Source organism: Alligator mississippiensis, chromosome 4, assembly GCF_030867095.1.
Source record: "Alligator mississippiensis isolate rAllMis1 chromosome 4, rAllMis1, whole genome shotgun sequence".
NCBI classification, from domain to species: Eukaryota; Metazoa; Chordata; order Crocodylia; family Alligatoridae; genus Alligator; species Alligator mississippiensis.
In genome coordinates, this window is record NC_081827.1 from 169,577,659 (window position 1) to 169,696,959 (window position 119,301).

Genomic DNA, 119,301 nt, shown 5'->3' on the forward strand with positions numbered 1-119,301 from the left:
GTCTCTGCCCCACCTGCAGCAGGGCCCCCTTCCCCAGGAAGATCAGGGCTTCAGTCTGATCCCAGTCCCTACTCAGACTCCACCTACAACTCCTCTCACTGGTTGTAGGCCTGAGGGAGGGGCACAGCCCCTTTGCTTGCAAGGGGGTGGGGGACGGGACCTGAGACCTGGCAATGGGGGTGCAGGCAGGAGGTGCCATGGGGCTGTGTTAGGGGCAGGCAGCCTGCAGGCCAGGGTGGAGACCACCTCTCAGGGCCAGAGGTGGGGCAGAGACCTGGGGCTGAGGCCACTGCAGAGCAGCACCCGCTGGTGGTGCCAGGCCTGTCCCTTTGTTCTGTGGCCCTGCCCCCTCCGGGCACCCCCACACCTCCCAGCCTTGCTTGATCTTTCTACTGTAAAAAATAAGCTACAGAACTGCCTGCTCTGGTTTCACCCCAGCCTGTTCCAGGCAGCCCCCAGGTGCCCCAGATTAACCACTCAAAGGCACTGGTATTTCTACGTCCCCCCCCATACCATTGTTGTCTTGCCGCACTCCCTGCCAGTCCAACCAGAGCCTGTAAAGCCCTGCCAGTGGGTATGATTTCACTGTATCACCAGGGGAGTAGCTCCTGCACCCCATCCCCGGGCTGCCACTGGAAAGTGCTTTCTCCTTGCTGCATGCTTCCTTCCTCTTCCATGAGGCCATCACCCTCAGCTATAAAGCACCCCAGTGCCCCCAGAGCTGTGTCCAAGGCAGGTTGGGGTGGGGGGCATTGCAGTGCTGCGACTTGATGCCCTTCCCCTCAGCACCACTTGTTCCTCCCTGGTGTGGGGGTTGTTTGCTCCTTGCTTTACTGCCTCCCCTCTGGTAGGGAGGTATTTTCCACAGCCTCTGTCTTTTCCCAGCCTTCATAGCAGTGGTACCCAGCCTGTGGCTCACCCATGCACCTAATGAACACTGCCCCCACCTCCAGCCTCACCTGGGGTGACAGGACATGGTGTTTACCAGGGCCTGGGGTTCGAGGGCACTGTCCTGCTGCCGCCTACTCACTCAGTGTAGCTGCCAGCAACGGGCATTGGAAGTGTTGGGGTCAGGGGGAAGGTGGGGGAGAAAAAGTATAGAGGGGCCTGTAGAAAGGACTGATCCCTTGTGCTCCAGGGGGAATGGATGAGCAGCAGCCAGAGGCTTCAAGTTATTGGGGAAGCCTCTGAGCCAGTGATTGGGCTGACCCCCTGGTCCAGGTAGGATTGGCCCCTTATAGAACCCCCCAGACGAGTGCTTGTTCAACCTCCTCTTGATCACTTCCAGGAACAGAGTCACAGCCTCTAGAGAACCTGTCCTGGTGCTGAACCACCCTCCAAGTGAGACACATCCACTGAATCTCCCCTGTTACAACTGAGGCCTGTTCCTTCTTGCCCTGTAGACCCAGAGAAGAGGCCATGACCATCCTCTGTATAGCCGCCCTTCCTGTATTTCCACACTGATATCAAATTCCCCACCTGAGCCTTTTCTTCTCCAGGCGGCTTGTTAATCCCCATTCTTCCAGACTTTCCTCATCAGGCCAGTTTCCCAGGCCTCTAATCACTCCTGCTGCTCCATTCTGGACACTTTCCAATGTGTCCATGTCTTTCCTGCCATGCAGTGCCCAACCTGGCCCTACTTCACTGGGTGAGGCCTGCCCAGCACTAGCTACTACAGCAGGCTCCTGGTCCTGGGAGTTCTGCCATGCTGAGACAAGCTGCGCACAGGCCCCTTCAGTCTGAAGACCAGGCCTGATAAACAGCTGCTAAAGTGAGCAGCCTTGACCCTGACCCAGAGCAGGACATGTTGCAAGCCCCCCCTCCTCCCCGTTTCCAGCCCTATATCTCTGATCTGGATTGGGGGGAGGGGAGTGTTATTTCACTGTGTGTGTGTGGAGGAGGGAGGTGATGTTGTGTCATGAAAGCTGTGCCTGTCTGGCCCCATACCACTCCCCCCCCCCCTTCCCAATGGCTTTCTCTCCTCCCCTATTACTCACAGGGCCTGGAAGGGACACAGTGCCAATGCAGCAGTCACACTCCTAAAAGGGAAAGATAAGCCTCTGCCTCCACCAATCCATGTTCCAGCCTTGAGCCAGGCCCACTGGGAAAAAGGTTGCTAGCCCCTACAAAAGGGCATGGGTCCATCTGGGCTTTCCAGCCAGTCCTTGGCTAGTGCATGGGGCAAGGCCCTCAAGCAGCCTGGCACTGGCATGGCAAAGGCCACTGCTCCAGGCAATACCCTCTTCTTTGCAGCAGGAACGTGGGAGGGTAAGTCAGGGGAAAGAAAACCCAGGTGTCCTGACAGCTGCTCCTCCCCACTGTGCCAACCAGCCGGACGTGTTCCCTCCTAAAGCCAGGAATAGAAGCCAGGAGGCCGGTGTGCCTGTCCCAGTGCTGTGGCCCTGCTGTTTCTTGATGAATTTAGGAAGGGGCTGCCCCCTTGTCTGCATGCAGGACTCCCTTGAGCTGTTGCCATGCTGAGCACCCCACCTCCCCCCCATCTCCTGGGGCACAGAGGGCTCACCCACCCCATGTCAGCACCATGAGAGGGGCTGGGGCAAAGCAGAAGCAAGGGCACTGGATCAGGAGCGGGGGATGCTCCCTTAGTTCTGCCCAACCCTCTAAGCCCATCCCTATGGTGACACCAGCCCCCACTGGTGCAATCCCAGGGAGCCTTTCATGCCTTCTCTGCTCTGGGAAGGTTGGGGAATGGGCTGGGAAGCAACCTCCAGCATACCTTGAAGCAGGCTGGATCTGTATGAGCTTCATGGCTAGGACTCATAGTTGTTAGGGTCGGAAGGGACCTCAATAGATCATCGAATCTGACCCCCTGCATAGGCAGGAAAGAGTGCTGGGTCTAGATGACCCCAGCTAGATGCTCATCTAACCTCCCCTTGAAGACCCCCAGCGTAGGGGAAAGCACCACCTCCCTTGGGAGCCCGTTCCAGACCTTGGCCACTCTAACTGTGAAGAAGTTCTTCCTAATGTCTAGTCTAAATCTGCTCTCTGCTAGCTTGAGGCCATTATTTCTAGTAACCCCCAGGGGTGCCTTGGTGAGTAAAGCCTCACCAATTCCCTTCTGTGCCCCCGTGATGAACTTATAGGCAGCCACAAGGTCGCCTCTCAACCTTCTCTTGCGGAGGCTGAAGAGGTCCAGGTGCCCCAGTCTCTCCTCATAGGGCTTGGCCTGCAAGCCCTTAACCATACGAGTGGCCCTTCTCTGGACTCTCTCCAGGTTATCCGCATCCCTCTTGAATCGTGGCGCCCAAAATTGCACGCAGTACTCCAACTGCGGTCTGACCAGCGCCCGATAGAGGGGAAGTATCAGCTCCTTGGATCTGTTCGTCATGCATCTGCTGATGCACGATAAAGTGCCATTAGCTTTTCTGATGACTTCGTCACACTGCCGACTCATGTTCATCTTGGAGTCCACTAGGACTCCAAGATCCCTTTCTGCTTCCCTTCCACCAAGCAGGTCATTTCCTAGGCAGTAGGTGTGCTGGACATTTTTCCTCCCTAGGTGCAGCACTTTGCATTTCTCCTTGTTGAACTGCATTCTGTTGTTTTCTGCCCATATGTCCAACCTGTCCAGGTCTGCTTGTAGTTGTTCCCTGCCCTCCAGCGTGTCCACTTCTCCCCACAGTTTTGTGTCATCTGCAAACTTGGACAGAGTACACTTCACTCCCTTGTCCAAGTCGCTGATGAAGACATTGAAGAGTATCGGTCCAAGGACCGAGCCCTGCGGGACCCCACTGCCCACACCCTTCCAGGTCGATACCGACCCATCCGCTACGACTCTCTGGGTACAACCCTCTAGCCAATTCGCCACCCACCGGACCGTGTAGTCATCCAAGTCACAGCCTCTTAACTTGTTCACCAGTATGGGGTGGCATACCGTATCAAAGGCCTTTCTGAAGTCTAAGTAAACGACGTCAACCCCTGCTCCTGCGTCCAGGCGTTTCGTAACCTTTTCGTAAAAAGAGACTAGATTAGTCAGGCATGATCTACCTGCTATGAACCCGTGCTGGTTTCCCCTCAGCATAATTTGTCCTGCCGGGCTCTCGCAAATGTGAGCCTTGATAATTTTTTCAAAGACTTTGCCAAGGATAGAGGTGAGACTGACTGGCCTATAGTTGCCTGGGTCCTCCTTCCTCCCCTTCTTGAAAATGGGGACCACATTGGCCCTTTTCCAGTCCTCCGGGACCTGGCCCGTGCGCCATGAGTGTTCAAATATTCCCGCCAGTGGCTGTGCAATGACGTCAGCCAGTGCCTTCAGCACCCTTGGATGGAGTTCATCTGGGCCTGCCGACTTAAACACATCCAATTCTTCCAAGTGACTTTGCACCGTCTCAGGGTCTACGCGTGGTAGTCTGGCGCCTTGCTGCTGCCTCTCTACAACCCCAGTGAGAGACTTGTCATGTCCCTCGCTTAGGAACACTGAGGCAAAGAACTCGTTGAAGAGTTCAGCCTTGTCCCCCCGTCCGTCACCAATTGCTTCTGCCCATTTAGCAGGGGTCCTATTCCTCCCTGGGCCTTCCTTTTACTCCCTATATATCTAAAAAACAATTTCTTGTTGTCCTTTACTTGGGATGCCATCCTCAGCTCCATGGTAGCTTTGGCCTGTCTAACTGCCTCCCTACAAGCATGAGCAGAGAAGGTATACTCCTCTTTGGTAATCTCTCCTCATTTCCACTTTTTATATGCCCCCCTTTTAGCCCGTAGGCTGTCCTGGATTTCTGTGGTCAGCCAAGGAAGCCTCTTGGCCCCTTTCCCCCGTTTTCCCCACATCGGGATCATCTCCCTCTGTGCCCAAAGGATCATTTCCTTAAGGCACAGCCACCCTTCTTGGGCTCCCATCACTTCAAAACTCTTATTCTGCAGTGCGTCCTTGACTAATCGCCTGAGTTCATTGAAACCAGCTTTCCTAAAGTCTAGCACTTTCAGCCTACTAGTTACCTTACCCACTCGACGTCTTATGATGAATTCTATTATTTGGTGATGACTGTCCCCTAGGTGACCACCGATCTGTAGGTCCCCTACCATGTCATCCCCTGTTGCCAATACCAGGTCCAGTAAGGCATTCCCCCTAGTGAGACCATGTACCTCCTGCGTCAGATGGAGGTTCTATACACAGGATAGGAACCTGCGTGAATGGTGGGACTTCGCTGGCTGCGTCTCCCAGCAGATGTCTGGGTAGTTTAGGTCCCCCATGACTACTGCCTCCCTAGTTTTTATGGTTTCCAAGAGCTGCCTCAGAAGCCCCGAATCTAGTTCTTTCCCTTGGTGTGGGGGTCTGTAGCAGACCCCTACCACCAAATCCCTTTCTCCTTGACCTCCATGTAACCTAACCCACAATCCTTCTACTTTCCCCTCCTCCAATTCAGTTTTGATAAGGGTCGATGTATATCGCTCATTGACATAGAGCGCCACCCCTCCCCCTCTCTTCCCCACTCTCAGTAACCACATCAACCTGTAGTGGGGTTGCAAAGGAGTCTGGATCAGCTTGTGCAGAGCAGGGCATGCTAGCAGCCTCTTGCAAGGGCTACACATTCCCAGAGCAGGGACAGAATCTACCTCTGGACCTGCATGAGCCTTAAAGGTGTCCTGCAAAGGGATATGGCTGGAGCAGTGTGGGGATTAGGGGGTACCCTTATGCTGTAGAACAAAAGGACTGCAGCAGCCAGTCCCCTGGCACCTGGTCTGCAACACTAAGGAGTTGCACTGAAAACAACCCCTTTGACGGCCTGTACCAGAGGGCTGTACCCCAGAAAAAAGTGGTGGTACCTGGCTGACTCCAGCCATGCTCATGGAGAGGGGCTGTGCAGCTGAGCAGCACGTTCTGTCCAGGTGCGGGGTGGGATCCTCCGTCCATCCTTCAGGCAAAGGCTAGAGAAGACCACATCTCTCCTCCATCCCAGGGACTTGTGTGCAGCCCTCCAGGGATCCTTGTGAGCTGCCTGATGTGATACCCCTGAGGCTGCTAACCTGAGCAGCGGGGGAAAAGGAATGTCTAGATCCTTATGCAATTCAATATCTTAACTTTCACCCCCTTTCCCCACATGCTGCAGGTCATCTTTGGCGGGTCTAAAAGAACGTGCCCATGCTCCAACCCCCTTCCCTGCTCCTGTCACTGCACTGATCACACCATAACCCAGCACCGGGCAGGCCACGCTGTATTATAGACGGCTCTGCCTTTCTCTGTTCTTGACCACTGTGTGTGTGTGCATGCCATGCATATATCTGAATGCACATTTGTGTGTGTGTGTGTGTGTGTGTGTGTCCTGGGCATTGCACCACTGCTGGCCCCACATGCCGGGACCCTGGAGCCTTAGGATCCCAAGGGAATGGCTGAATTGTAGCAACAAACCGTGGACTTTTCCTTCAACTTGCAGGTTTCCCCTTACATGCCTTGCACTTATGCAGCCCCTAGAACAGTGGGGCCCTGCCTCCGGTGTGTAACCAGCTACCTCAGGGCAAATCAAGGACAGACCATGCTACTTTGAAAGTCTCCCCACTTCACCCCTGGAGGCCTGGTGTGCTGTGCAGTTACTGAGTGTATGCCGGCCTCCTGCGGCAGCTCTGGGGTAGTGCATGCCACTCTGGGAGAGTTGTTGGCCTGGTACTCACTATGCAGGTTTCCTTCACTTTATGCAGGTTCTGTATGTGTGAATTTGCTCTTATGCAATGACCCTTTCTATACCAAAAATTTGTTTTATGCAAGGCAAATTCACTCTCATGGTATCGGTGTGGCGGAAGCCTGCAGTCAGTTGCTTCATACCGTGCTTTTCTCTCACATGTTTCTGTAGCTGCCATCCCCATTATGATAGTGCCCTGTGCTTGTGTGTATTGTCTGCTTGTGGTGAGTACCAAAATTGTCTTGTAAAAGTGGTAGAAATGGGTCTGGGGGTCAGTGCAGTCGAGGTCTTGGAATGTATCCGTATGTGTTCCATTGCAAAGTGGATTTCCTTTATGCAAATTCAAGTTATGCACCATTTCCCAGGAAGCATGTACAGCATAAAGTGAGGAAAACCTGTACGTAGACATTTCCACTCACTGTAACTGTCCCCACCGGGTTCAGCAGGACTTGCTGGGCACAGGGGCTGGCAGGCCAGCGGTAAATGCCTTCATAGGCTCACAGGGCTAGATGGGGCATTACATCTGCCCTGCCCCCTTCTCTGGTGTTTGCTCTGCTTCCCCTGTAGTGCTGTATTGTGTAGTGCCATGTGTTGTGTGAGCTGGAAATGTAATATGAGTGTGTAACAGAAGCGGAGCAGTCCCTCTGGCTGTCATTCTGGACTACAAATCCCAGGGGCTTCTGGAAGCAGGAAGAGGAAATGCTCAGAGAGTTAAGGTCTGGCTACCGGCCAGAAGGCAGGGAAGATGATGGAGAGGGAAGGGACCCAACAGTACAGCTGAGCTAGACTGAATGTGGATGACCCCAGGCTTTGAAACCTGCACAGAGTGACTAAAGGCTGGCTCTTGGGTGCACCTCCGGAGGGGGGAGAGGGAACTTTAGTGCTGAACATGTGTTCTGGTGGTACTGACTACTGCTGGGGACTCACCCCTTGAGTGATTGTTGTTATACAGTATAAAGTCTGTTTACCTGTATTTGTTCCTCCCCTTTGGCCCATTGGCTTGGACCCTGATCCCTAGGACTTTCTGTATAAAAGAGAGAGAACCTCTTTTGGCTGTGGTGCTCATGCCCAACATGGCAGAGGTTTGGTGCAGCTGATGATAGCAGTGGGATTGGTGGTCACAAGCCATGAGATGCAGGGCAAACTGTTGCAGTGAGTGCATAGCTTTTGTCATTGTGTGGGCTTTGAGCAGGGAAGATGGGTCTAACAGGAGGGGAGCAGAACCATGCGGCGGACGTGAGGGAGAGGGATTACTTCTTTAGTACTTGAGCCTGAGCAGCTGAAGTACCTAGTGCATGCAGAGCGCAGCTGCAATGGGACAGCCCAGCTTGAGTGGGGAGCTCCCTCTGGGGGAGGGGGAGCACACCCGCATCCCATCTACTGGTCTAAGGCCTATGTTCAATCCGGCACCTTATAGTGGGGAGCAGCAAGAATGGGATGACTGGCATGAACAGTTTGAAATGGCAGCTGAGTTAAATGGATGGGATGAGGCCACTAAGCTAAAAATCCTGATTCTGTTATGGGGAAGGCTGGGCTAGTCTACTGTGAGCTCAGCAGTGAAGCTAGGTGGGATTACAAGCACCTGACAGGGGCCCTCAGGGACACTTTGGAACCAGACGCAGGTCCTGGCTGGGCCAATACCACTTTCCTTAATTGTAAGAGGACATCAACTGAATCGGCATGAGATTGGCCTGGTCCTAAGACAACTAGCTGTAAAGGCCTTCTGCCAAGTCTGCCTGGAGGTACAGGACATGCTGGCTCATGACCATTTTGTCAACAGTGCTTCCAGTGGGACGGTGCAGGCCCAACTTTGGCTGGGAAAACCCCACAGTCTGGATGAGGCTATAAAGCTAGTGTGGCAGGGTACTGTTGGTGTCGGCCACTTCAAGGGATGGAGCAGGCAGCAGCCAAGTGCTCAAATATGGGGCCATTTTGAGACCCAGGATATGTATAGGGTGAAGCAGCAGTTTGCTGCTGGCAGCCGTGTGAGAGACATCAGCAGACAGACATGAGGCTCAGGAACAGCTTGGAGGTAAGGGCAGGAGTTATGGGGATGGTTTGGAGGCTCCTGGTCCTGGGCATGACCTAAAACTGCACCCTGCCAGGGATGGGTGGCCTGGTGGGACTGTTCGTGGCGGGACAGTCCCCCAGAAATGCCAGGCCAGTTACCACCCCAGTAAAAGGCCGGGTTGGGACGCCTTAATAACCCCAGCCCCCACACCCGAGTGGGTAACCCTGTAGTAGGGCCGGAGAAGGTGGACCCATGTAAGAGAGTGTGGGCTAGTTGCTCAGAAGCCTGACTTAAGGCACCCTCGACTGGTCAGTGTTGGGGCCAGGACTAGAAGGGTCCAAGGGCCCACTGGAGGGATGCCCAGCACTGGGGCCTGGGCTTCCAAGTGGCCTGGAGGTAAGGCCAGGGTCTGTGTGGCCAAAGGTCCCGGGCGGGGGGGGCGCACCCGAGAAGTAGAAGAGTGCAGGGAGCTAGGCTGCCCGGAATGAGGGCAGAGTAAGCTGCCTGATTAAGAGGGATCTAGTTGGGGTCCAGACTAGAGGGTTATGGGGCCCAGTGTGGGGCTGGAGATGTTAAGAGTTTAGATGCCATCTGTGAGGCATGGGCTGCGGTGTAGGTGAGGTTTCAGCGCCACAGATAACGCCCTGGCAGGAAATGGGCAGCCTCCCGCCTGGGTAATGGGTGCTCCCAACCCTGGGGGAGTGAAGTGCAACCATCAACTTCCAAGACCTACAGCTGCCATGCAAACTCTTCATAGCAAAGGATACCAAACAAGATGCCTTGTTGAGCACCAATTTCCTAAAACAATTCCAGGTCACCGTCAGTTTTGCTGATTGTTCCTGTTCCTTTGTGGGGCAACATTTTCCCCCGTATATCACAGATGGTCAAGCCGGAGTGTGTGAAGTGGTAGTGGAGGAGAATCTGATGATACCTCCCAGAAGTGAAATGATGATCACTGGCAAACTGAAGAGATGGCACCATAAGGACGAGGATGGCTAATTTGAACCTAAGCCCAATAAGGAACTGGGACTCCTAGTGGGAACTGCAATGGGTAAGAGCCACAGGGCTGAAATACCAGTGTGTGTTGCCAATGCATTGACAGAACCTCAGGTCGTATGTCAAGATACCATAATTGGGACATTTGAAACCAGTGTGGCTGTCCTGCAGGAGGATCCTGGGTCAGGGAGGTCAGTTGCTAAACAAGTAGCGAGACCAGCACCTTGAAGAGCCAGGCAAGAATCACCCAATGGACTGCAGGACAACTGGCACACAAGTTAAAGTTGAGTCATCTTGGCCTGGAGCCAGAGCAAGTAAGGGGCAGTGCAAGAAGCACTGCTTGGAGTATGCTGATGTACTCAACCTGGGGGACCATGACCTAGGATAGACAGGTCTGACAAAGCACTGGATTGACACGGACAGTGCCAGACCTGTCAAACAGGGGCTGCAAAGAGTACCTATTCATTTCCAGTGGGAGTTTGGCCACAGCTACAAGAGATGGATAAGAGGGGCATCACCAGGCCCTCTGTCAGCCCATGGGCTGCTCCTGTGGTGTTGGTGCAAAAGAAAGGCAAAGAAGTGCGAGTCTGTGTGGATTACCATAGACTGAACGACATTACTGTCAGGGATGCTTATCCCTTGCCTCAAATTAATGATATGCTGGACCTCCTGCTTCTAGAAATGTCAGATGGGACCCGTGATCTGATAGGAATGAAGATAGTGAAGATGAGCAGGTGTAAAAGGGAAGGCCAGACCCAGGTGCAACAGGGTACTCAAAATCCTTTAGAACCAGTGGGGAACCCCCATCCCTGAACTCTCAGGTAGACCACAGAGAGCAAAGGTGGCTTAGTGACTACATGGTATAACTCAATAGGATGTGAGGGTGAATCCAGTTAAAAAGTAGGGTTAGTGTAATGTGAATTGTGTGAATTGGAAATGTAATATAAATGTATAACAGAAGGGTAGCAACCCTGCAGAGTCCTGTGGCATTCTGGACTGCAAATCCCAGAGGCCTCTGGAAGCAGGAAGATGAATTGACCAGACAATTCCTGTCCGGCTACATACCAGAAAGCAGAGAAGAGATGGAGAGAGGACCAGTGTTGGATGTAGGCGTAAGCCACTTAAGCTACAGTTTAGGTCCTCACAATATGTGGGGCTTCTAAATAAGAAAAAAAACCTGACTCAATATGAAGTTTTATAATAATCAGTTGGTAAATAAAGGAGATATGGGGAAAATTACTGTAAATATGGACATTTTTGTTCTAATATGACAAAAATATACATACATTGGATAATTTTTAATTATGGGGCCTCTTAAGCTGGACATAGTTTAGGGCCTCAGCATGTTATAATCCAGCACTGGAGAGGACCCACCAGCATAGCTAAACTAGACTGAATGCAGATGACCCCTGACTTGGAAGGCTGTATAGAGTGACTCTGGATAAAGGCTGGTTCCTGGGTGCACCTCCGGAGTGGGGAGAGGGAACTTCAGTGCTGAATGTATGAGTTCTGTTGGTACTGACTACGGCCAGGGACCCTTTGACTGCATGTTGTTATACTGTGACTCTATTTACCTGTATTTGTTCCTCCCCATTGGCTTGTGACCCTAATTCCTAGGACTTTCTGTATACAAGTGATAAAACCCTTTTTGGCTATGGTGCTTTTACCTGATACTGCAGAGGTTTGGCGCACCCTCTGCCCCACCTGCCCTGGGGTGAACGATGGTGGTAAAGACTGTGATTCCCCCTGCCCCATCACTGCTCCCTGGGGTGCAGCACTGCCCTTGGGCCCTGCTTTGGGTAGTGGTGGGGTTTGCAATGATGGAGACAGGCAGGTGCATCAAAGTTGCATCACAAGGGCAGGGGGGACTTGCTGCCTGACTCCCTCTCCCTGCCCTTTGAGCAGCTGGGTGGCCTCTCCCTGCTTTTGTGCCTCCCTCACCCATCAGCTGTGCGGCTGTCCTAGCCTCATAGAGACGTTCACCTCTGGATGCGCCATTCCTCCTATGGACCACTCATTCCCCCATGGGCTGCATTTCCAGTTTGTGGCACCTTCTCAACTGGGACACTGGGTTGTGCTGATAAAGGCTGGAGGTGGACCAAGTCCAGCAGGACAGAACCCTTAGGTAGGGTGGGCCCTGCACACTCTTCCCCTTCCTTTCTTCCGTTGCAGAGCCAGGGAATCGCTGTTCATGGCTGCAGGCCAGGGGAAGGACTGGGAGCAGTGGAGGGGTCTCAGGCTTGCTCCATCCAGGACAGGAGAGAAGGGTATCTTGCTTCATCCAGGACATCCTATGGTAGGGGAGGGCATCTTTCTCCCCCTCTGCAGCATGGAGACAAGGCCTGTTCTCCTGGCTGCCATGGTAGGGGGTGCTACACAGGAGCTTGACAGTGGGAATCCAGCTCCTTGAGGCCTGAAGCCTTTTGTTCCCTTGGATGGCAGCTCAGTCCTTCCTGATGGTTGGGCAAAGAAGGATCTCTGGGGTCCCCCAGGAGACTGTATTGGTTGAGAGGATTGGTCTGTATTATACCAAAAGGCCCTGATCATATTCTGCTACAACTACAAGGGGATCTTTCCCCCAGGGAGCATCATTCTCAGAAGCAGCTGGTGCTAGCTGACTGTAGTGGCTGGGTGGGTGAGCATCGGCTGGCTAGGTGATGGCTCCTTGGCCAGATTGATGGTCACCCTGTTTCCCCAGACAAGCCATGTCTAGAGTTCATCCCCTGCAGCATGCATGGGCAGAGGAGCCCCTTGCTCTTTTCATCCTCCAGCAGGTGCAAGGCAAGGCCATGCTCAGACCTGCTGCACTCACTAAGCAGATGCTGGTTCCCTGTGAGCACTGCTCCAAGTAACTCTGTGCCGTGTGCACCAACATGCGTTGGGGGGAGCCAGGCGAGCCCAGCACTGGGCTAATGGGGGGATGTATGACATTGGCTGGGAGCCAGCATGCATAGAGCAAGCCTATGCCACCTTTCTCCACATACAGCCCCCTCACTACTGATCTAGATAAGAGGGCAAAAGCTTACTACAGCTGTATTAGTACAAACAGCAGAGGGCTGTGCTTTTAGTTCAACAGGTTACGAGTTCAACCCCCAGGGAGGCACTGCAGCCTTGAATTTAAAAATACCTTCCTGGTAGGCCCTGCTGACGCATACTGCAAGCCTTCCCACCTAAATGCAGGGCTGTTTGATTGCAGGCCCTAGGCCATACTTCACATAGGCTGCATGCCATGCAGCTCCCTGAGAACTCCAGTGAGGGCAGGACAAGTTCCCCCTGTTGCTGCCGCATGAGGTCCCACCAGGCACCCTCCCACTGTGCTGCCCCACGCTGGAGGCCCTGGTGGTCAAAGCAGCAGCAGCAGCCTGCAGGCCCCCAGTGGGACAGAATAGGTTGGGAGGTGACAGGTCTTTAACAAGGATGTCCTTTCTCCACCATCTTGGGATGGCGTTTCAGGACCACGGCTTACAACTGGCTGTAGCTGGGCACCTGTACATCTGACACTGGGACCTGACCTTGCTTCCTTTGCAGGCTACCCGACAGCCCCCTCCAGGAGCCCGCAGCACAGCACAGAGCCAGCCCCCTGGGGCTCATTGAAACTGGTTTTATTCCCTGGTGGCCTCTCCCTTGCCATGGCACCGAGTGTCTGTGCTCTCTAACAAACAAACCATTCCCTACTGGTCCAAGCCGTGCAGGCCCCAGCCCCTCTTGTGGGGGAGGGGGGAAAGCCCCTTGGGGGAGTGCTTGAACTCAGCACAGGATGGCCCGTGGGTGGGGGAAGGGGTAATGCCATGCACTATCTTCATCCTATGTGCCCGCTGCGGGTGCCGGGCTGTCATTCGGGGGGGGGGGTGGCCGCGGTGCCCATGGCTCAGGGGAACGAGGCAGTGTGACAGGGCAGCCAACTGGCACGGAGCAGGGGTGACACCTTGGCACTGGGGACCAATCAGGAGCAACTGGAGGGAGGGAGGGCAGAAGTAGGGCATCGACCCCACCCCAGCACCTGCCCTGTTGTGCTCAGAGCTGCACACGCCAGGCTCGCCCTGCGGGGTGGGGGATGAGGCAGAACATGGGGGGAGGGGCTAGGAGGCAGCCAGCACGCCTGTGGTGGAGCGGTTCCAGGCCAGGGGCTGGCGTCGGGGTGGCACTGATGTCCCATCACAGCGGCTGCCACCTTCGGCACTGGCAGGACCCCCACAAAGTCTGGTGCTGCCCAGCCCAAGACCTCCATTGTGGTCCGTGGCTCCCGCGTCCCCTGTGTAGGGGGGAGCCTGTGCCACTCCCCCAGGGACTGTTTGCCAGAGTGTCTTGCTGCCCTTAGCTCCTGCGCTGCTCCTGCTCCTTCCGCTTCTGCTTCTCCCGCTGCTTCTCCACCTTCTCCTGGGCCTTCCGCTCCTTCTCCACCGCAGCGCTCAGCTCCTTCAGCTTCCGCTTCAACAGCCCCCGGTCATGGGAGTTGCTGACACCCAGGGCCTGGTCAGGGGAAGGAGGGAGCAGAGGCTTCAGGATCTTGCACCCCAGGTTGCAAGCGAAGTCCCTCCGCCCTCCAGCCCTAATGGATCAGCCCAGTGATGTAATCAGCCTGCTCACGCCCCTCCTGCTCCAGTGGGTCAGCCCCATTGGTCACTACTCCCTTCTGCTCCAGTAGGTCAGCCCATGGGTGTCACTAGGCCTGTTACACCCCTCTTGCCCCACTGGATCAGCCCAGTGATGTGACTGGCTTACTTGCACCCTTCCTGCCCTAATGGATCAGCCCATCTGTGTTACTTGTCCTGCTTTTATCCCTCCTGCCCCAGTGCATCAACCCACTGGTGTCACTAGTCCTGTTACACCCCTCCTGCACCAACGGGTTAGCCCATTAGAGCTTCTAGCCCAGCACCCCCATCCCAGACTGCAGGGATCGGTGGTGGGATCTGGAGCTACTCCAGCTTCCCATCAGGGGTTTCTAGCACATCCTACCTTCAGCTTGGCCCCATCCAGGTGCAGCAGCTGCTGGCCATCCACCTCGCGGGCAGCAAACTCCCCCACATACTGCTCCAGGTTGAGGCTCTCCAGCCACTGCCCCACTTGCTGGCAGCTCCAGCCTGTGGCAGCGCTGAGTGGCTCATCCAGAAACTGCAGCAGGGGAGGGGAGGTCAGGGGTGACTGGGCTGGGGGGTGGAAGGGGCAGCCCAGGCAGGTCCCACACTCCCACCCCCAAGGCATCCCAGGAGGGGCTGCTCTGAGAAGCAGACCAGCTCCACAGCATGGGGGACTGCCACCCCTATGTTCCCCATAGGCACTGTGGGGGTCAGGGCAGACCCAGCCTAGCTGCAGGGGTCCCTCAGGTGTGGGGCACCCCTGCTGTTGCCTTGACCAGCTGAGTTCTGCAGCCACCTGGATGGGTCAGGTCTGGGCCCTGGGACCAGCACGGCAGTCCCGCCCTGTCCCGCAGCCTCACCTCATCCGAGGACTGGGACAGCGTGTGGTAGGGGTACGAGCACTTGGATTCGCTGGCACCGCTGCTTAGGATCTTGGGGCTGCTGCTGGGTGGGGTGGAGTCGTCGCTCAGTGTGGATTCCTGCACCAGGAGGGGCCACAGTGTGAGCATCGCCCCTGGGGGCTGTGCCTGGCCCTGTGGGAGTTGTGGTTCCCTCTCATCTAGAGGTGCTGCTCTGGATCCTATAGGGGGCTTCAGTTCCCTGCCCCTTAATCTACAGGGGGCTGCACATCCCATGTAGCAATGCTGCCCTTTGATCTGAAAGGCAGCACATATCTACCCCCATGGCAGTGCTGACCCTGGCCCTAGAGGGAGCTTAAACAACCTTCCCTATAGCTGGCCTTTAATCTATATAGCGCTACACACCCTCTCCTACAGGAGCGTTACCCTAGAGCCTGTCAGTGCCACCCCCTATTTCAATGCTGACCCTGGCTCTATTTCATCCTCCCCTGTGGCTGGCCCTGACCCTCTAGGAGGCTTAGGCACCATCACATCATTGTGTCAACCCTACAGGGGACTTCAGCACCCTTTCCTAGAGCTGCCAGACTTTACAGAGTGGCCCTATGGGCTCCCACTCCACTCTCCTCTACCTGTGCTGCCCATGCCCCTCCCCAGATGTCCCTGCAGGCCTTGTTGCTTCCTGCTGGCAGTCCAGGATGCGGGCTGGGACTCACCTGGGAGGCTGACTTCTTGGGGCTGAAGCCCTCGTTTTTGGGCGAGCAAGTTGGGGAGACGGTGCTGCCAGAGGAGGCTGAGCCCTTCCCACTGTCCGTGAACCAGGAGAAGGGCATGAATGGGGACACGGATGAGCGGCTGGAGCCCTCCATCAGCTCTCTGGGGGAAGAGCCAGGGCTGGTCAGTGGGGGCAGCTGCAGCGGCAGGGAACCCCTGTGAAACCCTGCCCCAGGGGGCCCAGCAGGCTGCCTCAGAGTTAAGTCTGTCCTTGTGTGTATCTCCACCCATCCTCCTCCCTGCCTGTCCCCTCCACCCCTTCCTCTACCAGTCTCCTGAACACTCCCCCAACACTTCTCCTCCATCTCTAAACTCATCCTCCCTCCCAGGACCCCTGTCTCTGCAGCCTGGCCCTGTAGCACTTGCCAGGCTCATGAGGTCCCAGGTGGACCACTACTTCAAGGGAGGGTTGAACCTGGGTAGGGGAGGCCCATGGGGCTTGAACAAGCCAAGTGGGTTGAAAGAGAGGCTGAGGATGGGTCAGGAGGCTGTGGCTGTAGCTGTGACTGTATGGCTTGGTGAAATGTTTTTGCTGTGGACACTGCCTTGGGACATGTCATGGTGAGGGGCTGCCTCACAGCTGAGGGTCCTGCAGAGGTCTAGTCCTTACCTGCTGCCCATGGACAGTCTGTTGCTTCCTTTTTCCTTCCTGCTTTTGCTGGAAGATGCTCGTCTCAAGGTCACCCTGTGGTAGAGAGGAAAGGACTGTCAGCACTGGGGCAGAGGAGGTGGGTGCCAAAGGGATGGGGCAAGATGGGTTCATGGCACCAGCTGGGAGGGGCAGGGGATACCAGGGGGAATGAAGGATTTGGACCCATCCATCTCTGATGTGATCTGCCCTTGCCCACACACAGCCCCTCACCCATCACTGCACCCTCCACCCACCAACATCCTCCACCCTGTCAACATCCACTGACACATGCACAGGCACACCCCTCCATCCCTTCCCCACAAACCCCACTTTGTCCATCCATCTCTCTGGCCCCACACAGACTCCTTTATCAGTTCATCCCCACATCTTCTTCTGTTGATCCATCCATCCATCTGTTCTACCAGCACCTGCCCACCACAGCCTGCAATGTCCTACATTCACCTGCAGTAGCCTTTGTTACCCCTCTCTCCTGGCCTGGAGAGGGGCTGGCTCTGCTCTTGGAAGGGGGCTCTTGGGCTTGCAAGTCTCTCATCATCTGGAGCACAGTGGCATCCAAGGGCCCCAGCCATGGATTTGGGGCCCTCACTGAACTAGGAGCTGCATAGAGCAGCCCCTGCCCTGGTGAGCTGACTGGCCCCAAATAGGACTGTCCAGCAAGATGGGCTTCTTGTGTTATCCCAGAGGCAGCGAGTACAATGGCAGGCTGTGCCAGCCAAGGGAGTCTTAGATTTCAGGGCCAGAAGTGACCATCCAGCCTGATCCCCTGCATCACGGAAGCCAGAGAGCCCATCAGTCAGCCCAGAGCTTCTGGCTGAGCTGTGGCTTTCCCAGGTCTTGCAGCCAAGACCCATACCATGAAGCTGAGGATGTCCCCTGAGCCACGTGCTCCCCTCCACGTATTGATACTGTGCTTGTTAGTGGGCTCTAAGCCTTCCTCAGTGTAATCTACTCTCTCAAGTGGCATCCTCAAGAGGGAGATGTGAGCAGGAGTCCGAGAGGGGCATGGGCACAGATGAGCATCAGGGGCCACTGGCTTATGGTAGCCTAGGGAAGGGGAGATGGAGCGATGCAGGGTCCACAGCAGGCCTGCAGGTTGCAGGGAGGACACAGGGTGTCCAGAGAGAATGGGAGCCTGTGAAGAGGCGGAAAAAGCACGGCCACTCACAAGCAGGCTGGGGTCCATAGACCACTCTGAGAAAAACTGGGTCATGGTGCTTCCACAGCCTGGGCCGTGGGCCCTCAGGGGATCTATGGAAACATGGGTGCTACACTGGGTCTGGGTGGTATCAGGGACTCACTGTAATGAGTCTCTGCCTCCAAAGGCAACTCAGAAGCCCTCTGGCCACCATCCCAGGCCCATTTTGCACTCTGGCTTTCCAGGGCACTGCCCTGTATTCTCCTGCCATGCCCTGATTTTGATTATAATGAATTTGGGAGACAGCCCTCAGATTATCAAAGTGACACCTTAGGTGCCTCACTCTGTCCTACTCATCACTGAGTCACCCCTGTCTGGCCCAGGCTTTAACTACCTCTAACTCTTTGTAGGGTATCCCTGCCCTCAAGTGGGCTCAGCCCTTCTCCCCAGCATCTTGCATCTTAGTCCCTCAGTCTGCCAGCTCTTAGTCCCCAGGGCCTCTGTCAGCCCCAAATCAACCGAAAACAGTGTCCTCCCATCAGGCGCCCACAGTGGCCTCCCTACAAGCCACTCCTTACCTCATAGCTTAAACAAAACCATCAATGGAATATACTCATGGCCTCACTGAATCCTATGCTGTCTTGCAAGGCACCTTCCCTCAGATCTTCCCCTTCTATTGCTGGCGCATGCCACTCTCAGCCCCTCTGGGCTTACTTACTATAACATGTCTCTTCACAGCTCCTTCAGGGAGCTCTATTATGTCCCCCTGCCTGGGCGAGACTGACTCCTCAAGCCTGGTTTATAACTCCTGCTGGGTTTCGTTCCTTCTGCTCACTATACTTTCCTACCCCGGTACAGCATAGGAGGTCTCCATTTGTAATCTGAAGGCTAGCATCCCAGGGCACCTATATATGTGCAGCGAGGTTGCTCTGGCGCACTGTAATTACAGTGTGTTGGAGCAGACTTGATTAATCAAGTCCGCTGGAGCGTGGTAATTACAGCAGACTCCAGCATCATGTGCATCAGCATCCCCACACAGAAAAATGGTGGCGGGGGTGATTAAACTAAAGTTCATTCTAAACTAAAGCGTCCCCACTGCCATTTTTCAGCGTGGGGACACTGATACATGTGATGCTCCAGGCATTTTAATTAGAATAGCTCTTGGAGCCTCTCTAAAACACCCCCCTCCTTCCCCCCCTATACACTCCTGTTGCATGTGTATAAATGCCCTCAGTGGTCTGCAGCTCTCTAGCAGTGCTACCTGCAGCACTGATACCGTATAGTACTGCCCCACTCTACTTAAGTAACTGGGGCTAGTGGCCCCTGTCACACTCACCCCAAATCCAGGAACTTCCTCCGGGTCTTCTTGTCCAGCCCGATGGTGGGGCTGGCAGGCTCTGGAGGGCTCGTGTCTCTGCTGTCATCTGGAATACAAGCAGGAGGAGGTCAAAGGGGCTGGGAGGACATGACCTCCCCCTCCCTTCCCTGGGCAGGGGGTTTGCCCCTTGTGGGCTGGGGAAGCCTACTAGGCTTGGAGAGGAGGACGCTTTGAGGAAAGGCAGTGTGGCCTGAGGAGCCCAGGCTGCTGGCAGGTTGTCAGCTCAGTGAGAAGGTGCTTCTCTGCTGCTCCCACTGAAGACCATATGGGGATACAGCATGGTGCTGAGGTCCATCAGGGAACAGCATCTGCCTCCCTGCATTGCAGTCCTTCCCTGCCCAGCCCAGAGGAACCAGCTGGGACTGCTGTGTACTGCAGCTCAGGACCCATCCGGGTAAGGATGTGCAGTGCACTAGGGCAGGGAGCCCCGCTGCAGAGAAAAGCAGGGAGCCCTGGCAGAGGGGAGAGGCACGTCTCCCAGCCTCTCCCAGCAGGAGGTGCTAACGTGCAAAGTGTGGGAGCACTGCAGGGCTGGGAGCACCCAGCTACCCCTGCCCAGCAGGCAGGATGCAGGGTGCTGGCGGTGGGGACAGCCGTCTGGAGCAGGAGCTGGTGGGCCATTACCTTCACTGTGCCGCTCGGGCCGGTGGTCCCTGCGGGCATAGATAGGCGAGCTGTCCGAGCTGTGGCAGGACTTGGGTGACGAGCTGGTGGGGGTGCCCCCCAGGGCCTCTTGGGAAGACGCATTGGTCAGGGGCCGGTAGCGGATGAGCGGGGACGAGGGCTGCTCGTCCTCCTCCAGCGTCCTCCGCACAACGGCGGTTTCGAAGGAGAACTCGGTGGCACGCAGGAACGGGGAGGAGCCAGACAGGGGCGATGAGGCCTGCAGGGAGGAGTGCAGCGGGGACCGCATCCGGTGCAGGGGGGTGCCATAGCTGTCAGCTCCCTGTGGGCAGGACACGCAGGGGTTGGCCACTGGGGACCTGTCCCATGACAGGCCCTGGCACCCACTGCCCCAGGGTGACTCCTGCCCTGTGCCCTTTGAGCTGATGCAGCTGCAATCGTGGCAGAGGGTTGAGGCTCCTGGCCCCATACTTGCCATAGTGCCTGAGTGTGAAGGGTTGGGGTGGGCACCCTGGTCCAACACCTGAGTGCATCTAGAATGGCACCCCCCTTGCAGCCATAATGGATCAGCCCATTGCTGGGATTCTCCACCCGTCTCCCACCAGCCTTCTGCCCAGCTCTTGCTGGGCTCCCCCTCCTCTTCTGCATTAATGGATCAGTCCATTGCTAGGATTCCCCCCTGCAGCTACATTGGATTAGCCCATTGCTGGGCTTCACATCCCCCCTTCGCATTGGATCAGCCCATGGGTGGTAGCCCCTCCCCCTGCTAGGATGGCTGGGCCATTGCTGGTCTAGCCTGTGGTGTACGTAGCCCAGTGGCCCTCATCATGTCAAGCTGGATCATGCCATTGCAGGGATCCCCTCCTCTTACCTGGGAGGATCAGGTCACTGGTGAACCCAGCCTGGTGCCCTCTCTTCCCAGCACACTGCAAAGGCTTGCATGGGCCCACCTACCCCTACACCCCCCTACTCTCATGGCCATTCAGCTCTAGTCTCTCATCTCCCACAGTGCTGAGCACTGGCTACTCCAGGGTGGGGGGCAGGTGCGATGCCCCAGTAGGGAGGGTCTCTGGGGTAGGCACGTGTTCTGGCGTGCCCGTTGGGCAGCATTGGGTGCACATGGGAAAGTTCATAGCCACTGCTCCCAGCCCTGTGCTCTGTGCAGTGCCCCCTTCCCTCCACCAACCCCCTGGCTTGCCCAGCCCCTCCTGGCACCTTTCCGCAGCCTTGGCCACTGCTTGCTGCACCAGATGGCCCCAGCATCTGCCCTGGCGTGAACAGGTGGCAGGGCATTGCACTGGCAGCACACACGGCTGGCCCTGGGACAAAGGGCAGTGAGGGGCAAGATGAGACAGCCCTGTAGCCTGGTCCAGGGTGGCAGTCGGCACCAGGATGAGGACAACAGTGACTTGGTGGGGCAGAAGGGGCTGGGATTGTGCCCTAGGAATGCCTTCCCTGCTGCCTCTGCCCTTTCACCATGGTGGCACTGTGCCCCTGGGGGTTGGGGGGACTGGGCACACACTCACCTTCCTCTCCAGGCTCTCATCCCCCTCTGTGGAGCTGACACTGTCTCTCAAGCGGGACCGGGATGGGCGCTGCCGCCTGCCTTTGACCGACAGCTGGGCTCGGGCCTTCTGCAAGCTGCTGTCCAGTCTCTGCGTCTCTGGAATCACATCATTAAAATCTGGGAGTGACAGAGAGAACGGGGTAAAGAGGCGGGAGAGAGAGAGAGAGCGCAAGACAGACGGCAGAGAGAGTGCAAGGAAGGGCAGATAGGGCAGGTGGGGGGGCACACAGACAGGGAGAAGGGTGCAAGGACGGAGAGAATGGGGCAGTGCAGGGGGAGAGGAGAGGAGAAGGGGACAGAGGGGTGACGAGACAAGGAGGGAAGGGGGAACATCCCAGCCAGGGACAGGGAGGGCAGGGGGAAGGAGGGGGTGGAACAGGAGAAGAAAGAGAGAGTGTTCAAAGAGACGCACAACGTTCGTTCTGTCCTGCCCATTCCCTGCCCTGTCCTGCTCCCCACGGCTCAGCCCTTCTGCACCCGAGGCCAGGGCAGGAGGCAGCTCGGACCCATCTGGGAGCCAGGGGCACTGCTGGGCAGAATCCAGCCCCATGGGCTGCTGGGAGTGGAGCCCTCCCAAGGATTTGGGGCGTAAGGGGGGCGGGGGGGAAACCTATGCAGTTGAAGGGGGAGGGAGCAGCCATGGTACTGCTCAGCTCTTCCCGTGCAGGGGAAGTTTTGCCCAGCCTCCTCCTGCACCTCAGCTCACTGTGGACAGCTTCCTAATGGCAGGTGTCTGGGCCACTGACAATTGCCCCTGCTCCCACCCCTTCCAGCCAATAAATGCACCAGCCATGACTCCCAATAATCCTGCAGCCCCCATATCTCCTCCCTGCTACACAGGCTGTCTGTGCTGCCTGGATGGTGGATCTGGGCTCTGCAAGTGGTGTTGGGAAGGCTTGGAGCAAAGAGCCAAGCTGAGTCAAGGTTGTAAAAGCTTTTCCAGCCGGTGCAAGCCCGATGGGCTTCATGCCCACCCCCTGCATTTGCTTTGCATCTGGCTGCTCATGCAGAGCAAGCAATGGACCTGCATGGACACCCTTTGCACTGGTGCCAGAAGCAGTGCCAGCCCTGCCTGGGTGCACTTGCCCAGCCCCAGCCCAGCCCCAGCCCAGCCATGTGCTGCGGGCTCTGTGCGGATGTGACCCTAGCAAGGAACTGGCCACTAATTTTAATGGTGTTGCAATCTGCTTGTGGCTTGGCAAGAATTAAGCCACTTGCCTCACACCACACTGAAAGCCATTGGCAATGCTGAGGATACCAACCCTGGCCCCCAGGCCCAAACTCTAACCACTAGTCCACCTTCCCCTGCCAGAGCTGCATGTAGAACCCCTAGTACCTCAAGAAGAGGTTATGTGGCAAGATGGGGATCACTGTTACCACCAGCTGCCCCTTCTTTGCACTGGGGGCCAAGCCTCTAGGGTGGCACCCCCCTCCCACCTTTGGCTTGTGCTTGGCATGCAGACTCCTGCTCTGTCGGGGGGTAGGGGGAGGCTGAGCTCCCCTGGCAGGAATGCAAGAGAGAGAGGGAGTCTGCTGAAAACAGGATCGCTCCAGCTGACACCAGCTCTTGCCCCAGTTTCTATTTCCCCAGTTCCTATTTCTCCCCCTGCCTACCACAGATACAGCCTCACCTCCACCCCTATTGGCAGCTGTGTTCCCATGCTTACGTTCATGCACAATTCACACAGTCACATGCATGTACACAGAGGACATGCAAGGAAATGTATGGACAGTCACATATTACACTTACATTCACGTACATGGGTAAATACACATTCACACACAAAACAGTCACACACAAGTCCTGCTTGCACACACCCATATGTGCACCCTCGTGCATGTACACACAACTTGCTGTTTCCAACCCCAGGAATTGCAACCACTCAGGCTGAATTGGGTTTGCAGCTGCTCCCAGTACTGACAATTCAGCACCTGGAGGACCCCGAATGAACTGAATCCCATGGAAGCTATCTGCAGCCTTCACAGTGGGGCTGTCAACACTGAGCAGTGATCAGCCAAGACATCACAGGCAAAAACACCAGGAGAACAGACTGGCAGGCCCAGCAGGGGAAGGATGGGTTAGTTTGGAGCATATGTATCCATTCTTCCTGTATGCTATTGACTGTGAGGTGGAGATACAGGCGGAGACACCACAGGGGCCTGAAATGGCCTGAGAAACCCAAGTGTCAGGGAGGATGCAGGTTACTTTGGGCACAGTGGGACCAGGCTAGTGCCACCCTGCTGCCAATTTGTGCTAGCTGTACAAACACCAACCCCACTGCAGCCTGCTGCTTCCTTCTCCTATGCCCCCCCATCAACACACACATTCATTGACACTCCCTACAGATGGACAGACACAGCATCAATCTCTTTCCCTCACTCACACATACTGGCAATCTCTCTCAAGCACACTAGAGTATATACAGAGTGAGAATCTCCCCCTTACACACATACCACCTTCCAGCAATCTCATCTCCTTCTTTGTTGTGTCTCCAATCCAAACTTTCTATATGGTCTGGTTCCCAATATTCTGCACAGGCCATTGCTTCTTGTGTTGGTGTTGCCAGATCTTGTGGAGTGCATTGTGGTCTTGTGGGACACATCTCCTCTCCAAAACACACACACACAAAGGAGATTACCTGCACACACAAGGCAGTGATTGCCTCCACCCCCTGCAATCTCACATACGCATCAAAACATGCAAAATAGCACCACAGCAGACCTGCAAACACACACATACCAGGAAGCATGCACCCCTGCCTAACAATAGATGCACTAAACAGCACTGCTTCACTCTCCTCAAACATACAGGCAGCCCCTTCCTCCTGCACACGAACATGCTGTACACAACAGTGTAAGCACACAACCAGCATTGTCCCGGACCTTGCCGAGCCATCTCCCGCCGGTGCACAGTACTTGTGAGGTACTGTCACTCTGACTCAGTAGTACTTACACTGGTGTAAGGAGTGTGTAAGTGGTTACGCAAGGGGCAAGCAATAAAAAACCTGGGCTCCAGACACACACCAAGAAACTCCCTCCCATAATACCCCCCCCAAACTGTGATGTCATGGTGATGGGGCCTTTGCCTTGCTGTTGGGAGAGGAGAGGGATCTAGAGAGAGAGACAGGAAAAGATGGATACAGGTGGGTTCTGCAGATGACAAGTGACAATAATGCACTAACAGTTGTATAGGCACCCATAAATACCAGCAGATACTTAAGACATTCCAGACTCCACACCCAGGCATGAGCATGGATGTGCTTTGGCACACTAAGGAACACCCTATTTGCTTTGTGTATCTGCTGTGTCCAGCCAGGACTTTTCAGGGATTGCAGCAGTGAGAGAAGAGGTAAGATGCTACAGTTTGTACCCTATAGTCCAATGGAGCTGAAATCATGGGGCCTACAAGCCTGGGAAAGCCCTGTGCTGACTGGGATGGAGTTAAATGCACTCACACACACACACACACACACACATGCACACACACACACACCCTTACCCTTGCTGACCGTCAGTGCTTGCAAACAGACAGACAGACACATATGCACACACATATATGCATGCATGCACACCCGCCCAGAATACTGGATATGCAGCTTCGCTCTCTGCAGTGCTACTCTTCATCCTACTCCATAAATCCTCCCCCAGTCCCAGTGGCGATCCAATTTGCAAAGCAGCAGCAGCAGCAGTGTGCATCCATTCATTATGGTCCATAACATTTTTGTCTCCAGAGGAAGTGCTGGGAGCTAGAGACTGCTGTTAATGGGGGAAAGAGTATGGTGGTAGCCAGACTCTCCTCCCTCCCTTCTCCTTTGCAGTTGAGAGTGGGGGCAGGGGCCCCTTACAGGTCTACACGTACATGGGTAAATACACTGATTTACAAAGGGGTCTATGGGGGAAATAACCACCATGCAAACCAAGTTGAAACTCGTGCGTATTCTGAGCCTTATCCAGACCCTCCCCTGCTGGGTCCAGAGCTCAGGCCTCAGGAGGAGCTAGTCCCACAATCTCACAGTATGGAGTGCAGATACTTTGTGGGCTCCCCACCAGGCACATATTTGCCACTGCTGATCCCCCAGCTGTGGTACTTACAGCTGAATGAGAGCACTGCATGGCCAGAGTTGGGAGCAGAGGGCATCTGGGGTCATACTGCACTGCCAACAGCAGGGGGAGCTATAGATGGCACTGCAGTGCCATGGGGTAGGGGGAGACAGGCCTGTTGGCATGGCATGACCAGTGTAGGGGAATGGGGTGCATCTCCAAAATTGGCTGGGCCAGTACAGATGGTGCTGCCAACACATGGGCCCAGGTGTCTTGGGCAGCACCACACTGGCAAGGCTGAGGGTCTCTGGATGGCACTACACTGCCAACCCCAAGATGTGCACTCCTGACAGCACTGGGCTGTTGTGGATTGGGCATGAAACTAAGAACACGCCCTGACCTGCACACTGAGTTATCCATGGGCCTGTAGGCAGCTACACAGTTGGATATGTGCATGCACACCATTGCACAACCTCTGCTACAAACTCACACTGCCACCCATTCCACTGCATGGATACACACACATGCACACATTACACATACACTCTGGCTACATACACATACTTACACACAGAGGTATATACATACACACACTACATCCCCATGGGCACTACTACACATATAGAAATCACTGTGCACCAACACACACACACATACTATAAGATGAGACACACAAACTAACACACACTGCTACACAACACCTCTCTCTCTCCCACTCTCCCTCCCTCTTTCTCTCTCTTACTTCCTCCTCCTAATATCTGAGCTGCTTCTGCCTTTCTTGCATACAGAGCAGAGATATGCCTGCAGGAGACCATGAATACTTAATCAGGCCTGCCCAGCACCCCCTGGAGAAGATAAATGCATGTGCTTGCTCTTTAGCACTTCGTGTGTGTGTGTGTGTGTGTGTGTGTGTGTGTGTGTGTGCACGCATGTGTACCCATGTGTAGTGATCTATGGATGTATAGGAGCGTGTATACATCCAGGTTTCCAGATGTGTGTGTGCATGTGTATGGACATGTGTAGCAGTATGCGTGTTACCTGGTATGTAGGTGTATGGGTGTGGCAACTCTGTATGTGTACTGGGACATGTTATGGCAGTATGTTTGTATGTAGCAGCATGTAAGTGTATGTGTATGGGAAGTGGTGTTTAGAGGTATGTGTATGTAGTTCAGTGTTTGTAGCTCTCTGTGTGTGTTTGTGCGTGCATGCAGTGGTGTATTTGTGACAGTGTGTGTGTGCAGGTGCAGTGCTGTTTGTAATTGTGTGTATATATGGGGGGGTGTGCACACAAACGTATGCACCTGTGTGTTCAACAGTGTGTGTAGCTGTGTAAAACAATGTATGGATGGAGTGGAGCATAGGTGTATGCAGATTAACTCCTTCCTTCCTGAGGCAGAAAGGAGAGCAGGAGTTTCCAAGAGCTGGATGTCAGCTGCTGCATAACTAGTTGTGGGGGAGGGGGACCCTTGATGTTGATAGAAGAGCAGTGGACCGGTATGATGGAGGCAAGGACAGAGAAAGGATGGGTAGGGATGCAGATGGGCACAGGGACCCTTACTCAGAGCCATCTGCCTCCCAAGCTGGCTCCATACACAAGCCCTGGGTGGACATTTAATGGGCAAGCTGGAGTGATGGAGGGGATCAACCTGGTCTGGCCTGGCCACAAGTGATATGACATCAGGATCTAGCCTGCTCTCTTTGGAGGCTTGTGCCAGGAGACATCCTTGTCTCTAGCTGATAGACCCCCCTGCTGCTTCCTCTGGGGACAGGGCAGACGTCAGTTATCAGGGAGAGAGGAGGTCGGGGGGTATGAACAGGGTGGGTTCCTGGATGTCTCCAGACATTCATCTGACAAGTGACTGGTAAAAGTCACTCCAGAGAAACAGAGAGAAGGAGATGGAGAGAGTGAAAGGGGGAAGGATGGAACTAGGGTGAGGGCAACATGGGGAGGCAGACAGAGACAGATTTCTTTTTAAGTGACTTTGCTTTCAGATCAGAGCACATGCATTATGCATACAAGCATGGGAATGAGGAGGAGTAATTGCAGCTAGCTCTCCTCACAGCACTCCCAACATACAGGACAGAGGCTCCCATTCCACTCTTATCTAGGCTCCAGCCTTCCCCACTTCATCCCAGACACCTGAAGGAGCTGCCATAGCAGATCAGCCCGCCAGCACCAGTCCATCATGCCTCATTATCAGGCCTCCTGTAGCAGACAGTGTTGGTGCTGAAAGGAGAAAGGATCTCATATGCTTAGCTCTCATACCAGGCAGCTACACACACACCTGGGGTCTGGTGGTGAGAACCAGGGGCTTGCATGGAGTGAGCTGAAGGTTGGTACAGAGCATCGGGAAGCTCCATCTCCTGACTGGGGACTCAGCCTCAGTCCCCACCTCTGCCACAAATCTGCTGCATGACTTTGGTTGTGTCCCTTCCCCTCCATCTGCTTCCATTCCCTGTGCCTGACATAGAGGGAGAAAGCTCCCCAGGCTTCGTCTTGTGTGACTAGCTTGTGAGCTCTTCAGAGCAGGGGCTCTCTCTTTCTGTGTATGTATGTACAGCACTTTGCACAGCAGGCTCTACTCTGATTGGGACCATGGGGCCCTACTGAACTGGAGGAGGCAAGGCCCTGGCTGTCCCTTCCATCACTTGCAAATCCAGGCCTGGGTTTAGGGAAACTTTGCATGGTAGCATCATGCCATGGAGCTGCCAGGAGTTACAGGGTCTACGTGTGTCTATCAGGTACCATGGACTTTCCTTTTCCACCTGCAGCTTGAGCAGGTCCCATCTCTGGCTCTCACAAGGGATGCTGCCCTAGCAGCATTGGGTTGTGCTTTCCATGGTGGAGGTTAGGAGCAAATAGTGTTTCCCCAGAGACAGAAAGCCTGCAGGGCCCTGCCCAACCCCCACAGCAACACACAGACTAGTCTTTGGGGACAAAGATGGAAAATACTCAGGAGGTAGCGGGCTGAATGCCAGGCCACCAGAGCCTGCAGTTTAGGGGCATGGACTTGTGCACAGCTCTGTGCCCAGCACCTTGCACCCAGACATCCCTGCATGACACATCTGGTCCTGAGCTCCTGTCTCCCCATGGGAGGGTGGTCATGGACCGTCCATGTTTCCCAGGAAATGTGAACCTGAGCGCTGATGCCATAGAAACCAGAACAACTTGGAAAAAATCCAGGTGTTCCACCCCTATCCCACTGGCCACTTTGGGAAACAGCCGGCAGGGCAAGGTGTGGGTAAGTGATAGGCACAGATATGGGAGGAGAAGGGGAAGAAGCACACAGAAAGGAGCTTAAGAAGCTACTGAACTTTGATCAGTAGCCCCAGAGGAAACCCCAAAGGCCAGACTGTATAAAGAGCTCCAGGCCTCACATAAGGTCTTCAGTACCCATCAATTGGGTCTAGACTTTCCAACAATCTCAGCACCCTGTTAGGCCCCTAAGCAAGATGCCTGCACTGGAAAAATATACAAGGCAGTATGATCAAGTGAGTGGGACACTGGACTTGTATATAGGATTTCTGGTTCTGTTCCTGACTCTGCCACTGACTTGCTGTTTGACCCTGGGCATTCCTCCACTCTCTGCCTCTTCCCTATCCATTGCTAGGCTTATTTCAATCAGGTGCTCTTTCAGAGCAGGGAGTTCATCTCCAAGAAACAGTCCTGACAATCTTTTTAACATGAGCAAAATAGCTTTTTTCCCTTAAACTCTTTCTCCTTTCAATTAAATCTGAGGTAGGCACCTGGTCTAGGAAATGTCAGCCCAAAAGTTTAAAGTTCGGCAAAAATATATGTGACTGAAAACAGGATCTTAGAAGGGAAAGTGTCAGGCAATCAGAGGCATCACTACTAGCCTGCCTAAATACTCATCCATCTTTGATGGCCTCAATAGCAGTGGTTCTCAACTGCTCAGGTACCCTTTGGAAAATGCCAGCCCTTAGCTTTCACTTATTTCTTGATTACAGAAAAATAAAAGAGCAATTCTTTTGATGCAAAGAACTCAAAAGGACCACAGCAGAGCAGAATGGTTAAAACTATGAATTTCTATTTGACATCTCTGGGTTTAGTTTGTGAATCATGTATGTACACCTAACAGTGCTAATATTGTGTTGCATCCTGTGGTACCCTTGGTACCCTTGAAAGATGTCAAGGCACCCCAGGGTGCTATAGCACCCTTGTTGAGAATCACTACTCTACAGCCATCTTTGCCCGACAGCTCATCCACTGCTTTCCAAATACATCACTGTACAATACATCTCTGTGCTGTGCAGCTGTTTTTACAACAGGCAGTGCCCCTGGCCTCTGTGGTTTTTACATGATATTAATTTCAGCACATCCACAGCCAGACCCCAGCACCAGCCCTGATCTTTGCTCCTTCCTCAAACACACCTAACTGCCTCCATGCAACTGGGTGCTTCCAGCTGAAGCCTTGTATGAAAGAGTGAGCACAGAAACAAAAGCAGAACTGCAACTCTCAGAAGCCTAGTCCACAGAGCTTACTTGTGCAAAGGTGTGCCCAAGCACACCAGCACTGCTATATGCATGAGCAGATGCAGGAGAGCACACACAGGCAGGTGCAATGTGTACACACATTTGCACACACAGGTGCAGCTATTCACACATAATGCATGCACGCACAGTTTGCACGCCATTTGGTAGGTAGTACACATCCACTGTGCACACATATGTATTATCCATAAACATCTGCACCCATGGGAGTATGCAAATGTGTGTGAATGGGTGCCTGTGTTTGGGCACCTTTGCACAAAGTACACATGCATGTGTTCACTCCCAGCCCCCCATGCTAATGAACATGTAAGTTGCTAAGCTGTCAGTGTGCAGCTGGCCCTGTGTTTTCTCTGCCAAGCACTGCAAACACCGCATGCTGCTCAGACAGCAAATGAAGCAGTAGAAAAATCCAAGTGCTGCCTCAGGGCAGATCCCTCACCAGGGAATCTGCTTGCTCTTCCCCACCCCCCCCACCTGTTTGTTTGTTTATCTGTCTAAGGTGCCATTATTTTCCTCTCGCTGCAGCTGGGCACCATCCCTCTGCCCCACATCAGCAGACAGCGCGTGTTCCTTACACTCCAGCCCCCTGGGAATCAAAACAGTGGCACTCACTGTATAACAAGAAGCAGCCTCCTGTTAACAGCAGACAGCATGTGTGACATGCGTGCACTGCTCCAGTGCAGTCAGAGCTGTCAGCCCAAGAAAAGAGCACACACATGTATGTGCACACAGGAAGGCATCTTGCCTACATAAACATGCTCCTGAAGAGCATCGCACATGCATGCAATCACACACGGGGAATAAGAATTGCATACCCAGGGGTAGAAAGCATCTCACACAGAGCATCACACATGCCTGTACACAGGGAGAGGATGCGCAAGAAGAGAATCACACACATACAATCACATGCACAGGTAGCGAGAAACTCGCACACAGAAAATCACATTCATATACATCCCCAGGGAGAGGATCACATATACAGAGGGAGTGAAAATCACACCCAGGTATAGAGAATATCTCTCACACACACAGTCACACTCGCCCTCCTCCACACCATCTCCATGGAAAAGATCCCTCACACACATAGGCACATGTATGAATACACACACACACACACACACACACACACACAGAGGGAGAGAGAATCTCTCTCTCTTTCTGTTTCTCTCTCTCTCTCTCACACGCACACACCTGTTAATGACACCCTGTCCATTCTTAGTCTTATTTGCACAGTTTCAGCTACCACTGCATAAATCTTGCCAGCATTGCCTACTGGGACCAGTTGCACTAGTGCTGTGCATTTACACTAGGATACACCTCGGTACAGGTTTGGCCCTATCAGACACAATCCTATGAAGGTCCTGAACCTTCACTCCCAGCTCACACAAATCCCACCCTGACATTAGCAGGAGCCTCGGGGTTGCTTCAGGGTGAGTAGGGCTGGACCTGGGGCTGCCTGGGGAGTGGGTGGGAAAGGAAGAGCAGCAGACAGCTGCTCAGGAACCCTGCTTTCAGCTGGCTCCCTGTGCAGGAGGGTTCTGCAGCTGTGGCTAACTTGCCCCACCAGAGAGGTGCCAGGGGAAAGAGGCAGCACAGAATGAGAGGAGAAATTGGAAGGACAGCATTCCTGGCAAGTGGGTGATAAACAGGGCACTGGGCAGATGCAAGGAAGGGACACAGGCACCTGGGGCTTGGCACTGGCAAGTTTAGCCAGAATGGGACACAGTGTAAGGGGGCCGTGTGCATCCAAGCCATGGATTGCCCCTGGCTTATGCTCTCCCAGTGGTTGCAGGGGAGAGAGTGGACACTATATGGTCCCAGAATCCTTTCTGCCCAGTAGGCTGCCAGCTCTGGCTGCAGCTGGTCCATGTACAGATACAGGGGCCAGGAAGTGGGGACAAGCCCATAAGAGAATCATCCTCAGGGCTGGAGGGGGCACTAACAGGGGAAGTCCTATTGGATGGAAAGCCCAGGCCTTTCTGCTAGTGATATAGGCCCCCACAGTTCCTGGGCACAGGGAAAATGGGCCTCAGCACTCAGGGATGGGGATTCACATGTAGGTGCTGCCTCCGCTACCCCCAGAGCCTTGTGCTTGTGTCTGATGCTGGGAGAGCCAGGACGGGAAAGCATGCAGAGTTACAAGGAGACAACAGGATGGGACAGGTGTTGTGTGTGTGTGTGTTAGGGACAGAGCATTTCCATTCACCTCAAGCACTGTACTGACCTCCGTGTCCCTCACTCCCACCTCCCTGATACAGCTATTAAGCCTGGGTAGAGCTGATAGGAGGGGAGGGTAGTGTGGGTGAGATGGGTGAGCTGCAAGCTCTGCCTGGACTCTCCAATACCCCCCGCCCCCCAATTTGCTAGAGCCATCTCCAGGTCTTCACATGCATGTGCACACACACACACAAACACACGCACACACACACTTCACAGCTAGGCCCTAGCTCCCACCTCTCACACAGCCATGCGCATATGCACACACCACAGCTAGAGCCCACTTCCGACCACAAACAGCTTATCTTCCACCACACACACGCCCACAAATCCAGGTAGGCCCTGACTTCTTCCACACACAAACATGCACACAAATACAGCCAAACACTAGCTGTACCACAGCTTCTCCTACACCTACACACACTCAGAGCCAGGCACTCATTCCCACCACACACAGCTGGTGCTAGCTCCCTTCCCTCCAGCCAGGCCCTGGCACCCCATCCCAGCCTGGTCTCCCTTCCCATTCCCTGCCATGGGTTTCTGCTCTCCCTTCCCTGCTCTGAAGCCTACTGGCACCAGGTGAAAGTCCCCCATGGCCAATAGTGCTGGGGGAAGCTTTGGATAAGAGGCACAGAGGGACTAAGGTGCAACAAAAGAGGGGAGGGACTGCATAGCATACTTACCAAAAACTTCGTCCATGTCTTGGAGTTTGGAGGACGACATCGCGGGGCCGATCTGCAAAGAAAAGGGAAGAGGGGAATCAGGGCTCAGTGAGATGACCTGCTCTGCCACAGGTTCCTAGCCCTAAATCCCTCCCCCCCCCAGCTCCCCCAGCCCCATCTGCAGAGCAGGTGGAGCCATGTAGTCCAGGCACCGGCATCAGTGCCCCCACCAACAGCACCATGGACAGCACCTTCAATGCATCAGACCAGGGCTGGCCTGGCAGGGTCACCCCCTCTCCAGCTCCCTGCCAGTGCTTAAAGCTCCGTGATAGACCCTCTGCAGGCCCCCTCCCAAATACACCCACTGCCAAAACCCGGCTCTTCCATGGGGTCCATCCAGAGGGGTATGGGACATGGGACTGCATCACTGGGACTCTGGGCTAATGGAACATGCTGGGGGCAGGGGGGCATTGCCAAGTGCACCATCCCCAGAAAGAGATGAGTTATGGAGCTGCCCCAGAGCTGCCATGGGGATGCCCCAGCCTGTAGGATGCTGTTGCTCTTACTGGGTCAGCCCTGGTCAGACGGCATCCCTGATAGCGCAGCACTGCGGGCCCCTGTGTGCAGGCAAGGCAAGGGAGCAGCTATAGCAAGAGCCCTCCGTGGCCACCAGCACACATGATTTCACTTCTCCCTTCCCCCATCCCTGTCCCCCTTCCCCCATGCTGATATCTCCATGGAGGGAACCAGGATGGATGATGCAGGAGACATGCATGACCGTCATCTGCTATTGTCCATGCATTTAAAGAGACAGGGGCCCTATTTCCCTCCCACCGCCAGAGAAGGCTGCACCACAGCCTCTTCCACTGCTGTCGCTGGAGCCAAGAGGGAGGCTCACCCAAAGGAAAGTGGTAAGAGGGGAAGGAAAGTGCAGACAAGCTGGAAATGCTATTTGCTCAGGGAGGGGGTGAGAACTGGATGGAGGTATTGTACACCAGGACAATCTCACCCAGAGCTCCAGGGAATTCACTTCTACACAGTTTCCTGGAGCTTAGGGAAAAAGGGGACTGGGCTTCTGTCAATGCCAGTGACTGTCAGCTGGGTTCCCGTGGCAAGCTGGGGATCCATGAGATCCTGTTCAGGGTGCTGCAGGGTGCCGCACAAAGCTAGCACTGTTAGATGTCTAAATACCCACAGATGATTCACAAGATAAATCCAATAGGAACCCACAGTGAAAAAACCATTCAGCTCTGCTGGGGGCTTTCTGAGTTCTTCGCAACAGAAGATTGCTCTGTTATTTTTCTGTAGTCACGAAATGAATGAAAGCTATGAGCTGGCATTTCCAAAGGCGGGGGGGGGGGGGCAGGGGGAGGATTGAGTCTGACAGGGAGGGGGAGTGGGTCTTGTGTCTAGCAAGACTGAGAACTACTGGTCTATGCAGAACAAGAGTGCCCCAAGGTATAACTGGAAGAGCTCAAGGGGGCAAGAGCTGGGAAGAGGCAGAACCCTGATGCTTTAGGGCATGAGGTGATGAGGAATCCCCTGGGATAAGGCAGGGACTTTTCCTGAGGGAGGATACCCCACAGGTGCCTCCCTCTGCAGTAGTTGGGGCTGCTGCCCATGGAGCCAGACCCCAGGAAGGAGATTCTGTCTCAGCAGGGCACCCCCCGCCCTTTGATAATGGCAATTCTCTCCAATAGTCCTTTGTCTTATGCAGCCCCATTCATCCAACCATCTCCTGAGTGCCTTCCAAGCAGTGCATCCAGCCATATGGTTCCCAAGAGAGGGGCTGGCTGTAACCACCAGAGGGGGAAACTGAGGCAGTCACAAACTCTGGAACCACTGCAACCCAGTCAAAGAAAGGCCACAGGAGTCCTGATCCCCCTAGCCCAGCTACATAATTCACATTGCAGAACCATGGTCCTTCACACCCTCACAGTGAACAAATTTTACATGGGCAGAGAGAGATGCAGCACATAACCAAATCTCTGTGGCCAGTGGGCCTGATCCTGCCAAGCCCCAGGCCCAAGGCTCTGACTGAGGCTGTGTGAGGAGCGGGAGCAGGTTGGCACCAGTCAGGACTTCGCTCCCAGCTCCCTCATCATGGTTACTGCCTGGAGGAGTGGCCTTGCTCCGTGCAGCAGGGAGGCTGGCCTGGTGCATTCAAACACAGCCCCATCTCCTCCAGCAAGTGAATGAGCGAGAGCTGTCTCTCTTGGCACTATGCCAGGCATTTGTTTGCTTTCCCTGATGAGCTGTTGGCCTGCATTTCCCCAACAGCAGCAGCTCCCTCTGTTGCTTCCCAATACGCTGCCTGCCAAGCACGTGGGGAGTGGGTGGGGGCTGGAGAAGCTACAGCTCTACTGCCTTGCCCCCAACACTCAATGAGCAGCATGGGTGAGGGCCAAACAAAAAGGCAGTGGGCAGTGGGTCCTGAAGTGGTGGTGGATGCAGGGGGATGGCAAGGTAGCAGAGCTTCTTCTACATTAGGGCCAGGCTGCAGCAAGGGGAGGTGGCAGAATCCCATTCAGGTGCAGTTGCCCTCCTCCTGCTCCTGGGGTGCCCCCTGTGAAACCCCCATGCTCATCGCAGAGTGGGACACAGCCACTTCCTCTGGACAGCTCCTAGCAGGTCCTCAGCCCTAACCTATCTGCACGCAGACAGGATTCCCCTGGAAACAGATGAATTCTGCTGGAGCCCCCAGCAGCCTTGAGCTTCCAGCTGGAGAGTGGAACTGACACCCCACAGCCCTGAATGGGGACAAATAGAAAAGCAGGGGGAGGGACTGATGGGGAAATAAACGGACATGTGCATTTTTCCCCATCTCTAGGAATATGCTGTGCCCTACTGTCCTGCCCAGTCCCTGGCTGGAAGAAGGGCTGGGTTCCCACTCACCTGCAGATACGAACCGAGTCAGTCTCAAAGGAATTTACAAACCCCTCAAGCTGAGATCAGTGTCTATGTGCACCCATGGGGTGGTGGCATCAAACTGGTCTGTGAAACCCAGTGATTCTCAACCAGGGTGTTGCTGCAACCTGGGGTGCCTTGAGTTCCTTTCCTCAGGATGCCACACATTGTCAGCACAGTTAGGTGTGCAAACACAATTCACAAGATAAACCAGAGATTTCAAATAGGAATCCACAGTGTTAAGAACACTCCGATCTGTTGTGGTCTTTCTGAGCTCTGTGCAATGGAAAAATTGCCTTAGTATTTTTCTGTTGTCAAAAGATGAGTGAAAGCTAAGAGCTGGCATTTTTCAAGTAGTACCTGGAGTCTAAGGAGGGGTGGCTTGAGTCTAAAAAGGTTGAGAACCACTGGTTTAGACTGTGGACTCTGTGGCACAGGGACTGTCATTCCCTACATGTGTGTACAGTTCCTAGCACAGTGGCAGTTCAGGTTCAGGCCTCTGGGGTACTACTGCAATGGAGAGAGGAACAGGTCCATGTTTGGCCCAAGATCACAGAGAACCAAGGCACCCTCACTCCCCACCCCTTGCTTTAATGATCACAGCACTTGGCTGCTTCCGGCCTCATTAGTTTTAGGCTTCTTTTCCATCTGAAATCCCCTCTGAGCTAATCAACTGGATATTTTCTTCTTTTCACTATTCACTGCTGTTTGCACTGTCATGGGGCCCCAGAGGCTGCTGTGTAGATCAGGGCCGCACAGTGCTGGGAGCTGCACATGCACAATGAGGGAGAGTTCCTGACCCAAAGAACTTCCAGTTCACAGACAAGGTTAAGGGGAAGCCAACACAGAGCAAGGGCATCTCAGAAAGTGTGCAAAGCACACTCTACTTGATGTGTACATCCCCAGGCCTGAAAACAGCCTCCTGAAATATGCAGTTTACCTAGCTCAGTGTAAAGGCTGATCACCAGGCCTAGGCTCACTGGCTCAGCTTTCCCTACCTTCCCAGAACACCTTAAGCCTCTAATGGCAGCCTTGGAATGGACCAGGCCTGGTGGATGTGGATTCAAGGCTGCTTTAGAAGACTAAAAAATTAATGACTCCTACTCACTTTCACCAGGGGTGCAGTTGAACAGAGCACAAAGCCCCGATCAAGCAGGCCAAAGGCTTCCCATGCACTCAAGCAGTTTATGCAATCCATTGAAATACAGATAACTCATGCTAGCTCTGCTGGAAGCAGTAGGCCAGGAATGGGGCCTGCAGTGAGTGAGTTAGGTACCGATCTAATATGTATGTAAGTGGAGTACCCTCTAATGCTCCTGTTGTTCCCCTGCAGAACAGGGTCTGAGAAAAGGGAACCCACTGGGAAAACAATTGCCAGAGAGTTCCCTGTCTGGTAGCCTTAGTTACAGCTGTCTTCCATCAACCTGACACAATGTCCATCCCACTCCTGGTGCACTAGTGCTAGGGTCAGCAAACTCTCAGCAGTGATGGGCCAAATTAATGGAGATCTGTCTTAGGTGGCCACTGCCTATAACCTAGCCAGGGTCAATCTGCCCCACTGCTAAATGCTGATTTCCCCTGCTGCTGTATATCACTGTGTGGCACTCTGTGTCACGGATTCCTTCACCACTAAGTGCTGCTGAATCACCAAATGCCACCACTGTCACAGCTGCACCACCTAGATACAATCCTTTTGTAGGCTGGGTCCAGCCTGTGGGCTGTAGGTTGCCAACCCTGCACTAGAGAGTAACAACCTATTCTTGCTATTGGTGTCAGAGGTGCTGCTCTTTCAGTTCAATTCATAGTCAATTCATAGATGTTAGGGTCGGAAGGGACCTCAATAGATCATCGAGTCCGACCCCCTGCATAAGCAGGAAAGAGTGCTGGGTCTAGATGACCCCAGCTAGATGCTCATCTAACCTCCTCTTGAAGACCCCCAGGGTAAGGGAGAGCACCACCTCCCTTGGGAGCCCATTCCAGACCTTGGCCACTCGAACTGTGAAGAAGTTCTTCCTAATGTCCAATCTAAATCTGCTCTCTGCTAGCTTGTGGCCATTATTTCTTGTAACCCCCGGGGGCGCCTTGGTGAATAAATACTCACCAATTCCCTTCTGTGCCCCCGTGATGAACTTATAGGCAGCCACAAGGTCGCCTCTCAACCTTCTCCTGCGGAGGCTGAAAAGATCCAGTTTCTCTAGTCTCTCCTCGTAGGGCTTGATCTGTAGGCCCTTAACCATACGAGTGGCCCTTCTCTGGACCCTCTCCAGGTTATCCGCATCCCTCTTGAATTGCGGTGCCCAGAATTGCACGCAGTACTCCAACTGCAGTCTGACCAGTGCCCGATAGAGGGGAAGTATCACCTCCTTGGACCTATTCGTCATGCATCTGCTGATGCACGATAAAGTGCCATTGGCTTTTTTGATGGCTTCGTCACGCTGCCGGTTCATGTTCATCTTGGAGTCCACTAGGACTCCAAGATCCTTTTCCACTTCCGTGCCACCCAGCAGGTCATTTCCTAGGCTGTAGGTGTGCTGGACATTTTTCCTCCCTAGGTGCAGCACTTTGCATTTCTCCTTGTTGAACTGCATCCTGTTGTTTTCTGCCCACTTGTCCAACCTGTCCAGATCTGCCTGCAGCTGTTCCCTGCCCTCCGGTGTGTCCACATCTCCCCATAGCTTTGTGTCATCTGCAAACTTGGACAGAGTACATTTCACTCCCTCGTCCAAGTCACTGATGAAGACATTAAAGAGTATCGGTCCATCCACCACGACTCTCTGGGTGCGACCCTCCAGCCAATTTGCCGCCCACCAGACTGTGTAGTCATCCAAGTCACAGCCTCTTAACTTGTTCACCAGTACGGGGTGGGATACCGTATCGAAGGCCTTCCTGAAGTCTAAGTATACGACATCCACCCCTCCTCCTGTGTCCAGGCGTTTCGTAACCTGGTCATAAAAAGAAACTAGATTGGTCAGGCACGATCTGCCTGCCACGAATCCATGCTGGTTTCCCCTCAGCATAATTTGTCCTGCTGGACTCTCACAAATGTGAGCCTTGATAATTTTTTCAAAGACTTTGCAAAGGATGGAGGTGAGACTGACTGGCCTATAGTTGCCCGGGTCCTCCTTCCTCCCCTTTTTGAAAATGGGGACCACGTTGGCCCTTTTCCAGTCCTCCGGGACTTGGCCCGTGCGCCACGAGCTTTCAAATATTCCCGCCAGTGGTTCTGCAATGATGTCAGCCAGTGCCCTCGGATGGAGCTCATCTGGGCCTGCCGACTTAAAGGCATCCAGTTCTTCCAAATGACTCTGCACCATTTCAGGGTCTACGCATAGTAGTCTGGCGCCTTGCTGCTGCCTTTCTACAATCCCAGTGAGAGACTTGTCGTGCCCCTCGCTTAGGAACACTGAGGCAAAGAACTCGTTGAGGAGTTCAGCCTTGTCCCCCCTGTCTGTCACCAATTGTTTCTGCCCATTTAGCAGGGGTCCTATTCCTCCCTGGGCCTTCCTTTTACTCCCTATATATCTAAGAAACAATTTCTTGTTGTCTTTTACTTGGGTTGCCATCCTCAGCTCCATGGTAGCTTTGGCCCGTCTAACTGCCTCCTTACAAGCACGAGCAGAGGAGGTATATTCATCTTTGGTGATCTCTCCCTGTTTCCACTTTTTATGTGCTCCTTTTTTTTTTCTTTTTTTTTTCCCAAGGAGCAAGGTGTCACACTTCTGGACCAGCATTCAAACCCAGGCATGAGGGCTTTTACAATCCTTGTGGCTCTCACAAGAGCTGCTCAGCTGGCTCCAGAGTTCACCTTCCCCACTGCTGCTACTGGGGCACCAATGCTGGGGTGTTCTCCTAGTGCTCAAAAGCAACCTTCCTGGTGCCAGAAACAATCAGTGGGAACCACTGTGCTGCCATAACTGCACAGCCTTGCTCAGACCAGCCTACAGTGGCTCAGAGCCTGGCCTCTCTTCTTCCTCCTGCAGGGAATTGGCTGGTACCACATAGGGAATCCTTTCAAGCAAACAAAGGGAGGAACCAAAGGCACTTCCCTCCTCCTGAATCCAACTAATGAGAAGCAAAGAGGAGCCTCTCCAGCCTCCTCATCCCCTGGGAGTCCTGGGAACCGTCTGAAGAGTCAGCCCACGCACAGCGGACTTCCCAGCTGACTGACTGCACACGTAGAAAGGAGTCTCCTAGCAGCCCAGTGCCTTTGAGCCACAGTTGCTCCATGATCAGTGGGCCAATGAGCCAGTGCATTCCAAGTCCTGGTGACCTTGCAATGGGCCCATCTACACTGCCACAGCAATCATGGACTAAACTATTTCAGGTGAACTGCAGCTTTGATTCCACAAAAGATTGTCCACTGAGGATCATAGCAGAGATTTTCTGGAGCAAGTAGCTAGACAATGCTAGGGAGTCAGGGATTTGGTGCCACCTTCAGTGGTACACTGGGATTCATGGTAAAAGGCAGTGCCCAGTATTTAAACCATCCTCTTGCTGTTCTTCTTTTGAGGTCCAGCAAAACTCTGGACTCCCTTGCATGCCCAAGTCAATTCCAACCTGCCACTTCTCTGGTTCCTCCTTCCCTTTGTGACCAGAAACCTCACAACGTCCCAAGAAAGACTGCTGTTGTAACAGGACCAGTCTGAATAGGTCACCACTAGACACATCCCCTGAGGACCTCTCTTCACGAGGTGCTCTCCCAAGAGAGAACTGAGAAATACTGCATCTGCCCAGCAGAAGGAGGCAACTAGTCTTCAGGTGAGAAAGAGGGGGGAAGATGGTAAACTAGACTAGGGAGCAATCACCAGCATCTTTCCTTTTGCTGTTCTCACTGATTTTGTAGCTTGCACACATCCTGCAGCCCCAATACTGGACCCCCCCCCCACACACACACCTAGCACTCAGCACTGTATAAACCTGAAGCCCAAGGGGTACACAATATCAGTGCAACATCTTTGAGGGGCTTGCTCCTCTAGGCATAAGTGTAGCTGAGAACAACACCACCACCCTAGCATGGAGACTGCACCAGTACTCAGGGCTGCTGTTTTACAGGCTCAAGTCCAGGGCCACACTCACCCCTGTATAATTCATGACTGTGGTGGCATCTCACCAGGGACAGCTCTGTGTTGGTGAGGAGATTCTCAGCTCTATCCTGGCTCTCTGGGCAGCCATGGGCTGGGGCAGTGCTGGAATCACTTAGCTCATTTCATTCAGGGCAATCCCACACATGTCGCTCCATCTTTGGTAAAGAGGTGTGGACTGGTGTGCTGGGTCTGAGAAAAACTGATCTATATCCAAGCCTTTGCCACTGAGCTGCTGGGTGGATATGAGCAAGTCACTCCCCTCTCTGGGCCTCTATCTCCCATCCCACAGAGACTCTCTGCACCTATGCAGTCTCAGCACTACAAAGCTTGGCCTCAGCCAGCACCCTGAGATGCATGTTGTGGATCACCAAGACAAGAAAACATCTAGAACCAGTCAAGGGGCTAAATTTTGTATGGGGGCCCCACCCCAGGCCAGTAGGATTGCATACATTTACACCTCACCTTTGGGTAAGCCAGTATCCAGGCCTGTCTGGAGAGCACACAGCTGTTCCTCTTTGATCTAGAGGAGCCAGCATGATGGGAAAGCCACCCTCCCCTCATGTCCAATGCCCCATTAAATCCTGGATCCCTTTTGGGACCAAACATGAGCAGATTACTTAGCATTCACTGAGACACCTGCCTGCTGTGAAACAGATGCATCAAACTAGCCCCCACTGGCCTCCTAACAGCCCCCATCCAGCAAGGGGCTGAAAGCCCTGCAGACCTCAGCTGTATTCAAAGCACTGGTGACTGACCAGAGACAAGGCTCCATGGGCTCCTACCAGTGCCCTGAGCCAGCCAGTCCCCTGGGCCTGCACCAAGTGCTGCTGCTTGGCAATGTGTGAGGCCCTAGGTTGGGACCTCAGACGCCTGGTCCAAGCTTGGACCCACGGCTTACAGACAGGCACTGAGCCCTTCAAAAGTGAGGTCTGCAGGAAGCCTCAAGCCAAGCAGTGAAAGAGTTACCTGAGGAGATCACATGCCCCAGAGATGCTAAGAGACCTTCAGAAGATCCAAACCTGCCTCCCCCTAGGGTATCGGGGGCCACGGTGGCATTAATGGGTAGGGCAGGGCTGCTGGGGATGAGGCCCCCTCCTGGGCTGTATCCTGGGTTCTGGAAAGGGGTATGCTCTAGCAAGGTAGTGGCAGCTGAGAGGCAGGACACCTGATTCTGTTTGCCTGGGTTGTGTCCTCAGCTCTGGGAAACAGCAGGCTCAAGTGGGTAGAGCAGGGAGAAGCAGAGTCCTGCCCTTGGCTCTGGAAAGGAGAATGGACCAGTGGGGCACCAAGAGCCAGGACTCTTGGGCTCTATTCCTGGCTCTAGATGGAAGTGGTTCCCTGGCATCAGACCTCCCATGTCATTCTCTGCTCTGCCACCCACTCACTGCAGGGCATTGGGCAAACCACTTCAGTCCAGTTTCCCTGTTGGTGTAATAGGCATACCTACTCCTATGCACTGTCTCCCAGGCTGGCCAGGGGATGGGATGTAGTAATGTTATCCAGGGCTCTCCACACAGGGAAGACCTGGGACCAGGCCTCTGTGAATGTCTGACTAACACTTGTAAGACCAAACCATGGATGATAGCTCAGGGCTCAGGAAAGTAGCTGGGTAGGGAGTGAAACATCTCTGAAGTCTTGGGACAAGGGAGGCTTATCTCTGGCCCTGAAGCCCCTTTGCACCTGGTGCACAGCCTCAGTGAGGTCCACGTGCCCCCTGGGGACATCCTGTGGACACCCGGCACATTGGCCACAGGAAGGTCTCTGGCAGTTCTGCAGCAGCCCTAAGTGCAAGGGTGAACTGGGGAGGGAGGAGGGAAGGGGGCATCAGAGGGGAGAGCTAGGCCCCTGTGCAGGGCAGGAGTGGTTGTGGCCAGGACAGAGCAGTGCTGCAGGGACTCCACAGCCCTGCAAATCCCCATCAGGTCATGGAGGAAGGGAGGCTCTAGGGATGCACTGGCCCCTGGGGCCCACTCTCCCAGCACCATTGTGGGGGCATGGAACCAGCCACAGGTGTATTCAGAGGGGAACTATCTAACAACCTGAAGAGGGTGTTGCACTCAGCTCTGGGGTGTCATTCGCTCCCCATCTGCCTGGCTCCTGCCAGCATTAGCAGACCATGCCCACAACAAAAGGAGCGTTCCCTTCCACCGCATAAGTAGCCATGAGGCTGCAATTCAAAGAGATGGAACATTACTGCCCGCCCGGCCAGAACTCTGCGTTGGCAAGGGTCCCGATTGATCTTGTGCATTTCCCTCAATGCCTCTCCTCCCAAAATGCTCTGCAAATAGAGCTCTCTTGTCTGTCACTGAAATACAGCCACCTCTGGGGCAGGCTGCAGCTGCTGGTGAACAGTCCTGAGCCATCAGGCTTCCCTAGGACTTTAGGACCAAAAGTGAAGAAGCTGTACCCAGCTCAGAGCTTCAGGGCATGGGTGGGGAGGAGAAGTCATGTTCTGCTTGGGACTTAACCTGGGTGCTGGGCTTGTATTCAGACCTAAGGGTCTGACTGCCCCTGTCTCCAGTGGTAGGGACCACTGCTTCCAGTAGGGCACTGGGGGTAGTCTCAGGGGAGACAATCTCCTCTACTACATCTGCATTAACCCCAGCACCCTCCCAAGCCAGCTTCCAGCCTGGCTAGCTCCAGAGAACAAGATCACCAGCAGGCAGGGAAGTGGGGCCTGGATTTGGATTCAGGGGACAGGTGATGGGTCCTTATATTATGCTACAGATTGTTCTCCACCCCCCAGAGCTAGCTTCTCCCTCAGCTCTCCAGCACACACAGTGGACAGCAGCTACTTACAGCCCTGGCATGATTTGTACCCAGCCCAGATCCACACCAGTTCAGGGACAAAGCCTGCTGCCTACAGCAGGGCTCCTGGAGAGCAGGTCAGCATCAGTCAGAGCTGAGAGGCCCAGCTGAGTGCATGAGGTAGGGTGGGGTGAGGTGTCATCCTGCTATCCATCCCATGCCCTAAGCAGCATCTCTTACTCAGGGCTAGAGAGGAGGGCAGTGACCACTGGAGGAGAGGCTGGAAAGGAGAGGAGAGAAATGCCGGGGGCTGGGACAGAGGGGGCAGGAGGGAGGGCTCGAACTTGAGGGGAAAAGGGGAAAAGGGGGCCTCTGGGCCACCCCCTGCAGCACCTCAGCTTACCCTGCCACAGCCCCACACCTGCCCCCAGCAGGACAGTGTGGCTGGGCTGGTCAAAGGAGGCAGGGGGTTGTAGGGCTGGGGAAGGGCTCCCTCATCCTGGGAACCATGAGGCCAGCTCCCCCCAGTGCCAAGCTCCAGGGCAAGGGGCAGAGAGAGGGGATCAACCTCTGCCCCCCCGCTCCCCCCCAGAGACCAGGAATGGGGGCAGCTGGCAGAGCATTCCCAATATGAACAACATTCTTTGGCATATGTGTGTGTGTGCAAGGGAGCAGGATCTGTATGTGTGCATGTGTATGCACCTGTGTGCGTGCAAGAGGGCAGGATCTATGTGTGAGTGTGTGTGCATGCATGCATGTGCATGTGCCTGTGTGTGTGCATGAGTGTGCAAGGGGCAGGGTCTGTGTGTGTGTGCAGCAGGGCAGGATCTGTGTGTGTGCATGTGTGCACCTGTGTGTGTGTGTGTGCGCGCGTGCGTGCAAGGGGGCAGGATCTGTATGTGTGCATGTGTGTGCACCTGTCTGTGTGTGTGCATGCAAGGGGGCAGGATCTATGTGTAAGTGTGTGTGTATGCATGTGTATGCATGTGCCTGTGTGTGTGTGCATGAGTGTGCTTGGGGGCAGAGTCTCTGTGTGTGTACAACAAGGCAGGATCTGTGTGTGTGCATGTGTGCACCTGTGTGTGCATGTGCGTGCAAGGGGGAAGGATCTATGTGTGAGTGTGTGTGCATGCATGCGCGCGCGCGCGCGTGTGTGTGTGTGTGCACGCGCACGCAAGGGGTAGGGGCTGTGTGTGTGCAACAGGGCAGGATCTGTGTGTGTGCGTGCAAAGCGGCAGTCAGTGCGTGCGCGTGTCTATGTGTGTGCGCGTGCAAGGGAGCAGGGTGGGTGTGCATGTGTGGGGTGGGCGCCCGGCGCGGACAAGCCCCTGCAAAGAGCCGTCTCCCCCCAGCCCCGCGCCCCGCCCGCGGCCCCTCTGCCCCGCTCACCCCCGGCCCGGCCCGGCCCGGCCCGGCCCGGCCCGGCCCGACTCACAGGCACCGCCGCCGCGGCCGGCTGCAGGCAGACAAGCGCGGGGAGGGGAGGGGAGGGCGGGGGCCCGCGGTCCCTGCAGCCGGGGGCCGGGCCCGCACTCACCCGGGCTTGGGGGCATCCTCCGCGCCCCAGCCCCGCCGGGCTCTCAGGCGACGGGCCGGGGCGGCGGGGCGCGGCCGGGCTCCGCAGCGCCGCATCTCATGCTGCCCGCCGGCCCGGGGCGGCGGGAAGGGGAGGGACTGCCGGGAAGCGGGCACGGCGGAGGAGGCGGGGGCTGGCCGGGCGGGCTCCGGCATGCATTGCTGTGCCGGCAGGTGCGGCCGGCCCTGGGGAGTGGGGAGGCAGCACAGGCCGAGCCCACCGGGCCATCCCCAGCACCCGTGGGAGAGGCGGAGGGAGCAGGGGGCAGGGGACCTTGGCCCCCGAGGCTTGGGGAGGACGGTGTTGCCCCCTGGCAATGCAGCCGCCTCTGGGCTGAACGGGGGGGGGGGGCTGCAGCGTTGCGCAGAGGGGTTTTGTCTCTCCCCCACACCTTGGGGACAGCTCTTGATCCTGCAGGAAAGAAAGGCCATAGGATCTGCCGGGCTCTGGCAGGCCAGAGCTACCCAGTTTTTAGGGCCTCACAGGCCCTGATCTGCTAGGCCAGTTGGAGGCCTCCAGGACTGTCACCCCCCCCGCCCTTGCTGTCCGTGAGCTGTGAGCCACTGGGATGTCATTGGAAGCAAGACGGCGGTGAGTCCATGGAAGGGGCAACACAGGGGCTGAGACAGGCTGAGAAGGCAGCGCGGGGCCCTAGCTGCAGTGAGGAGCAGGGGCCTTGCTTCTGGTGGCAGTGCAGTCCAGTGCAACGACTCCCCCACCTGGGGACCATGACACCTCGGGCTGCCTTAAGATCCTTTCAAGGGGGGTGTGGGGTGCCACTCTGGGCTAGCAGGGCAAGATGTGCAAATGGGATTTACAAGATAAACCCAGAGATTTCAAATGGGAATTCAAAGCACTGAACCTTTCTGCCCTGCTGTAGGGTTTTTGCTTATAGCCATGTTGGTCTAAAGACATAGGCAGGCAAGGTTTTTGGGCAGATGTGATATCTTTTATTATTTGCTTGGTCAATAAAAGATATCACATCTACCCAAAGAACCTTGTCCACCCTGCTGTGGCCTTTCTCTGCAGCAAGGGACTCACTCTATTACTCTTCAGCAGTCAAAAAAGGGATGGAAGCTACCAGCTGGCATCTTCCAAGGGCTGCCGTGGGTCTAAGGAGGGCTGCTGTGGGTCTATAAAAGTTGGGAACCACTGGTGTAGTAGTTCAGACATGTGCCAGCACCTTGAGTTCAGTTCCTGGCTGAGCCCAACCTGCTCCATTTGTTGTGTCTGGAAGGTCCTTGGGGCAGGGACTATCTCTAAATCCACTTGTACAGCACGTGGGGCACCCGTGCCCTCAGGTTAGGCTGAGACCTCGGAGACCCTGGGAAGTGAATGCATTTGAAGTAACCTTGGAGGGGAATTGATTTCCCAAGCCCCCCCCCCCCCCCTGCAGCCTGGCCTGGGAAGGAGAGGAGCAGAGATGGCAGGTCGGGCCGCGAGCCGGGTGGTGCTGAACGGACAGCTCCGGGAGCCTTCCGTGCCCTCCCCTGTGCCTGCTGGCCTGGCTTCCTGCAATCAGAGCCCGGAGGAAGGATGTCTTCCATTCAAAACCTTGTCTAACTTTATCCCAACTGCAGAGTTGGTCGAGTAAGAGAGATCACCCTAAGACAGCCTCGCCTCTCGCATCATTTCTGGAACATCTCCACGACAACAACTTAACCTACCCAGGGAGGCAAGCAGTGTGGGCAGGTCAGGCATCTTGGTGAGGGAACCAGAGGAGCTGGGGACTGGAGCCTGTGAAAGGGTGAAACCAGCCCATGTCCCAGAGGGACAGCTCTGGCTAGGGACCAGGAGTCAGAAGAGGCTTCCCTGAGCCAGGCCAAGCTTGAGGTGGGTCTGATCTTGTCCTTCACTGGGGTACAGGAAGCTCCAATGAGTAGAGGACAGATTAGGGGCTTGGAGCCCCCTGTTTTGAGGATGAGAGCCCTGAGATGGGCATGCCCTTGCCTGCTTTCTTGATGGTCTGTTTGCAGCTCAGCAGAGCAGGGGATCTTGCAGGGACAGGGCTGGCCCTGCCCACTAGGCCATGAGGCAGCAGGTGTGGAGCTGGCCATGCCTGACACTGATATGCAGGTAGGCGAGGCTGGGACCTTGAATGAGAACTCTTCAGAGCTCTGCAGTGCCCAAAGATACAGGCACAGATCTAAAGGAGGTCAAAGAAGGGAGCTGGGCATAGCTGGGCCTCTTCCCTTCCCGTCCTGCTCAAGGAGGTAGCCCCCTCCCAGCACAAGGCAGGCAGGGCTTGGGTGAAACCCCAGGCACTCAGATCTGCCTTTTTCTTCTTGTCCCTGGCCCCCTGGGTAGTGCTTGCAAACTGTTCTGCAAGGCTCAGCAGACAAAGCCCCTCCTTAAGCTGCTATGAGCTGCAGAGACCCAGGTTGCCCTCCCTCACACAGAAAGAGCCCCACTGGGTGGTGTAGATATACATCTAGGCACCATGCACACAGGGATCCAAATAAGCACACACAAACACAGCACACATGGCTTCCCTGCTCTAGCATCACAGCCACAGTGAGAAAGCTGCCAGCCCTGGGAGGGCTGGTGACAGCACTGGCACGGTCGGGTGCCTTCACAATCCTGACTGCAGAAAGTAGGGCAGCGGGAGGCAGCCTTCCCTGTGCCAGACACTCTCCACCCACACTCCCCTTGCCCTGGGAAGACAGTCAGGCACATCACCTGGGAGTGATCTGTTCCCCACCCCCTTCCCCAGCTCACTGTACTATGGGAAACAAGGGGAGAGCTGATTTCAGCTTTGCATCCATCTCTCTGCTAGCAGGAAGGTCACTGTGTCCCTCACACCACCACCATCCTGAGTATATTCAATTTAAAGGGACAGGCCCTTGCTAAGCTGCATTGGTGATGGGCACCTGGGAAATGCACTGTGAGGAAAGTCGGGCAGGGAGCTGTTTCCTCAATCAGTGAACAAGTAAGCTGTGGGCCATTCTGAATCTCCATTGTGAATCAGGGTGAAGAGTCAGAGTCTCAAAGAGTTTCACACAGCAAGTCAGAGAGAAAGAAAATCAGGTTGGAGAATCCCAGGGCTGGAAAAGACCTTTGAGGGGCAATGCTCTGCACTGATGCAGGATGGACTGGTTTAATACACATCAGACAGACAAATGCCTAGCCTCTGCTTGAGGTCCTCCAAAGAAGAAGAATCCACAGCTCCTCTGGTCAGCTGGTTCCACTGCTACTCTGACAGTCAGGAGATTTTCATGTAACCAAGCTTTTGGATTTCATTTCTTTCATTGGGCATTTTTCCTGTTCACATTATTTTACCCTGATGAAATGAAAAGCCAGTTCAAGCCCCAAATCCAATCTTTGGCTATCAGACATGTCACAGAGTCATAGAAAAGAAGGGCTGGAAAAGACCTCTGTAGGTCTGAGACAGGATCATCCTAATTCAAACCATCCCATACAAATCCATAATCTAAATTATGTATAAAACTATTATCACCCCTGACACAACACAAAACATGACACCCTAACCTGCCACAGATAAAGCAGGGGAGCCATTGCAGCCAACACCCTATTTCTATAAAAGATTCTTGATATATGCTCAAGAGATCCCACGCAGAGGGCCATGCCCCACACTGCAGAGGAAGGCAACCCCCCCCTCCCCCCCACAGTCCATACCAAACTGACCATGGTGTAAAATTCCTTCCTGACCCTGTGTGTCAAGCAACCAGTCTAACTCTAAGTGGAGGGCAAGACCATCTAGCCAGGAACCTCTGTGTTTAAATTTCAGCAGGAGCATCAGCACATCCCAGTCAAAATCCCCAGCTTTGGCTGCAGCCAAAACCCAATTCATCTGAGGAAGGCTTAAAAACACCCTGACACATACAGCAGAAAGGTGGGGAGGGGACAATCATCAAAGCCCAGAAACATGGGAAATACTAATAGTGGAACATAGGCACAGCTATGCCTGGATCATTCCTGAGCAGTGACTGTCCAACCTCTTCTTGAACACCTTCAGTGAGGGAGAGTCTGCAGCTTCCCTAGGCAATCTTTTTCACTGCCTCCCTGTTCTAACAGTGAGCCTACTTTGCTGCAATTTCAGCCACTAGTCCCTGTCCTACCTGCTGAAGTAAGAGAGAAAAGGTGCTTTCCCTCTTTTTTATGGCAGCCCTTCAAGTATTTGAATACTGCTAACATGTCCCCCCTTAAGCACCTTTTTGGTAAATTGAACACATCTAGTTCCTTCGGCCTCTTCTCATATGACTTGCTTTCCAAGCACTTTATCATCTTTGTCACCCATCTCTGAATGCTCTCTAACTTCTCCATGTTCTTTTTAAAATATGGAGCCCAGAACTGCATGCAGTCCTCTAGATGAGGACTCACCAGTGCTGAGTAAAGAGGAACTATCACCTCCCACATCTTGCATCTAATGCTTCTATTGATACATCCCAAAACTGCATTCACTTTTTGTGCAGCTGCATCACAGACTCATATTTAGTTTGTGATCTACCAAGACTCCCAGATCCTTCTCTGTAGTGCTGCCATCCAGTCAGATGTTACCTATTTTGATTATTCTTCCCAAGCTGTAGCACCTTGCATTTGTCAGCCTTGAGCTTCATTTGGTCAGCTTCAGCCCAGCTTTCCAATTTGTTGAGATCCTTCTGAATTGTGCTCCCATCCTCCAACATGTTCACAGTCCTTCCCAGTGTTGTATCATCTGCAAACTTGTTCAAGAAGCTTTTCATGCCAACATCCAAATCATTAATAAACACATTGAACAGCGCTAGGCCCAGAACAGACCCCATGGGACTCCACTCGAAAGCTCCTGCCATTGATATGGATCCATTAAAAATTACCGTTTGCTTGTGGCTATTGAATCAGTTGTCTGTCCACCTTATAGAATGGTGCACAGCCTCTTAAAATGTTTCCTAAATGTCTTTTTTACCCCTCAAAATGGGCAGGTCCACCAGGCTGGCCCTTTGGTGCAGCTGGTTTTGATTTGGCTGAATCAGCATTTTCTGACAAATACACACACAGTTGGCAAATGCTAGAACAGCACTCAATACAACAGGATCCCCAAATTATACTGAATGTGAGCTTGTCAGGGCAGGATCAGTGCCACCTTAGTGGATGTCAGGGCTTGCAGAATAGCAGGCATGGCCTCACTGTGTGGAGAAAGGGAATACATTGCATCAGACAGTCCTAATTACTCATCAAAATATCACCCAGGCCTGGAGAACCCACCAGACCACTGACTATTCTATCTCTGCTTCTGATTATTGATTTGTGTTGCCAAGGTCCCTAAAGCCCTAGTCAGGGATCATGTGCCAGGCACTGTACAAACACAAAGCACAGAGGTGATCCCTGCCAATAACTGTCTCCCCCTCCCCTTAGCCACACCAGAGTCTGGCAGAGCCCCAGTTGTGCATTTCATGCCAAAGTGAGTTTCCCAGAGATCAGGCCTCTTTCCCAGCCAGGGTTCATTTAAGGCCATTATTGTTACTGGGAGGCTGCAAATGCATTAAAGGGAAGAAGGGATCTGGGTTCATCCTGCCCAGGAGTGCCAGCACCCATTCCAAGGGCAACTGCCCACTACATCTCCAGCATGGAGGTAGGAAAGGGACAGTAGGAGGAGGTGGACTGATGCTGGGATGGAGGAGGAAGGGGCCATTGGGGGCACGATCCCAGCTGGGGTGGAGCAGATGGGGGTGGCATGAGATATATCCTAGCCCATCTCATGTGTATCTTGTGTGTCTCATGCCTCCCAGCCTCAGTTGCCCGGGAACCTCACAGTTAGCTCATTTGTTTGGGGAGACCTGGCTGGAAAAAGAATGCAGGAACTCCTGCCAAAGAGCACTGGCCCACCACAGAGGGACCAGCTGGCTGAAACGGCAGAGGGGAGGGCAGGGGCATCTAGGCTTAAAGGCTGGGCACAGCTCTGCTCCCTTGCAGGGCTGAGACACTGATGGAGTGTGTATGTGTGCATGTGCATGCATGCACGCAGGCATGCCCATGTGCACTGCTCAGATAGAGCTGCACTCACACACATACCTCCCCCCCCACACACACTCAGGCAGAGACAGGCCCATGCACAAGCTCATTTGCACACAGAAATCTCACACACAGGGTACTAACATACAAACTCATGCACACATTCAGCAGATGGGCAGACCCCTGTCCATGCAGTCAGGTCATACCCAAACATGAACATTCACTGCACACATGCACAGGCACACTTATGTGCACCCATGCAGCACATTGGCTCATACATGCAGAAGTTCAGTACACTCACACAGAGATACATGACATATGCATACAGGGACAGTCAGTCTCATGCCCAGAGACATGGCATACACACACAGCCACCATGCTCAGGCTCATGCCCAGAGACCCCGACAGAGAACAGCAGCTCTCCCCAACTTCAACATAGTGATAAAGCCATACCCCCATTCTCAATCTCTTTCCTTCTGTTCCCAGCCCAATCCCTGCTGCCTCTGAACCAGCTGGATCACACAGTTTAAGGTCACAAAGTTGTGCCTTTTGTCCTCCCTGCCCCACCCAGCAAAAGCAGCTGTGCCAGGAGACCCCGCTTGTGGCAGGGCTGCACATTGCCAGTTGCAGGGAAAGGCTCTAGTAGCTGTTGGGTACATGTAGCTCTGTGGAGCTTCTCCTGGAAGCAGCTGCAGCCTTTGGAGGCAAGTGAGGCAGCATGGTCTAGTCATAGGGCAGGCTGCAATCCCTGGCTCTGCCAGGGTGGCCTGCATGCCTCAGTTTCCCCTCTTACCCTGCATCTGTTTCAATTCCAAGCTCTCCAGGGCCAGAAGCAGCCAGCTCCTCTGGGGGTTCCTCTAGTGCTACCCTCATATACCTCTGGGTGCTCCCATCAGGCTCAGGAGCCTGAGCTAAAACCCACCCAAATCATCTCAGCCATGGCCTTGGGCAGGGCCTGAGAGCAAGGGGCAGATATCGGGTTTTATGTGATGCTGCACTGAATATAGTATAGGATCTGATGTGCCAGCTCTGCCTTTGGAGGATTGTATCATCATGTGTCCAACAATCATGACATCAGGACTCAAACAAAGCTCCTATTATATAAGGCTGTGGTAATCCCAACTCCTCTCTATGGCTTTGATGTTTGGGTGACCTACAGGGACCACCTGGAAGCCTGGGACACCTTCACCAGTGCTACCACTGGAAGATCCTTGGCATAAAGTGGGAGGATCATCACACAAATGCCAGTGTCCTCACTGCTGCTAACACCACCAGCATAGAAGTGTTGATTATTCAACATCAGCTGCAGTGGGCAGGGCACTGTATGCACATGCCCAATGCACTTTACCAAAACAACTGCTATACTCCCAACTCAGCCAAGGATAAAAGACACACAAGGGCCAGAGCAAACACTTCAAATATACCCTCAAGGCAAACATTAAGAAGTGTGGCATTGACATTACAAATTGGGAAAAACTAGCCAGGGACAAGGCTACATGGTGATGCCTTGTAAGAGAAGGTACATCTTACTTCGAGGAAAACCATCTCACCCTGGAGGCAGAAAAATGACAGAAACAGAAGGAAAGGAAGCAAGACCAAGACATCTGTGTTTCAATGCTGCCTTTAACCACCACCTGTGACATCTGCCAGAGACTCTACAAGTCTACAACTGGCCTTCTTAGCCAATGGAGTCATCTACAACCCTTTACTTGACTTGTGGGAGTGATTATCCTCAGCCATGAGGGATGTCTGATGTTGCTACTGATACTGAGATTTGGCCAGGGCAGAAACTCAGTCTGGCTGGGGAGCTCTCTGCTCTTTGGGCCACCGCCCCAGTCCCAGGGCTTAGGAGCCTCTGCAAGCCCATTTGGTAGGTTTAATTTGCTGCTGGGCTGCTGGCTCTTGCTGAGAGACAGAGTGGGCTGGGCTGGGTTGGGCTGGGCTGGGCCCTGGAACTGCCTTCACGTCATCCCTGATGGGCTTCACCCTGGAGGAGGCTGCAGTTCTGTGCAGTCCGTGTGAACCACCGACACCCATTGTCTGCCCAGGCAGCCAAGGGCTCACTGGGAACACCTGCATCAGGAAGCCTCCCCTTCCTCACCCTTAAAGGAAAAGGCTCCCTCCTACCCTGTATGAGGGACAAAACGTGGCATTTCACTGAAATGAGCTTCCTTATAGAAGGGCCTTCCTGATTCCATTGCCTAATAGTATTCCTTAATGTCAATGCTGTGAACTTCAGTTTCACAGGGCACCCTTTGCTTTGTCATCCCTTGAATTCTTTCAATGTAAAACGCATCCCACTGAAGGGTTTTCAGTGCAGCTCATGCTGCCCCTCCCAACACTGTCCCCCATGCTGTGTTCACCCCAGCTCATCCCTTCATGCCACCCTGCAGATATGGATACCCAGCCCAGGAGAGACCTTTTGCCCAGCCTTGCCCCACAGATACCCTGGTAGTTACCAAGGCAAGGGTGGGCACTGCTAAAAGATGGATCAAGCCCCATGCCAGGACAGTCCCCACATCTACCCCTGGTGACACTTTGGCTTAACTAAGCCCATGGAGCTTCTGGGGAAGGAGCCATGTGTGATCATGTTGCTAAATGCACAACTGGTGGTTGGGTGCTGCAGGGTGGAGGATCAGGATGATTCTCTTGGGGATGATCTCAGACCCAGTGGGGGAACCTTTTTGTGTCTGTGCCCCATGCTCTAACCAAAGCCTATCCACAGTGACAGCAGAGAACCCTGAACCACCCTGCCCCAGCTTTCCTCCACTGATTTCATCTTTCAGCTGTGATGAGCCACATGCTGCCCTAGGATAGCCCTGCCAGTTTCTTCCTTAACAGGCCTGTTCTTGAGGCAGGGCTTTCGAGACCAGCATAACGGAGTTGCATGTGTGGGATGTATCCAGCCAGCATGCTGGCTGGATACATGAATAATCCTAGTTCTTTCAGCCTTTTCTCATGAGCCACATTTCCAATGTCTCTAATAATTTTTGTCACTCTCTGCTGGATCCTTTCTGAACTGTCCATGTATTTTTGAAGCATGGGGCCCAAAACTGGCCCCACTACTTCAGGTGAGGCCTCAGCAGTGCTGAATAAAGTGACACTCCTCTTAATACAACCTAGGATACTGCTGGCTTTTTTATTTGCAACAAGAGTACATTGTTGGCTCACATTCAGTTTATGGTCCACTGTGACCCCCAGGTCCTGCTCTGCCTGACTAGTGATTCCCTAGTCTGTATTTGGGCATGCAATTATTCCATCCCTAGTGCAGGACTGCACTTGACCTTGTTGAATTTCATCTGATTGATTGTGGGCCATTTCTCCAGACTATCCAGGTCATTCTGGATCTTGGCCCTGCCAGAATGTCTGCAACTCCACCCAACTTGGCATCATCCACAAATTTGCTAATCGTGTATTTGATCCTATCCTGCAAATTAGGGCTGTCCAACTTCAAAGTGGCCTGGGGCTATATATCCCATGGGTTGCACCAGTAGAAACATATGTTCTAGGGACAGCATGAATGGGAACCATGACCTCCCCCATGGCTGCACACCCTACATGCATGTGTGTGGGTGGGTGCTTCCTCATCCTCACTGCACTGAGCGCATGGGCAGGTGCTCCCTCATGCAGCATGGCATTCTGCCTCCCTTTCAGCTCCCTATGGGTTCCCTTGTGGCACCATGCCACAAAGGCACTCTGACTGCTGGCCCTCCTGGCACTGTGGGCTAAACCACACTGTGCTGCTCCATCCCCTGGGGTAGAGGCATGCAGCAGAAGCTGGGGGAGAAGACGGGAGGTCCCTGAGCTCCAAGCTGCTGCTGCAGCCAGAGCAATAGGTGCAGTGGCATCTGACTAGGAGCCTAGGTGCTGCATGTCATGAAGCAGGTCCTCAAATAATCCATTTTTAAGCACTTAGAGGAGAAGGTGATTAGGAGCAGTCAGCATGGATTCACCAAGGGCAAGTCATGCCTGACCAACCTGACTGCCTTCTATGATGAGATAACTGGCTCTGTGAATCCAGGGAAAGCAGTAGACATAATATACCTTGACTTTAGCAAGACTTTTGATAATGTCTCCCACAATCATTCTTGCAAGCAAGCTGAGGAAATATGGGTTGGAGGAATGGACTGTAACATGGATAGAAAGCTGGCTGGATTGTCAGGCTCAACAGGTAGTAATCAATAGCTCAGTGTCTAGTTGACAGCCAGTATCAAGTAAATTGCTCCAGGGTTTGGTCCTGGGGCCAGTTTTGTTCAATATCTTCATTAAGAATCTGGAAGATGGGATGGATTGCATCCTCAGCAAGTTTGCAGATGACACCAACCCTGGGGGTGTAGTAGATACACTGGAGGGCAAGGTTAGGATTCAGAGTGACCTAGAAAAACTGGAGGATTGGGCCAAAAGAAGTATCATGAGGTTCAAGAAAAACAAATATAGGCCGGGGACTGAATGGCTAAGCAGCAGTTCTGCACAAAAGGATTGGGGGGTTACAGTGGACAATAAGATGGATATGAGTTAGTAGTGTGTCCTTGTTGCTAAGAATATTAACAGCATACTGGTCTGCATTAGTAGAAATGTTGTCAGAAGATTGAGGGAAGTAATTATTCCATTTTACCATGTACTGGTGAGACCACATCTGGAGTATTGTGTCCAATTTAGGGCCCTCACTATAGAAAGGATGTGGACAAGTTGGAGAAAGTCCACAGAGGGCAATGAAAATGGTTAGGGGGTTGGGACAAATGATTTATCAAGATAGGCTGAGGGAACTGGGATTTATTTAGTCTTCAGATGAGAAGACAGATGAGATTTGATTGCAGCCTTTAACTACCTGAAGGGTAGTTCCAAAGAGGATGGAGCTGGACTGTTCTCAGTGGTGGCAGATGACAGAACAAGGAACAATGGTCTCAAGTTGCAGCAAGGGAAGTTTAGGTTGGATATTAGGAAAATCTTTCAAACTCATATCTTTCAAACTTTGTGAGTTCTGCTTCCTACTGGGATCTCTGGCACACCAGCTGGAGGAGCTCCAGGCTGCACTCCAGAGACTGTGCGCCATCAGGGACTATGAGCAGATTGACTCTTACTGCCAGGCCCTTTTCCCCGGGAGGCGGAGGGTAGACCACAGTCTCCCTCCAGGACAAGGGTGGACTCAAGGACCTCCCTTACTGTCCAGTCCAGGGGTTGGACCAAGGTGGTCAAGGGCCCCAAGGCCTGCCACACCAAGGCCCCTGCCCCGCTGGAGCTTTGCAACAGGTACAAACCTCTTGCAGCCCCAGCAGAGCCTGCTGAGTTGCCAGCTCCCGCAGGCAACACAGACATTACTGTAGCTACCACCCCCACTCTCCCCAAGACAAAACACAAAATGTTTGTCGTGGGAGACTCCATCCTGGGGGGGACTGAGGGGGTAATCTGCCGCTCCGACCCCTTAGCCCACGAAGTTTGCTGCTTCCTGGGAGCCCAAATCTGAGATATTGCTGAGAAGATCCCTAAGCTCCTCCAGCCCACTGACCACTACCCTATGCTCCTCATCCATGTGGGCACCAATGACATGGCTCGGAGCACTCCCAGCCAGGTCATGAAGTGCTACAGGGATTTGGGAGCGGGACTAAAGGGTCTGGGGGCACAGGTGGTGTTTTCTTTGATCCTCCCAGTCTCAGGCTACAGGCTGAGGGAGAGGAAGATCCAGGTAGTAAACCAAAGACTGCGGCGCTGGTGTCATCGGGAAGGCTTTGGCTTCCATGACCACAGTCCGCTCTTTGGTGAGAGAGGCAGCGAGCTGCTGGGAAGGGATGGCCTCCACCTCTCTCCACTGGGGAGGAGGCTCTTCTCAGCCAGACTGGCTGACCTGCTCCACCAGGCTTTAAACTAAGCCTGCCGGAGGATGGGGGGACTACTGCCACTGCTGGAACGAACTGTAGGCAAGGCAAGGGCCCCCAAGGGGACACTTGCGTACCTGTACACAAATGCCAGGAGCTTGGGGAATAAACAGGAGGAACTTGTCCTCCTGCTAAATGCAAATAACTATGATGTCATAGGGACAACAGAGACCTGGTGGGACTCCACCCATGACGGGACCACGGGTATAGATGGCTATACCCTGCACAGGAGGGATCGAGTAGACAAAAGGGGTGGGGGTGTAGCTCTCTATGTCAAGGAGAGCTATGCATCCCTGCAAGCCGACATTGGCACCTACGGTGGATGACTTGAGACCCTCTGGGTTAAAATCCGTGGGGAACACGGCACAGAGGATACCATGGTGGGTGTCTACTACAGACCCCCTACCCAGGGTCAAAACCTTGACTAGGAATTTGCCAGGGAATTGGCTGAGGCCGTGCGCTCCCAGTGCATGATTGTCATGGGAGACTTTAACTACTCAGACATCTCGTGGGAGGAGCACTCAGCCAAATCCAAGCAGTTGCAAAGCTTTCTCTCATGCATGGATGAGCTCTATCTGATGCAGGATGTCTATGGGCCGATGAGAGGTAAAGCACTGCTTGACCTGGTACTGGCAACCAGGGACGACCTAATCAGCGACCTAATGATGAAAGGGAAGCTGGGTGACAGTGACCATGAGCTGATCACCTTCACCATCTGCCGTAAAGCTGGCAAGTCAGTCAGTAATACAGAAGTCCTTGACTTCAGGAAAGCTGACTTTGACAAGCTCAGGAGGCTTGTCAGTGAGGCCCTAAAGGGCCACAACCCAAAGGGGCAGGGAGTTCAGGACGAGTGGTTGCTCCTCAAGAGAGCAATCCTGGATGCGCAAGCAAAGCCTATCCAGTCTCAGAGGAAAGGCAGCAAAAGGGTACAGCAGCCCCCTTGGCTCTCCAGGGAACTGGCGGACCTTCTGCATCTTAAAAGGAAGACCTACAAAGGATGGAGGACTGGAACCACCACCAAGGAGGAATACTCTTCTCTGGTCCAACCTGCAGAGACCAAACCAGGAAAGCCAAGGCTGCGACAGAACTTCAACTAGCTACAAGTATCAAGGAAAACAAAAAGTCCTTTTTTAGGTATGTGGGGAGCCAGAGGAAAAGCAAGGGAAACATTGGACCCCTGCTAAACCAGATGGGACAACTGACAACCGATGCCCATGAAAAAGCAAACTTGCTAAATGTGTACTTTGCGTCAGTTTTTCACCAGTCCCATGGGACGGCCCTGCCCACTGTGGATCAGGGAGGCCCGGGTGAGGGAGATTCCTTGCCCTCCATCGAACCTGACCTCGTGAAGGAACACCTTGACAGGCTGGATACCTTCAAGTCAGCCAGCCCTGAAGGTTTACACCCCAGGGTACTCAAGGAGCTGGCTAGCATCATAGCTCAGCCCTTGGCACGGATCTTCGAGAACTCCTGGCACTCTGGTGAAGTGCCCAAAGACTGGAAGAAGGCCAATGTTGTGCCTGTCTTCAAGAAAGGGAGGGAAGTGGATCTGGCAAACTACAGGCCCATCAGCCTGACCTCTATTCTGGGGAAGGTCTTGGAAAAGATTATCAAAGAGGCCAGAGTTAACAGACTAGCTGACGGCAATATCCTGAGGGATAGCCAGCATGGGTTTGTTGCCGGTAGGTCTTGCTTGACCAATCTCATTTCCTTTTACAACCAGGTGACCTATCACCTGGACAAGGGGGAAGAGATTGATGTCATATGTCTTGACTTTAAAAAAGCCTTCAATCTGGTATCCACGATCACCTCTTGGCAAAACCAGCCAACTGTGGCCTTGACCTCACCACAATCCACTGGCTGGGGAATTGGCTCCGCAGTAGGACCCAAAGGGTGGGGGTTGATGGAAGTCAATTGTCTTGGTGCGCTGCGACGTGGGGTCCCTCAAGGCTGTGTCCTAGGGCCTATACTTTTTAACATCTTCATCAATGATATGGACATTGGTGTCAGAAGCAGACTGGCCACGTTCACCAATGACACCAAACTCTGGGGTAAAGCATCCACACGTGAGGACAGGAGGGTGATCCAGGCAGATCTTGACAGGCTCAGGAAATGGGTGGACGAGAACCTGATCATGTTCAACACCGAAAAATGCAGGGTTCTCCACCTTGGGAGGAAAAACCTGCAGCATCCTTATAGGCTCAGTAGTGCTATGCTGGCTAGCACTACAGATGAAAGGGACTTGGGGGTCATGATTGACCACAAGATGAACATGAGTCTTCAATGTGATGCTGCTAGTAAAGCAAGCAAAATGCTGGCTTGCATCCATAGATGCTTCTCAGGCAAATCCTGGGATGTCATTCTCCCGTTGTACTCAGTCTTGGTGAGGCCACAGCTGGAGTACTGCATCCAGTTTTGGGCTCCACAATTCAAAAAGGGTGTGGAGAAGCTTGAGACAGTCCAGAGGAGAGCCATGCGCATGATCAGAGGTCAGGAAAACAGACCTTATGATGAGAGGCTGAGAGTCATGGGACTCTTCAGTCTGGAAAAGCGCAGGTTCAGGGGCAATCTGGTGGCCACCAAAAGTTTATCAGGGGTGTTCACCAGGATCTGGGGGAACATCTGTTTACCAGAGCGCCCCAAGGGATGAAAAGATCGAATGGTCACAAACTTCACTGCGACTGATTCAGGCTGGACATAAGGAAGAACTTCTTTACTGTCCGAGCCCCCAAGGTTTGGAATAGACTGCTGCCGGAGGTGGTTCAAGCATCCACTTTGAACACCTTCAAGACACATTTGGATGTTTATCTTGCTGGGATCCTATGATCCCTGCTGACTTCCTGCCCCTGGACAGGGGGCTGGACTCGATGATTCCGGGGTCCCTTCCAGCCCGAATGTCTATGAAATCTATGAAACTAGGAGGGTGGTAAAAGACTGAAACAGGTCACCTAGAGAGGTGGTGGAATCTCCATCCTTGGAGGTTTTTAAGGCCCAGATCGACAAAGCCCAGGCTGGAATGATCTAGTTGGGGATGGACTAGATGACCCCCTGAGGTCCCCTCCAACCCTAATTTTCTATAATTCTATGATTCTGTGTCAACCCATCACCTGTGGGTTGCTAGATGGACAGTCCTCTTCCAAATCATTAATGAACATCTTAATAAGAGACTCCCGGGGACCCTGGCCTCCTACCAACCAGACATCAAGCCACTGATGATTACTCTCTGACCACAATGATTCAACCAGTTATGTATCCACTTTATATGCTATCAATTAGTTTTCCTTTAGCTTGCAAATAGGAATGTCAGGGGAGGCAGTGTCAAAAGCCATGTTAAAATCAAGGTGTATCACAAAGTGTGTCACTATGTCATAGAAGGAAATCAGGTTGGTCAGGCATGATTTGCTCCTGTTGAATCCATACTTGCTGTTCCTTGATGACTTCCTCCATGATCTTTCCAGGTCTTGAGGTCAGACTGATTTGTCTAGAGTTCCCCAGATCCCCCTTCTTCCATTAAAGCTGGTCACTGTATTTGCCCTTTTCCCAGTCAAATCCTCACCTGACCTCCACAAGTTCTCAATGATAACTCTGAAATTACCTCAGCCAGTTCCTTGAGTACTTTAGGATGCATCTTGTCCAGCCTGGCTGACTTCAGAACATCCAGCTTCTCTAAGTAATCCCTATCCTGTTCTTTCACTCTCAAGGCTGCTTATCTTTTCCCCTGTCCTTGCTGCTAACTGCACTCACCATCTGACAGCTGAAGGCATTGAATACTTCAGACTCCTACATCAATTAGATATAGAGTACAGATATACACACACGCGCAAATACACACACACACACAAATACCAGTCAATTCTCCTCCAGCCAATGACAGCAGCACACTACACCCCATCACATACAGCACAAGTCAGGATGGCGCCAGCAGAGAGGGCGCATGTAGAATAAGAGGCACAGGGACAATGAGGGTCTGTATTTATCTGATATGATCTGATGAGAGGACATTGCAATACAAAACCAGAAACAATACATACATACATACATATATATATATATATTATATACATACACATTTATACGTGTGTAAGGAGATTAAATAAAAATTTAAGACAACGTCCCATTGCTCTGTCCTACCCATCAAGTTTGCTTGCCCTCCGGAGGTCTCTGCTCTCCGCACTGCCAAGTCTTTTAATACTTTTTTGCAAGTTCCACAAAGAATCCTGTGGGGGGCTCGCTTCCAGTCCAGCCCCCGCACATGGCCTGTCCCACCCAGAGGGCCTGTTCAGAGAATGCAGCTGGTCCCTGGCAGGCTCACCCGAGACCTGGATCCCACATCCAGTCACTGTCGGAGACACAGCATTTCGGGGCATCAGGAAACAAATGGAGGCAGAAGGAGAGGGGGTGCTGCTGCCATATCCCCAGGGGAGAGGGCATCAGTTGGCCCTGTAAAACCTTTTTTAAGTGGGCAGGTTTGTGGGGAGAGAATGGACTGCCCCCCTCAAAATATCCAGCTTACAAAGGAGGGGGGAAAAGTTATCCCAGCCACATATAAATACTGCTATTTTTTTATTATTTACACTTTAAAAGCAATATTTTGGCTTTTAAAAAAATCAATTCTGGGGGGGAGGGTTGTTGTCACTTAAAAAAAATACTGTCTGGCCTTTCTGTGAGTGGTGGGGTCACCTGGGTCACCTCTCCCGCCTGCCAGGGTATAATACTATCAGGCAGGTGCCCAGTGAAGGAGGTGCTGTTGGCTCCCAAGGGTGTGACTCCATCTGTGGAGGGATACACCAGGGGACTAGAGATAAGGATATGGTTCCCAGCTGGCAGCACCCTGCCTCCCATGATAACAGTCAGCAGGGAGAGTAGGATGTGGACCCTGGCTCTTGGGGGCAAGGAAAGGCAGGCCAAAGGGCCCCACTTTCAACAAGGGGCCATGGGAATTCTTTCTCCATCTTCAGGTGATCTCAGGGCCCCAGTGCAAATGAGATTCCTTTCCTTAGAGGAAGGGAGGGCAGGATCAGCCAGCCTGCAAGGAAGGAGGACTTTCAGTTTAAAGCAACACTGCTTAGTAATTTTGATGCCTGTTAAAGCTTTGCTGGCACCTTTGTTTTAAACAAAACCTGCCTCCAAATGGCCAAAGTGAAAATAAAGCACCATCATCACCGGGGGCTGGAGCTAAGCAGGTGATCCAGCTGACCTAAACAGAGAGTATCAAGGGGAGCCATGATTCTGGGCTCCATCCTGGTCCTGCATGCTGTCACCCCTGGGGCAGCCCATGTCAGTGGCAGCGCCAACAGCCTGGGCTGTAGCTTGCCCCTGGGAGAGGAGAAGGAGGCCCTGGGTGGAAGCTGGGTACTGAGGACAAGCCCAAACCCAGGAGCTGCCCTTGGAGCAGAGAGTGCACAGCTGGGCTTGGGCAGCACCTGGTTAGGGAGCTCTTGGCCCAGGCTGCATCAAAGCACTACTCTGGGTTGCCAATGTTAGATGTCCACTTGGCTGCACCTGTGCGTGTGGGTGGCTGGGAAGGCAGGGAGGCCTGTATCCAGCACTTCAGGGAAAATTTGGGGAAAAAACAGGAAACCAAGAAAAGCAGATGGACACCAAGGCCTTTCCAACATGAGAAGACTGCAGCGTGACTAAGGTAGTGTGGTGACAAAGGTGGCACAGCGCAGCGCTTGGATGGGACACAGCCTCCTGCCCTATGCAGGGTGTGAGAGCACCAGATCTCCGTGAGGCTTTGCACCCATCAGTTCCCTGCGGCTGGTTCTGGGGTGCGGTCAACACCCGCTCCCAGCCAAAGCAGCACCAAGCAGCATCCCAGCCCCCCTGCCAAGGGCATGGCAGGAAGCTAGAAGCAGGCACAGCCCCACCCCCCCAACCCACAAACCCTCATGTTCCTGTTGTGGTCCTCTTCCAGCCTGCCCCGACATGGCTAAGTGCAGGGCAGCCTCTACAGCCAAGGCCCCTTCACACAGTCCATGTAGCTCTGTCCATCCTGCTTGGGAGGGAAGGGCAACGCAGACAGGATGCACGCACCCTGGCGTGCTGTTCACCTGGGGGGTGTTGCCTGGATCCCCCTGCCCTGCTGCCTGGCAAAGATCTGCTTCAGCTCAGGCCTTGTGGTAGCATCCTGAGATCATCCAATCTACCAGGGAGGCAGATCTGCACTGGAGAGGCCATGATTACAGTCCAGGCAGCCTTCCAAGGTGGGCAGGGGCAGGGGTCTCCCACCTGGCTCAGCCCCCATAGCACACCTGCAGCCTGCCTCCACTCTTGGCACTGCCCAGTCGATGCCTTGAAACACACAGGTTTCCCACCACCAAACGAGACCCAGAGCATGACAGACTGCGCCAGGGTTAATAGCTCCAAGGAGAGGAGAGGAAAGAAATCAGCTTCCCTTCCCCACCCCGGCCCTCTCCACAGAGGCTCTACATGGAAAGAATCGGGGGCAGTTCTTGTCACCCTGGTTCCAGTCACCCCCATGCCCCTTGACAGGCTGGCATGGGCCTAGGGGGTGCAATCACCTGGCTCAGTCCAGTCCTGATACAGCAAGGCTGCTGCAAAGTCTCATCAGCAGAAGCAGGTAAGTGGGGGGAGGGGCAGTGCTGGCATTTGCCCTCCCTCCCCCTCCAGGATCCATCCATGAAGGGGAGCAGAAGCCCCCTCTCCAAGGCCCACCCATGCAGTGTCATTCAGGACCCAGCTGGACAATGCCAGAGCCCCTCCCTGCACCTTCGATCACTGTCCTTCCAAAGGGCTGGGGGGAGGAAGGGAGGATTCTTCGTCAACCAGTAGTGGTTTCCATGTCGTCTCTCTTCCCTTCCCCATTGTGGGTGATGGAGGGGAGCTGGGGTGTGGGGGGATGGGACAGGGAAAAAGGGAAGGGTCGGTGCGGGGAAGGAAAAAAACGTCAATTGCTTCAAGTCCTGGGCGGGTTTAAGTCGGGTTGGAATTTTTCAGGGTCTGCAGCTTCCCCTCCAGTTCAGAGATCTGGAAATGGACAGAGGGGCGATGTTATAGGCAAAGAAATGGGGAGTAGAGGAGGATCTCAAGGGCCTTGAAGGGGTGAGGGTAGGAGCCAGGTGGGAAGCAGCTGCTGCAGGGAGATGTGGGGAGAGAGAGGCAGGGGGTGGGTGGGTTGCACAGAGGAATGCAGGAGGCACTGCCGGGAGGGTCTGATGCCAGGGTAGAGGGAGCCATGTGGAAGCCATGCGGTGCTTTATGCCACACATCAAGAGGGTGCTGGGAAAAGTTGGGGGGTACTGGGAAGGGGTGGGACTGGGGGTACAGTGCAGGGACTGAGTCCTGCATGCAGGTGCTGTCCTGAAAATGCCCTGGCCCGAGCCCAGGGGATGTGTGCCTGGATGGGCCCCTCCAGCAGCTAATGGGCAGCAAGGGGCACAGATGTCAGCTGGGAGGGGAGGATGCCTTGGCACATTCCCTCCTGAACCAGGCTTGATTTGCCCAGGAGCCCAGCAGAAACAGTCGAACTGCTCCCTGCCCCTCACCAAGGCGAGGCAAGAGGTTCATGCCCAGTGGGGGACACAAGTGGCGTTTGCTTGCCTGCACCCATGCTAGTCAGCAGGGGGCACCTGCCTGCAGGCAGCAGAATGGGTACCCAGTGCCTTCTGGTTCACTCACTCCCGGAGGAGGAGAACCATCATAGGGTGCCTGGTGACAAGAGGTCACTCTCTGTCCCCACCAACCCACCATGGAAGGGGGGCTCCCCAACCCACCCTCTTCAGTAGGAAGCCCCTCATCCCTGTCCAGGTACCCACTGATCATGCACTGAGCTATAACCTGGGATTCAGGATCTGGTAGGGCTCAGAACCCAGCATGACCTGACATGACCCAGGATTAGGCATGTAGGTCCCATTAGGAGTGCTCCCATAGGAGAGCTGATATGACCTCCTGCCCATCACCAGCAAAGGCCACCAATCCACAAATGAGGTGGAGAATGCCATGCGTGGTGGCAGTTCAGAGTGAAGTTTGCATGGGTGGTACAATAAGCCAGCCCATAAGCCAGGTCCAGAACCACTCAGTCAGAGCAGGGGCCCTTCTCCCCTCTTCCCTGGGAGACTGTGGTCTTAAGGGAACTCCACGCCCTGGTCCCCGGTGCCCACCTTCTCCTGGAGCTTGTCAATCTCCTCCTTGTGAGCCAGCTCCGACTCCTCCAGGATGCGTCGCTGGGCTGTCTCCTTCTTGAGGAACTCTATCTCCCTGCAGGGTAGGGGTGGGAACAGGAGTGGGGTCAGATGCCAGTGGCAGGAAAAAGCCTTCCAGTGCATAACCGGGAGCGCCAAACCAGTACAGAACTGTTTTACAGGTGGCTAGATCCAGTCACAGGGACTCTAGCCCTTGGCCCTGCTGTGTCAAGAGGAGAATCCACTAGCAGGCAAGAGTAGCAGGCTGTTATCCTCTTGCATGGAGCAGCCACTGGAGAGCCTAGATGACGAAGGCTGTGCTTGTATGTGTTCCACCCTTGTAGAAATGGGGTGAAGGGGAGGGCATGGTTACTGGAATGACTAAACCACCTCTTCGGCATAGCAATCAGATCATTCTGGGGCAGGCAGAGCATCAAGTAGCAAGGAGTGTCCAGCATCCGTACATCCAAGTTATCCCTACTGGGGTACCTTTATGTGAGGCTGAGCTTAGCCAGTCTCCTGGCTTCCTTGAGACAGGGACCAGAGCAGGCAGGTCCCAGACCCAGGAGATCTGGGAGCACTGATGCTGGGAGACCTATAGGCAAGGGGGATCAGAGACCACTAGTCAGGGAAGTATAGGGATATGAGATCACAGGTATGGGTGATCCATAGTGGGTGGCAATCTGGTACTCCTAACCTAGTAGAGCCATAGAAGATAGAGACCTGAGACCCTAGTGTGGGAGAGCCAAAGGATGAGACCATGGCCTTACTTCTGCTGGTACTCCTTGATGAGCCGCTTGGCCTTACTGTACTTGCGCTCCAGGGTCTGATACTGGGCCTGTGTCTCCTTGAGATGCTCATCCACAGCCTGGCACAGGTTCTGGGCCTCCATCCAATACCCCTCCAGCTTCTCCATCCGCTCCTTGTTCTCCTCCACACTCTGCTCCAGCTGTGCCTTCTCAGCACGCCAGCGAGCCTTCTCTTGCTCAATGGATTGCAGCTGGGGGCAGAGCAGAAACCACAGGGCTCAGGAGCCATGGCACATGAAGACCATGGCACAGATGTTACGTCTCAGCTCTGTGTTCTCGGGCAACCCTGGCACAGGATGCAGTCTGTCTGACTCACCCCCCTCCCTCCCCTCCTCTACATAAATGAAACTGATTAAGATGCAGTGAGAGACACACCTAAGACCCTCTAGATAAGGGTGACAAGAGTGAAACAACTGCCCTAGGTCTCATTTGCATCCGAGATGGAACCAGATGACCATTGATTTACATGAGAGATGGAGAACAGAAAGCCTGAAGCAGAGACTGCAGTGAATTCTGGGACCAGAGAAGCAGGGGAGCACTGCATGATGGGGAATCTGTGCTCCAAATGTTAATCAACCCATGTTCACACACACCCAGCTCAGCATTTATCAGACTAGTTCTAATCTGGATTTACTAAGGACTTTTCACCCCCCAGACACACACACACAGCTCTAAGTTTAATAGGCATCTCGGGCCGTACATTCCCCGGTCCCACTATGGGAGGCCTATTTAAACTTGATTGAGTAAAACTCGGTTGCCGGGTTAGGGAATGCTGAGGCAAGAGACCGAGTCAGAGGGGATATGGGCAACACTGAACAATGGTTAAGGGTTCATCACAGCGTCCAGCCCATTGGAGCCCTAATCACAGGTGTTGTCATACTTTTCCCGAGATGACTGGTAGGAGTCTCTCCACAAAAGGTTATGAACACCCCAATAATTGCTTTAAGTCTGTTAAAAGACTATAGTAAGATCTGGAAAAGTCATGCTAAGCTGAGGCTTGTTCACAACAAGTAAAAATCCAAAATCCTGATGCTGCAAGCTATCTATTGTTTCTGAAGAAACCATGAGATATCCCATCAGTATATCTGCCATCCATAGGAATTTCAAGCTGGCTCCCAAGTATTTGGTTACTCCCTAATCTTAAGTGTTTCCTGATTATCAATCAGTTTCTTGAGATGTTCCAAACCAGATAACCCCTTGTCAATAGAAAAGACAATGATTTACACAGTTAAGCATGCTTCGAAGCAGCTGAACTGAGGGTATAAAAATCTGTAAAAAGTGCCGGTGCTTCAAGAAGAAGAGAGAGGTGCTTAAGAAGAAGAAGAGAAGAGAGGAAGAAAGAAGAAGAAAACTCCTGTGCTGACACCATCCCCTGTCGTTCTTGGGACGCTGGAAGAACAGATCATCTCTCTTCAAGAATTGTGCTACAGACTGTGCCTGTCAGCTTTGCAGCCTGAGTACCTTGGACTGGTGAGATCTCAACGCTCTCTCTCTCTCTCTCTCTCTTTTCTGAACCTGAACTGTATCAGTTAAGCTTGAGCTAAGTTTCCCCAAATACTTAGTGAAACCAGGGTAGTATTGTAATTGTTTGTGTTTGTTTTTCTTTTGCATGTCTATTACTACTAGTACCATTATAAATTTCATATACTTAGCAATAAATAACTTTTATAGTCAAACTGGTAGTAACTGGGTATATTTTTCCTTCTCTGCTTCTCTTTCCTTCTGTGCTCTGCAGCAACGCTTCTTTTACCTAAGCTAAAGATCCCTGTGAAGCCCAAAAATATTGTGTGTTCTGCTCATCAAGAGGCCAAAGATTGGGACGTGCTGAGTTTGAAACACATAAGGGGATCAGCTTGTACAGGCTGATTGACCCAGTTTGACTCAGACGTGCCCTAATAAACTGAATACTGGCCCATGAGGGTGTCAGCTGGACACCCAGCCGGATTCAGAGGGATTCTGTTTACCTGTGTGCTTGTGTCTGACTGCAGTGTATTGTTGCTCTGATGAACTGATTCTTGGCATGTGAGGGTGTCAGCCTGTCCATGCTGATCAACCCGGCCGGGTCAGGCATGTCACGTTAATTTGTGTGTGTTTGTGTGTATGACTGATTTGGTGACTGGAGGAACCCAGCCCCATTGAGATTGAGTCCTGCAAGATAGCTCCACTGGGGGTGAGGGCTTGCAGAAGGGAGAGATACAGCTCCATATAGCAACACAAGCAGCACATTGACAGAATTACCAAGACCCTAGAAACTATCCCTAATAAATGAGCACACCCCAAAGTAATGGACAAATCTGGTAACACAGATCACCTATGGATGCCAGGGGGGAACTCAGGGAGGGTAAGAGCTGCACAGAGAAGACAAGTGTGGAGAGCATCCAGCAACAAGGGGATTGGAGTGAGGGGAATCCTGAGTGTGTGTGCATCTGAGTGTACTTGTGCCTATGTGTGGTTGCACAGTTTAGTGCGATTGTGTCTGTTTGGGTGTATCTTTGTGTATCCACCTGTTTGGTTGTGCAATGGGGCATCTCTGGCCATTGCTGCATGTCTCTCTGTGTGCACTTGTGTTGGTGCCTATTTATATATTTTTGTATGTGTGCACAGGTGGTGTGCATGCTCAGTCTGTGTTTGGGGGGTGTTTTAATGTGTCTGTGTATATGACAGGGCCTAGTTGTATCTATGTGTGGTTGTCTGTGTATACAGCTTTATGTGTATCTCCATGTATGCTTGCATCTATGTTCATTTGTGTGTGTGTGTGTATTAATTTGTCTCCATGTTTGGATGTGATTGTGTTGGAGTGTGGTTGTATGTGGCTGGGTATGTGGCTGTGTATCTGCATGTGTGATTAGGTGTGGTTGTAGCTCTGTGTGGTTCTGCATGTTTCTGTATGTGTCTTTGCATGTGCGCATGTCTGGTGAGTTGTGTCTTTGTGGCTGGCTAGTGTGTGTTTTTGTGGCTGGCTGCGGGGCTCTCAGCACGTGCAGTTGTGTGGCTGTGTGTACCCGTGTCTGCAGCTCTGTGTGTCTTAGTGCCTGTGTATCTCTGGCTCTGTATTCTGGGGCAATAAAAACAATTCAGCAAACTTGGAGTGAGAAGGAGACCAAAAGATGCCAGGGGGAAGAGCTGACAGGGAGGAGGAGGGAACAGCGGGGGCAGGGAGGTTGTAGCAGCTCTAGACTGTGGGTGAAGCAAGCAGGGCTATGAGGGGACAGGCAATGAGGGAGCAAGGACAGAGCCATGGAGCTTGGCAGAGGGCCTCCCCCACCCCCATCCTCCCACACCCCTTGTCCCTGCCCTGGGCTCACCTTCCTCTTTAGCTGCTGGATCTCAGCCTCAGTTACGGCGTGCTTGATCTGCAGCTGTTGGAAAGCAGCAGAGCATTAATACCCCAGTAAAGCCAGCAAGGTGCCAGCACTATCCCCTGGTACCCTCAGAGGGGCATTATCCCAGGTCACGGCAGGAACTACACAGTCCCTTCATTTTTACATTGAAATCAGGGAGTGAACACTGGTGTCCTAGTAAAACCCGTTAGCTATACAGCTTCAGTGAGTCCCCGCTACACACACACCTGACAGGTTTGATTAGTGTTGGGACTCTCCTCCAATTTCTTGCCTAAGCTGTTGAGTTAGCATGGCTGAACAGCTGCAAAACACCTGCTCCATCCCAGAGATGGCTGCACTTCAATAATGGGGGAGTGATGGTTTCACACTGATATGACTATCCTGGCCTTGATGCAGTGACTCCAGATTTACACCAGAGTGAGAAGAGAACCAGGTTTGTGGGGTCAGACCCCCAAAGGGCTCAGCACCCACAAGGTGGGTCTGATTTGAAGCCTCCAGACAGAGCCCTCCTGAAGACCTAGGCCACATGGTCTGGAAATCATGTTGGGACCATTCAGCTGAGAGATGCTCCGCTGAGGTGAACTGTTTCTATTTGGCAGAAGCAGAGCAGCTATACCTGAGAGCCTTGGAATTGAAGGGGTGTTGTTGCAATCAGTATGCACATGGCTTCAATGCACTTGAGCTAAAAGGATGCCCACCAGCTGTCTGGTGAAGGGCCTAGTGCATAGATGGCTTGGGAGATATCTATGCAGCCCTTGAGACATGCTGGTAGAGCTTCCAGCCACTAGAGGGCAACATAACACAAAACATGCATGTGTCCACCTTCCCCACACACCAGTGCTCTCATGCAATATATACAACCTACACCTCATGCAATATATACCTCCTTCCATACCCCCATGAACAAACACTTACATCCATATAGTTCCTGACCCATATGTATGCATGTATGTCCATGCATCTCAGGGTGCACATGCACGCACAGACACACGCACACGCACACACATGCACGCCTCTGGTAGCCTATATACACGATCATAGTCACATACTGATTGAACTATGAATGCACATGTATGCATGCACACAGAGTCAGGTACTTATGTAAACATACCTGCACAGAGTCAGTAGCATACACATGTGCACACTCACATTGGTAAAAACATCCTCATAAGTGCATGCACACATATGGCCCTATGCTCCCACATGCTCATGCATGCACAGACATTTGAATTTGTGAGTTACTGACCCCTCCCATCTCCCCGGATTCCCAGGGCACAGAATCCACTCCCCTCCACCCCACTGCATTCAGTACCTCCTTAAATTTGTGCACCAGCTTCTCAGGGTCCATCTCAACAGGGGACAGCATGTCCTCATTCTCAGCCAGCTCAAAGACCTCAATGGCCATCTCGCTGCTGGGGAACATGGGGCTCATCTCCTCGTCCTCGTCTGTAGCGTATTCGCCTGTCTGTAAATATAAACCGGGGGGGGGGGGGGGGTGGCAAGGCATTGGCTCGGTTCTGGCTTCCCCTCCCATGACTCCCCACATATGTGATGCAGTACTCACACAGACCAAATCACAGTAACAGCTCCCCACTCCACTCACCATCCTGCACCACCCCTTAGCAAAGAATGCAGCTCCCAGGATCAAAACAATGCATTACTCTAGCTTAAGAATGGCCTTGTGGTGACAGCACCTCTGCTGGGACTCAGGAGACCCAAGCTCCCCTTGCACCTCTGCCACTGGCTCCCTATGTGACCATGGGCATCACCTCATCTTCCTGTTCCCCTTCTGTAAAATGGGCACAATACCTCTGTGTTGCATCTTTCAACTGTAAATACTTGGTCCCATACTCTGTGTGTGTGGGTGTTCTGGGTATGCACAGCACCTAGCACAATGGAGACCCCACAATGGATGAGGAGTCTATGCATTGGCTCAGTACAGTTAATTGTTGGGGAACACACACAAGTCTTTCCATTGGTTTCAGAATGCACAGGACAAAGCTCCTTTTCCTTAGCTTGCCTTTGAAAAGCTGGGAATTATATTGTGTACAGTTCTATTGTATTGAAGCCCTCAGAGGCCTCAGGCACACCCACTGCCCAATTAACAGCAGTTTTCCAAAGCAATTCAGACTAAGTGGAAACTGGAGGGGCTTTGTGACCAGGTTTTTATCATGTGTCTGTCCCAGTACAATGGGGCCCAACCCTACCCTGGGGTCTCCATGCTGCTACATAAACCTGATGTAATCACCATCATTAATATAGTAGTGTAAATCAGTGCAACTTCATTGAACTCAGTGAGCCAGGTCCCCAGTGAGTTTCATAGTTTCATAGTAGGTAGGGTCGGAAGGGACCTGAACAGATCATCAAGTACGACCCCCTGCCATGGCAGGAAAGGGTACTGCAGTCAAACGACCCCGGCAAGGTGTTCATCCAGCCTCCTCTTAAAGACCCCCAGGATAGGAGCCAGCACCACTTCTCTTAGAAGTTGGTTCCAGATCCTAGCCGTCCTGACTGTGAAGTAGCGCCTCCTGATATCTAGCCTGAATTTACCCTCTGCCAGCTTATGACCATTATTTCTTGTCACTCCTGGTAGTGCTCGGGGGAACAGGGACTCTCCCAATGTCTGCTGGTTCCTCCTGACTAATTTGTAAATGGCCACTAGATTCCCCTCTCAGCCTTGTCTTGTGGAGGCTGAACAGGTTCAGGTCCCTTAGCCTCTCCTCATAGGGCCTACCCTGCTGACTCCTGATCATGCGGGTGGCCCTCCTCTGGACCCTCTCCATGCTATCCACATCCCTCCTGAAGTGCGGCGCCCAAAACTGGACACAGTACTCCAACTGTGGCCTGACCAGTGCTGCATAGAGAGGGAGGATCACCTCCTTGGACCTGCTTGAGATGCATATGTGGATGCATGACAAGGTATGATTGGCCTATCTGATTGGCCTCACATTGGTGACCCATGTTCATTTTGGCATCAATAATGACTCCAAGATCCTTTTATACCTCTGCACTGATGAGAAGGAAGTTACCCAGACTGTAGGTATACTGCTGGTTCTTCCTCCCCAGGTGCAGTACCTTGCACTTGTCAGTGTTGAAACCCATCCTGTTCTCATCCGCCCACCCCTGTAACCTGTCCAGGTCCAATTGCAGCCTATTCCTCCCTTCTAGTGTGCCCACTTCTCCCCACATCTTAATGTCATCTGAGAATTTGAACAGGGTGCTTTTTACACCCCCGTCCAAGTTGCTGATGAAGATGTTGAACAGTGCAGGCCCGAGGACCGAGCCCTGAGGGACCCCACTGCCCACATCCCTCCAGGTAAAAAATGACCCGTCCACCATCACTCTCTGGGTGCAGCCCTCCAGCCAGTTAGTGACCCGTTTGACTGTGTAGGTGCTGATGCCACGGTCTCCTAGGTTTTTAGTAAGAATGGGGTGAGAGACAGTGTCAAAGGCCTTCCTAGAATCCAGAAAGACTACGTCCACCGCAACACCTGCATCTAAGGATTTTGTGACCTGGTCGTAGAAGGTCACCAGGTTGGTCTGACAGGACCTGCCTCTAATGAACCCATGTTGGTTGCCCCTAAGCATAATCTCCCCTGCTGGCCCCTCACGGACATGTGCCAGTATAATTCTCTCAAAAAGCTTACCCAGAACTGAGGTAAGACTGACTGGCCTATAGTTTCCTGGGTCCTCCTTCCTCCCTTTTTTGAAAATGGGAACCACGTTGGCCCTTTTCCAGTCCTCTGGCACCATGCCAGAGCACCATGAGTGCTTGTTAAGCCATGCCAGGGGTCCCGCAATGAGTGAAATGAAGTATTGCATCATTGACATCAGTGGGTAAAAATCCCAGAGGGTGTAGGTCAGTGCGGCAACTGTGAAGTCAGTGGACTCCAGGTTTGTACCAGATGAAGATCTGAAGTCATGGTCACCATCCCCACAGGACAGAGCACTGTCAGAAAGGCATTCCTAGCTCTGCCACTGAGCTGCTGGGTGACCTTGGGAAGCTCATTTATTCTCTGTGCCTCCATGTCCCCATCTGTAAGATGGAAGATCTCATTCCTGCACTCCTTTGTAAAGCACTTTGACAGCCACTACTGAACAGCACTATGTGACAGCCGAGCCCTTATAATTAGACCCCACAATATGCTATTCCCTCATTTTCCAGCTGTCTCCCCCTCAGGACAGCGTCCCCAGGTCTCCTGCAGGGAGATCCCACCAAGCCTAGAAGCTGCCATGTTCTACCAGGAGGTGGAGGCACATCCCCATCTTGGGAACAGGAGAGGCCTCACAGCATTTCCCTTCCCTGTCCTCCAGAGTCCAGAGGCAGGGAAGTAACACCTCAAGCTAGGTGCCAGTTAGGGTCAGGTACATACAACATGAGGGACCAGGCCAGCACCATGGCCAGGGCTGCAGAGACAAGATGGAGGGACCTGTTCTCCAGTGCATCACTACGCAGGCTAGTAATAAGCACTTCCATGCACAGTGCAGCAGCACTTCATGCCTGCCGTCCCCTGGGGCTGAGGACAGCCCCATCAGGTCCTGTGAGTCTGGTTTGCTTTCAGAGTGACAGGGGGAGAGCACAACAGAAACCAGTAGGAGAAACCTACTATAGTTGATTTGGGTCCACGAGTGAAATAGCAGAGATATGGGGGAAGCAGCATTGTCCAATGGTTAGAGCACCACCCTGGGGCCCAAGACTTGGCTCTGCCACTGATCTCCTCTGCCACTGACCTCCTCTGTGACCCTGTCATGACTCTTCTTTCTCCTCCCAGACTTTGTTTGTCCTGCCAGTTTGGAGCTAAACCTCTTCAGAGAAAGGAGGGTCTCACTGTATCAATACAGCCCCAAGTACAAAAGGGGCTGCCAGTAACCCAGGGACATCTTTCAGCTAGGGTACTAATGCTGCTCTAGCCGGGAAAAGCTGAGATCACACTCACACTCCACTTACTTCTTCATCATCCTCTGTATACTGGGTGTATCGCTGCTCCATCATTTCCCGCTGCCATCGCTCCTGCTCCAGTGTCTGCTGGATCAGCTGAGCCACCTCACTCTGCTCACCCGGCTTCTCCCGCCCGATCAGGAACCTGGGAGAGAGAGAGACAAGCAATCAGCCTGGGATACTGCTGGGGTCCTGGTTGTCATTTCATCTCCTCAGGTATCACATGTTACACACTGTCTTTGAAGCCCCTAGACTCTGTGGGACCCTGCAGTGGGGAGCAATGCAGGGTAATTGCAAATGGTCCTTCTGGGGAGCACAGTGTTGTGACTCTGCTGGGTGTTGCCTCTGTTCTCGTGTAGGCTGGTGCTTAGGAAGTATAAAACACTACCCCTCAGATGGGGTAATATTGGGGGCAGGTAAATGAGGAGCTTGTGACTTTTCCAGGCATCCCCCTAATCCCACTGCATCCTGTCCCGCACCTGCCACCAGCCCCTATGAGATGGACGTCCACTCTCTCTCACCACATAGCCCTAAGAAATCAGCAGGTGCCTGCTGGGGGAGTCTGACAGGGATCTCCGGGTGGGGGTCAGAGCCCCCAGGCTGTGGAGGAGTTTACCTGTCCTTGCTCCCAGCCTGGAGAACAACCAATTCCTTTTTCTCTGCTCTGTCCGTGGAGCCACGATGGAAACAGGCCTCAGCGCAGAATGAACTGGAATCTCACTGTTTTTTAACTACCCCATCCAGCCCACATGAGAGGCAGGGGGAAACCCATCCTCCTCCATAACCCACTAAGGCTAGGATCCCCTGAGGCTCCCCAGGTGGCCTCTGCCTCCTCAGGCTTCCAAGGCCAGATGCTCAGCCTGCAGCTGGGAGTGATGGAGCAGGGGGGGACTCACTGCCTTCAGTGCAGGCAGGATCAGGCCAGTGTGCCAGTGGAAGGGAGGCTATACAGGGCTAGAGCTGGGTCCTGTCTGCTCTGGGCTCATCTGCTTTTGCCTGATGCTGCCATCTTGACGCATGAGTTGACACTGGGCTTTTTTTTTAATTTACAGTGGAATCTATTTTTTCAGTATATTCCACACAAACATCCGCCACTGGGTATCAGGCACGGATCAGGGGCGTCTCCTGCCCTGCCGCGCTGGGCCTTGCCAGGAAGGGTGGTGCTTTAGATACCCAGGGTGAGATAAAGGGACTGTTAGGCAGCTGCAAGCTGTGCCGGCATGCCGCCCGTGGCCCAGCGGAAACGCCTGCCGTGCATGTGCTTCCTCTCAGCTCTTCATGCTTACTCACTTCCTGCCTGGCTCCCACTGCCTGCCAGGGACTGGGCCTGCCTCCCTGCGTCACGCCCTGCCAGCACAGTGTGAGGTGAGGCAAGGATTGGGCATGCAGGGAAATGCAGGAAGGCTGGAGAGGTTAGACAAGGTGGTGTCGGGGGCCATGGGGCGATGCAGATGGAGTGCCCTCTGGCCATTACCTGGCATGGTGGGAGATGGATAGTGGGTGCTATAGAGTCTGCAGTGGAAGGTTTGGTTGGACAAAGACAATGGGGTGCTCTAGTGCTGGAAGTCAGGAGTGATTAGGGGTTACACAGTGAGACACCAGAGGGGTGAAGGTTGTGGAGTGATGGAAGATAAACGGGTTGCTACAGGGTGAGCTGTAGAGGCTATGGGTGCTGTGGGCCAGCAGGGGAGATTATGGAGTTAGAGGAGATCCCCAGGAAGTGCTACAAGTTATAGGGTAAAAAAGGATGCTCTGGGGGCAGAGTTGTCAGGGTGGAGAGTATGGGGGACGCACAGTGAAAACTGTCTTAGGGGACCCCAGGGCAATTCTGGCAGGGAGGTGAGGAAAGGGTGCCTGGCAAGTACATGGAGCATCAGGACAGAGAGGGTCCCTGCGTTTCCTGCTCAGACTTGGGGTCACTGAGCCCTTGTATCAGCTGACTGCTTGAATGAGGAGCCAGAAGAGGCTGCTGGCGCACAAGGTAAAAGCCGCATGCTCCCTCTGCACTAAGATTAGGCCTTTAGGGTCAGGTAACATCACTCTCCAGAGCAATACCATCCTGCCATGCTGGCTGGGTTTGATCAGAAACCTGCTGCTTTTCCAGCTTGCTTTGCTATTTCATTCCCTGCCAAAATGGCATGGAACAAAATCAGCCCCAGGCCTGCCCCTGCCCCCAGCTGAGGCCATGAAGAGCAGGGGCGGGCAGAACTGATGACCTGGGTGTACGCTCAGGCGGGTGGGTGTCTGCTGGGTTTCTGCTTCCTTTACAGACGGTCTGTCGCTGCCCAAGGGCAGGCAGTTTGGGGACACCACGTGGGAGTTTCTGGTGCCTGGCCAAGTCTGATCTAGCTGGCTGGGCAAATCTCAGCAGCAGCTTCTTCCCACGCTGAGTGCTTCTTCCTGCTTTGGTTTTGAAAGGGGCTGGGAAGGCCCTTGTTGGTCTCCAGAGCATCACCTATTGCTGCTCCATTCCCCTTTTCAAAGTCCCTTTTCAAAGGCTTACTGGATTTTCCAGTAAGCCTTCGGCCCTGCCCATATTGATCTTGCAGTGTTTTACCAACTGGGGACAGCTCAGCTCCTGTCCCCTTCTGCCATGATGAGTTACACAGCAATACATGACCATAGGTCACTAATGCTGTCTCCACGTAGGAAGCGGAATGAAATCACGGCTGCGCTGTACAGCAGGGATGCTCAACCTCTGGCCTGCAGAGCCATGGCATCTGACCATGGGGCTCGTCATGGGTCAGTAAATTTGGTGGCTTGGGAGCAGTGATAATTAACACCGCTACCAAATTTCCAAGCTCCACGTGACAGGCAGGGGCCAGGTCATACTCCCTTCCCTCCACGCCCACCCCAGGCTCTGGATCAAGACTGCCAGCTGGATATGGCTGATGGATGGATTAGGCACTGCCCATCTGGCCCTCTGGGAAAAAAGGTTGAGTACCATTGATCTAGAGGTAGAGGGAAGGCAGCATCCTTCTCCAGCGAAGAACTCCCAGTTGGGACGTGGTTATACTGGCAAAGCTGTGTTTGCATTGGTTTAGGACAGTGCTTGTCAACCAGGGGTACGCATACCCCTAGGGGTACTTAAAAGGTTCGTAGGGGGTACATAGGACTCTGTGTGCATGTGCAGCTGCAGCGCAGCAAGTGGGCGGGCAGGAGTACAGCCTGGCCATGTAGATAGCAGCTGGGTCTGGCAGGCAAGTTTGTTATGGGGGGAGGGAGTGGGGCTGGGGCAGGGGCTGCCCAGCCAGGGCATGGCATGGGACTGAGCTGCACAGGGGAGGGGGGTGGGGGTGGCTCCCACTGCTACGCACACCCTGAGAGGACATGGGGGACATGTGCCCTCGGATCTGCATGTGAGGCAGGCTGCCGGCTGGGGCTGGGGCAGCACTGGGCTCTTCCTGGCAGAAGTCTGGACCGGGATGCGCTCAGGGTGGGCAGCAACGATGCTGGGAGGGGGGCTGGGGGGGGCTACAGTGAATTTTGGGGTGGCTGCAGCTCCCCGCCTGTAGCACCGCTCCCATAGGCCCCTGCAGTGAGGGAGGGAGTTGAACTGGGGCTGGGGCTGGAGCAGGGGAGGCACTGCCCAGCTGGGGCAGAGTGCAGGACAGAACTGTTAGCAGCTCATGTGGCGGGTGTGCGGGGTGGCGGCACCTGCCACCATGCACACCCTGGGAGAGCATGGGGGGGCATGTGCCCCTGGATCTGCATGCAGGGCACAGCAGGCTGTGGTGGGCTGGGGCTGGGGCTAAGGCAGCACCGGGCTGTTCCTGGCAGGGGTGTTGGGGCAGGCTGTGCTGGGAGTAGGGGGAGGGCACTACAACAAATTCTGGGGTGGCTGCTGCCCCCCCATGGCGCCCCTCCCACTGCTGCTGCCACCCACCACAGAGCAGCCTGGTCCAGCCCCACTCCCCACCCTGCCAGAAACAGCCTGGTGCAGCCCCAGCCCACCCATGCCCCACATGCAGACCCAGGGGCACATGCCCCCCATGCACCCAGAAGAGGTACACTTGTTAAAAAAGGTTGAAAACCCATGGTGTAGGAAAACCTTCCCTGCAAGCAAAACAAGTGACACAGTACAGTTTTGCCAGTGTAACATCATCCACACTAGTCAGCTCTGCTGGCCCAGTCAGGGATAACACCACAGAGCTGTGCTAACATCAGTCTGCAGCATACACCCGCCCTCAACTGTCCCCATGTATGGTGTGTCCACACCACAGCAACAGGGGGTCCTGACATATTGCACCCAGCCACTCCCACCTGTGAGGCTGCTCCAGCCTTGACCCCAGGACATGTTGGACACTGAAGTCAAGAGTAACCTTGGGGGCATGTCCCAAGAGTGGCCTCACCACTGAATTTCCAGGTGAGGGAGACTGGGGTGTGGGGGTGACAGGACTGGGCATGTTAGAAGTGCCTCTGCTGGGAAGTGCTGTCCCTGTAGTACAGATATCCTCTTAGTGCCATTTAACACCGCATGCTGGCACCCACACAAGGGGCTCTGATGTTATGAGGCTGGTGGCAGAGAAGTTCAGCCCCTCACTATCAGAATTATACCTGTAGCAAATCTCTGTGCACACTGGGCCTTCAGGACCACATCACCCAAAGCGATCAGCACCCAGTGGATGCCCAAGCACCCAGACTCTTGAGGAGATATGCTCCCTTGTCTCAGCCCAGCTGGATTGAACATTTTGGCCTAATTCTCCCCACGTTAGCAGCAGCATGAAACTGCAATGACTGCACTGCAGCCAGAGAAGTACAGGGCAGGGGCAGGGCCAGAAGAAGCCAGTCCACCTCACTCTGTTTGGGGCATCATAGCTGCCCTCTGTGATGGGGTGAATGGAGGTTTTTTACTGCCTGAGGAAGGAGCAGGTGACATCTGGGAACAGACAAGCACCTGCCTCCTGTTAATGCCTATGGTAAGAGAGAGAGAGGAGAGCTGGGCCAGTCTGGAGCTGGCGGTGTGAGATCTTCCTGGGCAATTCCGACAAAGCCTTCAGTTACAACAACTCCAGACTCCCTTCCATTCCCCAAGGGCAGTCAAGTCACCTGGAATGTGACCACAGAGCCAGGCTATTTGTCTGGCTCCACAGAGCTGCAGGAAGCTGAGACAATGGGCCTGTCTCTGTTCTAGTTATTTCCATGCAGTGGAGGAAGGGGCTGGAGAAGACCTATGGACTCCCCTCAGAGCTCGGCTCTCAGTGGTGGGACCCATTCCCCACTCCGCTCCCACTTTCTGCAAGGGGGCTTGTTCACTTTGAAGCCTACTACTGACATCTGTCTGAGGCTGGTGACCAGCTCACTGCTAATGGCTGTCAGGGCTTGTTTGAGAATGAAAGGTTGCAGGAAGGGCTTAAATAGAGCCCCAGGCCTCCACCTTTTTCCCCTCCCTCACCTGGCTGGGGACTACAACCTCCCACATGCTCCCTGCAGGAAGCAACATGACCTCAGGAGAGATGCTAGCATGGGGCACCTGCTGGCAGGGCACTAAGGGGCATGGGTCTTCCCCCCTCTGGCTGCTCCATCCTGTTTCTTTGCTCATGGCAAGCCGGGCGCACGCTGTTCCCCTACCGGACTCTACCCTTGGTGTTCCTCAGCACTGAGGCCGCGAAGCTCTGGGTCACGCCCACCAAGCTGGTGCCGTCCACCTCCACGATGAGATCGTTCACCTGGATCCTAGGGGAGAAAGGGCATGAGTGAGACTACTGATCAGATCACTGGCCTGTTTCATCCAGCATTACACCACTTGATGTACTGGAGCACAGCCATTATCTTTCCAGTCTGGCACCTTGCCTCCTTCCACTGTCAACATCTAGTGCTGCACAGGAAGGAATTACCTTAACCCCCTGAACTGCCTTGCAGAGCAATTTCTGCCCTGATCCCTGTCCTGCCAGTGATCAGATTATACCTTGAAGCAGGTGTGTTGATTGCTCTTGGCATTGTAATCCCTATTGGTACCACTGCAGCTAAATCCCCACCATCCTGCGACTTCCACCTCCAGCAGGGCACTGGGATGGACACCCGGAAAGAGTTAATCAGAGATTGTTCTGCTCAATGGAAAGAGGAAGGGAAATTCTGGCTGGGCTGAGCTATCTGTGCTCCGGAAGCAAGACTCAGTACAGGGCCAGGGAAGGGAAGTTCTCACTGCCAGGAGGAGGGGCATGGATGAGGACTAGTGCAATGCTTTAGAGGGACTCTGAGATGCTGTCAGGTCAGCACCAACCAGCACAAGCTCAGGCCTGTCCACAGAGGCCTCTTCTTCTTCTCTGCTACCAAGCCATGCCTCTAGATCTCTCCCACTGCCCCTGCACCCATCTGCCCCTACCTGGGTACCACATTCTCATGCTCTCCCTCACCCCAGGGAGAGCCAGCAGCAGGAAGCCTAGCTCCCCATGGCTGAAGTGGGAGCCAGTGGTTAGGACAACCCAAGCCAAACTATGGCTGGGCAGGAACACAAGGGCCAGGGAGAAATGTGTGGGGAAGGAGGAGCTGGATGAGGCCTCTGAAGACAAACTCCAGGAGAGTCACAATCCAGCCCCCACCCCAGTTCCCCCAGAATAAAATCCCTTCTCCCTTCCCTCTTCGCTTCCACGGGGGAGTTCCCATCTCCCACTCACTCTCACTAACTTCCCCATACAGCCCCCTATCCCATCACTGTTCCCTGTAGCTGATTCCCCTTACAGACACCCCTCCTTCATTTCCAGTTCTCCCTGGTAACTCCCTTCGCACCCTGCATAAATTCCCCTCCCTTCTGCCTCCCCCTTCAGCCCTCAGTGCACCCATTCCCTGCTCCTGCCCCAGGATCTCCCAGGGCCTCTGTCTCTCCAGAGGCACCAGGAAGGGGCTGAGGGGGGCTCTTCTCATGGTAGGAATGAGGCCTTGCCATGGCGGTTTTTGTCAGAGACAGGAAGGAAGTGTTTTTTTGGAGCTGGTGAAGGATCCAGCAGCTGAGCTAAGTGTCTGCTGAGACCCAGAGGGATGCCTGCCCCAGCCTGGCCTGGGACAGATGAATCAAAGTCAGTTCTCTCTGCTCTTGCCAAGCAGCTGAAGCTGTCACGTGCAGGGCAGTGCATGAAGCTGGACCACAGGGCAACCCTGAGGAAACTCTTTGGTCCCAGAAGCAGCTTGGCAGTGTCTTTGGTATTCAGAGTGACTGAGGGTTAAAACCTTGAGAGAAAGCAGAAATGTCCCTGGATTTAGGAGGCCACAGTCCAGACATCAGGGTTGCAATGGGGCCCTGGTCTTGAGGCTGACAGTGATCTCCCAGAAACTCCAGTCCCACCCTGGCATCCCTCACACCTACCACCCCTCAGTCAGGATTGTTCTCACACTGAACAGCTTTTTCTGTGCCCATCTCAGGTGTGTAACATGCTGTGCCCTGCCTCATCTCAGGTCTGTAACATGCAGAGAGCAGGTTTCCTCCTTTTCTGAGTCCACACACTAGGCCAGAAGCTCACGCTCCCTGACAGCCACTTTGTCCTCTCTGCATAATTAATAGTGCCGCAAGCTCCAATTTCAGCATCAATCTGGGCAATCTGAACTCACACGCAGAGCACACCCATCCACTGCGCAAGCACGTCACAACAAACACAACTCCCCTACACAAACACACGTGCAGACACACACAGCCAGGCTCGGTTATACTAAGGAATCCATACAAACTCCCAGCTCAGCACAAACACACTTAGTGACACTTGCACAAATGCATATGCAGAGACCCTGTATTTGCAAGGGGCTGCCTTTTATAAGCCTGCCTGGCCTATGCCTGTTTGGCTCATACCTCATTCAGCTCTACCTGAGGCCCACCTGAGGCAAGGCATGCCACGCACAGTTGCAAACAAACAGGCAGTCACTGCAAAAGACTAGTCCAACATGAAGTCAGCACAAAACAGACTCCTTAGAACTTAGGTGTTCATTGGAGGGTTTCAGGAAGAGGCTGACTAAGCATTGGTCAGAAGTAATTTAGAAATAGCATTCCTGTATTTGAGAAAAAGGTTAGAACCGATGACCCTCATGGTCCTTTCCAGCTCTATGATTCTACACACACCTGGAGATGCCCACGTGGTAGGAAACACTGGAAGCTGTCTCAGGCTTGAGCATTCAGAAGTGGAGCCTGACCAGTCAGGTTTTTTTTAATGGATCACAAATGTCTTTCACCTAAAAGGTACGGATCTTTCTTTCTGCATGGCCGCTCACCATGTTAGGACTTAAAATGCAAAACCAACTAGCAAGAGCCATGCTCCTAAACCAAGTAGCCAGGAACAGTGTAAGTATAGGAAGGGGGTCTTAGCTTAAGGACTTATTCTGGGTCTGAAAATTTCTGCAGTCGGCACTGCACACACAAGTGTATCCCACTGCATTAAATCCCCAGACACACACACATAGCATATCTGTGCAAAGACAGAGAGGCATGGCAAGTGCTGAGTAGCTAGAAGGGTCACAAGGCTAAGCTACCTATTCCACTGACCTAACTTTCATGATTCCTTTTAACACTTTTCTCCCCCTTTGCTCTGCAAAACCTGCCACTGTAAAATTCCTTCGATGCCTACTGTGGCCTTACGGAAAGGGCCTGATTCTTTCAGAGGGCTGGATTCTTCAGCTGTCCCTCATGAGACCATTCACACCCAATGGTGTGACTCAAGGGCTAGTCTATTCAAAATGTCACCCTGTTTTAACAATGGAGGCCCCATTAAGCTGACTAACTGGGCTAACTAGTGTTATGCTGCCTGGGCTGTGGAGATGTAAGCTGAGCCAATGGAAACCAGGTTTAAATCAATGTCAGCATTCACATGTCAAGTGGTACTGATGAATTCATCACTGCATCACCCCCCCATAATGAACTAGTGTGGAGGTCAGGTCTGAGTGTTTGCTGCAAGCAAGTGGAATACCCCCTTTTTGGGGTAATGTAAAAGGCAGTAGTGGTTGTAAGGAAATGAAGGATCCTGCCCTACACCATTCTGCATTGGCTTGTTTGTGTTGGGCTGAAGCAGGCTGGGAAAAGATTGTCTGAGTGCTCTCCCCAGAGCCCCTTCTGGGAAGGAGGTATGTGCACTGCACGGCTGGCCAAGTGAGCAAGGCTTAAATAAATACAGAAATCTGTTACAGATGTGAGCAGAAGGCACACAGCAATGTCCTCTCCAGCTCATCACGACACGCGCCGTAGCCCATGTACACGTTCACACGGTGGCTCACGGTGCTGCCAACTCTCACCGTTTTATCAGGGGTGCTACAGCATGGGTTGCTTTCTTCTGAAAGTGACAGCTGCTGGAGTCACGTGATTCTGAAAACATGTCATTTTAAATAAACAAAGTGAGCTTCTCACTCTCCCAGCTGTGGAGAAAGTGTGGGAAATGTGACCCATGAATGACTGATAGCAAGAAGGCAAATAAAAGGAAGCCCAAGTTTATCAGCTATAAAAATGTCTTGCTATGTAAGCCAATCTCACTGTTTTGGGACCAGATTCCTGATTTTTAAATGCTTGGGGATAGTAGTACTGACTGTGGGCTAGATCCTATTTCACTTTATGTGCCCAGATGGCACATACGCAACTACATTAGAGCTGCCTTGGCCTGGTTAGTAGGGCTGTGCTCTAGCCAGGCAGGTACATGATAATGTACATCCACAAGTCCTGAAATTGTAGCAAGGCAAAAACCGATGATGGGAGTAGAAGGAAAGTAGGCAAGTTTTAGCCCAAGGGGGCACATATTGCACTAGAAGGGTTTGAATCTACTTCTCCTGCTTCCTGTATCAGTGGTTAGCAACTTTCTTTAGGCTATAGACCAAAATGACCCAGCTCAGGTCAGAGGTGGGTAGGTGCTAGAACCTGGTTGCTACCACATCTCCCTACCACAGCAAGATCTAGACCATGGGCCCTGGCTCTAAACCACTAGGCTGCAAGTCAGGCACTAGCTAATCCCCTCCCCTTGAAACTGGTCCCTTTGACTGCTGGAAGGAGAAGCTTTGTATGGCCCCAAAGACGAGAGGAAGCTAAAATGTTTGTAGCTCAGTGACAGCTTGCCCTCTGAGATGGGAGCAAGCCCTGGTTTCTAACCCAGATACTTGCCCACAAAAGGGCAGATGCTTCTCCACTGCTCTCCATCCATTGGATCCAATAACTGCTAAATGCAAGGGGCAGTGGGTCAGCTTTGAACAGTGGACTGAAGAGGGAATGAGGCAAAACACAAATGCACTCTGTGAGAGGGTGCCAAAAATAGCATTGATGAGGCCAGGGAGCTGCCATTTAGGTGTCAAAGGTGAAATAGGATCTAGTCCAATGGATCTGCAACCCACAGCCTGGACTCACAACTAGCACCTATGCCCAGCACAATATCAGCAAGAGGTGTGCGCACAATCTTGTGTACCAGGCAGATGGTATGCAATTTCACAACTCAGACCACACATGTGAAAACACTATGAACATGCATACATATAAGCATGTATACATATGTGTGTATGTATGTATATCAAGAACAATGACCACAACAGATATTTGTTAGCAATTTGTTTACAACTGGCCTGAAAACACGCATGACTATTGTTATATATACACACACACACATCTGTGCCACCATGTACACTAATACAGCTACAATACACAGAGCAATAACCAATATCTACACACTCCCCCTGAAAAGCTAAGCAGTCAGCCCATATCTGCAGCACAGAATAGCCAGCCCCTCCACATCACATGCCCAACAAACAAGGCACAACAGGAAACCGGCAGGCAGCATTCACAACATCCCAACCGCACAGAGTTATACAACACACAAAGCACTGCCTGCAGCCAGAGTTTCAGTAACTCCTACAGAGACAGGCTGAGCCCAGAGGAGCAGGGAGCTCCTGGCAGCCAGCACTCATGCACTGCACCAGCCCCTAACAACACCTTCTGCTGGGAGGGGGTGGGACTGCAGTGGCTGGCAGCTTCCTCAAGTGCTCCTTACCCCATACCCACAGCACCTGCTGCTGAGAGTGATGGCAGGGGAAGCCCACAGATCAGCAGAATGTGTGTGCTAGAGGGGGCAGGTTTATGCTGGGACTGAGCAAGATAGGAATCTTGGTCTTGCAATGAAGACACTGGTTCTGGGATGAGTGGTGACCTGGTTCTGTCCCCAGCCCTGCCATTCATGCCTTTGCCTTTGAGTCCAGAATCAGGGGCCCTGGATCATGCTACATGACAGAGGATGGGAACATGCCCTTTTAATTCAAAAGCCTATGCATTAGCCAGGGTTACCTGCCGTCCCGATGAGCTGCCCCACCTTCAGTCACCGTCTTGACGAAGATGCCAAGTTTCTCCAGGCCCATGTCAGCTCCAGCACCCATCCCAATAATGCTGATTCCCAGACCCTCAGAATCTGCAAGAAAGAAATCCAGTGTCCTCAAGGGCTCCAGCAGGGAGACTCAGAGCCAGTGCTGTCCCCTTTCCCCAGCCTGGGAGATGTGGGGCTCCTGAGTAGGGGGGTGGCCAGGCAGGGGGTGCCTACTGGCGTGGCACTGGGCTGAGCAAATACCAAGGGAGGGGATTGGCAGGGATCCCGGCAGTGTCTGGGCCCCAGGGCAGGAGGGGAGTGAGGAAACAGTAGGAGAGAGGAACAGTGTTTATTACAGAGGGAGGAAAGGACAGATGGCAGCTAAATTACAGGAGGCAGTGTGTGTGGGAGGGGGACGCACCAGCAGGAATGACAGCGTGAGAGAGCAAGACGAAGTGGAGCCAATGAGCCAGTGTGAAGGCAAGCGCCCTGGCCAGGCAGGACTGGCTCACTCCCATGGGCATGGCAGCATCACCTAGCTAGGCTGCTTTGCTGCTCCAGACCCAGATCACCACCCCCTGCTGAAGCAAGTCAGAGCCCAGGTCCAGTCTGAGCTCGTTCCTCTGTATTCAGAGTGGTGCAGCCTGAACTGGCAGAAGGAAGGCTGAGTGGGGGGTGGTGGGGAAGGGCCCAGTGTGGGAAGAACAGTTTATGTTCAGGGACTGTGTGGGCAGGGGGGGCAAAGAGGTTAGGGTTAAAGCCAGGCTGGTGATCAGGAGGGGGCCCCTGAGCTTCAGACAAGGGAAACACTGGGGCAGCCCCCCAGCCAATTGCAGGGGCGAAGAACCCTGCTGGTGGCAGATGGATCAGGTGGTTCCAGAAAAAGCAGGGAGGGGGCTAGCTGACCCTGGAGGCCCCCTCTGGTCCCCTGTCCTCTGCTTCAGCAGCAGGGCGTTGGCTAAACCTACATGTCCCCTCCCCTCCCTATTCTTCAGGCTGGAGGCTTTCTAGGACAGGGGCTGTCTCTCCCTATGTGAACAGTCAGTGCCTTGCAGAGGGGCCCTTATCTCTGCTGTCTCCCTGAGCTCCCAGAGTAGTACATGCAATGAAGTGCCTGGTGCACCCCTTTGATAGCATGTCTCACCTCATGTCACACGGGTCCAAACCGTAGCCCATCAGACCTGTGTCTGCCCCCAGTCCCAGGCAACACTTCAGAGAAGGGCCTGGCTCCCTGCCCGTCAGTATTGTGCTCCTTCAGGTACCATGTGCTGCACATGTGCCTGTCTCAGCTCCCAGGAACTCAGCAGCTGCTCTAGCCCAGCAGGGTCTTACCTACAGGTTCCCTTAGTAATACCAGCACCCTTCACCCTTGCTCCCTCACTCTCAGAGCCCTTGCATTGAAAGACACAGGCCCCTCCACATGGGGAAAGCTGCATTTCCTGTGTCCTCTAGGACCCTCCAGAGCTCATCTTCCTCCCAGGCTCTAGCATCTCAGTCCCATGATTACTCCTACCTTCTCCCCATCAGATTCCTCCCCAGCCCCAAAGCACCCAAAAACAGCTTTCCAATACCCTGCCTCTTTTTCCCATGCGGCCTCTTTGCTTTAGTAACAGCTGCTGCCTATGGGGCAGGTACCCTCACTGGGCTTCCCATGAGCCTCTCACACAAGCTGTGCATTTGCAGCTATTTGATGAAGAAGTGTGCAGGAATAGGTATGTGTGGATATGCAGGTGCATGTAAAAATAAGTGTTCAGGGGGAGACATGTGAACAGGCAGGCAGACAGGTGTGTGTGCATGCATGCACCATTGCATATGCATGAGTCACTGTGCCTGCCTGAACTGGCAGGCGCATGTACCTGTGTTCAGATATGTGTGTATTAACATGCAGGGGCATGTGAATGTCTGGCAGCAGATGAAGCGTGCATGGGGATGGCATGGAGCACGCATTTGAGTGAAGGATTGCAAATGAGTGTGTGGAAGGATCTGGCAGCTTGGAGGAATGTAGGGGTGAAGAGGGGGTGCCCAGGTGGGCTGGCTACACCCACAGGGCAGGCAGAGCTGTAAACGTGTTGGCAAGTCATGTAGAAGAACAAGGGCAAGTTCAGTGGGAAGAGGGGAGGCCTGTTGTGGCTGTGGGCTGGGCAGACCTGTGTGTGCAGCAGGTGGTGTGAGGGGCTATGTGTGTAAGTAGAGTGTGAGAGTGGTAGGCATGGGAGGACCAGCTGTGCCCATGGGCTGGGTGGAGCTGTGCTGCTCAGGCAGGCAATGTGAGGGGCTGTGTGTGTGAATGGGAGTGTGGGGTTTCACGAGGGACCGAATGTGCCCGAGTCCAAGTGGAGCTGCACAGATTCAGGAGGCAGTGTGAAGGGATGAGTGTGTGAATGTCAAGGGAGCCAGCTGCGCCTGTGGGCTGGTCAGAGCTGTGCAACAGCAGGTGGTGTGGGGGGATGAGTGTGCAAGTGTGACTGTGAGGAACCGGCTGTGCTCACAGGCCAGGCGGAGCTGCATGTGTGTAGCAGCTGGTGTGAAGGAATCAGGCTGTGAGTGAGGGACACAGTGGGGGCCAGCTGCACCCGTGGGCTGGGTGGAACTGTGTGTACATAGACAGATGGTGTGAGGGGGTTCTTAGGTCTTGATTCCCAGCACACTTGAGCCCTTTCACTGCACCTCTGCCTGTACAAAGGGGCCTTAAATGGGCTGCAAGGAGCCCAAGGGGCCCCCCTGCCTGGGGTGAGGGCTCTATGCCTGACCTACCCTAGGGCACATCGTGTCACACTCTGGGTTACCCCCTGGGATGCATGTGGCATTGGACAGACTCAAAGCAGGGGCAGCACAAGGATGGCTTAAAACCATCCCTATCCTCCCCCAGCACAGGGACTAGGACCCCAAGGACCAAGCCCTCAGCCTTCCTAGTGTCACCTCCACCAGAGCCAGACCCCCACTCCATACCTTTCTCCAGCTCCACAGGGAACAGCTCTAGTCGCTCCACCCGCTTCTCCAGCTCATACTCTGCTGAAGCAGCCATGGGGTCCACATCCTCATTCCGGCGGTCATAATCCTCATTGGAGTAGGTGCTGAAGACCTGGCAGCAGGGAAAAAGGGGTAAAGTCAGGAGAGACTCAGGTAAGGGAGGAGCTCAGGGTATAAGGGGCACTAGTGAGGGACCACCCAAGAGACAGGCCCACTTATACATCCCCCACAGCTGGAGAGGAGCTGCCATGAAGCAGCTCAGCGTGTGCCCCCTGTACGCAGCCTCGTGAGAGCTGGGACATCTCTCTAATGCAAGGGCAGCAGAGGTGAAGGGGACTTCCATGTTCCCCATGAAAGTGAAGTACTCCTATGTGATAGGGACTGAAGTGTCATTCTGGCCACCTGGTGGGAGCCTGAGCTTGTCAGATGAGGCTGGGGTTGGTGCACGAGGCTGGTATAAGGAGATGTGGGTCCAGGTCTGTAAGGGAAGGTTAATGACTAGAGCCAGCTGGAAGCACCACGATGGAGCCATCCTCCATTGCAATGGAAACATTCCACGAGCCCAAGGGGAAAACATCCCGTCAGCGTCAAAACAGTCTGTTTGGGTGGCAAAGCCTTCCAGCTTCTCTGCTGGAAATGGGATTTTGTTCCCCAGCTAATTTTGTTTTTCCCAGAAAACTTAGCTTGTGGAAAGTAGAGGCATTTTCAGGTGTAGAAATAAAGCCAAACCCTGAGCTCTCCAAGTCCCTCACACAGCAGGTGCATGTTCCCCCGCTCAGGTTCTGACCTCCCCTTCCCACACAGGCCCACGGATGCATAAGCCCTCTCTTATTGTAGTGATAACAGTAGGACCTCCAGGGCCTGAGCTAATTCAGACCCCCATAGTGTCAGCGTGTGCATAATGGAGGACAATGCCTGCTCAGCTCAGTGCCTAGGCACTGCCCAAACACAGTGAGAGCCAACCCCTGCCTTCACGTACTGAATGGACAAGGCAAGAAAAAGACTTGCACACAGATCCAGACAAAGGTGAGAGGAGAACCTATGTGCCTTGAGGGCTAATCCAGGGCTCTAGCAACTGGCCTCTACTGCATCATGCCATAGCTATTGGAAGTCAGCTAAGTTCCCAGGGCAGATAGTTCTCTCACCATTTTCGCCTTCAGCATAATACATGTGACACCAGGGCCCCAGACTCCAAGCCAGGGGCCTATGTGAGTTCACAGCAGCAGATCTCCCAGGTGGGACCTGCCCTCTGAATGCACCACATCTCTGGTTACCAATAACCCGTGTAATCATGAATAAACTATGAGGTGACCTGCTCCCTGATGGCTAGAGGACCCAAGTCTGTAATTACAACAGGAACGGGAGCGCCTCCCTGGAGGGACATACCTGCCTGGCCCTGGAACTGTGAGTCCTGCAGCCCCTGGGCTCCAGGGCCCATGAAACCCTGGTGGGGCTCCCGGAGCTGGTAGCAGGGTGGCCCCAGGTCAGCGGCTCAGCAGCTGTTTAGATGGGGGCCTGGGTTTGCTAGGAAACACCCCCCCAGTTCCAGGCCACCATACCCAGCACATCCAGGGCCAAACTGCGGGGACCTGCCACCAGGGACAGGGGGCCCACAAGACAGGAAGAAGGGGGAGAAGCAGAGCTAGAGATGGTTGGGGATAAGAGAAGGAGCTGGGAGGGAAGGAGGGAGAGAAAAGAAAGAAGGGAGATGGGAAAGGGGGGAGGCAGGAGGGGTGAAAGGGCTGTGAAGTTGGGGAGTTAGCAGGAGCAGAAGGAGGTGACAGCCCCCAGGGGCTGAGGATGGGAAAGGGTGTGAGTCCTTCTGCAGGAGGCAGGGGAGGCATGAGCTATCAGCTTCTACATTGTCCCACTGCTGATCTCTGGTCAGGTCCCTCAGGGATGAGGGGGGTGTAACCCCCCTCCCACTCCCGCTGCAGTGCCTGTTCCCTTCACACACTCAGGCCCTACCTAAACCTAGCAAATGCACTGGATCCTGGTAGGCCTGTCTTGGTGCCCACCCCAGCAGGCCTTGAGCGTCCTGATCCGGGGAGAAAAGCAAACAGCATCCAGCACTGACTAGGCAGAGACTAGCACAGATGCCCTGGGGCTCTGGCAGCCTGTCAGACAGATTAGATGGTGGGCTCTCTCCATCCATCCGTCCATCCAGGCACTAATACCACGATCGTGGCATTCAACCACCCAGCTGAAGAGCCAGGAATTCATGAGCTAACTCCCTCAAGCAAGGACCAAGGGGCTAAATCCATTCCTAATGCACCCCCCTCACATTTCTCATGTCCCTCCCTCCCTCTTATGTGGGGCAGGAGGGAAACTGGCTGGGAAGCATAACCCAGCTGGGCAACAGGCCCTGACCCTGCCCTGGAGAGAAGACCTAAGGCAAGGAGCCCCATGCCCAGCCCGATGAGAGCTCTTGCCCTGAAGAAGGATGGCTCTGAGACCAGGTGGGCAGTGCCCGTGTGGGAAGGGTAGGCTAAGACGCATACAAGGGGCGGGTGCTACCTTCCTTGTTAGCAGCTGGGCCCCCATTATCCATCCATTGCCCAGGCCATGGCAGCCAGGAGGGCACCTGGAGCATGAGGTGGGTGAAGGGAACAGCTCTGAAGAAAATTCCTCTTGTCTCTTGCTCAGGGCTCTTACTAACTTCCCCCTCCCCCCATGGCACTGGTTAGGGATAATGAAGCCTGAAAAGCTTCCTTTAGCTGCCTTGGCATTGACTCCCACAGTTCTCATGCCAGTTTCAAGTTCATTCCAGGTGCCAGCAGTACCCATGGCTGTGCTCACCGCTATTGACTCTTGTGACAAAGCCAAACCACAAGGAAAAGGCCCTTTCAGAAGCATCACCCCAACCAGGGCAGCTGAACACAATTACAGTATTACTGATTTGCCAGAGACCTATTGAGACCACCACCAAGTCAAAAGGCCTATGTACACTCGGAGTTGCATGGACACAGCATGACATATGACCCCCGGTCCCAATTGAGAGCAAGCCCCAACCAAGCAGGTGCTGTACAGACACCAAAGATGGAACTGCCCAAGGGTAGCAGAAGGTGACTTACCCCAAGGCACAGCACTGCTGGGGCTGGAAGCCAGGTCATCTGAGCACTAAGCTAGCCCTGGCCCTGGAGGGGCATACCAATCCCTTCCTGATATTCTTCCTCTACACAGCCACCTCCTCCTACTGCAGTCTGTGGGTGCATTTACACATCGCCCTACAGTGACATAGCGATGAGCTATGCTGCTGTATGGTGCACTACGGTGGTGTAGCAATCACACGGTCTACACATGAGCACCAGCTACATCACCATAGCAGCACGCTCCCTGCTTATAGCATACAGTGGCTCCAAAAAGAACTACTAAAGCATGGCACAGTAACAACATCACCATATGGTGATGTGTAGACATGCCCTGTATTGGTGAAGACAGTGGGGCAGGAAAATCTAAGGCATTCAGAAGACTCCTGGGAAGCTCCATCCAGTTCCCCCCAAGGCTTCTGAAGAGCATGTACCATATAAAATAATAGGAAAGTAGGGCTGGCAGGCCTAATGAGGTCATCTAGTTCAGCCCCCTACCCAAGGCAGAATGATCCCTGATTAAACCATCCCAGTCAGTCTGTCCAACCTGCTTTTGAAAATTTCCAGGGATGGAGATTCCACAACCCCTCTAAGTAGCCTATTCCAATGCCTGAACATCACCCTAGTCAGAAAAATCCTCCTAATCTCCAACCTAAATTTCCGCTGCTGAATCTTGAGGCCACTGTTCCTCGTCTTGTCCCGTACAGCCACAGAGGAAAGTCCATCTCCATCTGTTCTGTAATTACCCGTCAGTTATTTGAAGCCTGTTCTAGTTGGGGACGGTCCTGCTTTGAGCAGGGGATTGGACTAGGTGATTTCCTGAGGTCCCTTCTAATCCTAATTTTCTATTATTCTATGATCAGATCCCCGCTCAGTCTTCTCTTCTCCAAACTAAATAACCCTATTCTTTCAGACTTTTCTCATAAGCCATGTTTCCAAGACCTCTAATCATTTTTGTCACTCTGCTGGACTCTTTCCAATCTATCCACATCCTTCTTGAAGTGTGAGATCCAGACCTGGACCCATTAATCCAGGTGAGGCCTCATCAGTGCCAAATAAAGTAGAAAAATCACTTCCTTTGTTTACAAGTGATGCTCCTGATAGTACAACTCAGGACACTGCTGACTTTTTTTGCATCAAGAGCACATGTTTGGCTCATATTGTTGGCTCACATGCTGGATTCCAAAGTTGCATTGCCTCTTCTCCAAGCCTGTGCAAGGCTCCAATGGGAATCTCAGCTGTAGGGTACCCATGCCAGGACCCTCTCCAAATGTAGGGTGACAAAGAGCAAGCCCTGCCCAAGATGGGGGAGTTTTGGGTAGCTATTACAGCAGCTCCCTCAGTAATCTGGCTGGGTCACACCCTTTCAGGCACGCATGGAGCCAAGAACTGAAGTTCTGTGTCTTCTTATGCTGACAAGACGTCTGTGCCCAGGACTCCATGTGGATAGGTGGGGGGGTCGTGGAGGGGGACAAGCTAGACACTGACCTGACAGATCTGCAGGGGGAGATAGAGAGACAGGAAAGGATGGAGGAAGAAAGTGGATGCTTTCTGAAGTTCCCTCTGGGGGCTCAGGTGATGTGAGTGTGGGGGCTGCCCTCTGGATTCCCTACCATGGAGGGGAACCTCACACAGCCCTATGGGCAGAAGGGACAACACAGAGAGGAGGGCATGCTCCTTCCACTGCCCTGTGCCAGGCTTTGCAGTGACATGTGGCACTGAGGAGGCTGGGGGGTGGCAGGCGGAGGGCACGCTGGCAGATTAATTAGCACTGTCCCGGGCTTCACAAGGAAGAGTTTTCACGCTTCATTTCTCCTGTGACAGCCTGCGGGGCTCCATTACAGCACGGAGCAAGTGTGAGAGACAGAAGGGAGGGGGCGGGGGCGGGCACAGCATGGCACCCAAAAATGTGATACCAGGAGCTCCTGGCTCTGCCAGCTGAGGAGGGGTGAAGGGAGTGGCAGGCGGCTGGCAGAGCACCCAGTGGGGGAGGAAAGGGGATGTATAGGGAGGATGTGTGCAGGGATAAAGATAGGCAGAAAGAGGGAGTACATGGGGATGGAAAGAGGGAGGCAGGTAGACTGACGGACAGAAAGAGAAAGGGTATATAAGGATGGCTAGATAGAAAGACAAATAAATGAAGCAATGGATAGATAGATAGATAGATAGATAGATAGATAGATAGATAGATAGATAGATAGATAGATAGATAGATAGATAGATAGAGTGTGTCTATGAGGATGGAGAGAGAGAGACAGATGATGTATATGAGGACAGCCAGATAGGTAGACAGACATCAGGTGTGTCTGGGGCTGGATGGTTATATAGCTAGTTATATAGACAGAGGGTGTGTGGGGGGCATGGATGAACAGAGAGATGGTCAGACACAAGCAGTGAAATACTATTTCTAAGCAGCAGCTCTCCAGCAGTCCACCTGGCAGTTTTGGCTCTTGCTTTCCGCTTTGGCTTAATAAACCTGTATGTACACCTGGCTACAGAAATTCTGGTTAAAACTGGGGTGGAGGGAGGAGAACCCTTACAAGTTGTAGGTGCATTTAGTAGCCATGGGATAAAATGGATGGAAAGCAGTGGAGAAAGTTTCTTCAGAATAGGAAGAGGGGCCCAAGCTAAAACCAAGACCTACTCATTGCCAGGGCAGCAACCACCTCGCTGGCCACAAACCCTCCTGACCTCACATCACAGAGATGCAGGATTCAAACCACCTCTGGGTAAATGGGGGGCCTAGAATCCAGGTCTTTGACTTCTAAGGCTGGCACTTGCACCACACAGATGAACTGAGTTAAAACATAGAAATGCCCTCCTCTTCCTCCGTCTAGCACCTGCTAATTACGGGTTCCCAAGTGTCTATGTTTGTGAGCCTTAGACACCAGTAGATGTCCAGAACAGGTGCACATACATAGCTGCATACCCACCCAGCCAGTGTGTAACCTACTGAGCATGCTCAATCGGCACATGCACGCACGTGCATCCTTACTGCCGGGGAAAGAGAACTGCAACCTGACGGCAAGTGGTGTGCACAAAGGGTAATAGATTGCGTTTGAGGACAGATATCTAGACAGACCCTAGGTTGCATGGAGAGTTAGATGAATATATATGTAGTCAATGGAAGGATTAGTATGGAGGGCAACAGGGAGCTGGCAAGTTGCTCTTTCCTCCTGAAAGCTCTCACTCTTTCCAATCCCAATGCACAGCCCCTTCCCCTGTCCTCTCCCTGGCCTGGTCCCTTGCTGCTTCCCTGGTGTCCAAGGAAAGTGGCACTGGCAAGACCAGGGCAGGCCTGTGCTGCTGTGGGATCCTCTCTCCCCTGGAGGGAAACAGGATCACCCTTATCCCCATAAGAAGCCTGGTTAGCACTGCAGTTAAACTCGGGGAGTCTCATGGATGCAGAGTAGAGCAGAGGCCTGCTCAGGAGCTCAGAGGCTGTGTGTGTCAGGGGCAGCAGCAGGTACAAGTACAGCCAGGGGGGCAGTAATGGGTGAACATTGTTACTGTCTAGTGGCTGATGTGAAACAAGTAGGCATTTGGGTCTGGGTCTTGGTGGAGCAGATGTTCACTGCCCCAGGAAGACTAACTTGTGGACAGTGGTACTATGCAGAGAGTTAACTAACCTAACCTCTCATGGGCAATGCAGCCCTTTGCTCAAGGGTAGCAAGAGGCTGGGCACTGGGTCACCACAGACACAGTTTACACAGGGCTTGATCTGAACTTAATTGTACAATCTCTTCCTGTGATAAACAGGGGTCATGGGAGAGGTCTGCCATTCACATCCTAACCCACTCCCACCCTCCTTAGTTAACAAAGGAGAGCAGGTCCCAGACCCAGATGCAAGGGCTGATACAAGCAACAAGCTGGGTCCTTTTTGTCCTGGCTTCTCATCTACATGATCCTCCAATGTGAGAAGTGTGCCCTACACATGCAGCTTGCCATCCGAGCCAGGCCACGAGCCAGCCCTCCCTTCCCACAAAGGGAAGATCCCTGTACAGTATGATCCCTCCTTATCCTGAGGAGATGAAAAGCAAACCAAGCTGTACCAGGAGCCCAGCCCACACACAAGCTGCCAAGTGCTTACAGCTAACCTCTCAAACTGTGTGCGCTTCAGCATGGTGGCGTGAACGCAGCAGTCATGTCTGGGAGCCAGAAATCCAGACCAGGATTTCCCTGAGACCACTGTCACATTGGGCAGCTGGAATGGGGTCAGACTAGCACAGGTTTTTACAAGGCTGCCCATTCCCTGGGAAGAGAAACACCAGAGCTGGATCTCTGAGACTCCTGGAAGGGAGCACTCTTTCACCTCCTCTCCCCAGAAATACAGCTGTGGAGCCTCTGGCATGCATATAAAGGATGTATCACTTTGTGTGTGCGCTCACGTGCATGTGTGTATAAAGGCACATACATACACGCAAGTGTATCTACAAGTGCACATATTATATATATATATATGTGTATGTATGTATGTATGTATGTATGTATACACACACACACACACACACACACACAGGTAGGCAAGTTTATTTGGATAAATGTGATATCTTTTATTACTTAAACTAAATGTATATGTCCGTGCATGGTTGGGCAAGTGCTCTCATGCCTCCGCATACATGAGTGTGCATATATGTGCATACATGAGTGTGTGTGCTCTCCTGCACATCCCTGCACCCTGAGTGCGTATGTGTGCGTTTGCTATGCCTGAATGCCAGGTCCAGGCAGACAGCCCAGCTCCCTGCGGTCCATGGCTAAGCAGACGCAGCAGAGACACACAAGCTCCATTTATTTGCTTCCTCCTCTGCCTGTCCAAACCCTACTCTGCAGCTGCAAATTCCAACAGGCGCGTTCATAGACAGATGCAGCCCCCCCGGGCACCCCGACATGCACCCCGTACAGAGAGCTCTGAGGCTTCCTTCTCTCCCTCACTTGGAGATGGGGTAATGGCTGCCAGGACCCAAAGAAACCCCATTCTCCGAGTACAGAGAGACCTTTATTTGCCTGGCCTTGGCAGGGAAAGGGCCCCAGTTGGTTTTGCAATGCATGTGTGCAGCTGTAGGAGGCGCGGAAAAGGGCCATCATGTGTGTGTGAAGGGGCAGAGCAGTTCTGTTCTCCCATGGTCCGTGGTGGCTGCACACCCAGAGGGGAGAAGAGATGCTTGAGCAGAAGAGCACCCAAGACTCAGAGGTTCGGTTTCAAAGCGTTGTGCGCCTACCCCTCCTTTACCCACCTTTGTCCCCAATGAGGGAGACCTTCCTGCCAGAGCTGGTCATAGCAAGGCCACTTCTTCCACCTTCAGATCCCTCCTGAGCCATGCTGCAGCACTGGAACCTCGGAGCCCTGTCTCCCATTGCTCCAGCACTCCATGTGGTGGCTTCCCCACCTTCTCTGGTTAGATCATCTACTCTTTAAAGCAGGCACCCAATGCCAAAGAGCTAGAGCCCACAGAGAGCAATGTACATACTGTGCTGCCATCCACCAGTGCTTAGAGCCCGATTCCAGATCTCCATGTGCAAGAGGTCGGTTTCCAAACCCTGAGATGATCTTCAGAAATTGGGCCCTTCTAGTCTTTTGTATTTACCTTCTGGCTTTTGAGCCCAGGAGGCTGCCTCTGTCTATGGATATGCTGGGGGTTGGGGAGGCCTCAAAGTCTAATCAGCAACCACACAGGCGCCATCTTGGCCACAAGAACATAAAAACGGCCATACTGGGTTGGACCAATGGTTCCTCTAGCACAGTCTGAAGCCCCACAAAACCTCTGGATCTTCTGATCTACCTCCTCCTGGCTCTGGCCAACAAGTCCATCTCCCAGATCAGGAAAGAGGTGTTGGCTAGAGGAAACCTGGGGGATTGCGTAACTAGTTTCCTTTATCTTGCCTGTGCATATCTCAAGGCAGAGTCTCACTGGGAGTCATTGATGGACTCCTTAGGCACATTCAAGAGGCATTCGGTGCGAGCCAGTGTTCTCTGCTCGGTGGTCCTCTCTTAGCAAACTAGTTATTAACTTATATCCTGTACTCCCATTCCTGCTTTCTCATAATCTGTCCCAGGGATTTAGGTATACATTTGGTGGCTTCCTTCCAGCCACTGAAGCAGGCTTGTTGTTCCTGTTGGGCCTAGGTCCACTATCATCATATAACAAATAGGCCTGTCTCCAATAATGACAAGCAATAGATGCTTTAGAACATAGGGGGCCAACCTGTTTGGCAGGCATACCACAAATCAGCAACCCCCTCCCCCGCCCCCCCCCTGAGTGCCACTTTCTCTGCCTGATCTGCTGCTCTGCTTTCTGCTCCTTGCCCTGTCTGCTGCTGTGCTACCTGTCCTCCTTCCTGCCATGTGTCACACACAGAGGCTGCCTATGCCACTTTTGACACACGTGCTGCAGGTTGGCCACACCTGCTTTAGAAAAAGGATTTATGAACAGGTCACATCTTGAGTGACCTGTTTCTGGTCACGCCCTGCCTGGCTTCAGTCACCCTTGGTTTAGGGATGTCAAACGATATATCTCTGACTGTTCTACTGAATAACTCCCAGCACACCCTAAACCAAACCAGAGATCATCACAGCACAGATCGCCTCAGCCTGACCTAAAGGCACAGTGGGAGACTATCACCTCCTCTTGGATCAGGGAGGGTGCTCTGAAAAACACACTCCCTAGCAAACAACAATGGAAACTTGACTCTTCTGTTTTTAAGTAAAGGCTGAGAATCAGAAAACCCCTGACTCCGGGAGTTGGGGATTAAGGGAAAAGTGACCCCCAACCAGCATGAGATCCCTGATGAAGTTCAAGAGTTGGCACCATTCTACATGAGGCATGAAGAACATGGCAGTGAGATGGGAACTGAGCTGAGATCCACACATATCCATGTCCCTGAGGCACGGCATGGATCCGGCCCCCGCACACATCTGCTCAGAGGGGTTATCAGCCCCCAGAAAGGGGAGTCTTTGCTACAGTCTCTGCTACTCCTGTTTGCTCATGCCATATGGACAGCTGTTGTTGGCAGCCTGCTTTAGCCCGCAAAGCCCTGGTGGGGATGCCTGAGGGGAGGGGGAGTTATTTCTTCTTTCGTGTCAGATGAAGGAGGGAGCTCAGCTTTTCTTGTAGCCCCTGTTCTGGTCACCTTCCATGCGGTCACCAGGGAAACCAGCAACAAACTGAAGAGACCATGGGGAGCACTTTTTTCTCTCACTTTTGTACACTTGGTGCCAGAGCTGGGGGGGTGAGGAGGGTAGGGAGAGCAGGCAGCCAGGGAGCAGAAGGGGGGGTCGTCGCATCTCAGTAAGCACAAACAGCAGCGGCCCACTAAGGCAAAAGAGCAAGGAGCGGGGATGGGTGGTGCATGGAATAGGAAAGTAAACTGCTCAAAATCATGCCAAATTCAAGATTCATGCCATGAATGATTGCTCTATCTCGTCCAATCCATGCATGCTCTTTGCAACCTGTATATGGCACTCAAGATCCTTGTTATTGGCATACTTCATGCATAACCCTGGAAATCTGCATATCCCATTCACAACCTGCATATTCTGTGTATTCCATGTGTGCTCATTGCAACCGGCATCTTCTCTGCACAACCCATACAATTTGCATACATTGTGCATGAACTTCCCATCTTGCAGGTGCTACACATGATACTGGCACTGTACGCTCCTCACTCTTGCACATACTGGCAAGATGCTTTCAGTTCTGGTGGAAGGGGGGGGGGGGGGCAGGCCAGTGTGGGAACCCTACATCTCTGGGCCTAACAGAAATGGACACTCGTGAAGGTCACCAGGAGATGCCACAAAGTTGTTTTGCTTTGCAAGATGTTCCTTATTTTATCAAAGGCTTCTGCGATTTTACGTCAGCCCGGCACAGCATCTCCACGCCTTCTGCTGGCCTTGCGCTTTCACAATTAAAAGGCTTTTTATATTCTAAGCAACTGACCTCCAGCAGCCCTCTCCCTGGCCCCCTCTGGCTTTGCTTTATCCAAGGGAAGTCCCCAAATGAAACAGATGATCTCAAGAGGACACATGAATACACAAAAAAAGAGAACCCAGGAGCTCAGAGGGAGAAGAAAAGTGGGAAGGAGGCAGGATTTCTAAACCAATAACACACACCCTGGCCAAAAAGCCAGGAGAGGTATCGATCCCAGACAGCTGTTCAAAGCGGGGAGATGAAAGCAAAGGCTGGATGGAGCTGGCTCTTCTTCCTTGGAAGAGATGTATGCGTGTCATGCAAGACAGCCCCAGGCCCATAAACACTCATCATGGGCAGCTTCTGCTTGGGGCATCTACATTCCCCAAGGGGAGGAGAGCAGGCAGCCCCCCTCTGCTGGAAGCTTCCCGCTAGCTGCTCCCCAAGCAGAGCAGTAGCTTCACGTAGCCAGACTGGGCAATAGCTACCCCCTAACGCATGTGGATCCCATTGATCTGGAGAAGGAGTGGTAGGGATGTTGCAGGCCTATGGGGCATTGCTGGTGCCCCACAGGCCTGCCAACTTTCTGTTGGTATCTCCTCCCCAGCCTGCACATGGCCCACCCAGCCTTACAATAGGCTTCATCCTCAGCTGACGTGTGTGCGCCTCGCTCACTGCTGGTACCGGAGCCCCGGCAGTTGGTGCCAGGGGAGATCGGGCCTCATTATTCTACCCCCAAAGCCCCTATGCTGCTAGGGGAACAGGGTGGGACCACACCTACCCACAGGTGGAGTCGGTCCTCCCCTGTGCAATGTCTGCCTAAGCCACACCTTGGGTGAGCTTGAGCACAGAGGCAGCTGCCTGGGATCAGCTTTAGCTGGGTAGCTTGAGTCACTTCTAGCTGTTGGGCCCCAATGCTGCCTGTCTTAGGACACCCTGCTTTGCTCTACACAGCTGATCAGACCCTTGCACCTTAGTGCACTGTGGCAAAGGCTATGACAGCCCTGTGTGTCTGTGGCCCTCCCAGGGTGCAACAGACCACACTCCACATTGCAGGGGCCTCCAGCCCCCAACACGTTCACTTGGTGGTAGTAAAGCGGGCAGAGAAGATGGCTCGTCAACAGGGGCCGCACTGAAGCCAGCCTAGCCAGGCTCTGACATGATGCATCTGCTTCTCCCACAGCAGAGATTACCACAGCAGGGGGGTATGGGAAGAAGGGATAACACTGCTCAGATAAACCCTCGGCACAAAAGAGCATTAGGGATCAATGTCATGGCACATACAGCAAAGCCCTGTGACACCTCCACCCTGTAGGGATCCACAGGGTGGCCATAACATGAGTTAGCAGGGCTCAGGGGGAAGAGGTGCAGAGATCACCCTGGCTCCTATATTACCTACCTATGGAGGAAAAGGGGGTCCCTGTAATTAGACACAGGGAGACCTACAGCTGCTTTAATGCACTGCCACAGCCTTCCTTTGTGTCCTTGGCAAGTCTCTTAGCCTCCCCAAGATGCAGCTTCCCCTTCATGAGGCCTGCCTACTCTGGGCAGTGCTGTGAGATCAGGGGTGGGAAGAGCTCCTTGCAAGCCCAGTGCTCTTTATTGTGACAGCAATGGATTAAACACTCTTCCCATTGCAGGTGGGCCCAACAGTATAGCAGCCTTTGAGAGCTCTCCCTGACTCCATGGCCAGTTCTCCGTCCCCTCCTGCGCCAAACTGCCTGTGCCCCAACTACCAGCCCTCACTGGGGGCTGCCAAGCAGTCCTGCAGGCCACCTCCAGCTCAGAGCACACAAGGTTGTGCGCTGGTGTCAGGGATAGCGGGGCAGCTCCCCTGTGGTGGGAAGCTTGGCGTTAATGTACCAAGGGGCACTGCCAATTCTCCTTATGCAGACAGCAGCTCTGCGCACACAACAACCCATCACGTGGCACCCGCTCATGCCCCTGTGGCTCCTGTGAGGCATTCAAGGTATTTTTTGATTGCTTGAAAGGTAGCTTCTGGGGGAGGGTTGGTTCTTATGGAAGCTCCCAGGGGTTATGCTGTACAGCAGAGAGAAAAACACCAAATGCCACCAAGGCCAGGGAATGTGCTGCTGGCTCCAGACAAGCCCCTGCCCCTCCTTCCAACATAACAAGCCCCAACAGACTGTGGAGATAAGGACTGAGCAATGCAGGATCCATCCCATGGGAGGCAGGGCTGGGTTTTTCTAGTGTTGAATCCTCCTCAGGGGACCCTGCAGGGAGGGGGCAGGAAAAAGCATTATTCCCCCACTCTCCCAGTCTGTGCCCTATATGTGTGCAATGCATCTCACATGCCTGCTGTGGTATTAAATGTCCCCCCATCCCATCAGGCCCAAACCACAGAGGAGCTGAGACTCTTACCCAACCAGCCAGGGAGCCCTGGCTTGTTAGACCAACCTGTGGCTTATCTGAAAACGTCCAACCCCTGGCCAAAAAGGCAGCTGTTGCATTTTCCCTCAGCCTACTCTGCTCCAGGCCAACCATGCCAGGATGGGGCAGGGGTGGTAGCCACTGCACAGGCCACACTCTGGAAGAGCCGTTAGTGCAGTGCCTATGTTCCCAGATGCCCGTGGTGATGGTCTAATCCTTGGGCATGGTTACATCCCAGAAAAGGACAACCTTCCCACCAATGCTTCATTATCCAGGAAGAATCCAAGGTTCCCTGCATCTGCCAGCTTGACTTCAAGTTTTGGTACTATGGCTAGGGAAGCCCGGAGCTCTGTGACCTGGGCAGCATCAACAATGCTGACAATGCTGACCTTAACCCTGTCCACCAAGCAGCCAAGAGTACTGGTATCGGAGAAGGAGTGGGAGGCAGGTGGGTTCAGATAGAGTCCATGGGGCTCACAGCATGGCACAAGAATCTCTTAGGATTATCTCAAAACCCACCGGGCCTGAAAGTTATTTGAGAGAAAGGAATGGACAAATCCCACACAGGTAGTGTGGCCCAGAGCGGGAAAGGCACTGCACTAGGACACCTGGGTTCTATTCCTGATTTGTCCCAACCTGACAGGTGACCTTACACCTGCTACTCTGCTCTTCTGTGCCTCTGTTTGCCCCCCACTTCTGCCTCCTTTGATTGCAAGCTCAGCACGGACTGGCTCTTGCAAAGTGGAGCAGAAAGCCTGAGCCTCCACAAGGGCAGTCAGTGGGGATACCCATTCCAGCAGTGTGCATAGGTGTTAGTCCCAGCTAGGAGGGGGTGGGCACTGGGGCTGGGGCTGCTGGGCAACTGTGGCAGTGTGGAAAATTTTAGGGGAAGATAATGGTGAAAGTCCAGCCCCCCACAGCTCACTAGCACTCTGGCTCCAGGATGACAGGACCCAAATTCAACTCCATGTCAAATCTGCTGGATAACCCCCTCCAGCTTTGCAACCTGCTATTCTTGCAGTGATGCACCAGAGGAAATGCATCAAAGCAGTCCAGCAGTTGGACCTACAATAATACACATGGTCCTCCTTAACTCCCTCTGCTGCCTACAAAGCCTGTCCACAAGCATTCCCACCACAGCACTGCTGAGATCATTGCCCGTAGGCAGACAAGGCAAAAAAGCTCTCCTTGGGGTGGACTTTGTTCAAAACCCAGGAGGGAAGGGGCACCAGTGCCTGCTGCATTCCACAAAGGATGAGGTAGAATAAAAATGCCCTGGGAAGAGATGAAAGTTGCAAACAGTGAGTACTGAGAGGCAAATCCTACCATTCTCCAGGCTTGAAGAGCAAGCACAAAACCAGTCCCTCCAAGTCCAGCCCAAATGCAGATTTCCCCGGTCCTCAGCACCTGCCCTCAGCACCAGGTATATTCAGCTGTTTTAACTGCCTCAGTAAAAGCCTTGCTTTCCCTGCTGTGTCAACAGCCAGATTCACAAAGGGTCTCAGCACCCAGGAGGCCCCGGCACCATCCTGACACCCAGCTCCTTTAGGGCCCCAAGGGAGCAGAGATCTCAGGAGAATTCTGGGTGCTACCTAACCACAAGCAGAGATGCCTACACTGCAGCCAGCTGGTGCCCCTCACCCCGCAGGCCCCAGGTAAGGACAGAACCGATGGCACTGACTCAGCCATGGAATCCAGGCCGCGTCTCTATAAATAACTGAACACCAACACAAAGCAATTTCTGTTCATTCAGTCAAGGGGATACAAGTGGGAGCTAATCACTGATGCCCAGAAATAGCTGCACAGGCCCCAGAGGCAGGGACCAGCATAATCCTGGGCATCTCCACCTGCCTTTGTAGCATTGTAGCCTGCCAGCCATGCCCCAGCCAGCAGAGTGGCATGGGGATTGTCAGGGACCAAATGGAAGGTGCGGCACTGCCTGGGCTGCCAGGGGGTGGCACAAAGACCCACTGCGCTGCAGGGGCAGTGCTCAGAAGGGATCCTGACTCCCCATCACCAACCCTACTTCAGGTAGCTGTGGGAGAAGCCCCTGCCTACCTATGGGCACTGTTCTACCCATGGCAAAGGGCAATGTCCTGTCAAGGGGGCTCACTTTCTAGTGATACCCTCCCAGGTAGCAGTAATGAGGGAGCTGCCATGAGCCTTCTCCTCAAGGCCAGGGGCTGAGGGCACATACAGTTCCCTCTAATCAAGTGCCCCACTGGGCCCTCCCTATCCCATGGGGCATGAGGAACTTCCCTGCCTGCAGAAGTCCAGCACCCAGGGGCTGTCTGCCTCCAAACCCCCTCTATGCCCTTCTCAGGTACTTTTCTGCTGCCCCCAGCTTGCCCCAGGGGCCTGGCAGAGGGCCCAGGCCCTGTGCAGACACTGAACATAAAACAAATGCATCTCGCCCATGCAGAAACTTCCTCATTTTCACTTCTGCTGTGCTGGGTCAGGGTGCGTAACCGTTTGGAAATCAGTACAGCACCGGCATTCAGCCCTGAGCCACCCACTCCTTCCTCTACCCTACACCCCTCCCTTTCCACTCCTGCCTTGATCTCAGTCCTGTCTCGGCAGTGCAGGAGAACCCCCAACCCAGCCTCCAAAAATGGCCTTGTGATGGGGAAGGAGAAACACCCATTCCCCAGTGTCCAGGGACCAGCTCCTGTCCAGCAGTAGCAGAAGAGAATGTAATGAATGGCCATACCTAACTCCTAGCAGATCCCAGCTGTCCCTCCTCCCCAAGACAGGCCAAACAATAGAAGAGAGGGAGCCGAAGGCTAATTGATGGGACAGAAGGGTGACCTACAGGCTAGAGCACTGGACTGGGCCCCATGAGATGTGGTCTCTTTCCAGTGCTGTTCAATATCTTAATCAATGACCTGGAAGACAGGATGGATTGCACCCTCAGAAAGTTCACAGATGACACCAAGCTGGGGGGAGTAGTAGATATACTGGAGGGTAAGGCTAGGATTCAGAGAAACCTCAACTAATTGGAGGATTGGACAAAAGAAGTCTCATGAGGTTTAATAAGGACAAGTTCAGGGTCCAGCACTTAGGACAGAACAAACCCATATACCCGTACAGGCTGGGGACTGACTGGCTAAGCTACAGCTCTGCAGCAAAGGACCTGGGGGTTACAGTGGACAATAAGCTGAATATGATCCAACAGTGTGTCCTTGTTGTAAAGGCGGCTAATAACATACTGGGCTGTATTAGTAGAAGTGTTGCCAGCAGGGAAGTGATTCTTCCTCTCTATTCAGTACTGGTGAGGCCACATCTGGAGTACTGTGTCCAGCTTTGGGCCCCCCACTATAGAAAGGATGGGGACAAATTGGAGAGAGACCAGTGGAGGGCAATGAAAATGGTTTGGGGGCTGGGGCATATGACTTCTGAGGAGAGGCTCTTGGAACTGGACTTATGATCAAGGGCCACATGATCAAGGGCTTGGTGGATAGGCCTTATGAGGAGAGACTTCAGGATCTGGGTTTGTTCAGTCTGAGTAAAAGAAGGCTGAGGGGTGACTTGATAGATGCCTACAAATATGTCAAGGGAGAACACCAGGATCTGGGAGAGCAACTTTTCAGAAAAGCACTCCCTGGGAGGATAGGGACCAATGAGCACAAGCTAGTCAGGGAAACGTTTAGGCTAGACATATGGAAAAATGTCTTTTCCGTATGGATGACCATAAACTGGAACACACTTCCAGCAGAGGTGGTGCAGCTGCCAACCCTGGCAGTGTTCAAGAAGAGGCTGTACAAGTACCTCGTTGAGCTCAGTTGAGCCCCTTACCTCCTGCCCATGGCAGGGGACCGGACTTGAAGATCTTACAGGTCCCTTCTGGTCCTTCTTTCTATGATTCTGTGATTATTTAGTCTGGAGAAGAGAAGACTGAGGAGGGATTTAAAGATAGTTGAAGGGGGGTCTGCCCTCAATTACCTGAAGGGCAGTTCCAGAGAGGATGGAGCTAAACTGTTCTCAGTGGTGGCAGATGCCAGAACAAGAAGCAATGGTCTCAAGGTGCAGCAAGGGAGTTTATGTTAGATACTAAAAAAAGCTTTTTCACTAGGAGGATAGTAAAGCACTGGACAAGGTTACCCAGAGAGGTTGTGGGATCTCCAACCTTAGAAGTTTTTAAGACTTGGCTAGAAAAAGCCTTGGCTGGGATGATCCAGTTGGGGCTGGCCCTGCTTTGAGCAGGGGTTGGACTAGATGACCTCCTGATGTCGCTTCCAACCCTAATTTTCTAGGATTCTGTGATTCCCCATGCTGCCACGGCTGTATCATGAAGCTTCGAGCAAGCATGGGGTCTTGAGTGGGGAATGTCCAGTTCTCACTGTGCACATGCATGTCCCAGCCCACCAGTGTCCAGGTCTAAGCTAGGGCTTACCACTGTTGTGCTGAGACAGCTCAGCCCCAAGAGAAGGGGTTTTACCAGGAGAACTAACCCAGACACTGGGACAGCTCATGTCAGGGAAGAAGAGGGGGTTACCATGAGGAAGTGCTCACCACCAAGCCAAGACAAGCCAGTGGCTTACAGATCAGAAGCTGACCAGTACCAAACACCCATCCCCTGCTAGGTCACTGCAGGGACCCCATCAGGTCCCTGCTCCCCTTGGCACCCTTGGATGACCTCAAGCTGCCAGGCTGATGGCTGTACATCCTCTGCTCCACAGTGCCTGCTGCCCAAGCATTTGCAGGCAGCCAGTGAACCCAGGAGGAGCTCAGTTAGCCTGGTTGCCCACACTTGGCTGTGTCAGCAAGGACTCCCTCAACCACCCAGTTTAGCAGGGGCAGAGCGGGCAGTGAAACCCAGCACTCTGCTTTAGTAGCCTCTCCTGCCCCAAGTGAGATGCCTGCCCTGATGCCCTTCAGTGGGGTGCGCCAGCCCTCAATGTTTTAGTGACTCTATTGGACTCCACATCCACTTGAGGAGGAGGGGAGCAGGAGCACCCCGTCTGGAAGGAAGTCACTTCCCTTGCCTTCCCCCACTCCATGAATCAGGGGTCTGACCTGGATCTGAGGCTCAGCTGGGATCACTGGCAAATCAGTGATCACACGCAGAATGACAGAGCCTGCATCCTAGTCCACACCACTCTCTGCCAAGGGGGGCTGGGAAGAGACTGATGCAAGGACATCTGGCCTCCATTCCCTTTAACTATTCAGCCACAGTACATCAAATACCCCAGGCCAAAAGCTATCCCTGGTGTAGCTCAGGGGGTCACAGCAGATAGAAGCCTGGCACTGCAGTCTGGCATTGGGGTGAGCATGGCCAGTTCTCAGGGACACCCAAAGGCGCTGAGGAGACGTGTGTGGAGAATCAGGCTTAGGAAGAAGTGGCGAGACACCCCCTGACTTTGTCTTGGATAGCAGATGCCTCCCCTTAGCCTTCCCCGTAGCTGCAAGCCTTCTTCCTCCTACTAAGGCTGTCCAGCCTGGAGAAAAAACAGGCACCCAGCTGGGAGGCAGAAGAGGACCAGGGAACAGCCTTCTAGTCTCCATGATGCTCTCTAGCCCGTGCCACTGAGGGCCCCCCCTCCCCGTCCCCGCCACCATTCAGGAAGTCACATGCCCCATCCAGAGCCCTCCACGCGGGCCTGCACACACAGACATTCACACTACACTGATCGGTCTGAAATGCCAGAGGATGGCCTCGTTGGCTCTGAACGAGGAGCTGCCCCACACCCTGGGATGCACGGGGTCAATATTCGGTGGTTTCCAACTTTGGGCTAGGTTCTACCTGCACAGGAGAAGGGGCAGGAGGACTCTGCTGGCTCCTATTATAGGGAATGGCTTTACGACCCACAACCTCAGGCTCCCCATTCTTCAACTCACCGGGGTCACCTCGACCTGAAGGGCTGACTCGGATTATCACAGTGGTGTGGAGGTGGCAGGGAAACCAGACCTTCCTCAAGGCCGTGCCTGCCCTGCCTAGACCTCGGCAGCCCCCGACCCTTCTCCTAGCTCTGCCGTTCCTGACCGACATTTCTTCGGCCTCTATTCTGTTGCATCCTGCCTGGATGCTACCAGCCCCCACAACCCAGAATTGCTGCGTTTCAATGGCGCTTGCCAACAAATGGCCTGTGGGGGGGAAGCACTGAGAACACCAGTCCCTGGGCAGATGGCCAACTGGGGTGGGCAGGGGAAGCAGAGCATCCTGGGATCGCCCTGTGAGCCTCTGGGATGAGTTGGGGTGCTGGCTAGGGGACACCCAGGTGGCTGGGAAGCAGGGAGGCGCAGAGCTGAGAATGCCTGGGTTCTATTCCCAGCTCTGTCATTTCCTCCCTAAAGGCCCTAAAACGAGAATCACCCCCTTACCCGGGACTTCGTCCCCTCCATAGCACCACGTGCCAATGCAGGGCAGATCCTGTTGGCTGCAGTGCCCTGCGCTGCCCTCCCCCTGGGGTGGTGCCATGGCACCTGCCCCCTTACCTGGATGGGCGCTGTGCTGAAGTGGATTTTGCGGTTGGGCGCCGGCTCCTCCTCCTCTGAGAGTCCCGGGATCTCCAAGCAGCTTGACTCCGGCTCATACAGGCCATCGGCTTCCTCGTCCTCATCCAGCCCGCTCCCACCCGAGTCCTCCCCCAGCCCGCTGTAGGCACTAATGTCCACCAAGTCAGCCTCCGAGAAGTCCTCCTTCTTGGACTCGTCGCCCAGGTCGGCCTCCTCTTGCCCCTCGGCCTTGCCCACCTCCTCGGCAAAAGCAGCCACCTCCGGGGCCTCCAAATGTTTCTCTGCAGCCAGGCTGCCATTTTCCAAGGCTGCGTGCACCATCACCTCAGCCTGGATCACCTCTGCCCTGAGGTCGGGCCCCGGTGTCTGCCCATCAGTACCCTTGATTTTGTCCTGCTCAAAAGCCACCTCCTCTGCCCGCTCGACCACCTCGGCCTCCTGTTCTGAGTCCCCGCTCTCCTCCACCTCCACCGGCTTGATCTTCCTCACCTCCTGGACACTCTGGGAACGTGGACCTGCCCCGTCCTTGTCACCCACCCGGGGTGCACCCTGGCCCCCTGCAGCTGGCTTGGCTTGCGCCTTCTCACTCTCGAGCTGCCTGACTCTTGCCTGCAGTGAAGGCCCATCGCCAACCCTGGGGTCTGCCTTGCCCGCTTCCTGGCTCTGGAGAAAGACCCGGGACCTCTTGCTGACAATTTTGGAGTTGAGGGGCCCAACTTTGCCAGACGTTTTGTGCAGGTTGTTCCTCAGGTCGGCCTTCTCGAAAACAGCGCTAAGCTGGCTCACAGTGGGCGACACGGCCTCCGTGTCCAGCTTGTCCAGGGACTCAGTGCTACCATTGAACCTCACCACCACATCCAGCTTCCTGTCCTGGAAGCCAGCCCTCTCCTTCCTCAGCAGGAGTTTGTTGGTGGTCTCCTTCTCCTGGAGGCTCCTCTCGAAGATCTTCCGGGTCTCCTGGAGTTTGGAGAATGGCTTGTCAGGCTTGGAGTCGAAGCGGCTCACCCTCTCCGACACGCTGGTCCCCAGCTTCAGCAGTGCACTGTGGTCTACATTCTCGTTTAGGCTGCTGGCCCGGGGCAAGGACAGCCTGACAGGCTTCTCCTTCACCTTGGCCAGGTCGCAAGCCCCTTCACTCACCGGAGTGGTCCCCATCTGCAGGAACATGTTCTTGATCCGGTGGACGTTGGAGCCATACTTCTTGTTCCTGGCCTTCTTGGCTTCCTCGCTCTCGGCGCCAAGGGCATCCTCCGTGGCTTTGAGGCCCTGTATTCCAGCTTCGTAGGCGTTCCTGTGAGGCGAGGAGCTTCTCAGGCTGCTGCTGTTGCTGCTGCTGCTGGGGCTGGAGGAGTGAGGCTCAGTCTTCATCATGGTTCACCGAGGAGGCTTTGCCTGTCGCCTACACCACATAGCCTCGCTCTGCCTCTTCTGTCTGTCTGGCTCTTTCTCTCTCTATCTCCTGCTGCAGTGGACTCACATCACCAGAACCCCTCGGCTGTAGGCAGGGGCTAGGCTGTGCTGTCTGTCTACAATACAGCGGCTCGCATTGTGAAAGGGAAATGCGGGTGGGGGGGAGAGGGGATGGGAGAAGGCAAAACTGGTCCACCACTCAGCTGCCAGAGGCTGGGACCAGACTGCGGGATCTCCTAAGGGGGTGGCTCAGTTCTGGCCATGTCCGGCCAGGTGTGGAGATCCCTTGCCCCTCCTGTCTCTCTATCCTTCTCTTCTTCCTCCCCCTTTCTGTCTCTTTCTGCGCCTGAATGGCTGGTGATGGAGACCGAATGCTCTAACCCTTCTGCAATCTGCACAGCCTACCGCCCTGGCGTGGATTCCTCTGGGTCTTAGAGAAACCAAATCCTCTTTCCTCTCTACTTCCTCCCCCTTCTTTGGCAAGTGAGAAAGGAAATTCAGTTGCAAGGCGACACCCTTCCCTCTCCCCCCCAAAAAAGACTAGTCCACTGAACTAACTGACCACAAGCCAAGCCAGGAGGGGGCTGGCATAAGAAGGTCCAGCCCCCGCCTTCCACCCCCTCCCCCCCATGAACTATTTAAAAAATTGACAAACAATGTAACCCAACCCCCTCGAGCTTCCTGGCTTTGGCAAAGGGTTAGGCTCTTCCTGCCTCAGTGGGCCAAGTCCTTGGGTTCTTCCCCCTGCCCCCGCCAGCTCCTAATGCCCTTTCCCCAACTTTGGGCCAAAGGGCTCGGTCTGTCTGCGGCTGGAGGCACGTGTCTGGGTGAGTGAGCAGGGCATTCTTCCTTCTCCCATGACCCAGTGACCTGTGACCAGAGCTGTCCCTCGGGCAGGGGTGAATTGGGGTGACTGCCCCAGACCTTGCTTTTTGGGGGGCTCTGTGGACAGTGCCGTACAGGCCCTGTGGACAGCGCCACTGACACGTGCCGAGGGTGCCACCATTCTGCACGGATGCCACAAACCACCGGCTCTGCGCTCCGGCCACTCGCCACCCTGCCCCCCCCTCCCCCCCCCACAGGCTGATATGCCTCAGGCCCTGTACACTCCTAGGGTCGGCTCTGCCTGCAACACTGAGTCAGAAGGGGGTCTGGGCCGGACCTTTCTTGCCCAAGCTGCTTTCTTGCAACACAATCAGCCTGGGCAGCCAGAAGTCAGCCCCTGAGACACAGATTCAAAGAGTCGGAAGGGACCTCAGTGGGCCACCTAGTCCAACCCCCTGCCCCTGGCAGGCAAGAAAAGAGTCACCAACCCTGGGGTCATGTGATCCCAGCCAGGTGCCTGTCCAGTCTCCTCTTGAAGACCCCCAACAATGGGGCCAGCACCACCTCCCTTGGGAGCCCATTCCAGATTCTGGCAACCTTGACCATGACATGCCCTGCCTCTGAGGGGCTGGTTCTCAGTGGGGCAAACTGCACTGAAACCAGCAGGAGCTGCACAGCCTTGCTTCCCTTGGCAAATGAGAGAGCAGGGGGGCAGCTGGCTGGAAGGAACCTGCTTAGCCGAGGTGCTGACAGAGCGGTGGCTCGGCCCCCTGGGGCCCAGAGGTGCCTGAGTGTGAAGAACCTGGTCTATGATTTCAGCAGCTGCTCAGACACCTGGTGACTGTCCTCTCCCTCCCCGCCAACAGAGGCAATGACACCTTGCTGTCAGTGTGTGTTGTTAACTCCTGATTTGCATGGTGCACCTCCTTCTTCGGCTGGGGGCAGGGCTGTAAAGCTGTAGGGCTTGGCCACAGAGCACATCCAATCCTCCTCTTTGCCATGCCCTGCTACCCATCTCGCCACCCCGTCTCCCTTAGAGCACAGGGCTGGGAGCAAGGAGCCCTGTGTTCAGGTACCAGCATGAGGAATCCAGCACCCACTAGTGCTTGCCTACTTCAGGGGCTCCACTTGAGCCCCCCCCCCTTCCCCCATTTCACTCCTCTCTTGGGAAAACCTGAGCTTTGGGCACATGTATGAGGGGTCCTAGCTAACCCCAGGTCTGCTCCTGCCCCAGAGGCCGCAGGCACAAGCAGTCAGTGGGCACCAGGACCCTGCAGATGCCACACGACAAAAGCTCCCCCTCTGCTACCTTGCTTCCTGCATCTTCTGCCTTTTTGTGTGCGAACCAGCACAGTTCCCTCTTCTCCCCCGCAGCCCGCCCTGCCCCAGCCTGAGCCCAACAGCTGCTGCAGAGCCAGCTGGGGAGGGCTAGCAGCTAGCAGGGAGTGCGGCTGAGGGGCTTGGGTCCCAGCGGCCGCAGGATGCTGCCCTATGCCAACCTGGGATTCCTGTACCAGTGAGCAGCGACTGTCACTTCTCACCTGACTCATCAAGCCTCAGCATTAACCCTTGCCAGGGCACAACCAGAGGCAGAGGCACACGGTGAAATCCCACAGGGAGCCCATCACCGCATGTCAGGGATTCCCAGTTGATTAATCCTTTGCAGCCCCTAAAGGCTGTGATCATCATGCTCACGGTCCCAGTGTGCAAGGCTCTGTACACGTTGCATGAGGGGGACCCCAAAGAGCTGACAATCTTGATAGAGCAAGAGAAAATGGAGGTCCAGAGATTTGGCAGAGTGGCTGTGACAGGGGCTGGCTGAGCTGGGAGCAGGACCCACATTTCCCTATGCTGGGGGTCCTGAGCCCCAAGTAAGAAAGAGGGAGCAGAGAGGGGAAGCAAGAGGGCAAAGCAGTGACAGAGGTCTCCCAAAGACTTATTGAGGGCCCAAAGTACAGGGCTTTTCTGTCAGGTCACAGGCACATGACACTTTTTCATGGGAAACCCCATTATGTTATTCTTGCTCGTTATTTGCATTGTGGTACAGTCTGAAAAGCAGGGCCTCCTCATGCCTTGCGCTGCATCTGCACACACTCTGAAGCCATCCCTGCCCCAAAGAGTTTACAGTCTAAAAAGCCAAGGAAGAGGGTAGGGGCGTATTGTCTCCATTTTGGATGTGGGAAATGGGGGCCCGGAGATCAAGGAACTTGGCTAAGGTCACATGAGGAGTCAGTGGCAAAGGTGGAAACAGAAACCTAATCTCTGAAGAGCCAAGGCAGTACCTTATCCAGCACCCAGTCTTTGCTAACTCTTTGCTCACCTGTTCCCTGGTTCATACAGGGCTTTTTCCTGCAGATTCAAACAATTAACAATCGTTTGGCCCAAGTGACTGGAAAGTGGTCTTTCCGTATTGTCAAAATTAGAAACGTGCTCTTAGCCAGGGGGGACTGGATTTCCAAGCCAAATTTTATCACTCATTAAAATCCTCAAAGGATCACAAAGCATTTCACCAATGGGTTTAGATGAAACTATGCCCCAGGATTGTTGTAACCCGCTATTTTAATATAGCTACCTCTGGGGTGGAACGCAGCGGTCACTAGACCTGTGTGCCTTGCCAGGCTGAAAATCCAGAGGGAGAATTTTAGAGACAAGAGAATACAGTTTTCTAGGACATTGGGGTGAACACCCTGGCTGTCATCCAACTGCAGTGGAATTTGTTAACAAGCCCAAAGCAGGCAGGCCCACCTCTCATGTGAGACAGGGTACCTCCAGCAGCACAAGGCCAGGCTAGGGGACTGAATCAGCACTGAGTCAGAAGGAAATGCATTGAATCACTATTAGCACATCCTGCAGGGCTCTTTGTAGGTCTCATTCAAGTACTGACCTGGATTTGCTCTGGAGGTCACTGCCTGAGCCAGGACGGCTGGGAGGAAAGGATAGTGTTAGGTGATCTCCTCTGAGCTGTCCTGCAAGGTATATTTTTAGTCTTTCTACATCTCTTCCCAGGCACCAGCATCCTGATGTAGCCTGTTCTGTCCATCTAACACTAAGCCCCAGTATCTCCCCCATCCCAACAGCCCAGATGTTGCCTGTACTGTCCTGCCTATACACCCCAACCCTGACCTATGCTACCCCCACCCTGGGCTCCATCCCCTGTGCTGAGACTCACCATGACCTGTAGAAAGCACTCATCTGTCCTTACCAGCACCTTCATCATTCTGACCTGCCACCTAGTACATGCCCTGCCCAAACAGGTGCCGTCGATCACCCATAGCTGAATCATATGGACCACCCTGATTTTGTCAGGCAAACCCCCTGGGGGATGGGAGACTTTCATCTGTAATGAGGAAATAAAGGCTCTGCTCAGCAGGCCTGGAACATATTTAGCACCAGTCACAACTGGTCATTGAGGTCCCATCCTTTCATGCCCTTCCCTGCATGGGAAGCCATGCACGGGTCTATGCAGCAGCCTGCTACCACGCTGTTTATTTGTCAAGACTGCACTGGTATTTCCACTAAGATGAGAATAGGAGAGGAACTGCCAGATAGATCCGCCACATTGCTTGCAGAACACACTGTTCAGACTCATCTCCTCAAGCCATCTGCGCTGGGAGGAACTGGAAGGAAAAAGACTCTCTACAGTTTTCTGCACTGGGGCAAGCACAGACCTGATGGGGGTCATTCTGCAGCTGCTCCATAAGAAGGGGCAAGAGCCAGTTGCAGACACTTATGGAAAGCGAACTTGGGAGGGATATAGACCAATGCAAAGCCTGACCAACAAGGGACACGGCAGGACTTGGGACTGTGGGGGTGATATGAGTATTGATCTGCACCCCAGGCTTTAAGGAGCTAGTGATACCAAATCAGTGACATACACCAATGCCAGTCTGCCAGGTGCTGCTGCAGGGCATGAGACAGACAGGACAGGAGAGAGAAAATCTAATATCTCTTGCAGCTAAATGGAGCATGGTGTTATGTGAACCACAGCTGTGCCCATCTCCCTGCTCTCCCTGTTGAAACAGCATCAGCCCAGGCTGAACTCATTTCCTGGGCCAAGGTATCAGGTCAGGACTATGCAAGCCCTACAGTGGAGAGAGGGCAAGGAAGATGGCATCTTGGTTTCCTCGTTTCAGGCTGTCTGCAGACTCAGGCAGGAGGCACCACTCAGTGCATTTTGCAGCCAGGAGGGACAGCTGGGGTTCAGAAGAACCTGAATGTGTTGTGCAGGCTACAGAGATCCACGATGCAGCCAGATTCAGCCTGCAAAGTAGGCACTTGCTTTCCCTCTGATGCCTGTAGGCATTGATCAGAGACACACCCAGGTGTCATGGTGTAGAGGAACAGAAGAGATGAAAGGGGCAAGTAAAACAGATGAGTCAGGCAGGCAGACACACCATGCTCTCAGAGGGGCTGAAATGGAACCCAGGAGTCCACATTTGCAGTCACCAGCTCAAACAACTCTCCACTTCCTGTCACATTGACATCATTGCTTCTAAAGCAAGTATGCCAAATTCACCCTCAACATGAGCCGGTGACAGTCAGGAGAATCACCCCAAAGACAAACCTGGCTCATTCATCACTTCTGCATGTTCTTCCTCATTTTGGTTGTACTTAGATGCAGGATACTTCTTCACTTCCTGACCCAAACTGCCAGCCGCTGTGCTCAACCCCAGAGGTGGCAGCCCACCCACTGCAGGGGAAGCCCCACAAGGAGAGCTTAATCTTGTGCGGAGGTAAGTCCAGGGGTACTCTTTCAAAGCCTGTGATTTACTCTGGTGTGAGGAAGGAGTGAGAATTGAACCCCACTGTTTGCAAATCAGTTTGTCAAGAGCCCAGGGGGGCGTTCTCATGAAAGGGCTTAGCTAAACGGCAGCTCTTATGAATTATTCACCAGCATTATTAATAATAGGCACAGTGGTTCTGTCGCCACGGAGATCCCATGTGTATGTGTGCGTGGATGTGTGTTGGCGGGGTGGGGGAATGTGTCTTTTCCACTCATTGGTCCCCTCCCTGATTAGGTGCAACCACTACCCACACCTCCCACAGGGTTCAAGCATTTCCAAGGACCCAGCACTTTCCCAGGAGGTGTTTCCTAGCTCCAGGTACCTTCTAGGAACTGGCTTTGCTTTCAAGCTTTTTATAGGGCCTGCAATCACTCTGGACTCTCCTTCCACCTTTGCTACTGAAATGCCAAGACAGCTTCACTGCGTCTGAAGTCCATGTACAACACAGACTCTTGAGGCCTTAGAGTTGAGGGGAATCAGCCTGGGCAGCCAGTGCAAGGGCAACGCAACAGCTGTGCTCAGAAGGGGAGCCAGGGAGTGTGGCCAGAATTCATTGCCCTGCAGCTGAGCTCTGTGGGCTCATGGGAAGGGAGAGGCTAGAGCAGCCCCAACGCTGCTTTAATTTATGCCAAAGGACACGTGGTTTCTCCTGCACAATCCTCTTCAGACAGGAAGAATGGAAAAGTGACTTTCATCACCTGTCCCTGTTCTGGAGTGACCAAGAATCATGGCCACCAGCTTCAATAGGGACCCTGCTGGGGTGAAGTCAGAACAGAGGCCTCTGAGCTAGATCTCCCAGAGAGATCGACTTGCTGAAGATCTGGGCCCAGTCATGCATGCTGAGCCCTTGGAAATCCGGGCCCAAATGTATGTCATTGATTCCGCCCCCCATCCCTCCTCCAGAGCCCCTCCCACCCACTGATTATATTCCTGCTCCTACTGCCTTTGTTAGCATTTGCTGACGCTCCCACAAAGCTGTCCCCCCACCCCCACCCCCCCAGCTCCTGAGATTTATATTTAGCCTGTTTGGTAGCTCTATAAAGGACCTGTAAGTATGTATTTTAGAGATCAATGAAGACGGCGCGGGGGCTGCACCCACATGCTGCCAAGGGCCGTAAGAAGCTGCCGTGAAATGTGTTCGCTGAGTCTGCAAGTGAAGCAGTTCCCTGTGCAGGAGACCTCAGCTGCTCAAAGCAGAATCGTTTGGCAGCAATGAAAGCCACGATGGGGGCCTGGGAGGGAGGGTTGTGGTTTGTACATGGTCAGTAGTGCATTGGCTAGTGGCTTAAGTAGCTCATAAAGGTAACAGGATGCCTCAAATCTATTCTTTGCTCCGGCATGTTGCATGGTCCAGCCAGTGATCACAGTAGGGGCCTAGGAGCCCTGGGTTATACTCCCAATTCTGGGAGGAGCAGTACCATGAGGAAGGAAGGAGTTTAGCCTACACATGAGATTAGGGAATCAGGGTTCCATGCTAAGAAGAGACTTATCTAGTGGGAAGAGCAGGGAACTTGATTCCTGGTTCTACCTTGGGGTCTGCTACTGACTGGCAGTGTGACCCAGGGCAAGTCACTTAACTGCAGCAGCACATAGCAACCCTTCAGCACTGTTGCTGGGAGCAGGATGCCAGCTCCAGCATCTGGGGCCTGTAGGGAGGCAGACCACTGCCATGCACTGGTGGGAAGCCATATGATCTCATAACTAAGGGATGGAGGGGCTGGTGCCTCTTGGAGAGAGCAGGAGAGACTGGCAGTCAAGACATGCATATTCTCATCTGTGCCACTCTATGGGTCACCACGGGGCCAAAGAGGAAACCACTCACTGAGATGAGCTGCAGAAACTGTATTTAACCTAAGTGCTTCGCCGGGTGCTAGGAGCCGGAATTCATTAATGGACAGAAAGCCCTCAAGCCTCTAGGGATAAACACCAGAGAGCCAGCCAGAGGGGCTGATCTCACATTTGTCCTAATTGGGCCATATATAAATGCACAGATGCACACAAACATGAACACTCACCTTAGCGCATCATGCACACACACATCAACCTGTACATGCACACACACACAATTGTGCATCTACTGTGTGCACATAGGCTCATATATGCAGAGGCACAAGCACACGTTGCACTTACATGAACATGCACCCTCCCACCCATGAATCACCTGTACATGTGAGCTGTACATCTGTGAACCCCATGTGCACACACCAAATTGTGTGTATTCCAGTGTATGCACACACTTGTATACACAGAAGTGCATGCACATGGACACATGCCTGTACACACATACAGTAATTGCGTACAAACTCCCAGCTCTCTCCCCATGCTCAAGGCCAGATGCCAGTTCAGAATAATTTTCTAGAGCGCAGCAGCAGACCCAGGAAAACAGGGCTTTGGAATGGGAGCAGGGACAGAGAAGCCAATATGAGCATGACCTCGCCAAGACCCCCTCTCCCTCCAGCCAGAGGAAGGTGAGAATCTTAATGGAGACTAATAATGCAACATAGCTTCTTTCCCTGTTGATTCCCCCACTCCTCCCAACTTCTCCAGCTTAAAAGCCCTCTCCTTGCAACCTGCCCCTAGCCTACACCCACCCACTTTAGCTTCTTTCCAACTGCCAGGCTAGGCCTCCCCTTCCCCCTCACCACACAAGACAAACAGGAACCAGGTGGTAGGTCTCAGTGGCTTGGGGCTGTTAGTTTAGTGCCTCTCCTGCTGGTGGCAAGTTGCTTGGACTGTATCCACCTCCACCTCCACCCCACCTCTGCACCTGTGCAAACCCCTATGAAAATAACCCTCTTCCCTGGCAGCAGGCAGCTACTGCAATGCACTCCTTGCCAAGTATGTGCTGAGTACCACCAATGTGCACCCCTTCCTCAGCATGCAACATGTGCCCCACCAAGAGCATTCAGTGTACACCTGGAGAGCACTCAGTATGCAATGTGCCGTCTCTGCTCCATGCACATTTCCTCCCACTGTCTGCAACAGCACCTCTCCCTGGGCACTCCCCTTGCCTTCTGCAGCGCACTAAGTCTGTCCACAGGGAAAATTTAAAAATTCCCCCTTTGCCCATAGCAGGCACAGGATGAAGGCAAGAAAGATGCCCCCTCTCTCCCCATGCCTCCTCTCCTTGATCCATGCATGGGGTTCGTGGCTGGTAAGTAAAGTGCGCCCTCTCCCAGGGGGTTAATAGTTGATGGAGGTCAGACCTGCACACACATACAGCTAATGGGAACATAGCCCTTGACTCCTGGGGGAGCAAGGCGCAGTCCTGCAGCCAAGTCTGGCCTGGGTGGAGTCATCCTTCTGTGAAGGGCTGGAGTGGGCAACTCATGGCTTGCAAGCCCCCAGGAGAATCCACAATGACAGCTCTGTCCACTCTCCCCCTCCCCTTGACAGCCACATCAGTGAGGGCCAAGCACAGCCAGTGTGGAGATCCAGCAGCACATTAATAACAGGTTTGAGCAAAAGCAAAAAAGTCCTTAGCAGCACATCACCCTCCCTAGCAAAGGTAGGAGCACATGAGAGTCATAGGCCTTCGCCAGCTTGCTGCCCTCCTCATCTGTGCACAGAGGGGTTAACAGGCTCTCCCACCAGCCTGCCTTAGCCAGGGGGTGGCTTGCAATTCACATAGCTTTGCACTGGGCTGGGACTTGCAGCAAGGCACTATTGGGCTGTGGGGCAGGAGGGCTGGGATCTAGGTGAGACTGACTGCAGCCTGTAGGTGGGGAAAGGGGGCAAGTCTGGGTAAGGAAGAGCTCCCCCAGCCCACCCCTCCTCTTGCTCTTCCTGTAAAGGCAGACTGGCATCCGTAGCCAGCTTGGCGACTGTGTAGGCTGCTATGTTTCCACCTTAAGAGAGCAGAGGAAGCACACTGACCTAAATATAGATGGCCACTCACACACACAGGCCTTGGCGGAAAGGGAGGAAGGGCGGCTGGGGGAAGCTGGCTGTGCACTGGAAACAGGCCTGCGCGCCACATGTTCTGCTGTGGCTGGAGAATATGGTCCCTGCAGCCCTGGAGCCCTTCTCTACCTCCTTGGTTGGGGTCTGTGCCCCATTCTCTCCTTCCCTGCTTACAAGATGGGGCTACAAACCCTGTGCAACCCCCCTCGCCCTGGAGCCTTGCTCTCCCACCCTCCTGGCAACCAAGGGCTTGAGCCTGCTCATGCTGAAATGGCTGATTGCTTTGGGTTTCGACCCTGCAGTACAGTGCTGGA

General features: G+C 53.6%; 2 protein-coding genes across 3 annotated transcripts; both read right to left on the reverse strand.

The window, feature by feature from the left end:
• Positions 1–13,228: 13,228 nt before the first annotated feature.
• Positions 13,229–45,042, reverse strand: SAMD14 (sterile alpha motif domain containing 14). Of its 2 annotated transcripts, none has more exons than XM_059727059.1 (10): positions 44,916–45,042; positions 32,661–32,712; positions 21,166–21,302; positions 19,640–19,961; positions 18,974–19,061; positions 16,461–16,535; positions 15,793–15,952; positions 15,080–15,199; positions 14,599–14,754; positions 13,229–14,112 (listed from the first exon to the last, which is right to left on the reverse strand). In XM_059727059.1, exons 2-10 carry the CDS (start codon positions 32,698–32,700, stop codon positions 13,957–13,959), a joined length of 1,254 nt encoding a protein of 417 aa, XP_059583042.1. In that variant the 5' UTR covers positions 32,701–32,712; positions 44,916–45,042; the 3' UTR covers positions 13,229–13,956. The 2 variants fall into 2 exon arrangements, with proteins under 2 accessions (XP_059583042.1, XP_059583041.1); XM_059727058.1 differs by having other exon boundaries at positions 21,166–21,323.
• A 15,689-nt stretch (positions 45,043–60,731) lies between these two features.
• PPP1R9B (protein phosphatase 1 regulatory subunit 9B) lies at positions 60,732–109,996 on the reverse strand. The gene is made up of 10 exons (XM_006277061.4): positions 108,045–109,996; positions 88,205–88,337; positions 85,240–85,360; positions 79,581–79,685; positions 74,019–74,154; positions 70,383–70,535; positions 69,035–69,088; positions 65,691–65,920; positions 64,900–64,996; positions 60,732–63,766 (listed from the first exon to the last, which is right to left on the reverse strand). Exons 1-10 carry the CDS (start codon positions 109,434–109,436, stop codon positions 63,713–63,715), a joined length of 2,475 nt encoding a protein of 824 aa, XP_006277123.2. The 5' UTR covers positions 109,437–109,996; the 3' UTR covers positions 60,732–63,712.
• Between the last annotated feature and the right edge of the window lie 9,305 nt (positions 109,997–119,301).

Bases quoted from the DNA above. Each gene is read 5' to 3' on its own strand.
- SAMD14 (XM_059727058.1), bottom strand. From the start codon at position 32,700: ATGTCGTCCTCCAAACTCCAAGACATGGACGAAGTTTTTG. The intron at 19,062-19,639 runs GTAATGGCCCAC...CTTGTATTCCAG, and splicing joins GCCCGAGCGGCACAGTGAAG to ATGACAGCAGAGACACGAGC. The intron at 14,755-15,079 runs GTGAGGCTGCGG...CCCCTGCTGCAG, and splicing joins TGTCCCAGTCCTCGGATGAG to TTTCTGGATGAGCCACTCAG.
- PPP1R9B (XM_006277061.4), bottom strand. From the start codon at position 109,436: ATGATGAAGACTGAGCCTCACTCCTCCAGCCCCAGCAGCAGCAGCAAC. The intron at 88,338-108,044 runs GTAAGGGGGCAG...CCCTGCTGCCAG, and splicing joins TCAGCACAGCGCCCATCCAG to GTCTTCAGCACCTACTCCAA. The intron at 64,997-65,690 runs GTAAGGCCATGG...CCTACCCTGCAG, and splicing joins ATCAAGGAGTACCAGCAGAA to GGAGATAGAGTTCCTCAAGA.